General features: G+C 55.6%; 10 protein-coding genes and 1 long non-coding RNA gene across 17 annotated transcripts; 6 read left to right on the top strand and 5 right to left on the bottom strand.

Annotated features, from left to right (window-relative positions):
- Window positions 1-5,224: 5,224 nt before the first annotated feature.
- Window positions 5,225-20,823, top strand: LOC309831014 (immunoglobulin lambda-like polypeptide 5; the record flags this gene model as incomplete). The annotated part of the gene is given in 5 exon segments (XM_082667945.1): window positions 5,225-5,330; window positions 5,333-5,548; window positions 9,314-9,428; window positions 19,476-19,594; window positions 20,064-20,823. Coding segments are annotated over 5 exon segments (876 nt in total). The 3' UTR covers window positions 20,384-20,823.
- Window positions 20,824-39,391: 18,568 nt separating this feature from the next.
- Window positions 39,392-42,446, bottom strand: LOC309831036. Its single transcript, XR_014297552.1, has 3 exons — window positions 42,283-42,446; window positions 41,182-41,572; window positions 39,392-39,889 (listed from the first exon to the last, which is right to left on the bottom strand). It is a non-coding gene; the product is annotated as an uncharacterized lncRNA (long non-coding RNA).
- Window positions 42,447-46,432: 3,986 nt separating this feature from the next.
- Window positions 46,433-47,547, bottom strand: VPREB3 (V-set pre-B cell surrogate light chain 3; the record flags this gene model as incomplete). The annotated part of the gene is made up of 2 exons (XM_082667944.1): window positions 46,433-46,749; window positions 47,499-47,547. 2 exons carry the CDS (start codon window positions 47,545-47,547, stop codon window positions 46,433-46,435), a joined length of 366 nt encoding a protein of 121 aa, XP_082524070.1.
- A 3,811-nt stretch (window positions 47,548-51,358) lies between these two features.
- LOC309831012 (uncharacterized protein C22orf15) lies at window positions 51,359-52,829 on the top strand (the record flags this gene model as incomplete). The annotated part of the gene is given in 7 exon segments (XM_082667943.1): window positions 51,359-51,383; window positions 51,985-52,071; window positions 52,163-52,196; window positions 52,198-52,298; window positions 52,532-52,606; window positions 52,688-52,713; window positions 52,716-52,829. Coding segments are annotated over 7 exon segments (462 nt in total).
- Window positions 52,830-53,668: 839 nt separating this feature from the next.
- Window positions 53,669-55,569, bottom strand: CHCHD10 (coiled-coil-helix-coiled-coil-helix domain containing 10). The gene is made up of 4 exons (XM_082667653.1): window positions 55,426-55,569; window positions 54,956-55,175; window positions 53,964-54,111; window positions 53,669-53,865 (listed from the first exon to the last, which is right to left on the bottom strand). Exons 1-4 carry the CDS (start codon window positions 55,464-55,466, stop codon window positions 53,846-53,848), a joined length of 429 nt encoding a protein of 142 aa, XP_082523779.1. The 5' UTR covers window positions 55,467-55,569; the 3' UTR covers window positions 53,669-53,845.
- A 1,505-nt stretch (window positions 55,570-57,074) lies between these two features.
- On the bottom strand, window positions 57,075-58,977 carry LOC309831011 (histone H3.3A-like; the record flags this gene model as incomplete). Its single annotated transcript, XM_082667942.1, has 3 exons — window positions 57,075-57,836; window positions 58,771-58,848; window positions 58,966-58,977. The coding sequence occupies 3 exons, from the start codon at window positions 58,975-58,977 to the stop codon at window positions 57,423-57,425; spliced, it is 504 nt and encodes a 167-aa protein (XP_082524068.1). The 3' UTR covers window positions 57,075-57,422.
- A 275-nt stretch (window positions 58,978-59,252) lies between these two features.
- On the top strand, window positions 59,253-69,479 carry MMP11 (matrix metallopeptidase 11; the record flags this gene model as incomplete). The annotated part of the gene is made up of 8 exons (XM_082667214.1): window positions 59,253-59,363; window positions 64,690-64,919; window positions 65,823-65,966; window positions 66,047-66,180; window positions 66,323-66,564; window positions 66,682-66,898; window positions 67,577-67,834; window positions 68,704-69,479. 8 exons carry the CDS (start codon window positions 59,253-59,255, stop codon window positions 68,835-68,837), a joined length of 1,470 nt encoding a protein of 489 aa, XP_082523340.1. The 3' UTR covers window positions 68,838-69,479.
- A 1,081-nt stretch (window positions 69,480-70,560) lies between these two features.
- SMARCB1 (SWI/SNF related BAF chromatin remodeling complex subunit B1) lies at window positions 70,561-97,680 on the top strand. Of its 3 annotated transcripts, none has more exons than XM_082668423.1 (9): window positions 70,561-70,949; window positions 74,667-74,805; window positions 76,308-76,437; window positions 78,336-78,473; window positions 80,496-80,623; window positions 83,700-83,866; window positions 90,955-91,145; window positions 96,903-97,034; window positions 97,366-97,680. In XM_082668423.1, exons 1-9 carry the CDS (start codon window positions 70,857-70,859, stop codon window positions 97,403-97,405), a joined length of 1,158 nt encoding a protein of 385 aa, XP_082524549.1. In that variant the 5' UTR covers window positions 70,561-70,856; the 3' UTR covers window positions 97,406-97,680. The 3 variants fall into 3 exon arrangements, with proteins under 3 accessions (XP_082524549.1, XP_082524547.1, XP_082524548.1); XM_082668421.1 differs by having other exon boundaries at window positions 70,712-70,949; window positions 74,667-74,778; XM_082668422.1 differs by lacking the exon at window positions 70,561-70,949 and adding an exon at window positions 71,296-71,367.
- Window positions 97,681-99,668: 1,988 nt separating this feature from the next.
- On the bottom strand, window positions 99,669-101,742 carry DERL3 (derlin 3; the record flags this gene model as incomplete). Of its 4 annotated transcripts, none has more annotated exons than XM_082667649.1 (7): window positions 99,669-99,855; window positions 99,959-100,049; window positions 100,506-100,701; window positions 101,115-101,208; window positions 101,307-101,380; window positions 101,456-101,521; window positions 101,650-101,742. In XM_082667649.1, 7 exons carry the CDS (start codon window positions 101,740-101,742, stop codon window positions 99,774-99,776), a joined length of 696 nt encoding a protein of 231 aa, XP_082523775.1. In that variant the 3' UTR covers window positions 99,669-99,773. The 4 variants fall into 4 exon arrangements, with proteins under 4 accessions (XP_082523775.1, XP_082523778.1, XP_082523776.1 ...); XM_082667652.1 differs by having other exon boundaries at window positions 100,506-100,578; XM_082667650.1 differs by having other exon boundaries at window positions 101,456-101,518.
- A 9,525-nt stretch (window positions 101,743-111,267) lies between these two features.
- On the top strand, window positions 111,268-126,676 carry SLC2A11 (solute carrier family 2 member 11; the record flags this gene model as incomplete). 2 transcript variants are annotated; one of them, XM_082667213.1, is made up of 12 exons in its annotated part: window positions 111,268-111,309; window positions 113,927-114,019; window positions 116,278-116,438; window positions 119,514-119,638; window positions 121,290-121,419; window positions 121,937-122,085; window positions 124,938-125,125; window positions 125,223-125,333; window positions 125,602-125,703; window positions 125,835-125,910; window positions 126,130-126,257; window positions 126,476-126,676. In XM_082667213.1, the coding sequence occupies 12 exons, from the start codon at window positions 111,268-111,270 to the stop codon at window positions 126,674-126,676; spliced, it is 1,506 nt and encodes a 501-aa protein (XP_082523339.1). The 2 variants fall into 2 exon arrangements, with proteins under 2 accessions (XP_082523339.1, XP_082523338.1); XM_082667212.1 differs by having other exon boundaries at window positions 113,921-114,019.
- Window positions 126,677-136,170: 9,494 nt separating this feature from the next.
- On the top strand, window positions 136,171-136,995 carry MIF (macrophage migration inhibitory factor). The gene is made up of 3 exons (XM_082668237.1): window positions 136,171-136,385; window positions 136,559-136,731; window positions 136,814-136,995. Exons 1-3 carry the CDS (start codon window positions 136,278-136,280, stop codon window positions 136,878-136,880), a joined length of 348 nt encoding a protein of 115 aa, XP_082524363.1. The 5' UTR covers window positions 136,171-136,277; the 3' UTR covers window positions 136,881-136,995.
- The last annotated feature ends 439 nt before the right edge of the window (window positions 136,996-137,434 follow it).

Here is a 137,434-nt window from a genome sequence, read left to right as displayed (position 1 = left end):
GAGTCAGGTCAGCTCCTCCATCATCCCAGCACGCCTGCCTCACCATATTCCTGGAGGATGGGACCTTGGACCCGGGCCTCGGGCCAGGCAGAGCATGAGTCTTAGCTCTGGTCAGCCTCAGAAGGGTCATTTGGATGCTAGGCCATTTCCAGTGTTGTTTGTAAAGAGGACAATAATAGCACCAATTAATTTCTATAAAATGCTTAACCTGCACTTGACTGTAACGTGTGCTCAACAAAGTAGTGGTATCATTTCCTCATCAGTCACCAGGCCTGGCCTCCCCCTTGTCTAAACCTTTCCTTTAGTCTGAGTCATTTCTTACCCGGCCAAAATCTGACCTCCTGCCCATCATCCTGCTGCAGCCTGGATCCTCCATTCCTCATCTCCCAGATCCAGCCTTGCCTGCACTCCTCCGCTCTAGCCTCGATTGTCTCCCACCCTCAAAGGTACGGATGCAAGCCCCATCTGCCATTTCCAATTTTCCGGTGGCTACATTTTTTAAAAAAAGATAAAAAGAAACAGATGAAATGATGTTTAATAGCATATTTTATTTAAACCAATGCATTTCAAATATTATCATTTAAACATGCAATGTACAATTAGTTATGAGATGGTTAACTCTTTTTTCATACTATATCTTCAAAACCCAGTGTGTATTTTATACTCGGGGCTCATCTCAATTTGGACCAGCCACATTCCAAGTGGTCCACGGTTGCCTTGGCTGTGACAGGACAGTACAGGTTGAAGGGGTAAAATTGACTCCATGTTGTGACACAGCCTCTGGAGACTGGCCCAGATTCTGTCCCAAGTCCCATTTCTTGTGCGCTGCCCTCACCACCTGTTTCTGCTGATGCTCTCGGTTGCTTCCAAACCTCTGTCCAAGCCATCTACTTGCCAGTGGACTTCCTGTCCCTTTGCCATGACCCCCAGCTGGCTGCACTGACTCTGGGGTCCGCAGTTGTCTCCACTGTCACTCCTTGTGCAAGACTTCCTTGACCTCTTTATGCAGTTAATAACTTCCTGCGATGTGCAAACATCGTGTTTTCCTAACTATATTTAGCACCTGCTGCGCAGCTCTGAACTTAGTTTGCAAGTCTCTCTCCTCTACTAATCCGTAAATTCTCAGTGGGAAGGACCTCTTCATCTCATTTTCTGGGTCTGATATACACTGATAACAGAGTTGAGTAAATGGATGTATAGACGAATGCACGACTGAATGAATTCTTGGGTCCCAAAGACTTCATCATTCCGGGACCCCATTAGACAGCTGGGGTCATTGCGATTCCCTAAGAAGGGAAAACTTGCAAATCCAGTGATCATATCCAGTAATCAGGAGTGATGTGGAAGGAAAAGATTGAAAAACGTCAATGCAGGGAAGGGAACATTTGGGAAACTTTCTGAATTGTTAATGGAGGTGAGAGATGTTGGAAAGGGTGGGGTTCCCAGATTGTTGGGATTTGCTGCCTGGTACCCAAAGAGCTTCCCCACCCCCAAGTATCACAGCAGGGTTCCTGACTGTGATACAGAACAGGGGTGCAGGGATGCTGAGAGCTGTGGTCTGTGCACAGAAATGCTTGACGCTGCTCCCAAGTCTGACCCAGAAACACAGAACCCAGCAGGCTTGGACATGTCACCAGCGGTACTGAAGACCAGAGGCCTGAAATTCTGACCTGGGTTAGACCTCCAAATCCTCAGTGGAGAGGATCTGAGGAAGGCCCAGGGGTCTTGGGGGATGGAACGTGCCAGTCAGACAGAGTGAAAATGCAAGGGCTCTCTGTGCACACAGAGGCCGGTGTGGTTGTGATGGGATTGTCACGATGAGCTGGGGCAAGTGGCCCCACATAAAGAGGGGGGTGGGATTAACACTGAGACGCCCTTTAGGGCATGAAGGGCCCTTGCGTCTTATTCTAATTTGCATCACAAAAATTTTGTGATGCACGCCCAATGACCAAATTCATTCATTCACGACGGGATGTAAAACGAGGATATTTTCATTCTAGCAAAACTATGAAGAAAACGTCCCCTCCTCAATGATTTAGGCACCCAAGGGACTGTTCACATAGTAAAGGCAGGATAAATGTTTGATCTTTTTTCCCTTTATTTACCAGTCATAGAAATCACAAGTCAGTGTGCCAGCATCTTCCAGGCTCGTGGGCACAAGATATTTGAGGTGTTTAAATCCATTGCAATTATGGTAAGTTGTTCTGTCTTTGGGCAGCACAAGCCCATTCAAATTGGTGTCTAACCAGGAACATGACAATGTGTCAAAAACAGTCCATTTACGTTTGTCTTTAAAAAATTTGTGCCAAGGTACCTTCACTCCAGCTAATTCTCTAAAGGATGATGATTTTTTTTTTGGCGTGTGGATCTTTATTATTGTTGTTGTTGTTTTCTTTTAAAAAAATTTTCCCATTCATTTTTTATTAATTTAATTTTTATTTTATATTGGAGTATAATTGATTCACAGTGTTGTGTCAGCTTCAGGTGTACAGCCAAATGATTCAGTTATACATATACATATATCCATTCTTTTTCAGATTCTTTTCCCATTTAGGTTATTGCAGAATACTGAGTAGATTTCCCTGTGCTATACAGTAGGTCCACGTGGATCATCTATTCTACAAACAGCAGTGTGTATACGTCAATACCAAACTCTCAATTTATCACTCCCCCCAACATTTCTCCCTTGATAAATGTTAAGTCTGCTCTCGATGTTTCTGCTCCTGAGTCTGTTTCTGTTTTGTATACAAGCCCACCTGTGTTGGGTTTTTTTAGATTCCACATGTAAGTGATATCATATGATATTTATCTTTCTCTGTCTGACTTCACTTAGTATGATATTCTCTAGGTCCATCCACGTTGCTGCAAATGGAATTATTTCATTCCTTTTTATGGCTGAGTAATATTCTCTTGTGTGTATATGTATATATATACACACACACATCACATCTTCCTTAAAAGGACAATTATTATTACACCCTAAATGGAGAAAGAGCACAAGAATGTGAAAATTTTGAAATCCTCCATGTGATACTGGTAGTTACTAAGCCAGGATCCCAAATAGTTTACTCACCCAAAAGAAGAAAAATTAAGGATAAGTTCAGGATAACAGTACCCACCTTACACCACTCTCTCAAAATTAAAGAAATAAAAATAAAAAATAAATAAAGTTAAAGCTCTGTTTCATGCCCTCAAGGCATAATGGTGCTGGAGGCCGGGAGTTGGGAGCAGGGTTCTCCTCCGCAGGACTATTTGGACTGCAGCTGAAGGAGGTGGTGCTGGGAGGGTGGTCGTCCTCACAGGCCGACCACGACCGCTCCTCTCCCTCCCTCCACTTCCAGTGACTGCCGTCCACCTGGGGAGTCTGCAAAAGCCCCTCAAACCCGAACCCTTCTCTCATTTCCTGCATCTCATCGGTATGTCCTTGACCCAGAAACGCGGCTTCCCGGGGTTCTACCCTCCGACAATCCAATTCAACCTCAGCTTCAGTTCAGCGGACGTCAGAGCTGTCCCTGGGAATCGCCCCTCCGGCCGCGGTGACCACCGACGGCCTCCATCACCCACTGGACAAGTGCAGACACCGCGACCAAGGCCGCCAGGGGGCAGTGCAGAGTGCCCTTTACACCCCGTTACGCCATGTGGGTCCACAGGCTGGCAGCGGCAGCATCACCTGGGAGCTTGTAAAAAATGCCATGTCTCCCGGTCACCCCAGACCTGCTGAGTCTGAACTCGCATTTTCACAAGATCCCTGGTGGTTCCACGCACGTGAAAGTCTCAGAGCACTTCCTGCGCCCTTGTCATCTGGTTCAACCTCACTAAGGCACTCTCACCCATGTGGGCAAGCAGGTGATGCTCTGGAGATGCTTCTCAGGAGCACCTGGAAACCAGAAGCAACGTAACAGGTGTGCCTGTACGCACAGAGCACGCTCACCTCCCACGGTTGACCTCTGGCTCCTTCTGGCTCAGAAGCGCAGGCCCTTCCCTCCCACTCAGACCCGGATGTTTGGACATTTCGACCACCCTCCAGCTGTGGCTTCGCAGCCCTGACTCTCGGATTGCAGCTGCCCTCCTGGCAGCCCCGCGCCCCACACCCCGCGTCCACTTTCTCAGCCCTCTCCCGACGGAAACTGGAGGCCTCTCCCTGGAGGGGCTATTGCTGCGGCCTTGGTTTCCTCAATCCCACGGACCACCCCTCACTCTGAGCTTTGCCGCCCAGGGAAACAGGGATATGGCGCTGCCAGCAGCACCTCTCTCTCCGTCAAAACCGCCTGCCGCAAGGACTACTGGATGAGTGGGACTACTGATTTGTTTCTTGTGAATCTGTGTAGACCCAGGCCTGAGAGATGCCTGAAATGCAAACGACCCTCCATAAAAGGGATGAATGTTCCCTGGGAGGTGTGACCAGGGCCAGGCGGCAGTGCTGCAGGCATCGGAGAGCAACAGGAAGGAGGGGGCTCTGCTCCTGTTTCTGCTCTGAGCCGCCTGAAGGGGGCGCCCACGGCGGGAGGCACGTATGGGGCCAGTTCTGGGGCCCTTACCACATCTCAGACCCAAAGGCAGAGCCAGCCTTCCCTGAGGCAGGAGGGCAGAGGGAGAACCCCTGCGGGGTGTGGGGAGCCCAGCGAGATGGCCGCGCCCCTAACTGGGACCAGCGCCTCAGATGCACAGGGAGCCACAGCAAAGACAGGAGGGGTCAGGTTTGCATGAGCCACAATGAGAGGGTCTGGGAGGTCCTGCCCAGCTCCAGGTGCAGAAGACAGAGCTCGGGGCATCTCCACCATGGACTGGACCCCTCTCCTGCTCCCCTCCTCACTCTCTGCACAGGTGCTGCGCACGGCCCGCCCCCCCCCCCCCCCCCGCAGCTGCTACAGGATCAGCCTGAGGGTGGGAGCCCCTGGGAATGGGCCTTCATCTTCAAGTCCCCTCTCCCCTCCTCTCTCTCTCTCATTTTAAAAAATATTTATTTATTTAACTAAGATGCACCGGGTCTTAGTTGCAGCATGTGGGCTCCTTAGTTGTGGCGTGTGAAATCTAGTTCCCTGACCAGGGATCAAACTCTGGCCCCCTGCATGGGGAGCGCAGAGTCTTAGCCACTGGACCACCAGGGAAGTCCCCTCTCCTCCTCTCTTACAGGCTCCACGGCCTCCTATGAACTGACCCAGCCACCCTCAGTGTCAATAGCCCCCGGAACAAGGTCAGGATCACCTGCTCAGGAGGTAACGTCATGCATAAACATGCATCTTGGTACCAGCAGAAGCCGGGCCAGGCCCCTGTGTTGTTCATCTATGACAATAGCAACCGGCCCTCAGGGATCCCTGACCAATTCTCTGGCTCCATTCAGGGAACACAGCCATCCTGATCATCAGCGGGGACTGGGCCGAGGCCGAGGCTATTACAGTGCCATCTACCATGGCAGTGGGAGCCGTGACTCATGGTGACGTGACAGACGGGGACTCAAGGCACGAAACTGCCCCCCCCAGCCACCCCGGCCTGGTGCTCACAGTCCACGCCCACTCCTCCCCTGCCACCTCCACCCTGGACCAAGAAGGTTCTACTCCTTCTCCACCCAAAGTCACATCACTGCACCTAAACAAGGCCCTAACTTCCAGTGTCCTCGTCTGGGAAACAGGAATCATAATGACCAACCATGGGGTGAGCTGTGTGAGCCAGGGTTCTCTAGAGAAACGGAACCAGCAGGATGTGTGTGTCTATAAATAGAGATTTATTTTAAGGAATTGCTTACATGGTTGTGGAGATGTGAGTCCAAAATCTGCAGGATGGACCGGCAGGCTGGAGACCCAGGGAAAAGGGGCAGTGAATCCATCTGCTGCAAAATTCCTTCTAGCTCTGGGGAGGTCAGTCTTTGTTCTCCTCAGGCCTTCAGATGATTGGGTGAGGCCCACCCATATTAGGGAGGTAATCTGCTTTACTCAAAGCATCAATTTCATGTTAATCCACTGATTTCAGTGTCAATCTCATCCAAATAAACCCTCACAGAAACATCCAGAATAATGCTTGACCAAATATCTGGGCACTGTGGCCCAACCAAGTTGACACATAAAATTAACTCTCACACTGGCCTTAAATAAACAAGGGTGACTACAGTGTCACTCTCACATCGAATGAAACCTCCAGACCTCTGGGCTTTGGAGAATGTTTTCAACCTTCCACAGTAGCGGAGACCACCCCCAGAGAAGGGCTTGGGAGTCATACAGCAGATCTAGTGATCCCAAGAACCTGGAATTTTCTAGAACGTTCACACCTGGGACTTGGAGAAGATGGACCCACGTGTCTGCTCTGGAGACGACTTGGGAGAGAGGAATCCTGGTGGCCACAGGAGGAGTCTCTGGGGACTGTGGGATGGAGAATGGGCAGGGGGCTGACCAGGAGGAGGCAGGGGGTGCCCTCTGACACGGGAGCAGGGCAGAAGTGACTGGACATGACACACTCCTCTGCTCCAGGGGAGACGGGTGGGGGCGGGGCACAGAGGAGCCAGGGACCCTGAGCAGGGGGTCTGCTGAGCAGGACATCTGGACCCAGACCTCTCTGGCTCGGCCTGAATCCAGCCCTCGGCCATTCTCGGTCCAGGGACGGGGTGGGGACAGGCCCAAGAGACCAGAGCTGCAGCTGCACCAGCTGGGAAGGCCCTGCCTATCCCCCGAGGGTCTCCAGGGACCAGCCAGACCCGGATTTCCAACCATGGCCACCACAGGAGGATGTGGTTTGTAGCAACAGCAGGTGCAGGGCAGGTTATGGGGAGTAGCTGGGGTCACTGAATTCAGGGACAGCCCCTTCTTCTCCCCGAGACCTGGGGCTATCCTCGGGGGAACCGCAGCTTCTGGGCCCCGGGCAGTGGGTGAGTGTCACACCCACACAGGGGTGCGGGGAGGGAGCAGATTCAGCCTGGACCCTGGCAGGAACCCCACCCCAGGCCCCAAGGTACAAGGAACCCAGGTATGAGGCTGGAGTGGGCCAAGCACCACAATGGGGAGAAGCTGGACTGGATCAGGGCCTCCCAGGGACTCCCCTATACCCCATGTCACGTGTCAGGGCACCCGCACCCAGTTACCGTTCAGTGCTGGCCCATCTTCCCAAGGACCGTGAGGTCTTGGGATGCAGTATCTGGCCTCGGGGATGCCCGGTCAGCGTGTGTGGGACATGAGGATCTAAGCAAAGTCACATCGGTCCACGGAGTCTGACCTCATGGTGGCCTTCTTGAACTCCCTGTGATATGGGGAAATCAGTCTGTCTGCTACGCATCCCATGACCACGGTAGGACAGATGCCAACAGGATGTCTGGAATGGCCCAACTCCACTAGGGCACGTGGCATCCATGAAATTCACTCTGGGGGCCCCTGGGGAGAACCTCACAGAGATGGACAAACCATCAGGACCTGAAGCAAAGAGTGGTTTCAAACACGAACTCCATCCAGTTTGAACTTGAACTCAAGTTCAAACACAAACTTGATGTGCAAGGGCAGATTTGACAAGGAGCTCCATCTCCTACACACAACTGGACCAGGACTGCGTTTTCCAAAGGTTTTTCTATCAAAGGCCCCAGTAAGAAATGCATTTCCCATCACTATCCAGTGTGTATCTATGTTTTCGGATAACTGAGGCAGGACCCCACGAACCAGCTGCCCCCCCCTCACGTGGACGTCCTCTGTTCTCCGTCTGCTCTGGATGACCTCACTGTTGCAGGACTCTGGCTGCACCTGACTGAATTGGTTCCACAACCTCTGGGAGTTGCAACACAAAATTTGAAAAGTGGCAGTTGGATAGCATCAGGGATTCGTTTGTTTTTTGATGGCTGATGGTTTTCCCAAGCCACACCAGATGGGCCAGCTCCCCATGATGATAATAAGAAATATAATTATAGTCATCCTCCATCTGTGTTGTGCGTGGAGCACTTCCCAGTTTAAAAAGCACGTTGAAAGTACAAATCCCGTCTGATTCCACTTAGTCCCTAGAGGGGTCAAAATCATAGAGACAGAAAGCAGAATGGTGGTGGGGAATTCCCTGGTGGTCCAGTGGTTAAGAGTCTGCTTGCACTGCAGGGAGTTCAGGTTCGATCCCCAGTCGGGGAACTAAGATCTCGTAGGCTGTGCAGGATGGCAAAAAAAAAAAAGCAGAAGGGTGATTCCCAGGGGCTGGGGAGGCGGATGGGAAGATCGTGTTTAATGGGGACAGAGTGTCAGTTTGGGAAGGTGTGAAAGTTCTGGATGTGGATGGTGGTTGCACAACCATGAGAAGGGACTTAATGCCACTGAATTGTACACTTAACAGTGGCTAAAATGGTAAATTTTATGTTATGTATAATATTCCTGAGGCATCACTGCTGGCAGCACCAGCATAGAGCCAGGCCCTCGCTACCCAAGGTGGGCTCAGTGCCTCTTTTCTGCCCACCGCCCACCCCACCCCAAAGCACAGGGTCCCTGGGCGATGATGCATCCAGATGTTGGGGAGGCAGGCAGGCTCCCCTGGACGGGAGAGGGAAAGGGGAGCCTCACAGAAGTCCCCACTGTGCACCAGACACTCTGCTCGTGGCGGTGACCTCTGGATAAAATCTATGAGCGTGTGTGTGTGTGTGTGTGTGTGTGTGTGTGTGAGAGACACGACGGGGCGGGGGGAGTGAGACCATGAGGTGCTGAACACAGTTCATTAAACACACCATTTTATAATGAAATCACGATTCCCTGACTTGAAACCGGCTTCTTGCTAAACCTGCACCTGTTTCCTCCCCTCTTACCACCCCCGCCCAAGGCTGGTCGGAAGAGAAGCCCCAGCCTCACCCTGCTGAACTCAGGCCTCGGCTGCTCCTCTTCCGCTGGCACTCGGCCGCCTTCCTGGGCCTCTCCAGGCCCCAGGGAGATGCTACACAGGCGCCCTTGGGAACTAGGGCAGGAGCAGATGTGTCCCACCCAGGGTCCCAGGGGTGGGGCCGGCAGGGGCTGCAGTGTGAGGCGGTTGAGCCCTGGATTCCGACCACAGCAGAGCAGTTGGCGGGTGCCCCTCTTGGGAGAGGCCCCCAGGAGCAACGGCCATGGGCCCTGGAGGGGGCCGGGTGCTGGGGGCAGGGACAGAGAAGGCCCAAGCAGAGGCCAGGGCCATGTGGGCCAGGACGCACCGGGACGGCTACTGCCAGAGAGGGGAGCCGGGGGCACCTGCCGACACCCCTCCAGGGAGCCCACGCCAGCGGATCGGCCAGAGGTGCCTTTGACCTGAGGGCACATGAGGCCCAGGACAGGCCAGTTGGGCTGTGAGGCCCGCAGGGGTCAGAGCTGTGTCCCCAGGCACAACTGGCCTCTAATAGTGCTGGGCCTGGCCGTGGGCGCCCATGGCCTGCTGCCCCCGACGCCAGCACCGCAGAGCACGGCCCCCCGCAAGGAAACCCCGGCAGGAAGCAGCCCTTGGAGCCTGTGGCACAGGTAAGGGGCCGAGGGAATCATGGGGGGACATGAGGGTCCCTGCAGGCAGAACTGAGAGTGGGGACAGAGAGCGGGTGAGGGGAGAGGGGCGAGAAGGGAGCATCAGCTGGAGAGGAGGGGCCTGGGCAGACGGTGGCTTTATTTGAAGGGTTGACATTTTGTCCAGTGTGCATTTGTTTGCGTTAATTTTTATTTTTTTATATTGTATTAAAATATTTATCTGAATTACTGAGTTTTTTGGTGCCCCTTACATTCTGTACCCAAGATTAGTGCCTCGCCCACCTCGCTCTGGTCCTCAGGGTAGAGCAGGAACAGGGAGGCAGGGGCAGGAGGGGGCAGTGGCTGCTGTCATCCTGGGATCCCTGGGGCTCCTCTTAGCTGGTGAGCCACCTCCTCGCCCTTCCCCTGTCTGGGCAGGCTCTGGTCCCTGGAGCACCAGGGCGCAAGCTCTGGCTGAGGCTGTGTGGTGAGGGGACCTTCCCTGGTGTCCCTGGGTCCCCCAGCCAAGGACCACCTCCTGCGACTGGTCCCTGGGAGACCAAGCCCACCAGGGTGCAGGCACCTCCGTGAGAGAGGCCTGGGCGAGGGTCCGTGGGGGCCGCAGTCTGCCCCTGCTGCTGTTGTGTGACCCCAACCCCCTCCTCTCTGCTTGTGGTGGGAGGTCCCTGGACAAACTGCTGAGCATCTGGGACCATTTGTGATGATCAGTGACACAGCAGCACATTCATCGTGGGCACTGACCATTTAGGGGCAGAACCTCCCTCTCAGTGGCCCCACAAGGCAGGTCCCTCTGTCACCCCCAATTTACAGGGATAGAGGCCCAGAGAGGTGAGGCAACTGCCCAAGGTCACACAGCTGGTTCTGACTCCAACGCCCAAGCCTCCAGCTGTCCCCATCCCTATCCCCTAAACAGACCCGGCTGACAAGTCCGCCTCTCTGAGCCTCAGTTTCCCCCTCTGCAAAGTGAGGGGTCCTAGTTGGATGAGGGCCTTGCAGCCTGACGCCTGCCCCAGGGATGCTGGGGCCGCGGTGGTGAAGGTCTGGGACAGGAGGAGTGGAGTCTGCGGCACCAGCAGCACAGCCATGGAGGTGGGTGGGTGTCTGTGAGTGTCAGGTCAGGGCCGGCACCGCAGCGTCCGGTAGGGACTGCACAGCCAGGGCAGGATCCAGGAGAACACGAGGAGAGACGGACCTCCATCAGGTCAGGCCCCAGCTCAAGGTCCAGGGAAGAGGGGCCCGGCGACAAGCACCACATGCAGCGCGCTGCCTGCAGGACAGAGGGGGCCCCACTGGGGTTGGAGTTCAGGTCAAGGGGTCCACCTGGGCAAGGCAGCACAGGCACAGAACCCTCAGGAAGCGCCCGGGGGTCCACAGGGCTGTGGCACGTGGGTCTGAGAAGAGGCTAGAGGGGCGGCCAGGCCCAGATGTGGAGGACCTGTCCCTGGAGGATAGACTTCATCTGGGGGGTCCTGGGGAATGTTTGCAAGGAAATGTGACTGGAGTTGGGTGGGTGGGAGGGGGCGGGAAATCAGAACTAGAGAGGCCTCAGGGAGGTGGGTGTTGTCATGGGCAGAGTGGACAGAGAGCTGGACAGAGACAGGAGGTGAGAGGACCAGGAGAGGGAGGAGCCAGGATGCCCCCTTGGCTTTTTTGCTGCAAGTTAAGAGAATGCTGTGTCCTGTATTTAAAAAAAAATGGTCCAAGAGAAGGGATGGTCTGCAAGAAGTTGGTCTTCCCCGAGGACATCCACTCACCCGACAGACCACTCAGGGTCCTCAGGGTGGGCCCGAACCAAGGGGGTCATGTCCAGGCATAGGGCAGACCCATGGACCATTTTAGGAGAAGTAAGATGTTGGGGGGGATGCCCGAGCTGGTCTTACAGATCCAGGGCGCTGACCCATGATGCGGGGGCTCCAGGCAAAGGGAGCAAGGAGTGCTGAGGAGGAGAGTTGAGGTGCACAGACCCGCAGGGAGCATCCAGAGCCAGGGAGAGCGGGGTGCAGACCATGGGGGTCTTGTAACCAAGTCCTTTATACTGGGGTCCATGAGGAGTCATTGAGGGATTTAAGTGGGGAGCTGTCAGAATCAGGTTTGTGTTTTGGAAAAATGGCTCCAGATCAGAGACCACTGTGAGGGCAGATTAGAGGATGGAGAAGAGACGTGGAGAAGGGGCTTTGGCCAAAGCCTGTGCCTTGGGGATAGGGAGGAGGTCCACGGTAACCAGGTACCAAGATCTCCTATGAAATTCCCAAGTGAATTTAAAGTGACGTTATCAGAGTGCTGATGGGGAGGAACGGGCACAGTCATGGACTGTCAGCGGGAGGCTGAATTTCTGGAACAAACAATTTCTGGAATAACATACCAAGACTCATAAAAACATACATTCCTTTTTATTATTATTATTATTTTTGCTGTACGTGGGCCTCTCACTGCCGCGGTCTCTCCCGTCGCGGAGCACAAGCTCCAGACGCGCAGGCCCAGCGGCCACGGCCCACGGGCCCAGCCGCCCTGCGGCACGCGGGATCCTCCCGGACCGGGGCACGAACCCGCGCCCCCCGCATCAGCAGGCGGACTCCCAACCACTGCGCCACCAGGGAAGCCCCATACATTCCTTTTAATCAAGCAATTCCACCTCTAGAAATTTATCTTGATGATATAATCAGAACTTCAGCTAAATACTGTAAGTGTGTTCCTGGGGAAGAAGTGGAAACCTAAATGTCCAATGATAAGGGAAGGTAAAGTAAACTATGGTACATTCATGGTAGGGAGTATTACACAGTCATTTGATACGGTTTTTTGGACAACTGTAATGACATAATAAAGATTTTTATAAACAGGTTGCAATATGTCATACTAGCACACTGCTTTTGTTTTATTTCGATTTACAGAGTAAAATTCATCCTTTTTGGTATTAGCAGTTGTATAAATTTTAATAAAACTGTAGAGTTGTGTGACCCTCACAACAATCAAGATACAGAACACTTCCACCCCCCACCAAAATTTCCCCGCGCCCTCTGTGTAGTCAATCCCTTTCTCTGCCCCAACCATGGAAACCACTGATCTCTTTCTGATCCTATAGTTTTGCCTTTTCGAGATATAAACGGCATCATGCAGTATGTAATCTTTTTTTAAATTAAACTTTTTATTTTGGGATAATTGTAGGTTCACATGCAGCTGTAAGAAATAATACAGAGGGATCCCATCTACCCTTCACCTAGTTTCTCCCAACGGTAATGTCTTGTAAAATAAAAAATCACAACCAGGATATTGACATGGACACAGTTAAGGTACAGAACATTTCCACGGCCACAAAGATTCCTTTCTAGCCACACCCACTTCTCTCCCTCCCAAGCCCCTGCTAACTCTGGCAACTACTAATTTGGTCTTCTTTTCTAATTTTGTCCTTTCAAGATTGTTCTATAAATGGAATCATACTGCATGTACCCGTTTGGGACCGACTTTCTTTCTTTTTCTTTTTTTAAAAAATTTTTATTGGAGTATAATTGATTTACAGTGTGGTTAATTTCAGGTGGACAGCAAAGTGAATCAGTTATAGATATATATAGGTCCACCCTTTTTTAGATTCTTTTCCCTTATAGACCATTACAGAGTATTGAGTAGAGTTCCCTGTGCTATACAGTAGGTTATCATTAGTTATTTATTTTATATTTAGTAGTGTGTATATGTCAATCCCAATCTCCCAGTTTATCTCTCCCCCCATTTGCCCCTTGGTAACCATGTTTGTTCTCTACATCTGTGACTCTATTTCTGTTTTGTAAATAGGTTCATTTGTACCATTTTTTTAGATTCCACATATAAGCGATATCATATGGTATTTGTCTTTCTCTGACTTATTTCACTCAGTATGACAATCTCTAGGTCCATCCCTGTTGCTGCAAATGGCATTATTTCATTCTTTTTTATGGCTGAGTAATGTTCCATTGTATGTATGTACCACACCTTTTTTTTTTTTTTATCTTTATTGGAGTATAATTGCTTTACAATGGTATGTTAGTTTCAGCTTCACAACAAAATGAATCAGTTATATATATACACATGTTCCCATATCTCTTCCCGCTTGCGTCTCCCTCCCTCCCACCCTCCCTATCCCACTCCTCCAGGCGGTCACAAAGCACCGAGCTGATCTCCCTGTGCTATGCGGCTGCTTCCCACTAGCTATCTACCTTACGTTTGGTAGTGTATATATGTCCATGCCTCTTTATCGCTTTGTCACCGTTCTTTATGCATTCCTCTGTGTTGGACATTTAGGTTGCTTCCATGTCCTGGCTACTGTAAATAGTGCTGCAATGAACATTGGGGTGCATGTGTCTTTTCGAATTATGGTTTTCTCTGGATATATGCCCTGGAAGCGACTTTCTTTACTCAGCATAGTTTTCTGGCTGTTCATCCAGACTGTTGGTTGTACACACTTCGCTCCTTTTTATTGCTCAATATATTCCAAGTACGTAACCATATGAGTCTGGCTTCTTTAGTTCAGTATAACACCTTTGCAATTATCCAATTATCCCCTTTATCTAGAGTTTGTTCCTTTCTATTGCTAAGTAGGATTCCATCTATGAACGTATCAGAGTTTATTAACTATTCACCAATAGAGGAACATTTGGGTTGTTTCCAGTTTTGGGCAATGATAAATAAAGACAGTATGTACATTTGCACACACGTCTTTGTTTGAACATGAGTTTTCATTCCTTGGTTAAATACCTAGCAGTAGGATTTGATTGATCAGAGGGTAAGTGTATGTTTATATAAAACTACCAAACAGCTTTCCAGAGTGGCTAAAACTTTTTACATTCACACAAGCAATGTGTACGAGTTACAGTTGCTCTGTATTCTCCCCAGCACTCGGTACTGTCAGTGTTTTAAGAAATTGAGATAAAATTCTCTTAAAATAAAATTCACTTTTTTTTTTTTTGGCCGTGTAGCTTGTGGGACCTTAGTTCCCTGACCAGGGATCAAACCCGGCCCCCAGCAGTGAAAGCACCAAGTCCTAACGAGTGGACCACCAGGGAATTCCCAAAATTCACTATTTTAACTATTTTAAAATACACAATTCGGTGACATTTAGTGCGTTCACTATGTTTTGCGACCATCACCACTATCTTTTTCCCGAGTCTATTAATCACCCCAAAGGAAACCCCAAAGCAGTCCCTCTGCATTCCCCCAATTCCCCAGCCCCTGGCAACCAGTAACCTGCTTTCTGTCTCTATGAATCTGCCTATTCTGGGTATTTCATATGAATGAAATCATACAATATAAGACCCTAGTGTCTGGCTTATTTCACCTAGCATCATGTTTTCAAGGTTCATCCATGTTGTAGCAGGAGTCAGTACATCATTCTTTTTAAGGCCAAATAATATTCCTTTTTTTGTTTTTTAATTTATTTATGTATTTATTTTTGGCTGCGTTGGGTCTTTGTTGCTGTGTGCTGGCTTTCTTTAGTTGCAGCTAGTGGGGGCTACTCTTCATTGGGTTGCGCGGGCTTCTCATTGCAGCTAGTGGGGGCTACTCTTCATTGTGTTGCGCTGGCTTCTCTTGTTGCAGAGCACGGGCTCTAGCGCGCGGGCTCAGTAGTTGTGGCGCACGAGCTTAGTTGCTCCGAGGCTTGTGGGATCTTCCCGGACCAGGGCTTGAATCCGTGTCCCCTGCGTTGATAGGTGGATTCTTAACCACTGCGCCACCAGGGAAGTCCCAATATTCCATTTTATGGATATACCACATTTTGTTTATCTGTTCATTAGTTAATGTGTTATTTCCACCTTTGGGTTATTGTAAATAGTGCTGTTATGTACATTCATGTCAAGTGTTTTTCTGAGTATCTGTCTTCAATTCTTTTGGGTAAATGCCTAACAGTGGAATTGCTGGGTCACATGGTAGCTTTACGTTTAACTTTTGAGATTGGCCAAACTGTTTTCCACAGTGGCTGCACCATTTTACAATCCTACCAGCAATGCACAAGGGTTACAGTTCTCCATATCCTCACCAACACTCGTTATTTCCTTTTTTTATTATTGTTATTTTTATATCCATCCCACTGGCTGTGAAATGGTATCTCATTGTGGTTTTAATTTGCACTTCTATAATTATTAATGATGTTAAGGGTCTTTTCAAGTGCTTGTCCGTCATTTTTATATCTTCTTTAGGGAAATGTCTCAAGTCCTTTGCCCAGCTTTTAAATCAGTTGTCTTTTTGTTGCTTTGTTGAGTCATAAGATTTCTTTATATATTCTGGATACTAGACCCTTATCAGATATATGATTTTCAAATTATTTCTTCCATTCTGTGAGTTGTCTTTTCACTTTCTTGATAATGTACCTGGAGGCACAAAAGTTTTGAATTTTGATGAAGTCCAACTTATCTATTCTTTCATTTATTGCTTGTACTTTTAGTGTCATATCTAAGAATCTGCTGCCTAATCCAAGGTCATGAAGATCTACACCTATGCTTTATTCTAAGAGATAGTTTTAGCTTTTACACTTAGGTCTTCAATCAATTTTGAGTTTTTGTGTATAGTATGAGGTAGGGGTCCAACTTCATTCTTTTGCATGTGGATGTCCAGTTGTCCCAACACCATTTGCTGAGGAGATTCTTCCTTTTTTCCTTCCTTCCTTCCTTCCTTCCTCTCTCTTTCTCTCTCTCTCTCTCTCTTTCTTTCTTTCTTTCCCACACTGCAGGGCTTGCAGGATCTTAGTTCCCTGAACAGGGTATCCCCTGCAGTGGAGGCGTGGAGCCCTAACCACTGGACCGCCAGGGAATTCCCTGTTCTTTTTCAAGACTGTTTTGCCTATGGGAGTCCTTTGCAATTCCATGTGAATTTTAGGATCAGCTTTTCCATCTCTGTATGATCACCCACTGAGATTTTGATGGGGACTGCATTGGATCTGTGGATCACTTTGGTTAGTATTGTCCTCTTTCAAATATTAACTCTTCCAATCCATGAACGCAGGACATCTTTTCATTTATTTAGGTCTTCTCTAACTTCTTTGAACAACATCTTGCAGCTTTCAGTGTACAGTCTTTCACCTCATTGGTTAAATTTATTCTTAATCGATACCATTGCAAATGGAATTGTTTTCTTAATTTCGCTTTTTGAATTGTTCACTGCTAGTGTGTTGATCACGCACCTGCGGAATTTATTTGCTCTGTATATAAGATCATGTCATCTGTGAATAGAGACTTTGAGTTACTGTCTAGTATCCTTTTTTTTTAATTAATTAATTAATTTTGGCTGCACCGGGTCTTAGTTTTGGCACGTGGGATCTTCGTTGTGGCAAGCAGGATCTTTAGTAGTGGCACACAGACTTCTTAGTTGCAGCATGAGGGCTCTTAGTTGCGGCATGCATGTGGGATCTAGTTCCCTGACCAGGGAATGAACCCGGACCCCCTGCATTGGGAGTGCGGAGTCTTACCCACTGGACCACCAGGGAAGTCCCTAGTATCCTTTCATTGCACTTTTTTTTTTTTTTTTTTGTGGTACGCGGGCCTCTCACTGCTGTGGCCTCTCCCATTGCGGAGCACAGGCTCCGGATGCTCAGGCTCAGCGGCCATGGCTCACAGGCCTAGCTGCTCTGCGGCATGTGGGATCTTCCCTGACCGGGGCACGAACCCGTGTCCCCTGCATCGGCAGGCAGACTCTCAACCACTGTGCCACCAGGGAAGCCCTCATTGCACTTTTTAAATGCACTTCTAGATTGCTTACTTGTGTTATATATCTAATATTCTTATAATTTTAAAACAATTAAAAATTTAAAGCAAAAGATCTATATTTGCGTCACAAAACCAACCACAGCTAACTGGGCCAGCTTAGCAGGTGGAAAGCACACTGGTCTGATCCTCTGGCAGAGATTTTTGCATCCAACGAGCCCCAACTCAATGCTGCATCTTTGTATGAGTTGGGAATTTAAATCAGCAAAGGCAAAACCTGGAACTTCTTGTGGCTTTGGAGTCTCTGAGGGTGGTTCTGTTGTTTCTTAATTATTTTGGGCCTTGTTTTAAATTTAAGAAGAAGTATTTAGATGCAGAATCTAAGGACAAAATTTTCTGGCCTGGGAGTGAGAGCACTCATGGTCACCTGTGACAAGGTAAAGACAGAAAAATAACTGGAATAGGAGAAAAGTGGTCAGTCTCATGTGGAAGTGGTGAGTTAGAGTTTCCTGTTGGGCATCCAGCTGGAGATGATCAGTAGGCAACTTAAGTGGAGATGAGGAAAGGGTTTGGAGCTGGAATAGACTCGAGCCTCATCATGTGGGCACATTGTGGGAAGATGGCAAAGAAGGAGGACCCAGGGAGGCAGTCTGGGGATCCGTAGCCATGCATGGGTCAGGGGAAAGGGAAAACAAAGAAGGAAGAAAGTGGGGGTCACAGACATCAAGGAGAACCAAGTCACTGGAAAGAGGAGCCAACCCTATGTTACATCCTGCAGAGACATTAGGTACAACAGGAACTGGAGAGGGACCTTAGACTTGACCCAGATGAGGGCCCTGTTGTCCATCACCTGAGAGATTTCAGGGAGAGATGGGGTGAGAGCCAGAAGGGCCCTGGCATGTCCCAGAATGTAAAACACTGCTTGTCAGGCAAGTGTTCGGGAGCCATTGTTGGTTGGATGGATGGATGGATGGATGGGTGGATGAATGGATGGATGGATGGATGGATGGATGATGGATGGATGAATGATGGATGGATGTTGGATGGATGATGGATGGATGATGGATGGATGGATGGATGGATGGATGATAGATGGATGAATGGATGGATGGATGATGGATGAATGGATGGATGATGGATGGATGATAGATGGATGGATGGATGGATGATAGATGGATGAATGGATGGATGGATGATGGATGAATGGATGGATGATGGATGGATGATGGATGGATGGATGGATGGATGGATGATAGATGGATGAATGGATGGATGGATGATGGATGAATGGATGGATGATGGATGGATGATGGATGGATGGATGGATGGATGGATGGATGATGGATGGATGGATGGATGGATGACGGATAGATGATGACGGATGGATGATGGATGGATGATGGATGGATAGATGGATGATAGATGATGGATGGATGGATGGATGATGGATGGATGGATGGATGGATGATGGATGGATAATTGATGGATGGATGGATGGATGATGGATGGATGATGGATGGTTGGATGGATGGATGGATGAATGATGGATGGATGGATGGATGGATGATGGATGGATGGATGGATGATGGATGGATGAATGATGGATGGATGTTGGATGGATGGTTGATAGATAGATGGATGGATGATGGACGGATGGATGGATGATAGATGATGGATGGATGGATGGATGGATGGATGATAGATGGATGAATGGATGGATGGATGATGGATGAATGGATGGATGATGGATGGATGGATGATGGATGGATGATGGATGGATGGTTGATAGATAGATGGATGGATGATGGACGGATGGATGGATGATAGATGATGGATGGATGGATGGATGATGGATGGATGGATGGATGATGGATGGAAAAACAGATGGACAGAAAGACAATGATCTGAAAGATCCAAGAAGGCTTCATGAAAGAGGAGGAACTGAACTGCGTCTCAGTGAGTGGAGATAACAGGGCAGGGGGGCCCCACATGACCTGGTGTCCACAGGCCCAGGAAGAAAGCTGCCTGGCTGGACTGTGGGAAATTATGGGGGAAGGAACACCCAGAAGCCCTAAAATGAGGCCAGAAGAGGTCAGGCAGGTCCAAGCCAGCTCAGGACTCACTCTGCCACACCACATGGCCACCCGAGGGGACTCGGCACTCAGCAGCACCATCAGCACTGAGGATTCAGTGGTCACAGGACAGCCTCAGAGTTAGGGGGACACACTGGGTGACAAGGTGAGAGTGGCTCCTTCCTCAGACAGGGGGCTGGGCATGGGGACACCCAGGAGTGACCCAGCCTCGCGGTGGGGGCTGGCTGCCCACCCCCCCCAACCTGAGGACACAGCCCTGCCTGCTACAGCCCTGTTCCCGTCATGCCCAGCAGTTCCCTGCTCCATCCTGGCCCCCGGGGGACAGGCCCCAGGTGCTGGCCTGGCGGGTTTTGGTCCGAGTCTCAGTCACCGTGGTACGTCTTTGGCGGCGGGACCCAGCTCACCGTCCTAGGTAAGTGGCTCTCACAGCTTTCCCAGCCTGTCCCACCCTCGGCTGTCTTGGGAAAGTCAGTTTTTTCTCTCTGGGGGCTGCTTCCCCTCTGCCCTCCCAGCTTAAGGACCGACCCCCACCTTTCTCCTTGGGGCCTGGGGAGGCAGATTGGTCTTGGGGTAACCGGCAGGAAGGACCCCAACAGCAGGAGCAGCCACCTCCAAAGTCCGACAGGGATCGTAAGGAGGGAGGAGAGCTGCTTTGGTTACACACGGGGACACTGAGGCTGCACATGGGACAGCTTGGCCGGGTCACCCGGAAGAGTGATGTGGAACAGCTTCTTGGGGGCTGTCTGCTGTCCAGGGGCTGAGTGGGAGGGGGGACAGAGAAGGCAAGCAGGGCCACCATGGGGACACTCACAGAGGCCATGATGGGGGTGGGCAACCCCAGACCCGCCCCTGCATCTCACACCCCCTCCTCTGTCACACAGGTCAGCCCAAGTCTGCACCCTCGGTCACTCTGTTCGCGCCCTCCACTGAGGAGCTCAAGGCCAACAAGGCCACCCTGGTGTGTCTCATCAACGGCTTCTACCCAGGCAGCGTGACGGTGGCCTGGAAGGCAGGCAGCACCACCATCACCAGGGGCGTGGAGACCGCCCAGCCCTTGAAACAGAGCAACAACAAGTACGTGGCCAGCAGCTACCTGGCCCTGACGGCCAGCGAGTGGAGATCTTATGACAGGGTCAGCTGCCAGGTCACGCATGAGGGGAGCACCGTGGAGAAGACAGTGGCGTCCTCAGGGTGCCCTTAGGTCCCTGGACCCCCCACCCTCCGGGGCCTGGAGCCACGGGTCCCCTGGGGGGGACTCCCCTCCCATCCTGGTCCCCCCTCCCATCCTGGTCCCCCCAGCCCTTCCTCCTGCACCCAATCAACTCTCAATAGAATGTTTTCATCGTTATTCAGAAATCTCTGCTCATTTCTTTCTTTCTTTTTTTTTTTTTTTTTGGTCGTACGCGGGCCTCTCACTGTTGTGGCCTTTCCCGTTGCGGAGCACAGGCTCCAGACGCGCAGGCTCAGCGGCCATGGCTCACAGGCCCAGCTGCTCCGCAGCATGTGGGATCTTCCCGGACCGGGGCACGAACCCGTGTCCCCTGCATCGGCAGGCGGACTCTCAACCACTGCGCCACCAGGGAAGCCCTCTGCTCATTTCTTTTTTTTTTTTGTCTCTTATTTAATTTGCACTCTCCAGAATTCTGGGGGTGGGGTGGGGAATCCTAGGCGCCAGTGAGAAAGTAACTAAAGGGAGAGGCTCACAGTCTCCTGGGTGGGGGCATCTCCCAAGCAACCAGCCAGGACACATCACCCATCTGCCCTCTCCTTCTTCCCACTCCTCCTCCAGCACAAGGCCGTGCCCACCCCCTGCCACCTTCCTGGCCGGAGCTGCCCATGGCTGGTGACCTCCAGATGAGCCCTCCCTCCCTGCCCTGGTGGGGACCCTCCACACCTCCCTGCCCCCGGCTTGTCCTTTCTTTCCAGTATGGCTGTTAGCATAACTGACTCGGGAACCTTCGCCCACATTCCTCTCCCTCTGTGTCCTGCCTGGTCCCTGCGCTGGGCCACTCCTGGGGGCCTCCCAGCCCAGGCTCCGCCTCCTTCCTCCCTGGCCTCCTGCGGCCCCTTCTCCTCCTGGGCTCATGGGGAGGGGACTTTGATCTTAGCTTCTGCTCTGGGGCACTGCTTCCCTCCCGCCCCGGTTAAACGTTCTCCAGGCCTTACCAGCCAGGCATCAAACCACCTGGAGAGTTCTGAGCCCACCTGGACCCAGGTCCCTGGCCCTGGGACCCATGGCCTAAGGCGACAGAGTTGTTAGGGCCAAAGAGGGACCATGGGGGTCAGGGGTCTTGGGTTGGAGGGGCTGGCTTCCTCTTGCCCTTCCCCTCCTCTGGGTCAGAAATCTGGGTCAGGGCACTGGGGGAGGGGCCGAGAAAGGGTGTTGTCTTCTTGGAGGCCCCGCCTCGGTCCTAGTTCCTGGAGGTGAGGGCTCACTGTGCCCTGCCACTGGAAGGGTCAGTCTGGCCCAGGGCCAGACTGGCCCAGTAGCAGCATCTTGAGGGTAAAGTTCAAACACCAAGCCCCCAGTACAGGTCCCTTTGGCATCTGCTCCTCCCACACTCCCAGACTCGTTTTCTGCTGCCTCTGTGTCCCACCAACACCTACTCTAAGCCCAAGGGCTTCTGTCACCAAAGGCCACACTGCTTCACGCCTCTGCAGTTTGCTCCCACTGCTCCCTTTGCTGGCATGACAGTCCCTGTCCCCATCCACCTGACAGAGGCCTGCCACTCCCTGATAACCCGCACTCAGCTCTCCACTCGTGACCTTCACGTGGGCAATGCTTGAACCTCAGCCAGTCTGGGCTGAGCACGTGGGGGCTGAGAGGAGCTGACGCCAGGCATCTCCCACCCACTCCCGACCCCCAGGGGCAGCAGGAAGCAGCTTCTCACACCTCCCGTCAGGGTAAGGAATGAGACCTGTGCCTGGGCGCCTAGGACAGAGCTGCCAGCCACAGACCTGCTCAGCGCAGCTGGTAACAGGCTTGCTGGCAATAGGGTGTCCACGGGGACCCGGCTTCACCCTCCTCCGTACCCCACCTCTGCCCGGTCGTGGGACTGACCGTCCCCAGCTCTGCTGCAGGTGTCATCTCTTTTCCACGAGGCTGGAGCCCCAGCTGGGTGCTGCCTACCTCCTGTGACCCCCAGACCTCCCCAGGAGGTGGGTGCTAACCACCTCCTCACCTCATGGATGAGGAGACAGAGGTTCCCAGAGCTGAGGCAGCTGCCCAGGTCCCGCAGGCACTCAGGGCCACACACACGGTGGGCACCCGGGCCCCCCTCATGAGGTCACCTTCCCCCCCGAGGAGGCTGTGCTGTGCCAGCCGGGAGACGGTGCTGAGCACATGACCCCACAGCCTCTGGACGTCAGAGGCATCCTAAGGCTCTGTGGGGTGGGGGAACCCTGGCTCCTCAATCTATACTGACTCGGTGCAGGTAGGGGCAGGCAGGAGGGGGTTCATGGACCCTCTGAGTCCATACAGCAAAGCAGTTTGGGTATTGTGGGCCCAATTCACAGAGGAGAGAACTGAGGCTCTGTCAGCGGGATGGGGGTTGGGGGACCTGCCCAGGGTTACAGGGTGAGCTGCTGGCTGACCTGCCCCCACCACCCCCAGCTCTTTCCACAGCTCCTCAGCCCTGCTTGACATGTCATTCATCCATTCACTCATTCATTCAGCAAACCGTCAGTGAGCACTGCTGTGGGCTGGTGCTGGGAGCAAGGAGACAGGACCACCTGCCCTGGAACAGCTCATGCACTGGGGGGACACCCGTAGAGCCCACCGCTGACCCCACCGTGTCCTCAATCACCCAGGTCAGCTCCCCACCCGGGGAGCATCTCCCCGCACACCTGAGATAAGATTTCATCCACTGCCTGGCCCCACAAGGCGGATCCTCCAGCAGCCGGCATTGAGCACGTCTCGAGGCTCATCAGAGCCCCTCAGGGAGCCTTAAAGTCCCCATCAGGGCTGCCATTGCCCACTTCACAGAGGCAACACTGACCATGAGGGATGCACCAGGCCTGCCCTGCTCAGCTCCGAGCAGGGACAGCCCCTGTGGACTGGTGGCCCCAGGGCACTGGGTGGCAGGGGGATGGGGGCATGTTGGGCGGACTCCTGGTCTAATAGAAAAGAGTGTCAGGTCAGGGGAGGGGGCTTGTCCTGGCCCTGCCCTGCCTGCTGTGCGACCCTGGGCAGTGCTCTCTATCAGGGGCTTCCTTGTGGGAGGCCAAGGCTGGAGGAGCTGACTGATGGGGGAGGGGGGTTGTGGTTCCTTCACAGCAGAGCCAGGAATAGCCCTGGGGGAGGGGAGGGAAGGTGACTGCTGGGGCCCTGGGGGAGGGGAGAGGAGGTGACAGGCAAGAATCAGGGAGACTGTCTGGGGCAACCAGGACAGAGGCCAGGGGAGGGGCTGGGTCATCAGACACCCTCTGTCCACTCCGGGGACAGAGTAGTTAATGGTCAGCACAACTCACCAGGGCACCGCAATGCGTGTGTTTCCACACAGGTCAGGGTGACACTCTCTTCCTGTGGCCACTCAACCCCCCAGGTCCCTTCTGCTCCTCAGCACCTGGCCTGGGGACATGTCACGTCAGAGCTGGCGTCCACTGAGCATTCTCTGTGCCCGGGGCTGTGCTGGGCACCAGAGTCTGGATCCCCTTCCGGTCCTCACCAGGATGGACAATCCCTGCCCGCCCAGGGCCCGGCCTCCTGGGGACATGCTGGGGCCTCCAGATTGTGCCGGGAGGAAGGAGGAAGCCTCAGCCAGATCCCAAACAGGCTCCCTAAGGAGGACGGAAAGGCTGCAGTGGGCCGGCCGAGAGCGGCTCTCCGAGGGAAGGTGGGACCCCAGAGCAGCCTGGTGAGCCCACCTGCAGGGTCTCTGGTCACACAGGGCCTCCAGCTCAGCACTAGTGTGGACCAAGGCCCTTCGTGGATGAGGCCCGCTGTGGTCACTGCCCGGGGCAAAGCCACCACTCAGCAGCCCTTTCCTGAGCACCTACGATGTGTGGGGACCTCGGCGGTGGCAACTCAGCTCTGCTGGGCCTCCTGTGGGCACAGGGAAGCAGCCTATAGAGAGGGAGTGGTGTCGTGCAGGATGGGCTCGTGCCCTGGAAAAACCAACCAGGGTGAGGGCTGAGGGTGCCCGACTGGGCCTCACAAGGGGCCACGGCCGAGCCTGGAGGTGGCCAGGGGGCAGGACAGCCCTGACTCTGGGTTGGCGGCTTGGGGCCTGTGTCCCCGCCATGCAGCCGGGCTGGTGATAGTGGAAACTCGCTCCCTGGGGTCCAGGAGGGACGGTCACATGGAAAATGGACGTTTACTGGTCTCTGAGGGTGACTGTTGCTGCCATTAGCATCGGCCTGTTCGGGCCCAGCCGGCCTCAGGCCAGCACCCCTGGGCTCCCCATGGGCCCCACCCTCACCCCCGCGCAGCTGGCCTGGTGAAACCAAGAGGCCCTGACGCCCGAAATAGCCGGGAAACGCCGACCGGCCCAGCCTGGGGAAGCAGGTGCCTCCCTCTCCCCAGGCTGGGGGGAGGAGTGACTCCAGTTCTGGAAGCTTCCACCAACTCTCTTGGAGAAGAGACCTGAGTCACAGCACCCAGGCTGCCCAAGCCCCTGCGCCCAGGCCTGAGCCGGGCAGAGATCACGTCAATCAACCATCAGAAGGGGCATCTTCTGTTCCAGAATCTGTGTCTGTGCAGGTCGTACCCCCTCCTCAGGGTCCCCAGGGACCTCTCTAAACGCCGGGCGTGCAGCTGCGGCTGACGTAGGACACAGCCAGACACTCGGGGCTCAGAGGAGCCCGGGGGGCAGGGCTGGCCAGGGCTGGACATGGGGCACTGCAGTCACACCTTCCCTGCTGTCCCCACACCTGGGACTCTTCTGGGGGAGGGACTGGGCCAAGGACGGGGAAGGGGGGAGAAATGGGGACCCTCACAATCACTGCACTGGGAGCCCTGGGTCTGGGGTAATAATGAGGAGCCCAGAGCACAGATGTCCCCCAAGAGGCCTCCTGCAGTCCTTCCCCAATGGACAGGACCTCAGATTGGTCAGTCACTCATCCATCTGTCTGTCCATCTATCTGTCCATCTGTCTGTCCACCCATCCATCCACCCATCCATCCATCTACCCATCATCCATCAATCCATCCATCCAAAAAGCCTCCGTTGGGCCTCCTGGGGGCCTGGCCTGTGTGGGGCTCTCAGCTACTCATGTCCCAGGCAAGGCAGGCCTGGCCCAGTCAAGGCCAAAGTCAGACCTGGAACGTGCCTGCTTCACCATGGAAGGAGGGGCCTTTGGACACTGGGTGCCCTGTTCCCTGCCCAGTCTGCCCTGTGCTTGGTCGATACGCTGAGGTCAAAGAGAGGGCAAGAGGTGTGACAGATGGGCCAGCGTGGTGAGGCCAGCTGCCTCCTGCCCTGTGGGTGGCCTGACTCCCCACCTCACCCCCACCCACAGTTACAGGCCTCCCCGATCCACCCTCCAGGCTGACCCTCCCATTCTCTCCTCTCCTCCCCTGTCCTTCTCCAATCAGAGAGTTTCCCAGGACATTCCAGGGCTCCAAGGTCCTGATGGGAGTGGAGATGGGGGACAAGCACCCAGCCAGTTTCCTGAGTTCACCCTCAAAGACAGCGAATCACTTCCACAGGGTTGACTCTACCAGCTCGTTCTCAGGGGACACTGCCAGTAGGTCCCCCAGCCCAGGGACGTCGGGAGCCAGGCCACAGGCCACAGCCATAATAACATCGCATCCCCTGACACATGAGCCGTGCAGTACCCGGGGGCCGAATGCCCCCACCCGAGAGCCTGGGGGAGTATGGCCCTCACCCCAGCACTGATCAGTCAGCTCATCAGCCAGTGTTCACTCCCATCGCCCCTCACCACCCCTGTGGGCCCAGGTCGCGTCCTGGAAGTGAAGCTAAGACAGGGAAACTCGCCCCTGCCCAGCCCAGAGCCCATGGCGCCGAGAGATCCTCCCCCACCAGCACACATTAGCGGGGAGACAAGGACAGCGGATCCCGGGGTCCTGGGGGTTCAGTCGAGGGGAGCAGCAGCAGCTTCAGCCACCTCAGAACAGGGCCTGGGAGCTGGACCCCCAGCGCTGAGGGGAGGAGGGAGGAAGGGCCTCCCGGGGGGTCAGCATGAGCAAAGGCACAGAGCGGGGGGGGGCCGCAGCAGCCCGCGGCTGGCGCACACAGGTCCCCAGTGAAGCACCCTGACCCCTCCACCTCGGAGACTCCAGACTCCTGTCTCCCGCACCGCCTGGCCCACCACCCTGCTCACCGCCCAGCAAGCCCTTGCATTCGGTGTCACACGGCGGGGCCCTGCCCTGGGGTGGAAGAGGAATCAGACACAGACTGGACGCCAGGCAGAAAGGGACGAGCAGAGGGTGCGGGGAGCAGGCCCAGGGAGGGACCGGGGGTGGTGGGCCGGGAGTTCTCCAGGGGGGACGGTTCTCTGTGCCGCACACAGTGAGGCCGGCCGGAGTGTCCCGAGCCCCGGAGCCCAGCAGAGGGACAGGGACAGGGCTCAGAAGAGGTGAGGCAGGGGGCAGAGGCCCTGAAGGCCTCAGTCCTGACCAGATCTGAGATTCCAAAAGGCAGCTGCGCCCTGAGGCTACTGAGGGCCTACTGTCCCGAACCATTTACGAAACATGCAACACGAGTTACCCAGCTGAGCCACTTCCAGATTCCGTGGGGCTCACAGCCAGCATCACCGTCCCATTCACAGGTAGGAAAACCGAGGCCCAAAATGATTAACAGCCCAGAGAGCGAGACAGAGCCAGCCCCCGGTGTTCCCCCTCCCAACCTGGGGCCTCCCCTCTGAGGGACAGGAAATAGGCCACACAGGGGCACCCGGATGGAGAGCTGCCCTCTGCCGGGCCCCAGACCCCTCCCGTGGGCAACTTTCCCCCATCACCCCCCAGCCCCGACCCGAGTCAGGGGAACAGGAAGGAGGCCCGAGAGTGGACCCAGTGGCCACCCCCACCCCATGGCTGGAAGGAGGGAGGGCTGGTGGCAAAGGGCCTGGGGGAGCCCAGACCCCAGGGTGGACAAGGAGGGTCCCCCTCACCTGCAGTCCTTCTCAGCCTTTGACCTTGGGCCATTTGCTTCCTTCTGTGGGCTGTTTCCTCATCCCATCTGTACAGGAAGTGATAACAAGTCTCTCTCCCAAAGGGTGGGCCTGGGGATTAAAGGAGACGATGCCTGTGAGGTGCCTGGACCATGGTGACCCTCACCCACCCCAGCCACTGCTGTCACCTCCTGGGATCTTGCCTGGGGCCTGCCTCTGACATGCTGTGTGACCTTGGGCAAGATGATTCCCCTCTCTGGGCCCCAGCCTTTCCCTCTGCTCAGGGAGTGCTGGGTGAGGGGCCCTGCGGGCCAGAAACTATAAGAAAACTGTCGGATTCCTGGATGAAGGGGCTGAGCAGGGAGGCCCCAGGCCTGGGGGCAGTGAGGCCCGAGGTGGAAAGGGGATGGAGTGGGTCACCTCCCCAGCTCTGGTGGCCCTGTTGGTCAACCCTGGAAATCCCCAGGCAAAGCTAACCCTAACTTTGACCTAAACAGAACTCAGGGTGACAAAAGGGGAGAAGTAAGGGGAAGAGAAGCTTAGCCCATGGTCAATGGGGCGTGGGACTGGTGACAAACAGGGCCAGGTGTGGCCCAGGACGATGGAACAGGGCAGTTTCAGGGCTGTAGTCAGATGTTTGTGCAGCTCGCAGGAGCGGGTAGCAGAGGCCCCCACCCCTCCCAGCCCTCTCCCCTTCCCAGCCCCACCTGGGCTTGATGCTGCCCCATGGCTGCCTCCCCACATCCTCCCCAAGCTCCATCCGGGGTCCTGGAATCCTGGAGGGCCCGACCCCATGGGATCTCACCTCCCCCTTCCAGGACCCTCATTGACAAAGGAAAAGCTGCTGCTCCCAAGGGATGTGGCCTCTTCCTGGGTCTGCAGGCTCTGAATCTCATCCCCAGTGTAGTGCGTGGTAACTTCAAGGTTCTCAGTAAACAGTTTGAATGAAGGAAGGAAGGAAGAGATGGATGGATGGATGGATGTATAGATGGATAGTTGGGTGGGTGGGTAAATGGATGGAGAGAGGGGTGGTTGATTGATGGATGGGTATTTGAGTAGGTGGATTGGTGTGTTTGAGGGTAGGTTAGTAGTTGGATGGGTGAATGGATGGTTGAATAGTTGGCTGGGTGGGTAGATCCTAATTATAAGAAGCACAGTTCCCAATTTACCAAGAGCAACAGTAACCAAAACAGTGTGGTATTGGAATAAGGATAAACATATGGATCAATGCAACAGCACTGAGAGTGAGAAATAAAAACATACATCCATGGTCAATTGATTTTTTAAAAAACACTATTTTTTAGAGCAGTTTTAGGTTCACAGCAAAATTGAGCAGAAGACATGGAGATTTCCCACATACTGCCCCCACATGTGCCCTGCCCCCACACGTGCATAACCTCCTTTATTATCAATCTCTCCTGCATTTATTACAACTGATGGACCTACATTGACACATCATAATCATCCAGAATTCATAGTTTACATTCTATGGGTTTGGACAAATGTATAATGACATGTATTTATCCTTGAGTATCATACAGAGTATTTCCCTCCTTACCCCCAAACCCCGGCAACCAATGATCTTTTTATTGTCTCCATAATTTTGCCTTTTTCAGAATGTCATATAGTTGGAATCAGACAGTTGGTAGCATTTTCAGATTGGCTTCTTTCATTTATTAATACATATTACATGTTCCTCTATATCTTTTTATGACTTAAGCTCATTTATTTTTATTGCTGAATAATATTCCATTGACTGGATTACACAGTGTATTTACCCATACCCATACATGGGGACTGGTGTGCCCATGGGGGGGACCCCCCCCCCACCAAGGTCGCCTCTTCAGACAGAGAGGGAGAATTCTGAGTGGGCGACGCAGCGAACCAAGTCCTTCTGGCCATGACCTTGAAACTGCCCAGGTGGCCAGGACGAAGGAGAGCGCTCCTCTCTGTCAAGAGGATCTGAGCGTCTCTTAATTAGAATCGGCTCTTTGGCTTCTGCTCCCTAAAAAAGGTACAGGAATTCTGCACCTTGAACCAGTTCTGGGGGGAATTTAGCAATCAATTTGGGGGAAACTGGCATCTTTACCACATTGAACTTTCAATCCATGGATATCCTTTCTCTCTCTCCCTCCCATTAATAGGTTTTAATATTCTCAATAAAGTTGTATGTAGAGTTTTCCCCATAAACAAATGACTTGGGCATCTCTTTAGATTCATCCCTAGGAAACTGATATTTTTAATGAATTGTAAAATGTATCCTTAAATGTTATTCTCCATTTGCTGTTAACAGAGATACAGTAAGTTTTTGCATTTGAAATTTGCTACACTTTTTTATAGATTCTGTTAATTTATCTACATTCTGTGGGACTTGCTACATACTTAAACATATCATCTGTGAAGAATGACAATTTTGCTGCTATCTTCCCAATTCTTATACATTTCACTTCTTTCCTGGTCATTTCAAAAGCCAGTTTGGAGAGGGAGAGTTCCACTTCTGGAACAGCAACACAAAGAGTTCCACAGACCCGCCTCTAGCAAAAGTGGTGAAAATTATTTTTTAATTTACATATTTATAATAATATTTAAATATATGTTTATAATCATATATTTATAATATACAAATATGTTTGTGTTTATAATTATATACTTATAATAATATATTTATTTATGTTTATAATTATATATTTATGTTTGTTTTCTATTATGAATTTATAATAATATATAAATATAGTTATATATTTATAATTGTGTATTTATAATTATATATGCATATGTTTTATATATTAATTTTAAATTTATGTATAAATTTTAAGAAATAATATTATCTTTGTATATAAATATTTAAAGTCTTTAAATATCTTTAAACCTCTATATCTTTAAAGTCTCTGGAAATGGACCTAAGGGCATACAAAAAATGAAATATTTATTCAAGGAAGTCTACCAAAACTTGGCAAGAGCAGTGAGAGTCTGTAACATTTCACCCATGAAATGACCTGTTTCCTCCCTTCCCCCACCCGCCCAGCACAACTTGATGGCACCTCCACTCCAAGTAGGTGCAGCAAGAACACAGGGCACCCTCTCCACCCAGCTCCAGGTCTACGTGACATCTTCCTATTTTCCAAGGAGAAATGGATGGCTGGGGGCACGGGTGCAGGCTGATTGCTCTGGTCCCTCAGCTAACAAGCTCCAAACGTGCTTCCTCATAAAGGACGATCACATTCACCTGGTCACATCATCACAAATGCCAGCTACCCCAAAACACCAGGCTGAGACCTTTCAACGCTAGAGGACGCCAGAGACCGCCCGATCCCATCCAGGCTGCGGACTGCCCCACAAAACTTGTAAAAAAGGTAGATTAGGTTTGAATTTCAGAAAACAACAAGTAGTAGTTTAAGTACGTCCCCTGTAATATTGGGGACATACTTATACTAAAAAATTATTCACTGTGCGGGCATCCTGTATTTTATCTGGCAACCCTATTCATAAGCGATGAAAAAGGAGAACGGCGGTGACTTTGCGTCTTTTTTCTTTGCTCCTTATTGTGTATTTATCAACCACGTTCTCTTTTCTTCTCAGCGTTACTTTATGTAGGAGTTGTTGGAGGTTAGCAGAATATTCAGTGGAACTGTGACTGAATTTCAGGAGGAATTAACACAGTTGGCTGTGCATACGACTCTTGGGAGCAGGTGTCCCTCATTTTGGGGAGAGGGTGAGATCTCTGGGACAAGGATGGGGCCTCCGAGCCGGACACCGAGGTTTGGTCAGCGCGTGCAATGCCTGGCTCTGCCAGAAGAGGGTGCTGGAGGAAAGCTCAAGGCCCAGAAACCGCCTCCCTGTTTTCCCGCATTCTTTCCCTTTTATTGGGCACAGGAGCCAATGATTGGCGTGAGGATGGCCCCGGGTCTGCTCAGCAACCCTGACTGACTGTTTAGCGTAAGTATGTCCCAGATCTCAGCGTCCTATGCCCCCACCTATGGTAGGATAGGTGGGGGATGAGGGCAGCCCCTGAGATAGCGAAACTGTGGGTCATGATTAGTCAAATCCATTCCACCTGCCGTCACTAATCAAGGCCGTTTTAAGACCTGCATGTACTCCAAGCACGTAGCCCAAATGATAAAATATCTTCCGGGTTGTTTTCTAGAAACTCAGAGTCGTCAGCTGCATCTAGTTGGAGCTGAACTGGCTAAGACTGGATGGGACCCCTGACCCTCCCACTGGGCGTGCGCGAGGGTCCGCTCCGTGAAAAGTCCGCCCCCAGATCGTGCTGTGAGCGTGCAGAGGCCGGGAGTTGGTTACACCTGCGCAGAACCACAGTCCCTGCTCCTTTTTCTAATCATTTTCCCCCGCGCTCCCCACACCTCAGACCGCCCTGCTGCTTGATTCTCCATCCCGTAAACACCCAGCCCCCTTGCTTTCAGGGAGGCAGATTTGAGAGTGTTCTCTGATCTCCTCATTGGCTGCCTTGCGGATAAACCCTCTCTTTGCTGCAAACCTCTGGTTGTTTAAGCCTTTTGGCCAGCTGCGCTATGGACACAAAGAATCTGGTCCCGTAAAAATAGCTAAGCCATTACACTTAGCACTTGACCCCCCCCCCAATACCCCACAGATCGCTGACCACCAAAGGTTTTTCTTTGAATCCCTTCAATAGTGAATCTTCTAGAAAGCTTCTGTCTAGCCCAGGCCTGTTTTCCAGATCCCTGGAGGCGCAAAGGGGGGTAAGATTGTAATTCAAACATAAATACCCTGGTCCAGGTAGAAATCAACCACCATTAGCCAAAGGGAGAAATCCACTCCTCCGCAACAGATAAGGCTGATGGTTTGGGGTGGCCTTATTGACGATTTTTTGAGAAAACTGCCTTCCCTGGAGAACACAGTCCAGTATTCTGCCTCTGGTCCCTCGAAACTCCTGGGCTCACTCCTCGTCTCCACTCCCCATCCTCTGGGCTCTGATGGGTGATGCTCCAGGTCCCGGTCCTGCACATGCTAACAGCCAGCGGCCACAGGGAACAGCAGGAGGAGGTGGGGACCCAACAGGTCGGCCCCATCCACACTGGGGTGAAACCAGAGGGGTGGATCAGCAGTGAGAACACAGGTAGCTCCTTTGGGATGGCTGCTGGGGAGAGGTGACACAGAAGGATGCAGAAGTTCTCCCCTCCAACCAGCAACCTGCAGGGCAAGGTCTCCCAGGATTAGTGAGATTTGCTCCCAGGACAGTGAAGCTAGAGAAGCCTGTCCAGGGATGTATAAAAGAAATCAATTTCCGAAGGACCCAGAAGCTGTGACCGCTTAGGACTAAATACAAACACTCTTGCAAACACCGCAGGCATGTACAGGCTGTGTTACACGTCAGCAAGGAGGGAACCAGTTTTCCTTTACCCTCACCTCTCCCAGAGCCCACATCTGGTGAGAGTGAGGCTGGACACTCAACTCTCTGTCCCCCCAAACATTTCCTGCTTCCAAGTGTCAGGAGGGGACGAAATCCTGTCCTCTCCCCACCCGCCTCACGACAGCTTAAAGGGCAGAACTACTGCTTCGGGGTGGCCTCCCAAGGGTGACCCCAATGTCATGTTTTTCAAAAATGACCACCCCTCAGTCTGTTTGAGGGCTTTTCATAGGAGAAATCTCATGGGAGGTGAGGTGGCAGTGGAGGTGTGGCCTGCAGTAGTTAAAACCAACATTCCCGGACAAACTATTACCAAGGAGGTTGGATTTGGCTTTTTCGAGGTGATTTTCCACATGTAAGATAAGGAACAGGAGTCCCAGTTTAGCTAATTAAGCTCAGTGGGGCACAGGATGCAGCCCAGGAGTGTGGGTCACAGCTTCTGAGTGGCCACAGGACAATAGGCTTCTCAACCGTTGGTCACAAACTCAGGTCATTTGGCCTGACACCCAGCAAAGGGCTGGAGTGGTAGGAAACCTTCAATTAGATCAACCCCACTGGATGCCCCCCTGCTGGAAGGCAATGGTTGAAGATAACTGAATGGATAAAGAAGATGTGGTGTATATACATAATGGAATATTAGCCATAAAAAGAATGAAATAATGCCATTTGCAGCAATGTGGACAGACCTAGAGATGATCATGCTAAGTGAAGTAATTCAGAATGAGAAAGACAAATACCATATGATATCACTTATATGCGGTCAAGAAAATGATACAAATGAACTTATTTACAAAACAGAAACAGACTCACAGACATAGAAAACAAACTTATAGTTACCAAAGGGGAAAGGCGGGGAGAGATAAATTGGGAATTTGGGATTAAGAGGTACACACTATTATATATAAAATAGATAAACAACAAGGACCTACCGTAGAGCACAGGAAACTAAATTCAATATCTTGTAATAATCTATAATGGAAAAGAATCTGAATGAGAATCTATCTATACCTATCTATCTGAATCACTTTGCTGTACACCTGAAACGAACACAACATTATAAATCAACTATATGTTGATTAAAAAAAAAAAGAGGGTGACCCTCTCCTGGACCCTTTCTCTCTTCTCAGTCTCCACTAACTGAAGTGCTGGCCCTGACCCTAAACTCAGCCTCCTTCCCCAGCTCTACTGCATCTGACACCCAGGACGCAGCACAGGGCTGGGGCAGGTTGGATCAGGGGGCCTGGCCCTCTCAGAATTGCTGACCCTGGGCGAGAACCCCACCGTCTTTGGCCCAGGCTCTTTCTACAGATGGGAAAGGGTCCCCTGAGGATGAAGGCCTGCTCGGAACACAGGAGCTCCTGGTGGGGAGGAGGTGTCCGATCATCGGGAAGCATCTTGACACCGGTTTCCATGGAAACCAGGGTGGGTGTTTGTGGAAGAGGCTGACCCCATCAGGCTGCAGGGCAGAAGGATCACTCCGGCTGAGGTGGAGAGAAAGGCCGGGGGTGGGTGGCCAGGGAGGGGGCCGTGCAGTGAGATAAGAGGAGGGAGTGGCATTAGGGACATTGTGGGCAGGACTTGGGGGGATAGGTGTATGAGAAGGTAGAGAAGGAGGGGTCTCCAGACCCTGGTTGTGATCAGCGAGACCAGAGAAAACAACGGGCGACAGAAAGAGGCTGAAGAGCGCGGCTGACACTCAGGAAGAAGCTGCCAGCTCACGAGGCAGTGCTGGTGGAGCGGGGGACGCAGCTGCCCATGACACCTGCAGGCCACTCCCCTCCAGGGCACAGCGGGTAGAAGGGAGGATGGCGGGAGCGAGGCCCACATTGGGAATGCGGATGGGCCGCCGGCAGGAGGTAGAGGCTCCAGTTCATAAAACCCCATGAGGCCCCACCAGCCTCCAGGAGGGGAACTGGCCCCCTCACCACCTCCGACCACGTGCCCAGGACAGCTCTTCGCTCTGGGGGTGCCTGTGGTCCCGGGAGAAGACCAGTCCAGAGCCATGCAGTGCTGCTGCTCCCTCTTCCAGATGAGGCCACGTGAGGATTATGTAGGGAGCGCATTCGTTTGTGGCTCATGACCCCCTCTCAGTTCTGGGGTCCAGGAGCTGGAAGACCCAAGTGAGGGCTGGGGAGGACAGAGGTGCTCCTGTCATCTCTGCGAGAAGAGCTGGCCTGGCTGAGGGTGGCAGCACAGGGAGCAGGGATTGAAAGGTGTGGGGAGAGCCTTTCAAGCTGGTGCTCTGGACCCCAGAGGGCAGAGACCTCCCAGCGAGCAGGAGCCGAGGAAGGTGAGTGACAGAGAAAGATGCCCACCAGGGCAGATGGGGGCGGGGGGTGGGACATGGGAGGGTCTCCAGCACACGGCCCCACCGGCATCCTGGCCACTGGGAGAGCGTCTGGCCTGTGGTGCAGGAGGGATGGTCCATCTCAAGACACCCCACTCCACACTCCCCAGGCCACCTCCTGACTGGGTTTCCTGGTTATCAGATACTGAAGAGGGGGTTCCCCCAAAAGAAGGGGGTTGCCTTTCCCCACCCCCTGTAAGGTGGGTGTCAGTCGATGGCAAATACATCCAGACATGTGTGATGCTGGTGAGCATCCGCTTGGCCCCAAGAGCAGAACGACTCTGAGCAGAGAGGCCATTTGGTTTCCACCTTGGCCCGTGGTGACTGAACCCACTGTGGCCTCTAAGAAGTCCCGGCAGCAGCAGGCTGGGGCTCCAGCATCACATCTGAACTGTTCCTCCCCATGGCTGCCGGTAGATCTGACACTAAACCACTGCACCTGTGGTAAACCACTGGCCCCCGGTTCCCACCTGCAACAGGAGTGGCCAGAGTGACCATCTTCTGGAGCCTCTGCCTCTACCACGGGAGGAGTCAGGGGAGAAAGGGGAAAGTTGAGGGGACCATCCTGGGACAGACAGGTGATGGGGAGAGGGGCACAAGATCAGGGTCCCCACCTCTCTTCCACATGACTGTGTGGGTTCCCTCAGGGAGGGTGGGCCTGACGTCTAGCTCTTTGCTGCATCGCCTATTATTTCTAAGAAGTAAAGCACAATGTAGTGTTCTAAGTTATGTTGAACAAACTTTGGGATTAAGAAGAACAGAAAATCAAAGGAATATTTCACAATACTGAGAGTGTAATAATCACCTACACCTTCAGTTTTCCACACAGGTTTGCACTCCTCAGTCTTCCAAGCCCCACGGGGCTGTGAGGTAACATCATTCCTCCACATCACAGCCAAGGACACTGAAGCGAGAGGATGTGGCTGCAAGAGGGGCTCAGGACAGAGCCTGGCACTGATGAAGACCAGGAGGAGCAGGTGTGCCCAATGGCAGACCTCTAGTCTACCCAGAAGTGATGCTCTACACGTGGATAATAACTCACAGAGACGGCGGTGGGGGGGAGATGAGCATGACCTTTTTGGGTTATATGAGTTAATATATATTAAAATATTAAGATGAAGATAATTTATGCCTTACTCTAAACAATAATGTTAATAATAGAACTTATATGAGAATTACAGAAAGAATCAGAAAACAAAATCCAACAATTTGCTGTTTATAAGTTACAGATATATAGCAAAATATGTACACAAATTTTAAAAATAAAATGCCGAGCTAAATAAACTCTCATGCAAATGCAAATTCAAAAAAAGCAAGGGGCTTCCATTATGATATTTGGAAAAGAGAAGTTGAAGCTAGAAGCATTAAAAGAGGCAAAGAGGGCACTAAAAGGCACAGTTTTTCGATATGTCACTATTAAACATATATGCCCCAAACATGGTAATTACTTGATCATTTGTACCCTGCCTATTTCTTAAGAAGATAACTGCACGACTCACAAAGCAACAACATACATAAAAAAGAAACAGAAATTAAAGCAAAATAGAAATACGTAAAGAAAAAAACACACAAAATCAGACTGTGATTTGACTAGGTAAATGAGTGTTCTTACCTACTTTGGGGTCACAGAGCCCTTCCAAAATGTAGTGAGTGCTACAGACCCCCCTCCCAGAATAATTTATGCACGCACATATCCACACAGCTTTGTTCAATGCCCGGCATCCATGACCTCTGAAACCCCTGCATGCTCATGGACTCCCAGGCAGTCCTTGGACCCCAGGTTAAGAACTCTGAAGTAAAGTTAGAGAGAGTATGGATTTGAATAAAGTAACATAAAAACTGATTTAACAAATAGAACTGATGGAGTAAAAACACGTTTCTTGAGAGTACACAAATGTCTTATAAAAACTGATAATATATTCAGGCCCAGAGAAGTTCTATGGACACTTAGAAATGCTGACACCACTACGTACCATAAGAAGTAAAAGCCATAACCTCAGCAGTCATCACTGGGAAATATTAAATTAATAATAACAATAACAATAATAATAGTTGGGCCAAAGGGAAAGTCCTAAGGACAACAGCAAAAGACAACACATGTCAACATTACGGAGTGCAGAAAAAGCTCTAACTGTAAGAAAAAAATCATAGGCTAAAGTACCCCATTTACTAGAAATATTAAAAATGATTAACTGTATCTAAATAATCTTAAGAAATGTAAAGTATTAAGTCAAAAAAAAAAAAGAAAGAAAAGAGCAGAATACATGTACTTTGACAAACAATTCAATTAGTAAACAGAACCAAGAACTGGAGCTCAACACTCAACAACTAGAAGAAGGAAAAAATGTAAGACAGTACAACAAAAACAAACAACTAAACTCAAGGATGATTAAAATATTACCAAGATGATCTCTTATAACATCACACTGTTTGAGAACCTAAATAAATGAAAAGATTTAAAAATACAGGGCTTCCCTGGTGGCGCAGTGGTTGAGTGTCTGCCTGCCGATGCAGGGGACACGGGTTCGTGCCCTGGTCCAGGAAGATCCCACATGCCGCGGAGCGGCTGGGCCCGTGAACCATGGCCGCTGAGCCTGAGTGTCCGGAGCCTGTGTTCCGCAACGGGAGAGGCCACAACAGTGAGAGGCCCGTGTACCGCAAAAAATAAAAATAAACAAAATTAAAAAATAAAAATACATAAGAAATCAGTGAAAGAATTTGAACTGAAAGAACAAGGTTCTGCTCACACTTCCTACAAAGAAAGTACCTGCCTGGTCTGACCATGGTTTTGTGAGAGTCTGTCAACCCTTCAGAAAGGGAGTCTTAATCTCCATGTTACATAGTCAAAAGGAAGAAAGGGGAATGTGGGGGAGGAAGAGAAAAAGTGCATATTCAAAAATGTGAGAACAGCATAAATGAGCTGAGAAGCTGGGCGTGAGTGGGGTGCATCTGGGCGTGGTGGGAACACCGAGACGCTTGCTCGCGCGGGTAACCCAGGCTGGCTAAAATGGGGGTTTACGTGCAGAAGACCCCTGAAGGTTGGTTTTAAGGAGAGTGGTGACATGTGCAAAGTGATGCCTGAAAAAAAAAATTTGGCTGGTGCACAGTGTGCAGGGACAGACATCAAAGGTAGGAAGCAGACAACTGGCAAGGCTGAGGCCGAATGCGGGGACAGCAGGGGGTGAGGAGGTAGATCTTGGGGGGATAATGTCCCACCTGCACTGAGCAGGGGTGTCAGTACTCTCACTGGTGACCGAAGACCATCCGTGCAGGCTGCCTGCAGACAGTGCCTGGCACTGCCCGGTCGGGCTGGTCCACCTGCTCATGCAGAGGCTCTGCTGGGGCCTGGAGAGCTGGTTCAATGCTCCACAGACTCACACAGCAGAGAGGAGCTGGACAGAGCCGATCTTCCCAGCCCAACAGACCTGTCGTTTTACCATCTCTGGCCTACCAAGTTCCACTTAAGAAGTAACCACTATGGCTTTCCCATTTTCATTCATCTAAACTATACACAGCTGCCCAGCTGAGCTTCTCATAAGCTGAAATAACTAGTGTGACCACGATGGGTTCGTGGGATTTCAGCCAGAGACTCAGAAAGCTTCAAAATAGCTCTGACTGCGAACTCCCCACACTAGCTCTGAGGAGCCCGGGGAGCCAGAACTAAAGATCCTCGTGGACACACAAAGGCCTGGGACAAACGCTTACCAACCAGCCAGACACGGCACTGCCTGAGCCCATCCCTGGGGTGGTGGGCAGAGATCTGAGACAGGATGGCCACCTTCAAGCTCTGCTCTGGACGATGCCATCTGGGAGATGCTGGGGCTGCCTGGGAGCCAGCATGGGCTCACAGCCTGCTATGCAGGGGAAACTTCTAATCACCTGGGGAGCTTTAAAAACATGCCACTGTCGGAGCCCCACCTCTGGGGATGCCCAACTGAACTGGTCAGGGCAGGACGCAGACAATGGTCCCCATTAAACAACCCCCAGTGGGGAGGACAGAGAGAAGGACAGGACGCAGACACACTGCCGCTGCGGGGATGGCGTGCAGGAAGTGTCCTGCCCAGGGCGCCGTGCCCAGGGCGCCGCACCCAGGACACAAGCTGGAGGGAGGGAGGGAGGGAAAGCCTGGCTGAAGGGGGGGGCCCTGCCATGTCGGGAACCAGACAGGGATGCACCTCCCCTGCAGGTGGGGCAGCGGTCACTGTGGGTCTCCATCCTCAATCGCCAGCCGACAAAGCACGTTCATGCGTGGTCCCACTCTGAACAGGAGCCTTGCGCCAGCCCTTAGGGGAATGTGGCCAGTCCCAAGATGCCCACCTCACGGAAGGGGTCACCAAGGTGAGGGAGGGGCCAGAACTGGAACTTGAACCCAGACCTGACCGAATCACCTTCTATCCCCTTGCACCGGAGGGTGGAGGGGAGGCTGCAAAGCACCGACCAGAGACGGGCCCCGATGATGTCCAAGGCACACTGTGGTTGGGGCCCTAGGTCTGGTGGAGGGTTACCCCCGGGTGGGCAGTGAGCCTTTGCCCGGGCTGAGCCAGAGCCAGGCTGCACCTTCCGCCGGCCTCCAGGACCACGCCTCCACCTCCTGGAAGAGCTGCCGGACAGAACCGCCCTCAGCTAACCCACGTCAAGGGCTGAGAGAGCACAAGGGGGCCTTACCCCCACACCCAAGATGCGTCCTCCAGACCCTCCCTCTGCTCTGTCACCTGAGCTGGCCGTCCCCACCAGTGCCCGAGGTGGGCTGCTGACGCGTCTACTTTGGATCCATTTTCCTTCAGTTGATTGGACCGCGAACACGGTTACTTCTTCTAAAAGTGCCTGATGTTAGAGCTCATCTGACATTTTCATGGGTTTAACTCCACTTTCTCCCTCTGACGTTTATTCTTCTTCTGGATTCTGGAAAAAGCGAATAGAGGGCAAAACTAAACCCCATTGGGTCACAGGTGAGCACGAGACAACTGAGAGCCAGCTCTGCCCTGGTGCCCCGGCCCTTGGCCTCCCTCCCCACCCTACCCAGTCCCCCTGCTGGGCCAGGGCCGCAGACGGGGGGCCGGACCCTGCCACCAGGGTGGGCGGGCATTTCCAGGAGGCACTGGTCTGGGGAGGCGGGCAGGCCTCACAGATGAGCGGGGGGCCAGGCTCCAGCTGGCAGAGGCACGGGCCGTGGCACCAGCCCCTCCTCTAGAGCTTGTCCCCCGCATGGACCTTCTGGTGGCGGATGAGGTGCGAGCTGCCCCGGAAGGCCTTGCCGCAGCGGTTGCACTCGTAGGGCCTCTCCCGCGTGTGGGTCTTGTAGTGCTCGATGAGGGCCGAGCGGTGCCGGAAGGCCTTGCCGCACTCATTACACACGTAGGGCTTCCGGCCCGTGTGGATGCGCTGGTGCTGGATGAGGGCCGAGCTATGGCAGAAGGCCTTGCCGCACTGGCCACACTCATAGGGCTTTTCGCCGGTGTGGATGCGCTGGTGCTCGATGAGCGAGGAGCTCTGGCTGAAGGCCTTGCCGCACTTGTGGCACTTGTAAGGCTTCTCGCCCGTGTGCGTCTTGCGGTGCTCGATGAGGTTGGAGCTCTGGCTGAAGGCCTTCCCACACTCCTCGCATGCATATGGCTTCTTGCCTGTGTGGATCCTCTGGTGCCGGATGAGGTGGGACCGGTGGCAGAAGGCCTTCCCACAGAGCTCGCACTCGTGCGGTTTCTTCAGCGTGTGGATCTTCCGGTGCTGGCTCAGGCCCGAACTCTGGTTGAAGGATTTCCCGCACTCCTTACATTGATAGGGCTTCTCCCCGGTGTGGATGCGCTCGTGCTTCCGGAGGCTCGAGCTCCGACTGAAGTCCTTGCCGCACTCCCTGCACGCGTACGGCCTCTTCCCGGTGTGGGTCTTCTGGTGTTGCGCGAGTGCAGAGCTCTGGCGGAAGGCCTTGCCGCACTCCCTGCACTCGTAGGGCTTCTCCCCCGTGTGGATGGCCTGGTGCCGCAGCAGGTGCGAGCTCTGGCTGAAGGCCTTGCCGCACTCACAGCACTCGTAGGGCTTCTCCCCCGTGTGGATCACCAGGTGCCTGAGCAGGTGTGAGCTCTGGCTGAAGGCCTTGCCGCACTCGCGACACGCGTAGGGCTTGGCTGGCTGTGCAGTCCTGTGAGGCCCCTCGGGTCCCGAGTCCCCCCTGCCCGCCGTCTCCCCATCGGGCTTACCAGACGCTTCCTCGCTGTGGGTTATCTGGCACATACTCAGGTCTGATTTCTGGAGGAAGGTTGGGCTGGACGGCTCATCGTCCTGGGGTCTGTCTCCTGGGGGGATGCTCTGATGCTGGATGGGGCTTGAGCACAGACTGATATTCCCCTCATAATCGTCCTGCTCCCCCAGAGGGATCTCCTTGTAGATGACAGCCATCTGTGCTAAACCCCTTTCCTGAAGAAAAGGGTCCCCCGGGTCCTCCTCCGGGAAAAGGTTTGTCTGCATCTCCAACCCATCCTCAAACACGAAGGCCTCACCCAGCTTGGCTGCCGGGGGAATATCCATTGTGGGTCCGGGCTCACCCCTAGTGACTGTTTCTCTTTGGGACACACTTACTGCTCTCAGATTCTGAAAAGAAAACAAGAGACACTGTCAAGTCAGCAAGTCAAGCACCTAGTAGGTGCCAGAGTCTAAGGCAGATATAACCAAAGACACAATCTTGCCCTTGAGATGGTCCTTACTGAGTTAAGAGACAAGTCTGACTTACCAGAAACAACTGCAAGGAAGACAGACAGACAGACAATGACACACTGTGGTGTCCAGACTCTAAAGGCTCAGGGTGTCCAGAAAGGTGGGCAAGGACAGGAAGTGGAGACATTCTGAAAAAGGGGCAAGACTCCAGCTACCAGAGGAGGTTGGGGCTGGGGTCTTGTTGGGAAAGAGAGAGCACACTCCTACGGTCGGTCGGCTGCAGGCCTCCAGCCCAGAGCCCCAGCCAGAGCCCTGGGAGTCAGCCCTTCTCATTCCCGCCGGCACACCCCGTCCTGTCCACTTCCCGTTTTTACTGAAGGGGTCTCTCCCTCTCTCCTCGCTGCCACTGGGCAGCTCAGGCCTCCGTGTGACTCACCTCCCCGCTGGCTGCCTACCTCCAGCTTCCCCCCTCCCCCCAGCCCGTTCTCTACGTGGATGCCAAGGTCAAACGCCCAAAACACAGTCCTGATCGTGGCATCCCCCTTCTCAGGAGCTTGCAGCAGCCCAAGTCCTCCACACCCGGCCATGTGGCCCTGTCACCTGCTTCTCCTTCCACACATCCCCAAACTTCCAGCTCCACCACTCACACATGCTGCTGTTTCTTCCTCCTGACTGGTCCCCACTCTTCTCACATGGCCACTTGCTCATCCTTCCAGACTCAGTTCAAATGTCCCCTCTTCCCTGCACCCTCAGACTCTGACAATCTTGGGCACGTGGCCTTGGTGACCGTGGAGCACGGGGCATATGTCCATCACAGCACTCACCACCTGGAAGGCAAATGTCATGGCAGGACTTTCCCCACCACCGCCTGCGAGCTCCCCAAGGGCAAATCCGGGGCTCCGCCATATTGGAATCCCCAGCTCCCAGCACAGCCACTCAATCATTACACACACATTTATTGAATAAATAAATGATTGAATGGAGGAAAAGTTATTTGTGTTTGTGTTAGAACTGCTTACCACACTTTTTTTTTTAAAGGATTTTTTTTTAATTTTTATTTATGTATTTATTTATTATTTTTGGCTGTGTTGGGTCTTCATTTCTGTGTGAGGGCTTTCTCTAGTTGCGGCGAGTGGGGGCCACTCTTCATTGCGGTGCGCAGGTCTCTCACTGTCGCGGCCTCTCTTGTTGCAGAGCACAGGCTCCAGACGCGCAGGCTCAGTAGTTGTGGCTCACGGGCCTAGTTGCTCCGCGGCATGTGGGATTTTCCCAGACCAGGGCTCGAACCCGTGTCCCCTGCATCGGCAGGCAGATTCTCAACCACTGCGCCACCAGGGAAGCCCCACACTTTTATTTTATTTTGCCAAAAGTACTCTTTATTCAAATAAGTCAATTACCTGGGAGATATGAATAAATGAAACACACAAAAGCAGAGCTGCTCCGGTCGAAGGGGGTATTTTCAGAGGGACAAGGAAGGAGGCTAGAACACCCCACTCAGCCCCCCAACCCACTGTGGGGGCCCAGAGGGAGCCCCGCAGGACCCCATCCACAAACTGCTATGCAACCTCCAGGGAAACTCTTCAGGTACCATAATGATGACAACTCGAGTTTATTGAGCAACTACTGTGTGCAAGGCACAGCTAGACCTTTTACAAGCATATCTCATGTACTCCTCAGGACTCCATACAAAGGTACTATCATCCTTACACTGAAGGCAGAGAGGAACTGCCTCAAAAAGACATACTAAATTAATCAGAATAGTCATGATGGAAATCATTCCTATTTAGAATTTTTTTTTAATGAATTTTCAGCCAGTAGAAAGGCCAGGTGTGAAAAAAAGCACAGAACTGCAATATCCTCAAGAAGCCTGTGTCGGACTGCCCTGGTGGTGCAGTGGTTGAGAATCCACCTGCCAATGCAGGGGTCGTAGGTTCAAGCCCTGGTCCGGGAAGATCCCACATGCCGCGGAGCAACTAAGCCCGTGTGCCACAACTACTGAAGCCCCCACGCCACAACTACTGAAGCGCGCGTGCCTAGAGCCCGTGCTCCGCAACAAAAGAAGCCACCGCAATGAGAGGTCAGTGCACCTCAACGAAGAGTAGCCCCCACTCGCGGCAACTAGAGAAAGCCCGTGCACAGCAACAAAGACCCAATGCAGCCATAAATAAATAAATAAATAAATTTTTTTTTTTAAAAAAAAAGCCTGTGATCACTCCCACTCCTCTTCACAACCACAGTCTCCACTCCCCCCCGCCTCACCCGACCTCCTCAAACCTCACGTCCCATTTTCACCCTGGTCCACCCCTTCCCCATCTAGCTTAGACTACAGTGGGTCTAACTATGGGCATCACTTCAACCAGCTCGCTGACCAGCATCACATTCCTCACCTCCCTGCCCTGCCACTAACTACCCACCTCCTCTGCCAGCTCCTCCTAAGATGCTGAATGTTGCCAAGGAAAATCATACGACTGTGTCTGGCACGGAGACAAACTTCAAGTTTCCAGTTTCAGCTGGGACTTCAGCTCCAGCATCTAATGACCTCCTTACAGCCAAGCCCTCTCTTCTGGGTCCTCACTTCCTCTCCCCTCTGGAAGGCCTCCCCAAGACATCCCTCTCAAAACCCTTCATTTCAGAGACTGCAAATTGGCACTCTGGGGATCCTGCCACAGACACATTGTGTTTGACTCTCAAAGAGTCAGGCTTTTCCTTTTTGTTTGACTTAGCTGCCAATATTTAAAACTCAGTAGGTTTTCTCATGAAAAACTGGACGATGTGACAATACGAGCCCACCCTTCACTAACCCACGTTGCTGGCCAACCTACCCCACTCCCACGCCCCACTTCATCCCCTTGGTTTCTTTTCCCCCCCAAATTTTCATGCCCTCTGACCCCTCTTTCTCTGTATCTGGATATTGTGCCTCCACCCACCTGCTAAATCCTGGTGTTTCCGAGGTTCCCTCCTCGGGGGTTTTCCATTCCCACTATGTACCAGCTACACGCTGAAGTCTCCACTGTGTTGAAAAAGTTAGCGATACTTTATCTGTGACCAACGATGTTTTAAATATTTTGGGACCGAAAATCCAAAGGTCTGGAACCCCACACTTCCCACCTCTCTCTGGCCTTCCCCGGCTCCTCCTGCCTCCGTCACTCCATCCTCCTGAGACCCCCAGGGCCTGGGCACCCGGCCGACCCTCGGGCCAGTCAGGGCCTCCTGGCTGGAGGCCAGCGAGCGGCCGCGGACCCGCACCTGCTTCCACGGACGGGGGCCGCCCCCACCTACGCCACCGGAGGGAGAGGTGGCCACACTGGCTGCCGCGGAGCCACTCACCTAGGCCGGGGCGGGGCCGCTCACCTGAGCGGGGGCGGGGCCGCGGGCGAGCAGGGCGGGGCCGCACCTGAGCTGCTCCTGCCCGCGGCCGTGGCCTCGCTCGGCTGCGGCTGCTGACGCGGAGCCCGCGGCTGCCCGAGCGCCCGAGCCCCGCCCCCTCCCCGGCACTTCCGGGACCGCTCTAGGCCGCGCGGAGGCCAGTGTCTCGCTGGTCCCGCCGCGCAGTACGTGTCTCCGCCTGGACGCCGGGATCCGGGTCGCAGGACTGGGGTCGGGAGGGGTCGTCCAGTCGACTCAGGGCTCCGGGCCGTCCCCGAGCGCGTCCCGGCTGGGCGGGCGTTGGCGGGAGCGCAGAGGAGGAAACTGAGGCCGGGAGGGGCGGCCGGCTCCTGGGCACCTGTCCTGGGGGTGGGGCCGGCCAGAGGCCTTGAGGCGGCTGTGTCGCCGGGAGAAGGGCAGGTGCGCTCAGGGTTGCGGAGCCCGTTACCCCGCGCAGGCCCGGGGTCCTGCTGCAATTCCCCCTCCCTTCCTGGGGCGCTCTGGTCCTGCTTGCTCACCTCGTCCCCGCAGAGACAAATGAGGAGAGCCCGGAGAGGGCCCAGGAGATGGCTGGGAGCCTAGGCGGGACCCTCTGTGGACCCCACCTCTGCATCTGAGGGATGGCCTCCGTTCAGGTGGCGCCTCTTAGGGGAACCGGGAGGGAAGCGGGGTGTGTTCTTCAGCCCCCGACCCCCCTCCCAGAGCTCACTTCTGCTTCTGGTGGCAAGACTTGCCCCTCTACCCAAGGATGGCTGCTGCCCATTCTCCCCCTGCCATCTGCCCACCTGTCTTCAGCACCTTCCGTCCTGGCCCTCAGGTGCCTCCTAGCCCCATCCAGGAGTAGGCAGGGGCTCCTAGGGACCCAGTCCACTGACCCTGTGTGTGTTGGACCACAACCAGCCATGCAGAGCTGGGACCAGCAAGGGCTGGTTATTTTTTCTCTCACTCCAGCTCCTCCAGTCACAGGAAGGCAAGAGCCACCATTCTGAGCCCCCTGGGGGCTGGTAGGGAGGTGGGGCCCCACCCAAGGGTCTCAGGTGCTTCCCCTTCTGCAAAAATCCCCAGAATCCCTACCCCCACACTCCCAGACCAACCACAGTCACTTTTTCTTTTTATTTTTTTTATTGAGCTTTTTTTTTTTTTTAACATCTTTATTGGGGTATAATTGCTTTACAATGGTGTGTTAGTTTCTGCTTTATAACGAAGTGAATCAGTTATACATATACATATGTTCCCATATCTCTTCCCTCTTGCATCTCACAGTCACTTTTTCAGCCAGGATCTCATGGCCCTCAGAATAGTTACTGTTGACATGTTGATTATTAACCCATTTTACAAAGGAGGAAAATCAAGGCTCAGAGAAAGGGAGGGTCCCAAGGTCAGGAGCATAAGTGGGAGGCAGACAGAAGGCACTCATCCCACACCCCACCCCTAGAGTATGTAGCCCACGGAGCAGTAATAATCCGCAGCGTCTTCAGGCTGCACGGGGCTGATGGTCAGGATGCAGGCATTATGGGCTGCATCCGTGGCTGCCGAGAAGCGGTCAGGGATGTCAGGGGGGCGGTGGTTGTCCTCCTCTGAGCGGTAGTGGAGGAGCAAGCGGGGGGCGCTGCCTGCCCGCTGCTGATACCAAGACACGCCGTAGTCCCCGACCGTGGCATAGCGGGGGCTGAGCATGCAGGAGAGTTGGGCCACTTGGCCTGGGAAGACCAGCAGTGTGTCCGGCTGGGTGAGGGTTGGCTGGGAGGCTGAGAGAGACAGACACACTCAGGTCTTGCCTGGGCCCCTTCCTTCCTGCCCCTGCCCCACAAAGTCTTGGTCAGACTCCCAGGAGAATCCTCTCCCAAAAGCTCACAGCCCGGTGCCATGGGATCGTCACTGGGTGGGGCACAGAGCTGGCGAACCCTAAGCCCCCATTAGTGTCATGTTCCCAAGGAGCCATGTTCAGCTAAGGATCTAGAGTTCAGAGGGTGTGCTGGTGGTCTCTGGGCTGCCCACCCTCGTCCCTTGCCCTTCAGACCCCTATCACTTTGGTCACACTGGCTTGTCCAAACCCTGGCTACAGACTGATGACCCCCCAAGAAGCCTCCTGAGCTGTTACTACCCATTGGCTCAGCCTCCGGCCACTGGCTGCTGAAGAACCTTCTCAGGGTTAGCTTGTCCCTGAGGCCCTGTGGGGTAGGAACCAGCCCACACCAGCTTCCCCTCTGAAAAACTCAAAAGGTGATGAGTCTCTGAGACCCCCAAGAGTCAGAGTCCAAAGGGACCCTAGCAATCTGGTCATTCACAAATGGGGAAACTGAGGCCCACATAGAGAAGTGACTTGCCTCAAGTCTGGGGCAGGGCCACCTGTGGCCGGTTCTCCTCTCCACCTCAAGGACCCTTCCAAAACCTTCCCCACTGACCACATGGATTTGCTTCCTTACAGGGGGCTTCCGGAGCCAGTGTGCTGTTTCCCACTCCACCCCTGGGTGAGCAAGGCCCAGGGAGGGCTCACCTGCTAGGAGGACCCCAGTCAGAAGGAGAGCCAGATGCTGACAGGCCATGGCCAGAGGCAGGGAGGCAGGTGGGAGTCGCTTGTTGGGCTTGCGCTGGGCGTGCTCCAGGTGCTTCAGGGCACACTGGGGAGGCTGCTGGACCACGACAGGGCATGCAAATCAGCCCACTGACACGGTGGGAGGGTGGTGCTGGGGCCCAGCAGCCAGACCTTATCTTCCCAAACGTCAGCATCCCAGCCGCACAGGGCCTTCTTGAGAACAGAAGCCCGGAAATCCACATGTGCAGTTAGAGCAGGTGGCTGCTCTTCACTGAGGTATAACTCATACGGTCAAGTGCACAAATCTTACATGTATGGCTCAATGATTTTATATATATATATCCCTGCAGCCTCTACCCAGACCAAGATTTAGAACATTTCCATCACCCCAGAAGGCTCCCTCATTCGCCTCCCCTGCCAGTAACACCCTCTTAGCCCCCAACAGTAACCAAGTGGGACTCTGTGGTTAATCAGTTTTGCTGTAGAACGTCAGCTATAAATGGAGTGATAGTGTGTCCTCTTTTGTTTCTGCTTCTTTTGTTAAACATTATGAGTCATCCGTGTGTGCAGCAATGTTTAATTCGTTGTCACAGCTGTGTGTAAGCCACTGTGTGGATAGCCACAGTTAGTTTATCCATCTCCTGTTACTAGCCATTCGGGTGCTTTCATCTTTGGCTATTTCAAGGAGAACTGCTGCGAGCATTCCTGCCTGTGTCGTTGGTGCACCTGAGCTCTGGTTTCTGCTGGACAGACACCCAGGACAGGGAACGTTTCCGTTTAGTGTTGTGTTTTTTTTGGCCGCATCGCACCACGCAGCATGCGGGATCTTAGTTCCCCAACCAGGGATCGAACCCGTGCTCCCTGCAGTGGAAGCACAGAGTCCTAACCACTGGACCACCAGGGAAGTTCCCTTTCTGTTTAGTTTTAGTAGATACCACCAGGGTTCCCGACATGGTTGTGCCTATCTGCACTCCTGTTGTGGGCAAGAGAGTTTGCCAAACCGAGGGGAGCTGACTTTGGTTGGGATTCAACCCGCGTTGGGATTCAAACCTGAATCCCAGATCCTCCTCCTCTTGACTGCACAACTTCAGCCAAGTTCCCCTCTCTGTGCCTCAGTTTCCTCATCTGGAAACAAAAGACGAGCATTGTGCCAGTCCAAGTGTTGTGAAGATGCAAAGATAGGACTTTGTGGGAGTTCCTTGGTTGCCTAGTGGTTAGGATTCTGGGCTTTCATTGCGTGGCCTGGGTTCAACCCCTGGTAAGGGAACTGAGATCCCACAAGCTGCATGTTGCAGCCAGAAAAAAAAAAGAAAAACAAAAACAAAAACATAGATAGGACTTTGTGTGTATTAATCATGCCTTTTATATTCTCTATCCTGATGCTTTGACATCTGGGGCCTTGCTGACCTTGGAGGGACAGGCCTTCCCAGGGTCAGCCAGTTCCTAGAGACAGTAACACTTTTTAAATGCAAACCAACCATTCCTGAGTCCACACTCCCCTGACCACCTCCCCTACGGGGCTCTCTCATTGGGCCACTGCCCTCCTGCCCTGTCACCCAGGACAAGTAAGTACCAGACAACCAGGGACAGTTCCTGTGCCCCAGATCATGAAGTTATTCCAAACAGCCAACCCTGAGCCTGCTCACCCCACCTCACTGTTCCTTCCCTCAGAAACCACGATAGAGGCTCCCGCCCAGAGTTCCCCCTCTCTCTCTGCCTCCTGACCAGCCCTGGTGCTTTCCCATGTGGCCTCCCGCACCATGGGGTGTCATGCCTCCTCCACTTGGGAACTGTAACAAACCAGCTTCTCAGTGGCAATCATCTCCTGATCTGCTGGCCTTACCAAATACCTAAAAAATAATAAAACAAGTTAAAGCAGTGTGCTCTCATTACTTTGTAGCCTTGAGAGCTCGCTTGGGGAAGGTTACAAAGCTCCCACTGTGGGTCCCACTCCAGTCCTAACACCTCCTTAGAGCACCTCCATGACACTCAAGACAAAAGATCCCTCCACAGTGGCACTAAAGACAAACCCCTCGGAAAAGAGGGGTGGTCATTGGAGCTGAGAGTCCAGGCTGGGAGTTCCATTCCTTCCAGAATCTGGCTGCAGCCACTCCTGGGCTGTGTTCTGCAGGACACGGGTCCCCAGATTTTGGAAGAAAGTGCCCTGCCTGTAAGTTTGGGAAACGCTGCCCCAGGGCTTTCCCCAGTGCTGCCTCTGAGCGCCTGCTGCAGGCTGAGCACCCAGGTAGCACTCAAAAGGGTTAATTGCGTTCCGTCCTCACGCTAACTTGCCCGTGGTGCTGTGAGCGGTGCGAGTGGTGCCGTGAGCGGTGCCTCTCACTGCTTTACAGGTGTGAGCACTGAGGCAAGTCCTGTCCAGAGGCAGAGTGATGCTGATGAGCTGCGGGGAGGATCTGGGCCTCCTCCTGCCTCCTGCCTTGAGCTCTGCCTGCAGAGGGTGGATGAATAGTGTAATCACCGGGGAGCAGTGGCAGGGCAGCTAAGAAGGAGGTATCCTGACCCGCCATGAGTCCAGAGGCCCAACCACAACCAGACGGAAAGAGGGGCAATGCAAACGCTGCCCACGCTGGAAAACAATGGCAGTTTCTTACAAAGTTAAACATACTCTCCCCAGAGGACACAGCAATCCCTCTTGCTGAGGTTTACAGTAAAGAAATGGAAACGTCTCTTCACCCAGAGACCTGCTGGTGAGTGTCTGTACTGGCTTTACTCATAATCACCCAAAACGGGAAACAATCCAAACAGCAGCAGGTGAGTGGATCCACAGACCGCGGCACCTCCAGGCAGTGGGACCCTCCCGGGTGATGAAAGGAAGGACCCATTGACACCGGTTGACTACCCCGTGAATCCTGCACGCATGGAGCTAGGTGAAAGCAGCCGCACCTGAAAGGCTCCGCACTGTCTGCTGCTTCCCTCTCTGGGACGCGACAGTCTGGAAGAGGTGGGGGCAGGGAACACTGCAGCGCTTGCCAGGGGCTGGGGTGACCACAAAGGGGCATGAAGGAGTTTGGGAGAGTGATGGAAATGTTGTGTATTCAGACTGGTGGTGGTTCTGTGAGACTTGTCACAACTGGAAAACACTCAAAAGTGTTTTGTTCACTCAAAAGTGAATTTTACTGTCTGTAAACCATAACTCAATAAACTTGACTAAGAAAGGAAAGAAACAAGGACAGAAGAGAGGGAGGCTGGGAGTGAGCCCAGGGCAGGGGGCCTTGAGTTGATAGGGAGCCTGTGAGGTTGGTGAGGATCCCGCTTCTGCTACAGCCACGCCAGCACCCCACCCCTAGGAATCTCCCCTGCTTTCAGCCTGGAAGCTCTGTCTCTACTGGTGAGGGGATGTGGTCTCTGGACATCCCTGGGCGCTGAGGCTCCAGCCCCCACTAGAGCCCTGCGTCAGGGAATGTCCGGACCCTCCCCAGAGCCCGTTACCGGGATACTGGGGGGAAGGCATTTCCTGCCTAGACCTCTTGGCAGCTCCCACTCCCATGGAGACCAGCTTGGAAGCTGGGAGGACCTGAGTCTTCTCTGTACTCTGATCTAGCTAGCGGGAGGAAGAGGAGGCCAAGTCTCCTGGACTAGCTGCAAGGACCCCCTGGGCTGGTGGAGCCCAGCCCCAAGGGCAGCTGAGCGGGGAGCTGCACTTGGACCCACCCACCCACCCATCACTCCCCCATCCCCGACACACACATCTCCCGCAGGGCGCCACATGGGGTAGATCTCAGCCCCAGCTCCTTCCTTAGTCAGGAAGTTGGGGGTTGGGGGATCAAAGCCCCCACATCTGTCTCCTCCCTCCTGCAGCCATGTTTATCACGGTGATGTCTGGAGGTAAGGGGGGTCCCCTGTCCCGGAAGACTGGTGGGGGTACATTCCCTCTGCCTTGAGGGAGAGTGGGGAGGCGGCGTGGGGAAGGGGTACACATGGGAAGGGATGGGAGCGTCCGCGGAGAGTCCCTTGAGGGGAAACCCCGGCTGGGTCCTGGGAAATGCATGTGGGCTCCTCTAGGAGCGCACGGGCCACGCAGCCACCAAGCCGCTGCCGTGGAGCAAATGCTCAAACTGCTCCATCCCTTAGCTGGTCAGTGGTCCTCCAGCTTCAGGGGGCATGAGGCACCTAAAGCTCTAGCCCCAGCTGCAGATTCCTGACCTTCTGGTGGAGGCGGGGCTGGTGCGGGGTAGGGGGTGAGGGGCTGTCAGGTGCCGGAGGTGGGGCTGAAGTGGGAGGGGAGGGTCGCGTGAGAAAGACAGAAGTTGTGCACCCCGGTCACCGACATCTTGGGAGATGGAAGGGGGTACGTTCCTAATCTCATAGCCCCTAATCTCATAGCCCCATTCCCTGCTCTGTAGGGAAGAGACGGGAGGGAGGCAGAGGGTCCCAGTTTGGGGGGAGTAGAAGGTGCCATTCGTTCACCTCTGCTCTTCTCCCACAGCTGGCTGCTGGGAGCTGGTGAACCCCTGGTGCAGCCTGGTGCTCCTCATCACCCACCTGAGGCAGAGGGGGCAGGTGCCCCCAGATGGTGAGGGGGCAGGGAGGGGTGCTGGGAGAACCTCTGAGGGCCCCCAGGTAGGGATTCCAGCCCTGCCCTGCCTCCCTCTCTGCTCCCCCAGTGACCATAGCCCTCCTGGCTGAGGATGGGCACCTGGAACCTGGCTGAGGGACTGGAGGAGGGGCCTTCCCTGGCGCCCTCCATGGGCAGCCCCCTGCTGCAGGAGCGTGGGATCTATGTCCTAGTGCAGATCATCAGTAAGTGGGGCCCCAGATTCCCCCTGTGCAGCTATGCTGGAATATAAGATGGGGAAGAGCAGCCACAGACCACCCAAGCCCTGCCGAGCCCCTGCTTTGGCCAGGACCTAGCCCTGAACTTCCCATCCAATGCCCTGTCCTGACCCCATTGTGGGCCAGCAAACAGGTCCAGAGTGAGAGGTGGGGGTGTGGACCACCAGGCCAGCCAGGAATCAGCCTTCTTCCCTCCGCAGAGGGTGAGGGCGGGGCCCCCACCTGCTATGAGTCCCTCCTGGAGAACCTGGATGAGCGGTGTCCAGAGCTGGCAGGTGAGTGTCACAGGAGAGCCCCAGGGGGAGGATGTGCCTTCCCACCAGTCCCCCACAGGCAGGGCTTCTGGGGCCTTCCAGAGGAGCTGTGCTGGCTGTCGGGCCTTCCCCTCCCCCGGGCGATGGCTGGAGAAGGCGTGCCGGCACTCTGCGTGGCCACCAGGAGCAAGGCCCTCCTTCACAGCCCCGAAGGGTGGGCTTCCTGCTGCCTGGGACCCACTAGCTGGGGCCGAGAGCCAGGTAAGGAGGAGACATGGATCCCTGGGGGGATGCTCATACCCAGATATGGGACCCCTTCCCAGGGGACAGATGTGTGTGCTGAGAGGTGGACCCCAATGCCAACCCCCTCAGAGACACACATACACCCACACGATGGAAGACACTATATCCAGCGACAGGTCCCCACCATCCCGCTGGAGGCTAAATGCCTGCACAAGGGCGGGGAGATGTGGAATAGGGCCTGGCACACCGTAGGTGCTCAGTGCAGAGCTGCTGAATGAACTCAGTGAAGGCAGCAGCACAGAGTGTGTGATGGCGTCTGAAGGGCCAGCACCTCTGTTCCGGCAGGCCCCATGACCTGGCACATCACGGCCAAGAGGCCGAGCTGGACTCAGATCCAAGGGGGTTGGCCGTGACCTCTGCCTGGTGTGATCAGGTGCAAAGGCCCAGCAGTATTCCTCTTGCAGAATCTGAAATTTCTGGGAAATTGCAAGGTCACTGACAGAACATGAGGCCGCCGCGGGGCCCCTAAGGTGTGGGTGCGGAGAAAGGGATCCAGAGGCAGAGATGAGAAGGGTGGAGGGGCAGGGGTCCCTGAGAGGAGACAGCACGCTCCTCCAGGGATTCCAGCCCCAGGAGTCAGACGCCCTTGAGGCTTATGGTCACCTGCTAATGCCTCACCACCCAGTCTGGACTGCCCGAGGCTGTCAGATTACACAGGATTACAAGGTCACCCTCCCCACCCAGGACACCAGCTGAAGGTGAAGCATCCCACTCCACAGTGGGACATCCATTCATCCTCCCCCACCCGCAGAAAGTCCAATGAGAGTGGACACAGCAGGCTCGGATCTAACATAAACTATTAATTGCACATTTTCGTCTTGGATCATCTGTGGGGTGAGAAACCCTCTCCTCACTCCCAGTCTCAGCTACGTGGGTACAATCTGATGTCATGGTCTTGCTGTCGGTGAAGGTGTGAAAGTGGCTGCAGGGCTGGCCCCTGAATCTGCACCGGTCTCTTCAGGGCAGGGAGATCAGACCTGCAGAGGGAGGGCCGGCACAGGTGGAGGTCAGGCCGAAGGTACAGGAGGAGAGACCACGCTCCCGCCCCAGCAGGGGTCAGGGCCTCCCAGCTCACCGTGGTTGTACTTGCACTGCTTCAGGGCCTCGCTGAAGCCCTCACACAGGGTCAGGTCGCTCTGAGTGGTGGAGCAGTCCAGGAACTGCCTGATCTCATAGGCGCAGGGCCCCATCTGCTGGGGCTGCGGGGCAGCGCGGGCCGGGGCCTGAGGTTACAGCACAGGAAGCAGCAAGGTCAGCTTGGGGTTGGCACCCAGAAGAGGACTCCAGAGCCGGGGGTGCCAGCTGCCCCTCCTAACGCCCCCAGCCCTGCCAGGCCCAGCCTGCCCTGTGTAGCCTCAGCTGCTCCATCCCTGAAACAGGGTGAGCCCACAGCCCTCTCAAAGCCACCCAGTTGGTGCTGGTACAGACAGCATTCCCAGCTGCCTCATAACAGGTATGCTGGCAGGTGGGGGGGTGGGAGGTGAGAGAAGGTTCTAGAAAAGCCCAGTGCTCTGCTAGAGTATGAGCCCCACCCCCACAAGTTCTAGCACCTTCCTGCTCAGCAACACTGATCCTCATTACCCCCGACACCACCACTAAGCCAGAATTTGGTTCAGGACTGGTGGGGTGCCCAGTGGGGGACAGGCCAGCAGGGAACAGATCCAGAGTCACTGGCTACCCTTCACCCTTGGGTGCAGGAGCTACAGGAAGGGTCTACCTGGGAGAGAGAACAGGGACTCAGGAACTTCAACATCCCTCCCTTCTACTAGGTTTAGGTGACCTTGGGCCAGTCTCTGAGACCCTAAGGGCCTCAGTTTCCCCATCTTTAAAGGGCTGGTTGGTGTCTGTCCACGGGGTCTAGGGACCTTGGCGTCAGGGGAGGGGCAGGGAGAGCCGTCCTGTGACCAGAGACCAACAGCAGAGCGACTAATAGGACCCTTCTTGGGCACAGTCCCTGGCCGAGGCAGCTCTGGACACCCTGGACACTCCTCGCTGGACGTTCCAGCAGCTCCCCGCTCAGTGGCCTTGAGAGAAGGCGGCCTCAGTTTCCCCTGAACCCTTGCTCACCTGCTGGGCAGCAGCCTGGGCGGGCTCTGAGCTCCCCCCGCTCAAGACTCCGGTCAGGGCGCTGCCCATGACGTGTCCCACAGCCGAGCCCACGGCCACTCCGGCGGCCGTGGTCGCCATCTGCGCCATCAGGCCGGGCTGGCCCGACGGGGCGGGGGCCGGGGCCACGGCCGAGGGCGGCGGGTGCGCGGGCGGGTGGGCAGGGGGCGCGGCGCTGCGGCTGCGGGATGGGAAGAAGCTGGGTTAATCCCGGCCGGACTCCAGGCCGGCGGCCCCAGGGGCCCGCAGCTCCGGAGAGCCACCCTCTCCTCCTCCCGGAGGGTGGACGACCACCGTCTTAGACGCCTGATTGCGGTACCCCCGCCCCTCCCCCGCCAAAATGGCGCAGCAGCCGCCAAGGTCACGCTGTCACGTCCTTGGGGGCCGCGCTTCCCCAGACCCCACCCTGCGGGCCCTCGTCCCGCTCCCACCTGGCTGCCCGGGCGCCCATGCTGCGGCTCCCCCGGGGCATGGTGGCGGCGGTGGGACCTGCTGAACCGAGTCGGAGACAGCAACGGTGACTGCTGCTCCGGTTCGGGGACGAAGGCGGCGGCGCCTGTCACGGCCGGCGCTGCTGGGCGGGGCCGGGGCGGGGCCGCGGGGACACGCCCCCGGCCGGAGGCTCGGGACCCGGGGCCAGGCTGCACCCTCGCGGGTCACCCGGCCTCTCCATCAGGCAGCACCCGTTGCCGGTGACCCTGCTCCCTCCCAGCTCCTGGCCCGAGCTATGTGCGCCCTGGGGACACGGGCCGCTGTCGCAGGGCGCCGAGGGCGTACGCAGGAGCGAAGCCTGGCCCTTCAAAGACCACCGCCGAGCTCTGGGAGTGGAGCTAGGGGCTCTCCCGCGCTCGGAAAGTGGGGCACCAGGAGGCCGGTCCCTGCTCCTCCCCCTCCTATCGGACCAGGCTCGCTGGCTCCGGCGTGGCCTCAGGGTCGCGGGTGGACTGGGCAGGGGAAGAAGCACCCACCCTCCGCGAAGGTTACCAGAGCTCCCGCCAGGGGGCGTCCGGACCGCTCTCGGACTCCTTCCCGGCAAAATCACTGCGGGGCGCGGGCAGCCCCCGCTGGGGTGCGACGAGGCCCCCTGCGTGGCCCTCCACCCAACCCGACCCCCTGCCCCACGGATGCAGCGCCAGACCCCTACAGCGTTTATGCAGCGTGTCCCTCCCAAAGGCCGTAACCTAGAGGTGTTTGTGCGGGTTTGAATCCTGTGGCCTCGAATTTTACCACCTTGGTTCCAGGCCCAGGGCAGGGCAATGCCGAATTTAAGACGCTTCCCAGCCCTTCGGGAACTGGAGGTTTTCATAGTCTTTTATTGCTACCCTTAGCGGGGAGAGGTCCTGACCTCTTTACCACCCCATCATCACTGTCCCCTATGCCCGAGGGAGTCCTCCCAGCACCAGGACTGTGGGGAGGATGAAATCGCCCACAGCAAAATCGTGGGGGAGGGGTCCCAGGTGGGGAGAGGAGTCCCCTCTGTGAGGAAGGGGCAAAAGGGACGCAGGGGACATGGGCAGTGCCTGGCAGGCTCAGCATGTCTCTACTGTGTCCCAACCACACAGTCCTGTCAGCCAGCCTGGGAAGCAGGGCCCTCCCCTGACCCTCATCTGAGCCTGGGCCAAAATTTTCTCCTCTCTGCAGTAGGGGTGACCATTGGCCTCGAGGTGAGGGAAGCATGTGAAGGGTGGCTGCTCTCTCCTCATAGACATGCCAGGCCTGGTCCAGCCTCCACCGCTTTGCTCATGCAGCCACTGACCACTTGTTCCTATTGCCAAACTGGCCCTCCTAGGCTGATCAGGGTCCTCCTCCTGCAGGAAGCCCTCTGTGACCAGCCCAGCTTGCTGTAACCATGGCTCTCCACTGCGGCCTACAACGTGGGAGGTTGTTACTTGAGCTCCCATGACAGGTGGACTGTGGTTCCGCAAAGCAAGGCCATGCTCCCCTGGAGGCACTCAAGACCACTTAAGGTAGTTACACAAATATATATATATATATATTTTTTTTTACACAAATATTTTTACTGTCTATATTTTCATGTGTATCGGAAAAAAACATACAATTAGCTCATCAAATCTATGAGTTTTTTCAAGTCATAACCAGTTTTATTGCAAAAGGACCCTGTACACATTTATCAATTCTAGTACCTTAATAGCTACCCAACAAGTCATTAACATACAGAAACATGCATCATGAGAAGCAAGAAATATCACCCATCCCTTCTACATACTAGCAACTTGTCACTCCTGAGCAACAGTGCTCACATCACTGAGATCTGTGAACAGTCACTTTTTGCATTCATCCTGAGTGAAAGACGGAATGAGTTAAGTACAAATGCAACATATTATAAACAATTTTTACAAAAAAAGTCACAAATTAAACAAAGTATTTTACAGAATTTACTACAAAACACCATAAAAACTGCCTTCACTTAAGCTCTCTCTCCCCGTATCCGGCGAGCCAACTGGATGTCTTTGGGCATGATGGTGACTCTCTTAGCGTGGATGGCACACAAATTATTATCTTCAAATAAACCCACCAGGTACACTTCACTAGCCTCCTGAAGCGCACCAATGGCGACACTCAGGAACCTCAAGTTGGTTTTGAAATCCTGGGCGATCTCCCTCACCAACCTCTGGAAAGGCAGCTTCCGGATCAGAAGCTCGGTGGATTTCTGGTAACAACGGATTTCTCGAAGCGCAAGAGTCCCGGGCCTGTAGCGATGAGGTTTTTTCACCCCGCCGGTAGAGGGGGCGCTTTTCCTGGCCGCTTTAGTGGCCAGCTGTTTGCGGGGCGCTTTGCCACCCGTGGACTTACGAGCAGTCTGCTTGGTTCGGGCCAATTTCTTTCACCCAATGCCTAAGTTCGCCGCTTCTCCGACAGCCGCACCGCTCCTGCTGCCCAATGAAGAGCCGCAGTCTCCGAACTAATGGAAGAAGCTCCTCCGACTAACGACCAAACCGCTCTGCGTTAAATCTATGACTTCTTGACCAATGTGGCTAAAATGAGGCTGAAGTAGGCATTTCAATTTTTAAAAGTAGATCACTTTAAAGAAAAAGATGGCAAACAGCCCAGGTAGTAAAAATCACTGCTGTCTTTCCTCTCCTTGCCCTCTAGGGGTCTCTGTAGAGCCTCTCTGGAGAAGCTGTGAAGGCTCCCCGGACTGGAACCCGGAGGGAGGACTGAGTCAGCCAGTGTCCCTCTCCTCCCCCTCCCCACACCGCCTCCTAGGCCCAGGACGGGTGCCCACAGCCTCACACTGAGGCAGCTCAGCACCCCGCCCGCCAGGACGGGAGCCACCGCCTGTGTCCTGGCTCCCCAGCATTGCCCATGATGGAGCGGATTGCCTGGCAAGCTGGTGAGGTCCCTGGTCATCACAGAGAGTATATGAGCCTGGAGGATCCCTTCCAGAGTGTGGTCATCACCCCCTCCTCTGATTCTCACCTACTTATCCTCGGTCTCAGGAAGCTGGGCCGGAGGGGGCCAGAGGAGCCTGTTAGTCCCTGACCAAGGGGCAGCCTGGGCCCCCAGTGCCCCACTCAGACACTGCCCCCCATGGCTTTCTGACCGTACCCTCCCTCCAGCTGACCAGCTAGAGGGCCTTCTGACCCCTCTGCCTGCCTGCTGGTTTGGAAAAGCCTGATCTCGTCCCTCCCTCTTAGGGCTTCAGTTTCCCCATCTATAATTGTCTATGGTTCTGCGCCAAGCTGGGGTCCTGGCCAGCCGCCTCCATATGCCTCAGTTTCCTCTGGGGCACACTTTAATATCCCTTTCCTCACAGGGGCTATAGTGCCATCTTCCAGATGGATCAGCTGAGGCTCTGAGGAGTGGCAGAACTTGCCCGTGGGTACCGCCACCTGTCACAGGCTAACAGGAGGTCAGAGGTCAGGCCCCCAGGGAGACCAGCTAGGGATGCGCCTTCCAAAGGTGGCCTGGTCAGGAGGGGGAGGAGTGAAACGCGGCGCCTCTCAGACTCTCCACCGCATCGGGGAAACTGAGGCCCGGAGCAGCACCGGCTGGCCAGGGTCCCCCAGCACCAGGCCCCTGAGCCCGCAGGGCCGGCCCGCCCGGGAAGGACTGGGTCCGCGGGCCGGCCCCCGCCTGGCCAGCCCTCCCCGCCCACCTCCCCCACCCTGGCCGCCAGCACGGGGCGAGTGCAGAACAAAAGACGCGGGGGCGGGGCCGGGCGGGCGGGGGCGGGGCGGAGGCTATAAGGGGCGGCGGCCGGCGCGGCCCAGCAGGCCCAGCAGCCCCGGGGCGGATGGCTTGGGCCGCCCGGCTCCGCGGCGCGGCCCCGCGCGCCCTCCTGCTCCCGCTGCTGCTGCTGCTGCTCCCGCCGCCGCCGCTGCTGGCCCGGGCCCCGCGGTCGCCGGTGAGTGCCCGCCGCCGGCTGGCCACACCCCACCGAGGGGCGCCGGGCACGCGGGCTGGGCCCGGTGGCCGAGCTGGACCCACGGGGATGCCCGGGGTGGCCCGGCGCGGCCCGTTACCCGAAAAGTTGTCTGGGTCCCTGGGGGCGTGATAGATAGTGAGTTTCCCGTCCCTGGAAGTGTGCAAGTGGAGCCTGCGCCGGGATCGCTCAGGCTGGTGAGCGGGACTCCGCACCCCCCTCCCAGCTCTGGGACCTGCTCCTCGGCGGCCCGGCCGAGATACTGGGGTGTGTGTTGGGGGAGGTACAGCGGGAGTGGCTACAGGGCCCCCTATTCACTGCAGGGACAAAGCCCAGCAGGTCTCAGACTGGCGTCAGCCTCCAGATGTGTGGCCTCCGTGAGCACACCTCCAGGCTGGAGGGTTAAGGAAGCGCTGGGGAGGGCAGCCTTTGCCGGGGAAATGGGGTCTGAGCCTGGAGGAGGCGCCACCGCCTGGCACCTGAGAGTGGTGATATTGGGGAGCGTGGAGCCAGGAGGCAGCATGAGTGTGAGAGCTAGTGTGTGTTATATGAGTTGGGTGAGAAAGAAGGGGCCGAGAGCAGGGAGTCGAGACCCTCAGAGAGCAGGGCGTAGGGTCAGACAGGGAAGGGAGAGGAAGGTGTGATCTGGAGAGGAAGGAGGGCCCGGCATGTGTGACAGCCTGTGTGTGCCTGGGAAAACTGCACCCTCCCCTCCGGCTGGCGCTTGGGGGGACCAGTCCCAGGGGCGGCCAGGTGGGCCTGGTGTCACAGCCTGGGCAACTGCAGGCCCAGAGCCCGCTGGGTACCCAGCCCACTCAGATGCCCAGCTGAGCATCCAGCCAGCCCAGGCAGGGATGGGAGCATTAGGGAGGTGGCAGGTAGAGTCCAGTGAGGAGGGAGGTCTGGCCAGTCTGGGCCCCTCTGTCCAGCCACGCCAGCTCTGCCCTCCCCTGCCCTGGCTATAGGAGCAGGAGAGGACAGAAGGGGTGGTGGGCACCCCAGTCCAGGGACCCTGCCTCTTTCCCAGCCCCTCCTGGTCCCCTAGACCTTGGGGCAGAGTCAGAAATCACCCTGGGTAGCTGTTGAATCCATGGGGTTCGGGTATAGGAGAGACCTGGGTTTGAACCACGTGACCCTAGGTGAGCCCTCTGGAGCCTCAGCACCCCCGACCCCAGTCTTGTCTGGGTGGGTGGGAGGCAAGAGTGCCCGCTGCTGGGCTGAAGAGTATATGAGGTGAGGCCAGGAGAGGGCTCAGCCAGGCACACTGGAGACGTCACCTGCAGCTGCTACTTTGCCGCTCGTGTGGTGTCAGTTGGGTCTGGGTCTGAGCTGGGCCGTTGTCTGTCACGCTGCAGATATGCAGGGAGCATTTGGGGTCGCCTCCGATGTGTTTATCCCCGGACTGCTGTTGGCAGGGCCAGAAAAGCTCTGTAAATATTTATCCATCCCAGTTCACAGCCTTCAGGGTTGATGAAAGCCCTGCCGCCCAGTGGGGTGGACGCTGCCTTCCCTTCTGGAGCCAGCGGGGGAGGTGGGGGGAGATGGACCTGCCTCCCCACTAGCGGTGTGACTTGGGCAGGTTGCTTGATCTCTCTGAGCCTCAGAGGGGCGTAGAATGGCGTGGTGATGCTCCCTGCCTTCCTCACAGTCTAACCAAATGCCCTCCCCTCAGGGTCACCTCCTGCCCACAGTAGAGAGAGTAGCTATGAGTAACTGTCCCGCTGGACCAACAGCAAACAGACCCAGCACTTTCCAGTCTGGGGTCTTCCCTCACTTCCCCTCTGCTAGGTACCTCCCATTTTCCTAATTGGAGGTTGACCCAGGGGCTGACCCCAAGCCTCTAGCTCAGCCAGGAGGCTGAGTTCCCCAAGAAATTCCTCGAGTATGTTTGAGGCTGTGGTTTGGTGCCCGCCAGAGAAGGGTGGGGTGAAGGAGCTGGGCACCCTCCCCAGGGCAGGCTGAGGGAGGCAGCTGGCCGAGGAGGAGGCAGACCTTCTCCAAAGAGGCGCATTTCTCAGGAATGTGGATTTTGGAGACAGGCCAGAGCTGGGGGGATGGGGGGCTATGGGTGGGGAGGCATGAACCCCAGGTCTAGGCCCAGCTCTTGGCTGACTTGCTGTGTGACCCTGAGCCAAGACCTTGACCTCTCTGGGCTCTGTTTCTTCCCCTGGGAAATGGGGTGATACCTGCTCCCCAATCCCCCAGGGCTGTAGATGAGGCCAGGCGTGGTCTATGCCCACCCCCCCGCCTCACTGCCTCCCAGCTGCCCTGGGGGGACTGGCACACCCATCTGAGGAATCAGGTTGCTGCCTGCCAGGCCTTGCGGCTAGGGAGGGCCCCTGGCCCCAGGCCGGAAAGGACTGGGGAAGAGAGTGCGGGATGTCGGCAGGGCAGGGAGCATGTGTCCTATCCCCGCAATGGGAAACTGAGGCCAAGAGCCCTTAAATGGTGGGCTCCAAGAAAAAGACCCCACTGCCCAGGGGCCTTGATCCTAGTGCCTCCTGCTCATTCGCTCTCCAGTACCAATGAACGTGATGTGGGCGGGGAGCAAGAGGCCCCTGGCTCGTGGGTGGACCCAGCACGAGTCACTTTTCCTCTCTAGGCCTGAGAGCTCCCTTCTAGCTGCAAGTCTGGAAACTTCAGGGGAGCTGTAGGGAATTGGGTGGAGCAGATTCCCAGGTGTGGGAGGGGAGGGCCCACGGGGCAAGAAGCCAGACCAGGAAGAGGCTCTTCTCTGCGCCAGATGCTGCAGCGGGCATTGCAGATGGAGGTCATTTAGCCCTTTGCCATGGCACCATTCCCATTTGACAGATAGGAGAGTCGAGGCTAAGAGAGGACAGTGACTTGCCCAGGGTCACTCCATCCAGGGTCTCCACAGCACAGAACTGGACCTTCTGAATCTCAGCCCGTGGCTCTTTCTGCTGCACTGACAGTCCCATGATCCAGGGGTCCTCATGGGGGATCCATGAGGAGTTGGTGCCTCGTGGGAGCAGGAAAGGAAGGCACACCCACCCTCCCTCTGTGGCTGGCTGCTCAGGCCTCACTGGTGGGGCAGAGGAGAGGAGCAATTTCTGCTCGCGGGCATAAACAGAGCTTTCAGGCTGGGCTCTGGGCTGTTTGGGGCTCCCAGGAACGACGCAGCCCTGGCCTTTCTGGGGAGGGTCCTCAGATCCTGGCCAGGGTTGGGGGGAAGGAATCTATTTATCCTGGAGGTCTGTGGGCTAGACCTTCCTGGGGAGGGGAAGGTGCAGGCCGTCATGGCTCGTCACATAAGTCTGGGGTCCACATCCTTGATGTGAGACCTGGCATGCGTATCCTCCCCAACTTATGCCGGGGATGGGGGTGGGGAGGTTCAGTGAACCTGCCTCCAGAGTGCCTGGGAAGTGGCAGGTACTTAATCATTTCCCCTTCCTTCTCTTCTGTCACCAAGGTGAGGCCAGCATGTGTCCCTCCTCCAGGGGTAGGGTGACCCCAGCCTGAAGAGCAGAGCAGAGTAGCAAGTAGCGGGTGGGCTGTGAGTGCAGACAGCCCGCCACCTGCCAGCTGTGTCCCCCACAAGTTGTTTAACTTCTCTGGGCTCCGGGTCCTCACCTGAGAAATGGGGATGATGACTGCAGAGATGGTGGGAGGTCCCATCAGGGGCTGAGAGCGTGTCCGTGGAGCAGTTGGCAGCGTCCTAGCCTAGATACGGGTGAGCTGCGACAGCCATCAGTACGTAGCACTGGCACACTCGGTATGGCTGGGCTCTGTCAGGTGATCAGCCATTCAAGAAGCAACTCTGGGGCTCCCCTGGTGGCGCAGTGGTTGAGAGTCCGCCTGCAGATGCAGGGCACACGGGTTCGTGCCCCGGTCCGGGAAGATCCCACATGCCGCAGAGCGGCTGGGCCCGTGAGCCATGGCCGCTGAGCCTGCGCGTCCAGAGCACACGGAAGAGGCCACAACAGTGAGAGGCCCGCATACCACACACACAAAAAAAAAACAACAAACAACAACAACAAAAAAAGAAGCAACTCTGAAATGGGGAAAACTGGCCCAGGGCCTCACACCCCAGAAGCTTCAGGTGTCTAGAGGACCCCTACATCATGGGGAGTCCTTGGGGGTTGAGTGGCTCCAGGCTGTTGAGTTCTTGGTGGCTCTGGAATCGGGAGCTGGGGGGGTTAGGATGCTCACCAGAGCTCTGGGGCACCCAGGGCCTGGGAGAGCCGCCAGAGGCTGAGGCCGAGGGTGGGGCCTGGGTGGCCCAGCTCCCGCCCCAAATATGGCTGTGGGGAGGCCACAGCGGCCCTGACCAGACAGGCCCAGACTAGACAGGCGCTGAGTCTCTCAGCAGACGGCACTGCTCTGCCTCTCCCCCAGCTTTACTGTGTCCCAAGCCGGGCCTTTGCCCCCTGCCTGGGATGCTAGAGTCCTCACCTGGCCCGGCCATGCCCTTGCTGGGTGACCCCGCTGGGTCTCTCTACCTCTCTGAGCTTCTGTTTTTTCCATGCATGAGAACTGCGACCTCCATCCTGGGACTCTTGGAGGGTGGGAGCTCCAGGTCAGAATCACTGTTTGTGGTCCATGGGCTCTGGCACGGTGGGGCTGGGTGTCTGGTAACTGTCTGCCCCACATACCCCCGGGGAGGGGGCAAACAGAGCACATCTAGCCCCACCGTGTACCCAGCCCTGGCAGGGCGTGAGCAAGACTGCCCCCAGCAATCAGACCTCAGTTCCCGGTGCCCTTCGCACTTTGTGTGCACTGCCTGGTTCATCCTCAGATGCACGCTCTGGGGAAGTATCGTCCCCATTTGTCAGGTGAGCAGATTGAGGCAGGACTGCAGCCCCTCCACGCTGGGGAGTGGCTGCAGTGGCTGTCCTGGGCAGGAGCCAGCTCACGTAACTGGAGAGGGCAGAGTGGGGGCCGGGGGCACCCAGGAAGAAAGGTAGGTGGAAAGGTATCTGCTGGGGGGGTGGAGAGCACAAGGGCCTAGCCTTTCCTTGGAAGCTTTGTGGGGTCCCTTCCTGGGTGTGTGTGAAGAGTACAGTCAGGGCTGCACCCCGACCCAGTCCTCACCAGCCCAAATGGCGGGAGTAGGTGCCTGGCAGCCCAGGCCCTCCACAAGGGGGCAGGAGGCGGTAGGAGGCCTTGGAATCAGCATCTGGATGCCAGTCAGCCTGTGCCAAAGGGCCCTGCTGCGTGACGGCCTCAGCTTGGCCATCGACACGGCCGGCTGGGGTCAAGTGAGGGTGCGCTGACCGTCCACACCTCTGACCATAGGCCACCAGGACCCAAGGCTTGAGCAGGTCCCTGCATCCTCTCTCCTGCACAGGATGCCCACCGCCGCCACCCAGTGAGAAGGGGTCCACAGCCCTGGCGTGAAGCTCCTCCCAGCAGCCCGGCATCTGCCCCGACTGCCCAGGAGGCCCCTCAGCCTGCCGCCGGCCCCAGACCTCCCCGCTGCGGCGTGCCTGACCCGCTGGATGGGCCGAGTGCCCACAACCGACAAAAGCGGTTCGTGCTGTCGGGCGGGCGCTGGGAAAAGACGGACCTCACCTACAGGTAGGGCCAGGGGCTGCAAGCAGGCTCTCGCCCTCCACCTACCGCCCTCACCCTGCTTCTTGAGACACACTTGTGCCAGATCCCCATGGTAACAGGCTGGTGTATCCACTGGCCTCTGAGCCCCCTGGGTCAACACCCCAAACCCACACTTAGATGCCCACACAGATGGTACCCCCTGTACCCATGCCCTCCCTCAGCAGAGGAGTCTCAGCACATGCCTGGTCACACCGTAGACATGTGGGGACACAGCCTTCAGTCAGCCAGGCAGCCTCTGTGGGGATGCACTAAGGGCCAGGTCCTGGGATTCTGTGGTGAATGAGGCAGACACGGCCCCTCCTCTCAGCGAGCTAGGTGTTATCCACACCGGGTTCATATCTATCGCTGCAACTTGGGATCCGAGCAGGTAGGGAGCAGCAGTGGCAGGACAGGTAATAGCTCAGGTGACCTGAGGCCCCTCAGGGTGATGCAGCGGGGCTCATCCTGGGAGAGAAGGTGTGAATACTGGTGTGGTGCCCCGAGGCATTGGAGCCGAGACTGCTGGGGGCTCCGGAAATGTCCTGGGTGGGGAGCTGGGAACCAGGAGGGGGCAGGTTTAGGGCCCAAGGTCTCCCCACAGTGAGCGGTATAGTCAGGTCTAGAAGGTGGGCCTCGGGGCTCCTGGTCCTGTGTTCTTTCCACCCAATGCAGATACTCATGGGCACCTGAGGACACAAACCCACACAAAGATGTGCCCATGTGGCAGAGGGACTGGTGTGCCACACCTGAGGCCCAGGGCACACCTGGCCTGTGTCGTGCATGCCTGCTCCCCCACTGAGTAGCATCCAGGGGCAACTCCTGGCCCAACAGCCATCAGGGGCTGATGCTGCCCCATGAGCCAGGTCCAGGCCCCTGCTCCTCCCCCAGGATCCTCCGGTTCCCATGGCAGCTGGTGCGGGAACAGGTGCGGCAGACGGTGGCAGAGGCCCTACAGGTATGGAGTGATGTGACGCCACTCACCTTTACCGAGGTGCACGAGGGCCACGCTGACATCATGATCGACTTCACCAGGTGAGCCAGTGGCCGGGGACCCCTCTAGGAATGAGCCCCACCCATCAGCAGCCACTGACTCTGCCCCCACTCCCCTGCAGGTACTGGCATGGGGACAACCTGCCATTTGATGGACCTGGGGGCATCCTGGCCCACGCCTTCTTCCCCAAGACCCACCGAGAAGGGGATGTCCACTTCGACTATGACGAGACCTGGACAATCGGGGACAACCAGGGTATGGGCTGGGGACCCACTTTCCAGATGGGGCTACTGAACATCATAGAGAATGGGGACTTGCCGAGGTCCCTGAGCTGGGCCCGCAGCTCAGTGTCTTGCTGCAGGAGCTCGGGGATTGCTGGGCTATCTCCCTTTTCCAGGCACAGACCTCCTGCAGGTGGCAGCCCATGAATTTGGCCATGTGCTCGGGCTGCAGCACACGACAGCTGCTAAGGCCCTCATGTCCCCTTTCTACACCTTCCGATACCCGCTGAGCCTCAGCCCGGATGACCGCAGGGGCATCCAGCACCTCTACGGCCGGCCTCGACTAGCCCCCACCTCTAGGCCCCCAGACCTGGGCCCCGGGGCCGGGGTGGACACCAACGAGATTGCACCACTGGAGGTGAGGCCCAGGAGGGTGGGGAGGCAGGAGGTGAGGCCCTGCTTCCAGCCCCGACCCCCACTGCTGGCCTCTGTGGCTCCAGTGCAGGCTCTTTTTGACCCTTCTCTCCTACCCCAGCCAGATGCCCCACCAGATGCCTGCCAGGTCTCCTTTGATGCGGTCGCCACCATCCGCGGCGAACTCTTCTTCTTCAAGGCAGGCTTTGTATGGCGGCTGCGCGGGGGCCAGCTGCAGCCCGGCTACCCTGCGCTGGCCTCGCGCCACTGGCAGGGGCTGCCCACCTCCGTGGATGCAGCCTTCGAGGATGCCCAGGGCCACATCTGGTTCTTCCAAGGTGAGTGGGGGCTGGAGGTCACACTTCAGGAATATCATGGTCAAGGGTAGGGACAGACGGCAGACATGATGAACAGATGGAGTGTGCCTCGAACTCAAGGAAGAGTATGGCTCACTCCTCTGGGCACAGCTGGGAGGCTTCCTAGAGGAAGCGGCTCTCGAGGTTGGAGTAGAATTGAAGGTATCACACCCCATGGAGCATGTGTGATCATTACCCCTGGTCTAGAGATGAGGCTCCGGGGCTCAGAGGTGGTGAAGTGACCTGCATGAGGGCACAGCTTGGAAAAGGCAGAGAGGGATGTGATCTGGGTCTGGCAGAGACGAGAGCCTGGAGCATTGCGGGCAGCAGGGACTTCACAAAGGCCCAGCTAGGGCCTGCTGTGGCAGGGCTGGGCCCAGGGATGGGCAGCAGGTGCCTGTCCAGGGCAGCCAAGTGCAGGGAAGGAGCAGGAGCCCAGGCGGCCTCTAGTAAACTTCCCCACGTGTACCTCCCAGTGCCTGCATTGCCCAATGTCCTACTTGGGGGTGGGGGGTGCCAAGCAGGCATTGCTGGCCTTCATGTTTTATGGACAAGGAAACTGAGGCTGGGAAAGTCCGTGGCCATGGTGGTGGCTGGGCGGGTCCACAGTGGCTGGATGTGGCAGTTGGGCAGCTTGTTGCAGCCTCCACTCTCTAACAGGAGCTCAATACTGGGTATACGATGGTGAGAAGCCAGTCCTGGGCCCCGCGCCCCTCTCTGAGCTGGGCCTACTGGGGTCCCTGGTCCACGCCGCCCTGGTCTGGGGCCCCGAGAAGAACAAGATCTACTTCTTCCGAGGCGGAGACTACTGGCGCTTCCACCCCAGCACCCGCCGTGTGGACAGCCCTGTGCCCCGCCGGGCCACCGACTGGCGAGGGGTGCCCTCTGAGATCGACGCTGCCTTCCAGGATGCTGACGGTGCGCTGGGGGTGGGGTGGCTGGGGGAAGCGGGGTGGTGGCTGCATCTCCCACCGGTGGTGGCTGGGCATTAGCTCTCATTGCGGGTCCTCTGCCTGGCGAACTCCTTCTCCACCCCCTCCTCGTGCCAGGGCAGTGCTAGACCCCTGTGCTGCAGATGAGGAGACTGAGGGCCAGAGAGGTACAAGGACTTGCCGAGGTCCCTTGGTTGTGCCTGTTGAAGTAATAACTGCTGCTTGCTGAGGGCCAATGAGGCTCTGGGCACAGTGCTGAGCTCTGTACATGTCTCATGCGATTTCCCGATGTAGCATCTGTTATGAACCCAGTTTCCAGAAGAGCAAACAGAGATTCAGGTGGTGAGGTACCTAACCGGGTCCACCAAGGTGGACAGAACCAGGACCTCCACCCGGGCAGTCCCTGCTTCTAGCCAAGAGCCACCTGCCTCCTGTGATCTTGAAGCACTAGATCTGGGACTCACAGTCCAGCGCTCTCTCCCGTGTCCCCCCTTTGCTTCTGTGCTCCCCCACATCGGGACCTGCCGGGAGAGCTGTCCTGTAGTGGTCTCGGGCTCCTGGGCTCCAGGTCGCCAGTGTCCCCCATCTGACTCAAGGCACAGGAGAGGTGGTGAGAGGGGCGGGATTTGCTTTCCTGAGGGGCAGGAGTTGGGCCTCCGAGGCTCTGGCCTCTGTCAGTCTGGGTGGTAGCTCAGATCAGACCCTGGGGCAGGCAGAAGGGCTTGCCCAAAGGGAGGTTTTGGAAGGGACACCCTGGGGTCTACAGGTTTCAAGGAACTCAGCAGTGGCCAAGGTCTGCCCACTGGGACTTGCCCCTGTGTCCACCCGCCCCGCCTGACCCTCCTGTCTCCTCAGGCTATGCCTACTTCCTGCGCGGCCGCCTCTACTGGAAGTTTGACCCTGTGAAGGTGAAGGCCCTGGAGGGCTTCCCCCGCCTCGTGGGCCCCGACTTCTTTGGGTGTACCGAGCCTGCCAATACTTTCCGCTAACCATGGCTTGGATGTCCTCAGGGCCCCTAACCCCTGCCAGGACACTGACATCGGCTGGAGACCCTGGCCATCTTTGTGGCTGTGGGCACTGGGTGCGGCACGGAGCCGTGCCTACTCGGGGGTGGGGGGGGAGGCGGGCACTGCCATCAGGACTGCAGGAAGGGCCGCGCGGGTCGTGGCCACTGCCAGTGACTGCCTCAGACTGGGCAGGGAGGCTCCGGCATTAAGGGTGAGGGTGGCCTCAGGCCAGTTCCACCCAACCTGTGCTGGTCACAGTCAAACCCAGCTGCCTTGGGTCTCTGTCCCCATCCTTCAGAGTAGCACCTCAGCAGGGCTGGGGGAGTTGGAGCCCTCACTGTCCTGGCTGTGGGGTAACACAGGGTGCTGGCATGTGGGTCCCAGGGCACTGTGCCTTCTGTCTTTTCCTGAGAAGTCAGCTCTGGTAGGTGCTTGGAACTGGCTGCCTTCCAGTTGGTGGTTCTGGAGACCTGTTCCCCAGGATCCAGGGCACAAGGGCCAGGCAGCTGGGGAGGGGGGTGCTTCCTGCCAGAGACCCTGGGACCTGGAGGCCCCAACATACCTCAATCCTATCACGGGTCAGATCCTCTCCAGCCCTCACCCCACACCAAGCCCTCCAAAGCCATGTAAATGTGTACAGTGTGTATAAAGGCTTTTCTTTTTTTTTTTTTACTGAGGACTGTCATTAAACATGGTCATTTTCTACCTGCCTGCCTGGGGTGTCTCTGTGACTGCAAGGCCAGGATGGGGGGAGAGCTGGGCCAGGGAGGTGGGAGGACTGGCTGGGAACCTGCTCGGCCCTGGGAGCCAGGGTTGCAGCCCACCCCACCCCCAAGCCCCTGGTCCTCGGGGCCGGGTGCCCTGCTTAGGGCTCCTCCTCATCTTGCTGGATGCCTGGAGTGGCTTTATAATCTGTTCCCTGCCTCCACAATGGCCCCTCATACCCTCGTCCACCAAGTGGTGGTCACTCTTTCTGATCATGCCACGTTCCAGCCCCTATCCTGCCGCTGTCAAGACACAGAACAAAACTCATGGTTACCACCGCCAACCATTCCTAACTCTCCAGGGTCTCCTCGCCTGCCACCCAGCCCCACGCGAATGTTCTTCGGAGTGGCACCTACCACGGCTGCCATTTATCAGATGGAACCATAGGAAATTGTCAGCAGTGGGCGGTTTTTGACCTACTGCAATTGTTCAACCGGATACACGGATGCTTTGATGCTTTCCAGTGTGTCAGGCCCCGCTCCAGCTGTAAGCGCCCCAGGGCAGGGCTGTCTGGCTTCAGTGCACCCGGCTTGTGGTAAGCATAAAGCGCAGAGTTAAGGAGGGAATGGAGACGGTCCCCCCGCCCCCACCAACCCCAGCACTCAGAGGATGCACCAGCCAAACCAAACACCACCTGGGCCTTGAAATCCTGCCAACCCCATCCCCAAAGCCACAGGAACAGTGTGGGCCCGGAGCTGGGATAGCGGTCCCTGAGCCCTCCTATCCTCTCAGCTGCACTGAGTTCTTGGGCCGAGGAAACTGAGGCATATGTGCTTCTGGCCTCCTCCAGGCCTTCAGGCCTCGCCTCGTTCCTCCTCACTGGGCTGAGTTACAGTCCCAGCTGTGAGACTGGGAAGACCACCGCCTGAGTCAGGGCCGCGGTTGCTATTTCTGTCCGTGAGAAATTTTCCCTGGTACCTCCAGTTCGGAGGCGGCCTGGGAGGAAGAGAAACGTGTCGAGACTCCTTTAAGGGGCACGCGGGGGCGCGCTCGGCCTTTTGTTTGGGCGGCAGCGGCGCGCGCGTCAGCGTCAACGCCCGCGCCTGCGCACTGAGTGCGGCCTGGTCGTCGTCTGCTGCGGCGGTGGAGGAGCCCGGCGGCGGCGCAAGCACCTGGCCCGGCTCGGCCAGCCCTTCGCCTCCGGCTTCGGCTTCCCTGGGCTCGGCGCGCCCCGGCCCCGCCTCAGCCCTCCTGACCCTCGCAGCCCGATCGTGGCCGCCCGACTCTGCCGCCGCAATGATGATGATGGCGCTGAGCAAGACCTTCGGGCAGAAGCCTGTCAAGTTCCAGCTGGAAGACGACGGCGAGTTCTACATGATCGGCTCTGAGGTAGCCCGCGGCGCGTCCTCTCTCTTCGGGCCCCGGGCCGGCCTCGTCCCCGCGGGAGCCTCGGGGCGGGTCTGCGCGCCGGGAACGCGCGTCTCCATTCATCGCGGCGGACGGGCGGGCGCGCGCGTGCGCGGCCGGCCAGTGGGGCGTGGTCTGTCTGTGTCTGGGGGCGCGGTTTGACCGGGGCGTGGTTGAGCAGTCCCCAGCCCCGCGCTCGGTTCACCCACCGGTGTTGCGGAGTCGCGGACTCCCCCGGCTGCCAGGGCTGCGGCGTCCCGGGGCCACGGGGCCACGCTGAGTTTCACTGCTCCAGCCGGACACATAGAAACGGGGTGTTATCTCTTGCGACACGTGGGGGGAGATGTTGTACCCCTCACGCGCACCTGTCCCACACTGCTGGAGCTGGGATCCTGAAATCGTATGTTCGAAACACGGGGCTTAGTGAGGGCTCACTCCCTTCGTGTTCGTGAACTTTGAGGTGGGCGGGGAGTTGTTCTGACCTTTGATTACCAGTGAGGAAACAGGTTGGGAGGAGGATACTTGCTTTTGGATGGCTAAGGCCGCAGCCCCCGAGTTAGATCTATCAGCAATTCGGAAGCGCTTGACACTTCGGATATCTTGAACTAACTCTGAGTTAGTACAGGGGAAAGAGCCTTATGCTTTAATCCTTAACTAAAAGTGACTTTTCAGCACTTTGTTGAATCATGTGGTTGACTGACTTTAGGAAAACCCTACAACTGGTTCTTCACTGGTAGTTTATACCAAGTATATTAAGTTTTTCCAGATTGCCTCAAACTAGGCTTTTTGGCAGTCCCAGGTCTGTGTGTGTACATGCACATACACATATATTTTTCAATTATGGATATGCAATTTAGATGTGCAAACACCAAGCAGTAGTGTCTTCCTCATGTAATGAGCTAAGTGCAGATCTTGGAGAGTTAAAGCAGTTACAAATGCCAGCGGTTGCTTCTCCTTGTAGCAGTTTTCAGTATTAGACATTTCATTCCTTTTTTTTTTTCTTTTTTTCCCCCACAATGTTTTTTTTTTCCATCACAATTGAACATAGTGTGAATGAATTAAGCCTCATGATGGTCACACTGAGGCTTCCAGGACTCCCTGTGATTCCTGACTTGTCTGAGTTGTATTGAGTTATGAGACCAGTGTTTTCAGTAGCATCAGAACCTTAGTGTTTCCTTTTTTCACCAGTTTTTGTAAAACACAAGGGGCAGGATGCAACACATTTTTCATGTCATCACAAAAATACTCTTCAAAGCTAGCTGTGCTGAGGAGAGGAGCCAGTGCCTGCCATCTGCCATAGCTCAGAATGGTCCTCATTGGCTGGTGGGCACAAAGGCAGTGGAGGAGTTTCAGTTTGTGATGATGGACAGATTGTTTAAAGAAACCTTTACCTGGGACTTCCCTGGTGGCGCTGTGGTTAAGAATCCGCCTGCCAGTGCAGGGGACATGGGTTTGAGCCCTGGTCCAGGAATATCCCACATGCTGCGGAGCAACTAAGCCCATGAGCCACAACTACTGAGCCTGCGATCTAGAGCCTGCGAGCCACAATTACTGAGCTCGTGTGCTGCAAAATACTGAAGCCCGCGCGCCTAGAGCCTGTGCTCTGCAACAAGAGAAGCCACCGCAATGAGAAGTCCACGCACCACAACGAAGAGTAGGCCCTGCTCACTGCCACTAGAGAAAGCCTGCACGTAGCAGCGAAGACCCAGTGCAGCCAAAAATAAATTAGTAGTTAATTTAAGAAAAAAAAAGAAAGAAAGAAACCTTTACCTGATCTAACGGGCAGGAAGAGCAGTCAGTTGAGCATTGACCCTGAGTCGGTGGTACTTTTGGAAATCAAGCTTGCGTTTATTAGGTGGAGCCCACAGCCAGGTGGGCAGAACGTCAGGAGGCCTGGTTCCAGCTCTGCCTGTGTGTCACTTTTCTCATGTATGTAATGAGATGCTTAGACTAGATGGTCTCTAAGATCTTCCCCTTAGCACATTTTAGATTCTAGACAGCTAACTGCAGTCTTCTCTTTCAGCCCTGTTGAGTGAGAATGTTTGTCCTGAGATACAGTATATAGAGACCACATGGGAGAAGGGAGAGGCAGTTTGCTTTCTGGGGCCTGGCTTAACAATCATCAGGCCTTGGGAGGCCTGGGAAGGGTTCAGGGTCAGAGTGCTGTCTACTGATAAGCAGCAGCTCCTCTGACAGCATTGGGTGGATGACCCCCAGGCCCCTTGCCCTTGGCAAACAGGCACCATATTCAGAGAGGTGGGCCCGCCAGAGCAACACCCTCAGCGCCCCCACACACTTGGGTGTAGCAGCCTTGGGAGGGCATCCACAGGTGCAGTGAGCGTGTCACCCTTCTCCTGCCATCTGCAGGCAGCCGTTGTCACCATGCCAGAGTCACTGCTGAGAGGATCCTAGGAAATCCTCATAACCACAGCTTGGTTTTCCATTTGGGAAACCCGGGTCCAGAGGTGGCAAAGGCTGGTTCAGGGAAAACCCAGGAAGGCAGGCCTGGTCTCCTAAGTTCTGAAGGGACCTTGGGAAGGGCCTAGGAGTGTGGGAGGTCTGCAGGACCTGCAAAGTAGTAGTGGGGGCATTACAGTCAGTGTCTTTTCAAAAACCTAATGGAAACTATGTGTTTACCCTTGGACGGTAACCACACTCAAGCCAAATAACTCGCATGGGTCTGTGCCTGCAGTGGGGAGCACCAGTGACCCTGTGGCCACTTTCTCTTGCACTGTTCGGCAGCCCTGGTTGGGCATCATGTAAATCTTTGATTCATGGAAAATGGAGAAACTTTTTAAAAATAAATATACTATAATGGGGTAGGTAAGTGGGAAAGTAGTAGAAGTGGTCCTTCGTGGGTGAACCTCACAGCTGATGAACGTCTGACAGAGAAGCAGGGAGACCCAGAAAAGGGAAGTGATGCCTGGTCACAGGTGGAGCCAGCACCCAGTCCACCTGCTGTCCCTGGCCATGTGACTCAAGTGTTCGTTTTTGAAAAGTCAGTGAAACAATGGAGTTTCTTTATAAAGACTTTAGGACTAGATTTCTTTTCATCAAGTAAGCCGTACTTCGAGTATTTGGTACAGGCAAACTGAAGCTATTGTTTGGGGCAGTAATGATTTATATAGCAATCTAAGGACTGCTGATAAGTGCATTTTAAACTCTTTGGAAAATTCCTTTGGTATTTCTGGTTTGAGTTTTGTTACTAAACAAAGCAACAAAGGCCATGGGGGAAATTATCCTGCATCTGTCTAAAATTAAAAGACCTTTTTGGTCTTTATTACATCGTAAAAATATCAAAGTCTTAAGATAAAAGAAAGTCAGAGAGGCCTTGCATTTCTGGAAAGTGCCAGAGATCCTTAGTCCAAAATCAGAATCACATCGAGCTGCTTAGTGAGCTCGGGGGGCCTGCGTCCCCAGTGTCTGGTCAGGCCTTTCTGAATTTGGTCCTGTCGTCAGGATGCAGATGTTATTACCCCTGCCAGAGGAACAGATGTAGGCCAGATACGAACTGCTGTTGAACCCCTGATGTCAGCAGAATGTATTTTTACTGCTGCTGGAAGCCTGGCGCCTGGAGGCCTGGGGGCCAAGTCGAGGTGTGTTTGTCTGTCACTCATCCAGCAGAGCCTCTGAGCCAGGGCCCTCCCCTTCCTCGAGGAGCTGCGACCCTCATAATGAGCCTTCTCGCTTTACTCATAGGTGGGAAACTACCTCCGTATGTTCCGAGGTTCTCTGTACAAGAGATACCCCTCGCTCTGGAGGCGACTAGCCACTGTGGAAGAGAGGAAGAAAATAGTTGCATCGTCACATGGTAAAAAAACAAAACCTAACACTAAGGGTGCGTCTTCACGAGGGTTTGTAAACCTGTTTCAAAACCACTCGCTTATGTCATGAAGATAAAACGTTTTCACTCCGGAGCGTCTTCACGGCAGCCCTGACCTTAGGGTGGCGGAGTGTCCTGGGGGCCCCCTGGAGCGGGTGGTCCTCCGTCAGGGTCGGTCAGGGTCAGGTGTTGGCAGCGGGCAGTAGGTGGAGGGGGCGGGGCCAGGGCGGAGAGGGTGTTGTGAAGACCACTGGTCTGAAAACGTTTTAGGAATGCTGTGATGCTCTACCATATGCCGCGGGCGTGTTGCCATCGTCACCCTCCATGCGCCCGGGCGGCGGGGGGCCGCCCCAGCCCCCTCTCCCCTCGGGCTTTCACCGCTTCGCTTCCCAGCGCACATCCATCGTGTGGCACTTGGTTCTGGCAGTCGGTCCGCTGGTGCTCGTGTGCATGTCCCGCTTGGGGCTGTGGGGCGCTGCCACCCGACCCGGGAGGGCGGGCAGAGGGTGCTCCTCACCTCTGAGCTGGGGAGAGGCCCTGTGCCTCTGGGCTTGGTCGAAGCTGCCTTCCCTTTGGCAGGGTTGCCTGGCGGAGCTGGCCCGGGCCTCGTGTGCGTGTGCCTGCGTGCGTGCGCGTCGCCCGTTTGCGTGCGTGTGCCCGTTTGCGTGCGTGTGCCTGCGTCCCTGCGTGTGTGCATGTGCGCTTTACAGTCTGTCCCGTGCCGGTATGTCTGTAGGCCCTGCGTTGGTCTCGTCTACCGTGTTCTTTTAATGCAGGAGCCGGAGCTGCTTTTCTATGCGCTGCTGTAACTTTTCACTCCCTCCCGCGCTTTCCAAAGCCTCCCTGGTCCTCCCTCCGCCCCAGTGGAGCGCCAGTCACTAACCAGTGCGTCCCCAGCTGCGCTTGCCCCTTGGAAGCCTTGGCGACTCTTTGGCCTCGCGCTCGGGAGACTCTTTCCTGTAACCATCTGTCTCTCCACCAGGCTTCCTAGGTGAGCTGTGGTCGAACTGCCTAGAACTCCCCGCTCCCGGGCAGCTCGCATCCACTGGCGCTGGGCCAGGAATTCCTGTTTGGTGTACAGCAGCTCTTTCCAACTCTCTGGGCTCTTGTTTTAAAAGAAAAATGTTTCTCATCCCTCATTTCATCTCCACCTTGCTTCGTGTCGTGGACTGCAGCGGTGTCAGACCTCTTCCCACTGGCGGTGTCACTCTGGAGCCTTCCTTTCCCCGAGAGGCCCCGTGGGCTGAGCTGCCCATGGGCGTCCCCTGTGCCTGGAGCCAGTGCTCCTCCCGGGACACGTTAGTCCCCATCCATCCAGGGAGTGCTGACCCGGGAGGGCTTCTAGAGAAAGCCAGGGTCCAGACCGCCCCTTTGGAAGAGGCCAGCATTGGGCAGTAGTGAGGTTGACACCCGCTTTCCCACCTCCTGCATGTGAGGACCTCAGTGCGCTGCATCTCCTGGCTGCTGCTGCTCACTGCCCTCCCGCAGGGTGACCGCAGCCGCATCTCTGGTTGCAGATCATGGATACACGACCCTGGCCACCAGCGTAACTCTGTTAAAAGCCTCCGAGGTGGAAGAGATTCTGGATGGCAACGATGAGAAGTACAAGGCCGTATCCATCAGCACGGAACCCCCCACCTACCTCAGGTAATGCACCCCCGGGCTCGGCTCGCTCTCGGGACACCCACGGGTATTTTTCTCATGCCCTGGAGCCAAAATACTTTTCAGCAATTTACCCATTGTGTTTACAGATCATCTTAGCCAGGCTTCGAAGTTTTTTCTGACTTTGGAATTTCTAAGAAACATAAGTCAAGTCTTGGGTTCTGGAGAGTCATTAAGAAATGCTTTGGAAGTGGGATTCACTAATCTGTCAGAACAATTAGCGGCCCAGATCAACTCACAAAAAACACAAACAATAGATTTGAACGTATCAACGTAGATCCTTTGAAAGAGCATTTACACTAACAGTTAAACGGGAGAAATTGGGAAGTTGCTACCTTGTAGAGTTTGTTCATTTAGATTTATAAGAAAAACTTGGATACCCCAAGTATTTCTCTATTTTATGTAGACAAATAGGTAAAGTGTGATCCACACTGAAGCACAGGAGTAAACAAACACAGGGAATGATGTTTGTTCTTGGGTGTGATTTTAAAAATGCAGAATAAAAAAATAACTAGCAACATAAAGAACCGGGGAGGGCGTCATGGAGTGGGCACACTCACGCCCACCGTGGCGGCTCTGCCTCAGGCATTGCGGCCCCAAAGTTTTTTGTTGGTCTCTGATCTATTAATTCCACCCCTGGGAATTTGTCCCAGGGAAATAATTTATACCGTAAACAAAAACCATTATAAGTACAGAGATGCTATTGGTGGCATGTGAATTATAAAGGGAACTAGGGAGCCCCTTGAGCGTCCTGCCTCAGGGAAAGGCTGTGTGAGCGAAGATGCAGACACCCAAATAATCTGGGGTTACACGATGTGTTGTGGGTAAGTAGACCCTGCAGCAACCCGAAACCTGGCTCACATGAGCGAGACGTGCAGAATACCTGCGTGACGCTTTCAGCTTTCAAGAAAACATGCGTTTAGGTGCATGAGATGGTGGGAGCACTAAGGCGGGGGGCAGGCCATTGTTTCAAGCGATGCGGTTACGGAAAATCATGAAGGTGACATGGTACAGAGGTTGGGGATGGAAAGGTCAGTTACGTACAGTTGCTGCCCTCACGTTGCTCCCAGGTTACTAGGGACACGGCCCGAGGGTGATGAAGGGGCTCGCAGAGCAATGTGGGAGCCCACCCACTCCTGTCAGTCAGCTTTTGGTACTTTCCTAGTAGTAAAAGCAACTTGTAATTTGGAGAGAAGAGTGAGCTCTTTTGGGACATGGGTTCCTTGGATTACTTTGAGCATCATTTTCTAGAGAGTATGTACCAATGTGTCTTCCCACTTCTACTGGTCTGAAGGCCCAGAGGCCAGAGCCGTTGCCTAGTCTGTCTCAGCCTGGACTGCATGTCTAAAATAACAGTCTGAGTCTCTGGCTGCTTCAAACCTCCAGCGACTCACAGCCACCTGCTGAGTGCATCCGTTTCCTGCAGAGCACGCCAGCCCCTGTAATCAGGACCCTCTCTGTGTCTCCAGCCCTGCTGCCCTCTGTGTTCTTCCTGAAATGCTCTCCTCTCCTCCACCCATGAACCGTGACTCAGCATTTAAGCCTTTGCTCCAGGGCTGCTCTACTGGGCAGCCTTCTTGTACAGTCCCCTCCTGGCAGAAGGGACTTTGCTTCCGTGTGGCTGTAGCACGTTGGGTCAGCATGTAGCACGTTGGGTCATGGCTGAGGCACTGGGCTGGGGCCCTTCTGCACCTCCCCTAACCCAGGAGCAGGTGCTGGTGGGAGCCTAGGGAATAGACACCCGCGGAGTCTGGGGTGCACAGAGGTCCCCACTGGGACCTGGGGCCCAGCAGGGGCGCAGTGGGCATCCATTGACCACGACCTGATGCCTGGTGGGCAGTTTCGGCTCGTAGACTGAGCGGAGGTATTTCCATGTCTCCCAGGGAACAGAAGGCTAAGAGGAACAGCCAGTGGGTGCCCACCCTGCCCAACAGCTCCCACCACCTGGACGCCGTGCCCTGCTCCACCACCATCAACAGGAACCGCATGGGCCGGGACAAGAAGAGGACGTTCCCGCTGTGGTGAGTGGGCCTCGCTCTCTGACTCCACCGAGGTCCTCCAGCATGTTTTAGTTTCCTCCTCCCCAGAAAAACGCTCTGCTTTGACCTCCTGTCCCAGAAACTCTGCACTGCTCCTCCTTGGGGCTGGTCTCCCTCAGCGTCCAGCATGACTGGCCTCTGCATGGTCCAGCCTGGCTCTGCCTGCGCTCACCCCCGGCTCCTCAGGTAACGTTCCTGGGCGCAGTCCCTGGACCTTTTCTCTGCCATCCACATGACTCGATGCTTAGTTGCCCGTGGTGCCAGAACAGAACGCCACAAACTGGGTGGCTTGAAGCAACACAAGTTTATTCTCACACAGTTCCAGAGGCCGGGAGTTTCACTGGGCCGGAATCAAGGTGTTGCCAGGCCCTGCTCCCTCCAGGGTCCCTTCCAGCTGCTGGCAGCTGCCACGTTCCTTGGCTCGTGGCAGCATCACTCCAGTCTCTTCCTCCCTGGTCACATGGCCTCCTCTGTGTGTGTGAAATCTCCCTCTCTTTCTCTATCACTCTCTCTTTTTTTTTCTGGCCGTGCCGCGTGGTTTGCAGGATATCAGTTCCCTGACCAGGGATTGAACCTGGGCCACTGCAGTGAAAACCTGGAATCCTAACCACTAGGCCACCAGGGAACTCCCTCTCCCTCTCTTTCTTGTGAGGACACTTGTGATGTAATTTAGGGCCCACTTGGACAAGGCTCCCTCTCCTTTTTTGCTCTGTAAAGTGACAGTCACAGGTTCCAAGACTTAGGACATAGATGTCTCTGGGGGGCCATTTTTCAAGCTCCTGCCCACTAAGCTGTCCTCTGAATGCCGCCCCAGGCACCTCCAGCACAGGCTGCCTGCAGGCTTCTCTAGCCCAGGACACAGCAATCCCGTCCTTCCTGTGCCTGGGCCACAATCCTGGAACCCTTCCTCCTTCTCACAGCATAGAGCCAGTCTCCACAAATTCTACTTGCTCAGCTCTCCAAGTGTCCAGAATCCAACCACCCTTGGCCAGCTCCCCACTGGGCGTGTGCCCCTTCAACCAGGGCAGGTCCTCTAGATGCCCCGTCACACCAGCATCCACGTGACAGAGTCCTGGTGGTGCCTGCCGCTCTCTGGCCCTGGCTCCTAACGCCCTTCACCTCAGGCACAGTGGCCTCCTCAGCGCTCTTCAGCTGCCCAGGCACTCCTGCCCTCGCAATTCCCTCACTTCCTGCCAGCATCTGCAGGCTCATCCCTTTCTTCCTCCTCCTTCCCTCCTCCCCCTTCCTTTTTCTCCCTCCCCATCCCTGTTTGAATGTCACTTCTCAGAGTGGTCCTCCCCTTTTAGAATGGCCACTCTGTCCTAGAGCATTCGTGTCTGGGCGGGGAGAGGGGGGTGTTTTCCTCATTTGTTTGTTTATTTGTCATCTGTGCCCCCAGCTCTCTGAGAACAGTTCTCAACCCTCGGTCTTCCATCCTTGGGTTTCCTGCGCCCACCCTCACCCCATATCTTCCCGCTTCGTCTTCCTAAAATGCAGGTGTGAGCACAGAACTGCCTTGCTCTCAGTCTTCCTGGGGCTCCCTCGGGGTCGAGGCTGGAGATGGAGAACTGTGGGCACTTGGACCCCTGTGGCTTCCCAGCATCCTCCCACTGCTCCCCCGCCCCATCTGCACCCCTCCTTCCCTCAGCAGCTCTTGACTCTCCTGCCCCTCGGCCTTTGCTCAAGGGCTTCCACTTTTGGGAGTACCCTTCCTTTCCTACAGTTTCCTGGGAAAGTCCTACATGCTTTGGGGCTTAAATCTCCCTTACTTCGGACATCTCCATCTTGTCCTGCTGCCCAAGTCAGCATCTCCCCTCCCATCCCATGTGTCCGTGGACCCCTGCTGGCACTGTCTCTGCCGACTCAGCCCATAGTGGACAAGTCCCTGTAAGAAGCAGGGTTTCCCCTCTGGTTAGGTCACAGTGACCAGTGGTGCAGAGAGGGAGGCCCTGGGTGCAGGGACCTCAGCCCCCCTTGCTGAGCATGCTGCTGCCTCCCTTCCAGCTTTGACGACCACGACCCAGCTGTGATCCATGAGAACGCGTCCCAGCCCGAGGTGCTGGTTCCCATCCGACTGGACATGGAGATAGACGGGCAGAAGCTGCGGGACGCCTTTACCTGGAACATGAACGGTATGTGGTGGCCAACCCACCATCTTGCACACAGTCTTGTTTCCTGCCTGCTGCCCGTCAGGGGGACCCTGGACTCTGATTGTGACATTCAGAGCACTGTGGAGTAGATTTAGAGGGTGTGGGCTTTGGGTTCAAATCCTGGAATGCAAACCTGGTTCATTGTTTGAAAATCAGTCAGTGTGATCCATCATATTAACAGACTAGAAAAGATAAATAAATCCCTTGATTATATCACTTGATACAAAAAAAGCATTTAACAAAATCCAGCACTCGTTCTTGATAAAAACTCAGGAAATTGGGAATAGACAACATAGTGCTGGAAGTACTAGCCAGTGTAATAAGGCAGGAAAATGATATAAAAAACATACGCTTCAGAAAGGAAGAAATAAAACTGTCTTTATTTGTAGATGGCATGATTATCTACATAGAAAATCTCAAGAGACCTACCAAGAAAACCTGCTAGAACTAAAAACTGAGTCTTAGCAAGGTCACAAGACCCAAAATAGATATGCAAAAGTCAATTGTATTTCTATACATTATATACTGTCAGTGAACACGTGGACACTCAAATGTCCAGTATAAAAATATGTTATTATTTAGAGTTACTCAGTTAAGAAAAAAGATGTAAATCTTACAAACATATAGTTTGTTTCAGGAAACATTTTGTATGCTGAAAACTATAAAGCACTGATGGAAGTAATTAAAGGAGATCTGAATAAATGGACAGACAACTATGTTCATGGATCAGAAGATTCAAGATGTTAATTCTCCCTAAAATAATATGCAAGTTTAGTTTTTTTTCATTTTTATTGGAGTATAATTGCTTTACAATGGTGTGTTAGTTTCTGCTTCATAACAAAGTGAGTCAGTTATACATATACATATATCTCCATATCTCTTCCCTTTTAATATGCAAGTTTATAAGCAATTTCTTTGAAAATCCCAGCAAGACATTTTGTAGATTTAGACAAAATTGTTCTAAAATTTCAATGGAAAGGCAAAGGAACTAGAGTAGCTAAAGCAATTTTGGAAAAGAAGAAAGTAGGAGGAATGAGTCTTCCTAATCCCAAGACTTGGTGTGGAGCTGCAGTAATCAAGGCAGCATCTGAATCTACAACGATCATAGACTAAAAAAGTTAACTTTTAAAATCCTCTGCACAATATACTCATAGGATGCTTGGCCTGAGCACCTTAGCTTCCTGCTGCTTCTCCAAAACTGGATGTATGCGTTATCAATAGTAGGCTGGCTGAGTGTTCAGGTCTGGCACAATGGTGCTGTGAGGAGGGTTGGTCTCTAGCTCTTCTTCTGGGCTAGTGAAATAGTGGGGTCAGTTGTCTGTTAAACAGACCTCATTCTATTTATTTATTTAGTTATTTCTTTCTTTTCTTCCTCCCTCCCTCCCTCCCTTCTTTGTTGCGTGCGGGCTTTCTCTAGTTGCAGTGAGCGGGGGCTACTCTTCACTGCAGTGTGTGGGCTTCTCATTGTGGTGGCTTCTCATTGCAGAGCACGGGCTCTAGGCATGTGGGCTTCAGTAGTTGTGGCACACAGGCTCAGTAGTTTTGGCTCATGGGCTCTAGAGCTTAGGCTCAGTAGTTGTGGCGCACGGGCTTAGTTGCTCTGCCACATGTGGGATCTTCCCGGACCAGGGCTCAAACCTGTGTCCTCTGCATTGGCAGGCAGATTCTTAGCCACTGCACCATCAGGGAAGTCCCAGCAGACCCCGTTCTTGAAGATGGAATCATGCCGAGTGCTTGTGAGGGAATTCATTCCTTTTTTATATATATATAAATTTATATATTCTACTTATTTTTATTTTTGGCTGCATTGGGTCTTCATTGTTGCGTGCAGGCTTTCTCTAGTTGCAGAGAGCGGGGTCTACTCTTCGTTGCAGTGCACAGGCTTCTCATTGCAGTGGCTTATCTTGTTGCGGAGCATGGCTCTAGGCGTGTGGGCCTCAGTAGTTGTAGCATGCAGGCTCAGTAGTTGTGGCTTGCGGGCTCTAGAGCGCAGGCTCAGCAGTTGTGGCGCAAGACTTAGTTGCTCCACGGCACGTGGGATCCTCCCGGACCAGGGCTTGAACCTGTGTCCCCTGCATTGGCAGGCGGATTCTTAAACCACTGCGCCACCAGGGAAACCCGGGAATTCACTCTTTTTTTTCCCTTCTCTGTGGCTCATCCCAGTTTGGCACGTGGTCATTGAAGTTTGGGTTATGAGAAAGGGCAGGTCTGGGGAAAACAGTTGACTGCACAGGACCTTGCTGTAGTCCGGCCAGTAGTGGACAGTCCCCATGAAGCTCACCCCTGAGGCCTGGATCTCCAGGATCCAGGATCCGTACCCACCCCCACGCTGTCGCCTTGTTGAGTGTGTGTGCTGCCCACAGAGTCAGAAACTCAGTGGGGGGGTTGTAAAAAGCCACACGCAGCCCCAGGTGATCTCTGGGGGATTTCCTCTGTGGAGGAAGTGGTGGATAGACATGCACCTGCTCCGTCTTCCAGTGGATGCTGGCTTCCAAGTGGCTTGTCCAGAAGGAACCTGTGTTAGCTCAGGCCGCGGTGACAAAGTCCCACAGCCTGGGGGGCATAACAGCAGGTTTTATCTCCTCCCAGTTCTTGAGTCAGGGTGTTGGCAACGTTGGTTTCCTCTGAGGCCATCTTCGCCCTGTGTCTCCACGTGGGCTTCCCTGGTTGCCTGGGTTGGAAGAGGGGAGGAAGTGGCACGTCAGCTCTGAAGTGCCTTTGCTTCCCCCCTCCCCAGACAGCTCACTGGTTAGAACTAACAGAGCCGTGCAGTCCTAAGCCCGGGAGCGGGGAGCCTGGGGTTGGGGAGCACATAGGGTCTTGACCACCTCCCGAGGTGTAGGGGGGGTGTGTGTATGGATTGAGGGCCAGAAGCGGGGTGTTCGTCTTGTGCTTCCTCTCCTTACCGTGTCTGGGAGGATCCATCGTCCTCATCTTTATGCTCATCTTCATCCAGGTGGGTTGGCAGAGGAGGACAGGCTGGGGGAGGTCAGGGCTGAGCACGGTGACATTAGGCCCTGCAGTCCACCAGCAATCCATACCTCTCACCTCATTTCAGAGAAGCTGATGACCCCTGAGATGTTTTCAGAAATTCTCTGTGATGACCTGGATTTGAACCCACTGACGTTCGTACCAGCCATCGCCTCCGCCATCAGACAGCAGATCGAGTCCTACCCCACAGACAGCATCCTGGAGGACCAGTCAGACCAGCGTGTCATTATCAAGGTAGGCAGCTCCCTGCCCTGCACCAGGGCCTTCCTTATACTGGTGGGGGTCATGGGGTGCTGAAGCTACGTGGAGGCTTCAACAGAAGCCTGTCTGGGATTCATGCTGAGGGACAGGGCTTCTGGAAAGCTGTCCTTCAGGCAGCTTATCCCAGGAAAGGTGTGGGCTGGCTTCTGAGTAAGGTATCACATTCTGGGTGCATTTGGGGTGCTGCTGTGGCCTTGCCAGGTGTGGAGCAGAGCCTGGGTGGTACAAAGGAGGTTGTGCCAGCTGACAGGTAGAGCAGGGAAGGCTACAGTAAGATGAGCACACTGCCACACTCTTCCTGTGGGCAGGCTGCGCCAAGCACACCCCATACTGTCTCAGTAACCTCCACCATCCTGGGGGAAGATGCTGTGTTACAAGTGAAGAGGTGGGGCCACCTACCCCCAACTGCCCTGCTGAGAAGTGGTAGAGCTGGGGTTTGGGCCCAGGCCTGCCTGCTGCAGAGCCTGCTTGGTATGAAGCAATATCTCATTGTGGTTTTGATTTGCATTTCCCTGTTTGTTTGTTTTTTTACCGTACGCGGGCCTTTCACTGTTGCAGCCTCTCCCATTGCGGAGCACAGGCTCCGGACGCGCAGGCTCAGTGGCCATGGCTCACGGCCGAGCCGCTCCGCGGCATGTGGGATCTTCCCGGACCGGGGCACAAACCCCTGTTCCCTGCATCCGCAGGTGGACTCTCAACCACTGCGCCACCGGGGAAGCCCATTTCCCTGTTGATTAGTGACCTTGAATATCTTTTCATGTGTTTATTGGCCATTTGTTTATCCTCTAAGGCTGCTTAAGTCCTTTGTGTTTTTGAATCAGATTTTTGTTGTTAAGCTTTAGCGGTTCCCTGGGTCTTCTAGATAGCAATCCCTTTTCAGATAAAGTGATTTGCAAATATTTTCTTCTATTCTGTGGGTTGCCTTCTTATGTTGTTGATAGTGCCCTTTGATGCATAGAATTTTTTTATTTTGGTAAAGTCCAGTTTGTCTATTTTTTCATTTATTGTGTATGCCGTTGGTGGCATATCCGAGAAATCATTGCCAAATCCAATGTCATAAAGCTTTCACTCTGTGTTCTTCTAAGAGTTTTATAGATTTAGCTCTTACATTTATATGTTCCATCCATTTTGAGTTAATCTTTGCATATGGTGTTAGGTAAGGGTCCAGCTTCGTTTTTTTTGCATATGTATATCCTGTTTTCCCAAAACCATTTGTTGAAAAGACTATCCTTTCCTCATTGAATGGTCTTGTCAATTTTGTTGAAAATCATTTGACCACATATTTGAGGGTTTATTTATGGGCTGTCCCACTGGTCTATTGTCTGTTTTTATGTTGGTACCACACTGTTTTGATTATTGTAGCTTTGCAGTAAGTTTAGAAATTAGGAAGTGTGAGTCTTCCAGTTTTGTTCTTTTTCATCATTGTTTTGGCTGAACGTCCTTTGTTCTTAGATTCCATATGAATTTTTTTTTTCTTGGCCGAACTCTGTGCATGTGGGATCTTAGTTCCCCAGCCAGAGATCGAACCCAGGCCCCCTGCAGTGGAAGCACAGAGTGTTAACCACTGATCTGCCAGGGAAGTCCCTCCATATGAATTTTAAAATAGATTTTATTCTATTTCTGCAAAAATATTGTTGGGATTTTTTTTTTTTTTTGGCAGTTCGTGGGCCTCCCACTTTTGTGGCCTCTCCCGTTGCGGAGCACAGGCTCCAGATGCACAAGCTCAGCGGCCATGGCTCATGGTCCTAGCCACTCCATGGCACACGGGATCCTCCCGGACCAGGGCACAAACCCGTGTCCCCTGCATCGGCAGGTGGACTCTCAACCACTGCACCACCAGGGAAGCCCTCTATTGTTGGGATTTTGATAAGTATTACATTGGATTTGTAGACTGCTTTGGGCAATCTTCACATCTTTATAATATTGTCTCCCAATCCATGAACGTGGGATGTTTTTCCATTTATTTATGTGTTTAATTTACTTCAGCATGATTTTTGTGTTTTTTTTTTTTTTTTTTTTTTTTTTTTTGCGGTACGCGGGCCTCTCACCGTTGTGGCCTCTCCCGTTGCGGAGCACAGGCTCCGGACGCGCAGGCTCAGCGGCCATGGCTCACAGGCCTAGCCTCTCCGTGGCATGTGGGATCTTCCTGGACCGGGGCACGAACCCACGTCCCCTGCATCAGCAGATGGACTTTCAACCACTGGTTGCCCCAGCATGTATTTAAATTAATTAATTAATTTAAAATTTAAATTTATTTATTTATTTTTGGCTGCCTTGGGCCTTTGCTGCTGTACACAGGCTTTCTCCAGTTGTGAGAATGGGGGCTACTCTTCGTTGTGGTGCGCGGGCTTCTCATTGTGGTGGCTTCTCTTTGTTGTGGAGCACGGGCTGTAGGTGCATGGGCTTCAGTAGTTGTGTCCCACGGGCTCTAGAGTGCAGGCTCAGTAGTTGTGGCACATGGGCTTAGTTGCTCCATGGCATGTGGGATCTTCCCAGACCAGGGCTCAGAACCCGTGTCCCCTGCATTGGCAGGTGGATTCTTAACCACTACGCCACCAGGGAAGTCCCTTCAGTGTGTTTTATAGTTTTCATTGTAGAAGTCTTTCATCTCCTTAGCTAAGTTAATTTCTAAATATTTTAGTCTTTTTGATGCTATTGTAATTGGAATTTTTTTCTTAATTTCAGATTGTTCATTGTTAGTGTGTAGAAATGCAACCGATTTTTGTGTGTTGACTTTGTATCCTCCTACTTTGCTGAATTCATTTATTCTAATAGTGTTTTGGTAGAATCTTTAAGGTGTTCTACAAATAAGATCATATCACCTGGGAACAGAGATAACTTTACTTCTTCCTTTCCAAATGGATACCTTCTATTTCTTTTTTTTGCCTAATTGCTCTGGCTAGAAATTCCAATGCTATGTTGAATAAAAGTGGCAAGAGTGGGTATCCTTGGCTAGTTCCTGATCTTAGAGGAAAAGTTACCATTCTTTCACCATTGAGTGTGATATTTACATTGATTTTTTTGTGTATTAATTTTATGTTGACATAGTTTCCACTTATTCTTAGTTTATTGAGTGCTTTTACCACGAAAGCGTGTTGAATTTTGTCAAATGCTTTTTTCTGCATCTGTTGACATGATATGGGTTTTTTTGGTTTGTTTGTTTTTTGCGGTACGTGGGCCTCTCACTGTTGTGGCCTCTCCCGTTTCGGAGCACAGGTTCCGGACGCCCAAGCCCAGTGGCCATGGCTCACGGGCCCAGCTGCTCGGTGGCATGTGGGATCTTCCTGGACTGGGGCATGAACCCATGTCCCCTGCATCGGCAGGTGGACTCCCAACCACTGCGCCACCAGGGAAGCCCCGATCATATGGTTTTTGTCCTTCATTCTGTTCAAGTGGTTTATTGCATTGATCGGTTTTCTTATTGAGCCATCCCTGCATTGCCATAATAGATTCCACTTTTTATAATTGATTTATGTTGTTGTATCATTTATAATGATGTGTAATTCTTCTAATGTGCTGTTGAATTCAGTTTTGCTAGTATTTTGTTGAATTTATTTTTTTAAATTTATTTATGGCTGCATTGGGTCTTCCTTGCTGCGTGTGGGCTTTCTCTAGTAGCAGCGAGTGGGGGCTACTTTTCCTTGCGGTGTGCGGGCTTCTCATTGTGGTGGCTTCTCTTTGTTGCAGAGCATAGGCTCTGGGTTCACGGGCTTCAGTAGTGTGGCTCTTGGGCTCTAGAGCACAGGCTCAGTAGTTGTGGCGCATGGGCTTAGTTGCTCTGTGGCATGTGGGATCTTCCCGGACCTGGGCTCGAACCCATGTCTCTTGCATTGGCAGGTGGATTCTTAACCACTGTGCCACCAGGGAAGTCTGTTGAGGATTTTCATATCAATGTTCATAAGAAGTATTGGTCTATAGTTTTCCTTTCTTGTAGTATCTTTGCCTGGCTTTGGTATCAAGGCAATGAGTTATGAAGTGTTCCTTGCTCTTCAGTTTTTTGGCAGGATTTTTTTTTTTTAACATCTTTATTGGAGCATAATTGCTTTACAATGGTGTGTTAGTTTCTGCTTTATAACGAAGTGAATAAGCTATACATATACATATATCCCCATATCTCCTCCCTCTTGCATCTCCTTGCCACCCCTCTGGATGGTTACAAAGCAACGAGCTGATCTCCCTGTGCTATGCGGCTGCTTCCCACTAGCTATCTGTTTTACATGTGGTTGTATTTATAAGTCCGTGCACTCTCTCACTTCGTCCCAGCTTACCCTTCCCCCTCAAGTCCATCCTGTTTTTGGCAGGATTTGATAAGGATTGGTATTAGTTCTTCTTTAAACATTTAGTAGGATTCACCAGTAAAGCCATCCGGTCCAGGGCTTTTCTTTGTAGGGAGGTTTTTAATTACTGATTCAACCTCCTTGCTAGTTAATTTCTTTTAAAAGAAATATGAATTTATTTTTCTTAACCTGCTTCAGTTTCTCATTATGGCCAACTAGCAGAAAAAGGGCACGGGTGAGAAAGAAGGGGGATGTCCTGGGAGAGAAGCAGTGGGGATGTGTGGGGTGCAGCTGTGGGACCAACACCTGTGTTCCTGTGCGCAGCCTGTGGCCCCTGGAGGGTGGTCCCTACTCCGCTCTGTGCTGCATCTTTGTCCTGTAACCATGGTGGGGACGTGGACTTGCAGAGTTGGCTACACCCAACTGCATGGTTCCAAATAGGCGAGATCAGCCACAGGGAGGGTCCTTGTGAGTCTGACAGCTGGCTTCTCTGACATTTTCTTGTAACTGAGTGTCATCTTTTTATTTTCCTGATGGGGCTTGTGGGCAGCCATACAGAAAGTTGTCAGGCAGTTGAAAATCCACCTGGGACCGTCACCTGCTCCCTGATCAGAGGCTTTCTTGGTGACTAAACAGCTCTCAGCCGTGGGGTCCGTTCAGGTCCTCACACCCACCTATAATCCCCACCCATGGGATGGTGTCGGCTGGTAGGCTGCTGGGAGACCATCCCCAGGTCGGGGTCCTGCTTGGTTGGGGTCGTGAGGGCCTGCCAGCATTGGGGCCGGACACAGCTGGTCAGGGAAGGCCTGCTGCCGGGGAGGCAGAGCCTCGTGGGCACTGTGACCTTGGGGGAGCGTGCCACCTGGTAGGCGAGCACGCTGATGGCCACATCCAGGGTTTCCCATGTGTCACAGACTCCAGAGGAGCCGGCTGCTTCTGGGACACAGTGAAGGATGACATCTGACCAATGTCTCCTCACAGAGCAGCGCCTTAGCTCAGGGCGGCCGCTCACAGGTGCTCCCGGAGTGGTGGAACAAAAGCCTAGGCTGGCACCGCGACCAGGACACCTGGCCCTCCAGGGCCGTGGGGCTCAGTGCAGCTGAGGGTGGAGCTGTCAGACTCTGGGGGGCTGGTGGGCCCTTTCTGGGGGAGGGAATGGCATGTGGGTGATACAGGTTGAAGCTGGGGAGCCTGCTCGGGGGGCCTGGCCCCACAGTCCAGCCGCCCCTCACCACCCCCCACCCCCCTGACGGCTCCCAGTCCCCATTCTGTGAGTTTCCTGCATCCTCTGTGGAGGCCTCAGGCCCTGCTCTGCCCAGACCCTCCCCTGGGAGCCCCACCCTGCTCTCTCTCAGCTTGTCCAGTTCTTCCTAAAATGCCCCCTCCACCGGGCGGCCTTCCTGGGGCTCCTGGCTAACCGCTGACTGCACTTTCTGCCCCTCCCCCTCTTCCCCTCAGCACCTACACCTCTGATGTCCCCTCATTCACGTATTTAACCCCGCACTGGATGTCAACCCATGAAGATGACTCTGTGTCTGTTTTTCCCACTGTGCGTCCCCTGTGCGCCTCCTGGGTCGGCAGGAGTATGTATTTCTTAATAAACGATAGCGTTGATGAGCAGTCGGCGCAGTGCACACACAGGCACCGGTCTGCGTGGCACCCCTCATGGCCAGGCCGAGTGGTGCGCAGGGCGGTTTGGTCCCGTGTGATGTGTCCACGGGCTGCCTGCTGCTGCTTCGCTTTCCAGTCCTGCTGTGCCGACGTGGCTCACCAGACACGTGGTTCCTGCTGGGAAGGGCCGGCTCTTCCGATTCTCACCCGCAGACCTGGTTGGTCGCCCAGCAAGGGCGCGGCTTGGAGGTGGGAGTGGCGGGGCCTCGGCTGCAGAGTGGAGTGCCGTGCAGGGGGCCCAGACGTGCAGGACTTCATGCACAGGTCAGGTGGTAGGGCCTCACATTTCTCTGAAGGCATGGACGAGTCCCGATCCGAATCTTAAAAGCCCAGCTGAGCGCCTGGGGACAGTAGCATGAAGGGGCAGGTGCACTGTGGCCTGCTTGGCTGGTAGAGGGCTGGACAGCAGGGGCAGGGGTCTCCACACGATGCCCAGTGAATGCCGCCAGACCCCGAGTTGTCCTTCCTGTGAGTCTCTGATGCCCAGTTTCAGAGCAGGCCCAGGTCATCTGTGGGGTGAAAAGTCAGGGTGGGGAGCTCCTGGGGCACAGGCTGTGGCTGCAGGTGGCACGTCTCACAGATGCCTCTGGGGAGCGAGGCGCAGGAACCAGCATGGCCTCCGCTCCCGCCGCCCCCCACCCCCACACGCCCAGGCCCTGCCTGTGCCATGTGGGCTGTGAGTCTGTGAGCGCACATAGCAGATGATTTCAGAGCGGGGCATGTTCCGTGAAGAGACAGAGTAGGGGGGTGGGCGCTGGCTCAGGTGAGGGCTCGGGGATAGTATCTGATGAGTGACCAGTGTTTATCACGTTGTAAAGGTCCAGAGCGGTGCGGTAGAAGGGCAGAGAAGAGGGTATCGGCCAGTGCAGGGAGCGAGGGGGTGGGAACAGGGGCAAGGCGGGACTCAGGTGCCCGGGGCCCTCCCTAGAGGGTGACAGTGCCAGGCCCTGAACCACAGTCTCTCTGGCCGCCCAGGAGGTCTGTGGGGTCAGCCCCGTTTGCGGATGGGGAGTTGCAGCCAGAGGGATAAGGGCAGCCGTCCCACTTCCTTATGGGCCTGGAGGGGGGATGCAGTTCTGCCTGCTCTGACTTGTGTTCCTGGTTCTGGCCCAGCTGAACATCCACGTGGGAAACATCTCCCTGGTGGACCAGTTCGAGTGGGACATGTCAGAGAAGGAGAACTCGCCGGAGAAGTTTGCCCTGAAGCTGTGCTCCGAGCTGGGGCTGGGCGGGGAGTTCGTCACCACCATCGCGTACAGCATCCGGGGACAGCTGAGCTGGCATCAGAAGACCTACGCCTTCAGGTAGGTCTTGGACAGGTGCCTCCTCCTCCTTCTGCAGACCATTCTGGGGACAAGGCTTCCCCCTGTGTGTGGTGATGCCTTTGGGACTTTCTGGAGCCTCATGATGCCGTCTGGCCGAGAGCAGCTTTGCGGGCTCAACGGCCTCTGTTGGCTCCTCCCATCCCCCATCACAGAGGAGGATCTAAGGAGGCGGCGGGTCTGCCCCTCTGTCCTCACCCACTCTGCCGCCAACAGCCCCTGCCGCCCTCACACGCCACCTCCTCCCTGCACTCACCCAGACCCTTCCTCGGTCGGGGTCGTCTGATGGACTGGCACTGAATCTCAAACAAGGCCTACTCCATGCTGCCTTCCCTGGAGGGGAGTCAAGAGGCTGCTTGTTCAGTCAGAGAGCAGGTGGTGGGCGCCCCTGCCGGCTGGACCCGTACTGGGTGCCGCTGTGGAAGAGGGAGTAGCGTTCAGGCTGCTGGGGACGGGGCGGGGGGGGGGGGGTAGGGAGTGTAAATATAGCATTTGGTCCAGTGTCATGGGTGCTGGTGGGGGTGGACCTGGGGACAGGGCTTCTCATGACATAGATGTGGCCTTCCTGTTCCTGGTGGCCCTGCCGTGCGGGCCTGGCCGGGGCAGGAGTCGGCGAGCGTTAACCACATAGCAGAGCTCGCCCACCAGCAGGACTGTTTGTCACATCCAGCCCTGTCCCCTGAGCTCCTTTTCCTCTGCGGGATGGGGTGCCAGCGGGGGCGGCGCTGAGTATCTCTGCATCAAAATAGGATGTTAGGATTTATTCTGCTCGTCAAGCTGTCACCGTCCACATTTGGAGGCCATTACTGAGGGACCACCCCTTAAGGTGGTGCAGAGGAGCAAAGATGAAGAGCCTTGAAGAGACGAAACAGCTAAGGGAGCGCATGAGTCTGTTTGTATCAGCTGGTTCCCCCAGAAATCCCACGAGGTAGCCTTCTCAGTTTTCCTGTAGCTCTGAGCAAGAGAGAAGGAATGACCAACACCCGCAGGGCCTCAGGCCCTGGGCGTCCCGGCTGACATAACATGCGTGGCCTCCCATGACCTCCAGCAGCCCCGCTAACTGGGGATCCTGCTCCACAGATGTGGGTACAGGCCCACACTCCACATCCCATGGGAGGTCTGCTCACGGTGTCGCGGTGTGTGTCCACTGACGGCATGCAAGCTGAGGCCGACCGGACTGGGGCCAGTCTGGGGTGGCCCTGCTTCCTAGAGTCAACCCTGAGGTCCTGGGAGTCCCTCATCACCAAATGCTGAGTCAGAGCCCACATCTCACTGGTGTGCAGCAGGGGGACTTGGAGGGTGTCCACACACGAGGCCGCATCCCTCCTGCTCTGATTGCCGGGGCTCCGGGCTGTCGGCAGTGCGACCTGCAGCTCCAGAGCAGGCCCCCGGGGGCCCCGGGGGGTGCAGGTCAGGACTGGAATGGAGTGCTCCCATTTCAGCAGCTAGTTAACACGTTCCGTTGTGTGGGTGGGAATGACTCTGGTACTGAGGATGCAGCTTTCAAATCCTCAGGATCAAAGGCAGGGCCGCCCCACTGGGGACTGTGGTAAGCATGCCCCCTCCACAGCAGCCTGGCCCAGCCAGCTGGGTGGGTGCGGCCTGCCTGGTGGTCTGGAGGCGGCCACAGGCCTCCTTTGGCATCAGGAGGGCTGCTGCACTTCCCCAGCCAACCAGGCTTCGTGGGCTCGCGTGTGCTGGGTCTGGGCTGGGCAGCGGGGTGCTCGGAGAGCTGGCAGGACAGGAAGGGGAGTGCGGGGTCAGGCTTTATCATCCAGGGGCAGGACTGCGGCTAGCAGGGGGCCTGGAACTTTGTCTCCTGACCCCACCCCGCGTTCTCCCCTTGCGCTCCCCACACCTCGGGAGCTCCCCGGGAGACCAGTAGCAGCCTTTCCCTGCTGTCCAGCCTCTGCCTGGGGAAAGGAGAGGGGCTCGCCGCATCTCCGGGGCCAGGGCCTGCCTGGCCCACAGAGAGCTGGACGGGGAGCCCCAGCCTGGTTTCTGCTACGCGAAGCCTGGCAGCTGCTGAGTCGCATGACTCCTCAAGGGGACTTTAAGCTCTGCGCCCCGTCACCCCTGTTGGAAGCTCTCTGGATTCCTGTGAGCCAGTGCTGGCTGTCTCCACCAGACTGAGTCCAGCCTGGTGTCTGGCCGCGGTGCCCTCCTCTGCGACAGTGGAGCAGGCTAGTCACAGGCTAGTGAGCTGGGGCACCAGTGCGGAGAACAGGCAGCGGGCCGGGCAAGCCTGATGTGGGCAGAGGCAGGCAGTGAGCATGAGGGGGACGCGGGCGTGTGGCTGCTAGAGGATAGAGCTGAACCAGAAGGACATACAGATGTCTTGGAACCAGCGGAACGGAGACAAGAGTCAGTGACGAGGGGGCAGGGCTCCCCAGGGGAGGGCTGGGCAGAGGGTGTGAGGGTGTCAGACGGTCACCGAGACTATGAGGGGGTGGCATCCTGCAGAGTTCCTCTACCTCCTCCAGGCCAGCCCTCCGCCCTGGCTGGGGACACGGGAGAACCAGCGCGCTGTCCAGCAGAGGAGGTGCGAGTGCCTGGCCACCGAGGCCAGAGGGTGTGGGCCAGGGAGGAGGCAGCGGGTGGCCAGGGCAGGAGCGGCTGGAGGAAGCTGGGGACAGGCAAAGGGTCAGAGAGCCTGGCAGCTGTGCCCGGTGGGGGACAGAGGCATTGTCACTGGAACAGCCTCAGGGTTGGGAGGCACCAGGGTCGTTGTGGACTGGCTGACCAGAGCCGCCAGAAGAGGTTAGTCCTGGGGCTCCAGCCCCTGCGCTGGCCCCATGGCCGGGCTGGCCGGCTTGTTTTCGTTCACCACCTAGAGTGTCGACTCAGTGAGTTTTTGTGTGTTTGCACAGTTCCGCAGTCCTGGGCAACCGCTGATCTACTTCCCGTCTGTAGATATGCCTGTTCTGAATACTTAACGTAAATAGAATCATATAACATATGGTTTTTTGTGGCCAGCTTCTTAGCATAATGTTTTCAGGGTTCGTCCATGTGGAGCCTGTATCAGAACTTCATTCCTTTTTGTGGCTGAATAATATTCCATCATATAGACAGACCATACTTTATTTATCCAGTCATCAGTTGATGGTCATTTGGGTTTTGTTAACTTTTGGCTGTTAAGAGGAATGCTACCGTGAACATTTGTGCACAAGGTTTTGTTTGAACACCTATTTTCAGTTCTCTTGGGTATGTACCTAGGGGTGGAATTACTGAGTCACGTGGTAGCTCTGTTTAGCGTTTGGAGGAACCACTAGACTTGTTTTCAAAGCAGCTGCGCGGTTTTACATTCTCTCCAGCGGACCAAGGGCTCCAGTTTCTCCACATCCTCGCCAGCCTTTGTTATCTGACTTTGATCCTAGCCACCCTAGTGGCATCTCCGTGTGGTTTGATTTGCATTTCCCAATGGCTGATGGCGTTGAGCATATTTTCATGTGCTGTTGGACGTGTGTATATCTTCTTTAGACGAAAGGTCATTCAAGTCTTTTGTGTTTTAATTGGGTTATTTGGTTTTATTATTTAGTTGTAAGAGTTCATTATATATCCTAGCTACAGGTCCCTTATCACATACATGATTTGCAATATTCTCTCCCTTTTTGTGGGTTTATGTTTCACTTTCGTGACAGTGTCATTTCAGGCACAAAAGTTAAAATTCTTTTTTTTTTGATGTGGACCATTGTTTTAACGTCTTTATTGAATTCATTACAATATTGCTTCTGTTTTGTTTTGGTTTTTTGGCGAGAGGCATGTGGGATTTTAGCTCCCCGACCAGGGATTGAACCTGCACCCACTGCATTGGAAGGCGAAGTCTTAACCACTGGAAGGGTTAAGGGAAGTCCCACAAAAGTTTTAAATTTTGATGATGTCCAGTTTATCTATTTTTTCTTTTGTTGCTTGTGCTTTTGGTGTCATACCTAAGAAACAGTGGCCTGATCCAGGCTCCTGTCCCAGCACCATTTGTTGGAAAGACTGCTCTGTCCCCATTGAGTGGGTTTGGCCCCTTATCCAAAGTTAGTTGATCATAAACAGGAGGGCAACGTCGAGTTTTGCCCCCTCCTCCCAGCTGAGGAGCTGTGGGCAGGTTGCTCACCATCGCAGCCTTGTTCTCCTCTACCAAGCGGGCACAGTCATGCTTCTCAGCTGGCCTCTTGTACCTCGTGAGGTCATAAAAGTGAGGTCACATCGAAGATGAACGTCCAGGTCCTCTGCCTCCTCAGCCATGGCCTCCCTGCCTGGACACCGCAGGTCGTGGGAACATCAGGGTCCCAGGTGGCCTTGAGGCCCGGGAAGCACAGTCCCCTCAGAGGGGATTCTGAGGGCGTCAGGGCGGCTCTGCTTGCATGTCTCCTGCAACACCTATGGGGCCTGCTGGCTCCAGGCCCATCCTTCCGTGCCTGGCTCAAGCAGTTCTTATTTTAGAACAAACCCACTAGGGTGGAATCTTCCCAGAGCCACGGGGAGGTAAACACAGGGGCCTCCAGGACCCACGCTCCAGCTCTTGTTTAAGAGGAAAACATGTTTGGCTCCCCTCCGCGTGGGCTTGGCGACTTTCATGTTTCCCCTTCCTGAGGAAGGCAGCTGGGAGCCCTCGAGGTGAGGAATGATGTTTGGGTCTTTGGCCGGATGGTTTTGGGATTGCCAAACCGCCACCCGGCTGGGGAGCAGCTGTCAGGAGCAGCCGAGGAGGGGCGGCCCAGCCACAGGCCTCTGAGTCACCAGCACCAGCTCCAGCTCCGGGCCTCATGGGCATGGACCCCACGGGCCAAGCTGTGGCAGCAAGAGGCGAGCCCCACTTCTGCAGGGGAGCAGGGCAGTCCTGGGCTGTGCCCCGTGTGCCTGCGGTCCCTGAGACTCCAGGCCGAGGGGCAGCATGAGGGGGGTGGGCGGGGGCTGTGGGAGTGGCACCCGGCCCTCACATAGTGGACGTACTTTGGATGTTTAGTAATAGTGATCCTCTAAAAGCCCTCACAGCAAGGACATTGTCCCCACTTTCGAGATGAGGTGTTTAGACCAAGGCCAGGGGCCTGTTTTCTTCTGTGCCATCATCCACCGGGCACCTCCCTGGGGCCCCCCTGCTCTCCCTCCTCCAGAGCTGACTCTACAGGGCTCTGGGTAGATGGGAGCAGGGCTCGGGCTGTGCTGAGGCTCACCGGGCAGCCTGGGCTTGGCCCTCTTGGCAAAGGTGGCAGCTCGGTCAGGCACCCCCAGCCTTGGTGGCCTCGCTGAGGCTGACCCCCCAACCGCTGAGTCCACTTAGCCAGAGGGTGTGCAGATGGCCCTCACCTGGAGTCGGAGACGTTTCTGAGGGACCCCAAGGTGGAGAAGTCAGGGGTCGTGGGTTCTGGGCCCCATGACGGGCTGAGGAGCTGTGTGTGGGACCATCAGGGGCAGTGGCCTTCAGTGAGCGGCATCTGGACTCCTGGGTGGACTCCTTCGGTTTCCTTTTTCGTGGACGCTGAGCGAGGCGACGGCCCTCCCCCTCCCCACAGGTGCAGTGGGAACAGCTGGCCCTGCAACGCTGTCCTATGGACCCTTCCCCAGCATGCAGACCTGGAGTCGCTGTCGTGGTGTCCACTGGGCCGCAGCACCCCCACCGCCCTGTTGGGGGCCAGGCACAGACACCAGGCTCCAGCGTTCCAGCTGCCCGTGGGGCGTGGACAGTGCTTTCTGGAGCTTCTCCGGCTGCTGCTCTGTGAACTGTCTACTTCCTCCTGTCTTCCACAGTGAGAACCCCTTGCCCACGGTGGAGATTGCCATCCGGAACACAGGCGATGCTGATCAGTGGTGCCCGCTGCTGGAGACCCTAACAGATGCCGAGATGGAGAAGAAGATCCGCGACCAGGACAGGAACACAAGGTGCCTCCCCAGCCCCATTTTCAGGCAGGACGGGACCGTCGCCTTTCCCGAGACCCAGCAGGCCCCTGGATGATGAGTCCCAGTCTAGTCCTGCAGGGGACAAGAGTAGCCCTTGGGTCGGTCTGACCACAGCCTAGACCAGGTTTCGGGACCCCTGGAGAGGTGGGTGGGACAGAGGGCAGCTTCAGGGCCCCAAGTAGCAGGCCAAGGCTGAGGGAGGGGCTGGGGATCCCACCTACCACATCCTGTCTCTGCCCCTTCCCCTGGCTGCCCTAGAGATCCCTGGTGGAGGGGCAGCTGCCCAGGGTCACCGCCCTCTCCCCTCCTGCAGGCGGATGAGGCGTCTGGCCAACACTGCCCCGGCCTGGTAACCACCCAGTGGTGCTTGGCTCCCACGGAGCATCTGGAAGAATGGACCGTCTCCCCTCCATCTTCTGGCAAGGAGGGGGCAGCCCGGCCATCCTGAGGAGCATGGGGCAGGGGCCTCCTGGTCATCCACCCCAGGGTACACATTCCTTTTGCTGAGCTCCAGTCCCTACCGCCCGTCTCTGGTCAGGAAGAAGCCTCGTTTTGGGTTGTGTTTTGTTTTTGTATAGGAGCCCCAGGCAGGGCAAGCAACATTTTTTAAATAAAAGGCGACAGGTCCTGTTTCGTTTCTTCAAAGTGGTGGCATAAAAACAAGAATGGGGGAGAGCACATGTGGTCAGGACATGTGGTCGAGGCTGCGGGCAGGACCCTCACCCTCCTCTGCCTCATGTCCCCAGCTGAGCCTTAGCAGGACCGTGGCTCTATTCTCAGCCCTGCAAGGCCCTGACTCAGAGCAGTTTTGATTCCCCTTGGCCCCGGCATCCCACCCACCTGTGCTCGGCAAGTCCTTGCAGTCCCAGAGGGATGAGGAGGTGGTGAGGCTCAGCAGGCAGGGCTGCTTGCCCCATCAGCCACAGCCCCGGCCCCAGCCAGGCGCATGCTTCTCTGGTCCTTGGAGAGGCCCCGTCTTGTGTGGTCGTTGAGGGCGTGTTGCCAGCCCGGGTGCCTGTGCCCAGCTGTTCAGCTCCAGCAGGTGTGCACTGCTCTCGCCACACCTCCTAGCACCTCACACATAACAGGTGGACTGGGCCCCATCTCCACCCCCAGCTGATGCTGTGGCCAGGCCAGCCCCTCCCTCTGCGCAGGTTGTGAGGAGTAACAGGAGCAGTACACCCAACCTGGCACCAACTCGAAGAGTGATGCAGCTCTGCATCCTCTTCTGTAATGTGGAAGGGTCCCCACTCTGCCTGGGATGTGGGACCCAGGAGGATGGCACATGGGGGCCTCCTCACTGGGCCAGGCACCACAGGGTGACCCAGGCACAGCTACAGTCTAACTGAAGACCATGGACCCAGACCCTGCACCTTCAGTTGCTGGCAGGGCTGAGGGTCAGGACTGCTCTGCTCCCCGGAGCATGGCTGGGGCCCCATGGCACCCGGTACCCAGCCCAAGCCCCATACTGGGCAGGGGCAGAGCTCTGAAGGTTCTTGCTGTGAGATGTGGGGTGAGATGGGCCTGGTGTCTGGGCTGGGGCGGGGGTGGTGGTGGGCCTCGTGAGCACGTCCTAAGAATTTGTACTCCAGCCACTGCCCTTCATCCAGGAGTGGAACTTGCTGGACCCCAAGCAAGGAGACAGCTGGGCTTCACTGGAAGGCCCTGAACAAAGAGGAAGGCTCCAGGCCCAGCTGGCTTTGGAGACAAGTGGGCTCCACTGCTGAGGTGTGTGTTCAGGCTTGGGAGGTGGCCCAAGCCCCCAGCTGGTGGGTGGAACACACCCTGCCTGCCTCAGCCCACTGGCCAGGCTGGCCACCTGCCCACTGCTGAGCCCACTGCTGCTCCAAAGGTTTCACTACAATGTCAAGGTCCAATTCTATGGCGAATACTTCTGTCATCTGTGAACGTGACAGCTGGTGGCTGGAGGAGCCCTCGTGCTGGTGATGATCCAGGAATAAACCATGGGGACTGGTCATCTGATGCAAGTGAGCTGTGGGCCAGAGGAGGCTTCCGCGTCCTCAGTTGAAAATGGCAGGGGCAGAGCTTCCCAGAGGTCTCTGCCTCAGCCGTTGGACTCTGCTAAGGTGACACTTAAGGCTTTGGGGTCACAGAAAGGGCCTGCCCCCTTTCTGCATTTGGCCCTGTGGGTACTTAGCCAGTCCTTTAGCTGCTTAGCTGGAAAATGAGGCAAAGCTCCCCTTGTGGGTTGCTGGTGAGGGACAGGAGGGGCCTAGGGAGGCATCAGCTTGAGGGCCCCTCGGGCAGCAGCCACCACAGAATGGGCTCAGCATGGCCAGCTAGCCCAGTCCTGGCCCCGCCACCAAGATCTGACACTCCTCACTGAAGGCTGATTGAGGCACAGTCAGGGTGGGGATGAGAGCTCAAAGTTCTGCTGGGCAATTGTGGGTAGGTTCTGGACCCTCTCTGGGCCTCCCATCCTACCACCTGCTCTTGGTCTGAGAGAGCAGGTCAGGCTTGGTGGCCCTTGGTCAAGGCCAGCAGCACCTACCCTGCATGGAAAGGTGTGGCCGGCTGAGGCAGGAGGGCCAGTGCTGTGTGTGAAGAGGATGCAGGTCATTGTTTATTCGGGTGGGCCCTGGGCATGGCCCAGCCTCCAGGACAGGTAGCTGTGCTACAAGCCAGGGTTGTGGGGGGAATGCAGTCCTGCCAGAGGCCAGGAAGATGGGCCCCTGGGACTGGCCCTGGCCTTGGGTGGGGTCACTGCTGCAGGGGTCCTGGCTGCTCCTCAGGGAGGGGCAGGTAATTGGGGTCCTCCTCTGGGGCATCCAGTAACAGCTTCCTGTGGGGAGGGGCCCACGCTGAGCTTCAGCCAACAGGGGTTCCCCCATGGGGTAGGGAACCATCTGGGGGGGAGTAGGGAGGGCCGTCATCTTAGCACTCACAGGAAGCCAGGGGTCAGCAGCAGCCTCTTGCCGCCAGGCTGGTTGGGGAAGACATCCTCCAGGAAATAGTAGATGTGGCCCACAACGATCCCTGTGGGAGAGCCACCAACTGCTGAAGCCACCCTCCACAGCCCAGAGCCCACGGCCAGTGCAGCCCTGAAGGCCCCAGAGCACGGGTGACCAATGTCCTACACAGACTGCCAGCCCAGGGTGGGGCCAGGATTGGCCCAGAAGAGGGCAGGTCCTGGGAGGGGGTCAGGCCTGAGAACATGGGAGGAATGGGAGCCATGAAGCAGGAACCCTGACCCACCCATCCCCACCTGGGTCAGAACCTACACAAGCACCAGCAAGCAGGTGAGGCCTGAAGAAGTAAAACCAATAGGCTGGCTTGTTTGAGGGGCTGGAAGAACAGGGTAGCCGTGAGGGCAGGAAGAGGCAGTGGGGACAGATGAGAGGTCCAGGGCAGGTGGACGGGGGGCTCTGGCCAAGCAGACCCTCAGGTCCCTGACAGCCTGCTTGGGGAAGGCTGGATGGACAGCAGGCTCACCCAGAAGGTCCACGAGGATTGAGTTGCCCAGCAGCATTGAGAAGCCCATGAGCGCCCAGGGCAGGAATGGCGCCTGGAAGGTGAGGAGGCCGAAGAAGTTGACCCTCACCCGGGGGCTGCGGCGGCTCCATACGTATACCAGCATGGCTGTGAGGGCCTGGCCCAGGAAGAAGAGGCTGCCCAGGAGCCCCAGCAGCTGGGCCAGAGTCAAGGCCTCATGCCCTGCCCAGGGCCCCTCTGACTTCCTAAACCCCTGGAACCCTCCTGCTGGCTGGTTTCTCTTCCCAATCTAAGGCCACATTGTGGCCTCCAGGGGCCACCTGATCTGCACTGCCTCTCCACCTCACCCCAGGCTCCACTACTGGTCATTCCTGGCCCCAGTTCCTCCTGGATACTGGCATTCAGGGCTCAGAGCCCCGGGTACCCCACCGTGTGGCATTTTGGGTACAGCACTGGACCTAGCCCTGGCACCTGGAGCTGAGCACGCGATGCACGCTCAATACAGCCTGAACTGTTGGAAGCGACTCTGTCCCTCTCCAGCCGGCGCTCAAGCCGGGCCCCAGGGCCAGCACAGCCTGGGCCCAGAGGTTCCAGAGCCCGGAAGGATACGATCATAAGGACACCCCCGAAGAGAAACATGAAGACGAAGTCGGCCGTGCGGCCGCGGAAGGAACCCTCCTCCAGCAGACGGCAGTAGCGAAACCTGCGGCGTCCGTATAGGAAGTGCCTCCCAGCGGAGCTCAGTTTCCCCGCTCCCGCTGCCCCACCCCCACCCCCGCCTCCCAGGCCCGCGGAGGATACACGAAGAGCATGTTGAAGAAGAAGCTGAATCCCAGGGGCCCGAAGAAGAGGAAGTTGGTGACGAGCCTCCAGACCTGCATGGGGGCGGGCGGTCAGGCGCGGGGCGGGCGGGGCTGGGCTAGCAGGTGCAAGGGGCGGGGCGGCCTCACCTGGAACTTCCGGAACACGAGGTGCGGATTAAAGTAGAGCTGGAAAGGGCTGAGGAGTTCCAGCTGCTGCGGAACCAGGGGGCGTCAGGAACTGCCCCCCGGCGGGGGTGGGGTGGGGGTGGGGGTGGTGGTCCAACCGTAACCATGGCAACCCCAGGGCTGTAACCATGGCGATACCCGCCCGCCCGGCTCACCACGGCGGCGGTGGTGAGGACGCAGGCTGCGGTGTAGGTCCGCGTCACCGCCGGCACCTGCAGGAACTCGGTCGCCATCCCCTGCCACGCCATTGAACCTTCTCAGGAACGCGTGGCCCCACCGCCGAGCGCTCTTAACCTGCCTCCAAACCCCGCCTTCCTGTCTTCGACCAATCCTCATCTGAGGTGCAGCGCGCCCGGGCTAGAGGGAGGGGTGTTGGGACAGGTAACCAATAGGAGGAGGAAGCAGGAAGCCTGGGGCAGGATGGGGGCGTGGGCGGGTCGGGACTCGTGGCCAATGAGCAAGCCCCACGGTTGAGCACGTGGCGCTTGTTGTGGTGACTGCGGCTGCGGCGCGGGAGAATATGTGGCCAATGAGGAACAGGGCACTTCGCGGCAAACTAGGGGAGGACCAATAGCGAGGACCCACGAGCCACCCTGGGGGCGAGGCTAGGAGTGCTTGCTCGAGGAGGCCCCGGGAGACTAAAAGGGCGGGGCCACGCGGGGCGTGGGCGGGGCGGAACCCGGAGCTCGGGCGCCCTGGTATGTCGATCCACCTGGCTTGGCCGGCGACCCGGGCCGTCCTTCTTCCCTCGGGAACAAGAGCAGCGAAGGAGGCGCTCAGCCGCGAGTCCAAATCCCCCCGCACGTCCAGGCCTTGCTGAAACTGCCGGCTCCTTGGGAAGCCCCACGAAGGCCGCCGGAGGAGGGGCCAGGCTCGGGACTTGCAGCCCCGGTGACGAGGCAGGCTGGAGAGGACCTTGTTATTTTGATGGAAAAGGGAAACTCCATTTATTCATTCTAATGAACAAAGTCAATCATTTATTGAACACCGACCATGTGCCAGGCACTGTTCTGGATGCTGAAGACACAAAGGCCAACAAAAGATGCCATTCCCTCCTGCCCTCCTGGTGTAGCCAAGGAGACAGGCCGTCATGGTCTTGTGCTAAGATGAGAGATAGTGTTTGCAGGACAGCGCGCTAACGGAAATATCAGCCAAGTGGAGACTGGAGGGTTGGGTAGTGTGCCCCATGCCAGGTGGGGTGATCTGGGAATCCTCTGTGAAGAGGTGATGTTTGATTGTCACTGCTGTGAGCACGGTAGACTGCCAGAGGAATCGGTGAGCAAGGTATGATGCAAGGGACGCTGGTGGCTTGGGCAGGGTGGAGCCTGGAAGACCAGGAGGGGCGGGATGTGGTTTGCCAGCAGACTAGACAGAGCTGTGAGAGAGGAGTCAAGCGTGACTTTGAGGCCTGAGCTGCAGGGTGGATGGAAGGCGGTGGCCTTTACTGAGCTGGAGAATGCTTGGGAGAAAGGCAGGCAGATGGAGAGTCCTGTTCTGGCCTCACTGAGTTTGGGGCATCTGTATGACATCCGTGTGGAAAAACCCAAGTGTGGTGTTGGAGGAGATGTCAGGCAGGCTGTCCAAGTGTGGGTAGCAGCCTTCATTAGACCAATGACATTTGTAGCCTTGGGCCTGCGTGAGATGCCCAAGGGGCGAGGCCAGGCCTGGGCAGCTCGACCTTCATTAGTTAGAGAGAGAAGGCAGACAGCCAGGGAAGCAGGGAGACCAGGGAGGCTGCAGCAGAACCAGGAAAAGGCTGCAGGGACAAGGTAGTGAGAAGCCCTGGGAGTCGTGGCCTGGGAAGCCACGCCAAGGTCCCTGGATAATGGCGGCCATGAGGGAGAGGAAGGCGCCCGGACCTTTACCGGGAGCTCAACTTTGGACTCGAGTGTGGCAGGTGAGGGAAGCCCTGCGCTGGACCCTGAGTCCCCCAGGGAGACTGGAGTGGGGAGAACCAGCCGAGATACCTTGTTATTTTGGTGGAAAAGAGAAACTCCATTTCAGGTGGATCCGAGGAGGGCTAAGAGGGGTCCCCTGGGGAGTGGCACCTGGAGGCCCACTTGGGAGGGGCGGGGAGGGAGAGGCTGGGAGCACGAAGGAGGTGTGCATTGGGTTCAGGAGTGAGGAGAGGTCAGTCTGATACAGCAGGAGTTGGACCAAGGGCTGAGAGGCTGGTGGGAGCAAGCTGATAAGGCCCCCTCAGACAGCCTCCATTTTCCAGCAAAGCAGATCTAGGTCACGTTCGAGGTGACACCGTCGGAGCAGATCCCACCCAGGTGGGATCCCACCCAGGTGGAGGTGCGGCTGCAGGGCTGGGATCCAGGGCCTCAGACATCAGGGCGGGCGCCTGCCAGGCTTGAAGGAGCCAGCGAGGGTGTCGGGTTTCCTGTCTGCACGGGGAAGGGGAGGCATTCCTGCCTCCGGGCCCTCAGCAAGCAGGCACTGGCTGGCCCTCCGCTCAGGGTCAGGCTGGGACTAACGGAGGGGCCGTCATGTGATAGGGGTGTCTGTCTCTCCCCTTCGATGGGGCTGATAAGGCAGGAGCCGGGTTTGGGGCTGGAGAAGCACATTCCTGGGAGACAGAGCCCAGGGTGGGGGCGGGACATGCTGGGAGCAGCTGCGGGGTTCTACTGCACATCTTCCCTTCTCAGGCCCAGGGTACGCTCAGGTGGGGATTGAGGCCCCTAGGAGGCAGAGCAGGGCCTGGGGCAGACTGTCACCACCAGTCCAGGCTTTCACATCCAGTGTCAGGCGCAGGACAGGCCACTCGAGAGGCACCGGGCCCGCTGCTCCGACCCCTGGCACCTCCAGACAGTTAATTACAGAGAGAAGGCCTGGGTGAGCCAGGCAGGCGGGGTGCTGGATGCTAATGGCTGTGTAGCCATCTGTCTGTCCTGAGCAGCAGGGCAGCAGGCCTGCCCGAGGGGCCGCCTCCTCTTTCCTGGGCTGAGGACTATGGCAGGAGGCGGGCCTGTGGCGAGGTGAAGATGGGCCTGCTCTCCAAGCCACCTCGCTGGCCTCAGGACCCTGCCTGCTACCGAGCAAGGAGCCCAGGTCTGGGGACAGGTGCCCAGGTCCGGGGACACCCGAAGACCCCTGATTTCTCTGTCCAGGCTCTCCAGTGCCTACAGGCAGGACAGCACCTGCTGCGTGCCCATCAAGCTGGCCTTCTTCCTCACAGGGCTCGTACACCAGGAGAGACCCTCATGAGACCCCAATGACAACCCCAAACCCTGGAGCCAACCCTGACTCCCACTCCCCGGCCCCACAGGGAACCCTCCAGTCCTTTCCCCACCTCTTATTCAGCATCCCTCTCCTGGGACAGCCCAGATCTGACTTATTCAGTCACTCATTTCCCTCCCTACCAGCCTAGATGTTCTGTTAAAAGGAGAGGGAGAGAGGGTGATAGAAATGCCCCCTACTCCAGGAAGCCCTCCCTGAAGGGACCAGAGCTCACCTACCTTCTGTTAGGGCCCCACACACTCAAATTTTAGATGTATTTTATTCCGAAAGCAGCACGTGCCCATGGTAACAGCTGGCAAGAAGCAGAAACAAGGTGAGTGCTGGAGGCACTGTGTCTTCCTGTGGATAACATGTGGCACCCCTCGCGGGGCCTTTCCTCAGGGGCTGCGAGCTCAGTGCCCACCCCCTCCCAGCATATGGACTACGCCCCCAACTGCTGTGGGTGGGTCTCACCGCAGCTCCAGCCAGTGCCCCCAGGAGCAGCTGTGTCCCCGGTGGCCCTTCCTGTCTGGGTCATGGGATATTTTTAGCACTGAGTCCGGAACTCACTCGGCAGCAGCTGCTCGTGACCGGAGCATAAGAACAACAAACCGTCCAGGTGGGCTATGTCAGGCCTGCCCGGCAGAGGGGGCGACTTGGGCCTGGCCTTCTGAGCCTGGTAGCAGAATCGACTTTCCAGGAATTTGAGGGTCTCTGGGTGGGCTGGGGAGGGAGGAGGCAGTCAGGATAGAGGAAGAGTAAGCATTAGCCAGGCCCGACAGGAGAGCAGCTTGTGCAAATGTCTTGAGATGGCATGGAGGGACAGAGGCAGGGAAGGAGCTGCATATGATGAGAGACTGGCTGACAGGCCCTGTAGGTGATGGTCTCTGTCCCAAGGGCAGTGAAGAGCCCCAGGTGAGGTTAGGATCAGATGGCGGCTCTTTGGAGAAAGCAGGGGTCAGAGGGGAAGATGGCTGCGGCCTGCAGTGGTGGGCACGTGACAGCGAGGGTGACAGGGTCAAGGAGGCGGAAGGCATAGACCTTAGTGAGTGCTTGGCGAGGGGGCTGAGATGTAGGGGAGGGCCAGGTTTGGGAGGGAGAGCCCCTGTTGGTTTGGGACAGGCCGAGTTAGGGGTCCCGGGGGGACAGGACCGCTCAGGGAAGCCCTCCCTGGCCTCCCCAGCCCTGCCCTCCCAGCTCCTTTCCTTCACCCTTCTCCAGCTGTGGTTCAGAGACAAAAACCTCTCTGCCACCTCTGGGCTCCTGCCATGTCTCTGACAGGCGACTCTGCTCCTTGGATGCTCCCCTGCTGAGTAGCTGGGGTGTGGGACTCCCCGCCTGGACCCCGGTTTCTCTATCTCTGACCCTCAGTGGCTGGATGAGATGGTCCCTCCCCAGCCCCAGCTGCCAGACCAGCCTGACCTTCAATGCCCGGCTGTCATGACCCTCATCAGTTGCCCCTCATTCCACTCACTGCTGTGGCCACTACCTGACCATCAAAGCCGCCTCCAGCCAGAGCCCCAGAGCAGCTGGCGGTGCCCCCCCCCGCCCCCTCCACCTCAGCTATTTTCGAGCTCAGTGTGGCTGTGGGGTTGTGTTTTGGAAGAAAATTATCTGCTTGGCTGAATCAGCCAAATGGCAGGGCCGGGGATGCGAGTTCATGGAGATACAGTGAAAAGACTGTGTGGTCCCACACGGGTCTGCTGCCCACCTGCACACCCGGGGATGCACGTGGGATCCGGTCCGTGTGGAACCTGAGGCCACACTGTCCCACGGTCTTCCTACCCATAGCCTGCCTGCCAGATCATCAGGCAGTTCCCATCTGTGGTCTGGCAAGGACCTGGAAGGACAGGGGCCACCACTCTGGGAGCCCTGCCCAGAAAGTGACTGAGTGCTCAGAGCAGGTGGATGGAGAAGCTCAGAAAGGCCCTGGGCTCCCCCATCTCCCACCTGGCTTATACCCCCGACACCCCTGCCAAGCAGCCCAGGCCCTGCTCACATACCGGGGAGGTTGAGCCCCAGGCCAGGTGCTCGCTCAGACCCTGGGACAGGAACCCTGCGTCCTTGTACCCCTCCACCCCACCCCCCGCCCCAGATACCACCACAAGCCCCGCCTCCACATTTCACTCAAGATGTTCTCCCAGCCTCGCATGCCCTTCACCTGTGTGAGGTATTAGGGCCTCTTTAAGAAAACAAATGCAAAATTACAAGTCCAAGATTAGGTACAAAAGTACCTCATTTGTTTAGAATGAGGACACGAACAAAACAAGCAACAAGTTCACAAAAGGTAACAAGTAGCACTCAATATCAAACCCAGGAAAAATCCCCTCCCCGGTCAGAAGCTGTGCCTGTGTCAGGCGGGGGCTGGTGAAAGAAGCAGCGGGCGTTAACCAGGCCCCTGGGGAAACTGAGGCTGGGGTGTGGGGAGGGCATGGGGAAGGGGTGAGGGTGGGCCCAGGAAGGGGTGGGCTGCCTGTTCAGCTCCATCCCAAACCTGCACCAGGTGGCCCAGCCACAGGGGACTGGCCACCACTTTGGTGTCCTCCCCTCTTCCCCCACCATGGGCCCTGCTGGGAGGGGGCCTCCCCCACCAGGGAATGCAGGCGTCAGCACTTCAGACTCTGTCTAACCGCCATCCCCACCCCCGCCTCCCACCCTTCCCCTCCAGATGTGGGCACAGCTGTATTTTTAGAACAGCCAACCCCGAGGACATTCTTTGCTTCTAATTAAGATGGCTTTAAACCTCCTATCCGCAATCAGCTCTACTGTTCAGTCCTCAGATATCAAAGGGTGGCCAGGAGGGGCTGCTCGGCTGGTTGTTGCTTGGGGTTTCTTCTTTCTTTCTTAGTTTTGAATCGTTAAGTTGGAAATGTGACCCAGAACTGGAGTGGATGCCAGCTCTGAGGAGGAGGGAGAAGCTGGATTTGGGGTAGAGCCTGCAGGGGCTGCCCCTAGGCCTTGCCCTCCACACTCAGTCAGGCTGCAGCCCCTCATGTTCACCTACCCACAGGCAGGGTCTGTCTGGAGATCAAGAGAGGGCACAGTACCTGCCCTTAGGATGCTCAGTGCGGGCAGTCAACAGACACACCTGGGGCCTGAGGGTGCAGTGCCTGTGCAGGGGGCAGGTCAGTCGTCATGATGTCCCCATTTTACAGGTGAGCAAATGGAGCCTGGAGAGAGGAAGTACATGTTGGGACTGCAGGTACCCCATTGGTATCAGCTGCAGCCAGGCCTGTGGCCGGCCTGCTGTGCTTGGTGATGGCTCACTGCCCACCCTGACAGCCTGGTGCCCAAGGTCAGCTGGCCTCTGAACTCCAGCCAGTGCCTCCTTGGGAGGCTCCTGGTGTAGAGTAGAGTTGCCAGTCCAAGTGGGAGGAACAGGGAAGGCCTTGAACCACTCCCCAGCCCTTCCTGGAAAGCACAGCTGACAGATGAGGACGCTGAGGTCAGAGGGGAGGCAGTCGGGTCAAAGCAGGTCAGTCCACCCACCACCCACCCGGTGATGGATGCCCAGCTGATGGGCTGAAGGAGAGACCAGGGACCATCGGGGCCAGCCTGAGCCCAGGCTCCAGGGGTTAGGCCACGATCCAGACTCCTGTCCCACCCTTCATGGAGCAGAGAGGGGAGGCACACAGCGAGGCAGAGGCAGGGTGGGCTGGGTGTCAGACCGCCAAACTCCCGACCAAGGCCCTACCCCCCCCACCCGGCCCCCGGCGGGGCGCGGTCTGGGTGCGCAGGACTAAGGAAACGAAATCACCTGGGGCTCGTGGAACAGGGGACGCCCGGGATCGGCCAGGACTCGGCGCCCAGGGACCGTGGGGGCAGCTCGCCCCGGAGTTCCCCGCACCTGGCGGGGCCCTGGCTCAGGCCTCTTGGTTTCCCTGCCACCGCGGAGCCCCGAGAAGTCTGACGACCCGCCGCGCCAACTCCCGAAGCGCGGGCTTTGTCGCCCCCTCGCGGCCGGAGCCGGTCTCGGCAGCGGGGACGGATCCCGGCAACTGGCGGGGGCGGCCTGGGAGGGCTAAATGGGGTCTGGAGGCCTAATCCGGGAGGCCTAATCCGGGGGTCAGCGGAGTCCCCGGGCCCGGGTAACAGTGGAGGCACCTTCTGGAGCGGGCTCGGGTCGACGAGGCGGCCTCGCCGCTTCTGCGGGGGTAGGAGCAGCCGGGGGCTCGGTGGAGCGCAGACCCGGTGGAGCCCTCCAGCCAGCTTTGCGGTATCGATTACCTTCGGTGCGAGCCGCTGTGTTCCCTGCCTCCCGCGGAGTGCCGGGGTGGATCCCCCTACTCCCCCCTCGCCGCCAGCTCTGGGCCTCAGTTTCCCCATCTGCAGAGTGACAGGCTCCGGAGTGTAGGAGGGAGCGTGGGTCGTGGCTCCCATGGCGGGGGAGGGGCGTCACCACCCACGTTGGCCTCCCTCCCGGAGCTCCTGAGCACTGGTGACTGAAAGCAGGCCACCCCTCCTCCCTTGACCCTGTTGCAGGAAAAATAGACATGAGAATTTTCTGATAAACAAGGAAAATAAGGAAACAATGAACAGGCTGGGGAAACAATATAAACAGGCCTGAAAGAGTTAAGTAATCTTGGTTATTCTTTAGCTATTACTACTAACAAACACTTGTAACTGGACTTGTCCTTCACAAAGCTGATTACTCTCTGACTCCGTACAAATTACCCTTTGCACCTGGCCTTTCTTCTCCCCCTACACTCCCTTGTAGCACTCTTCATTTCAGAAAGAAGGTCACCAGCCGATAACTTCAGGGACGCCAGACCTGGTTGCTGAGCCACCTGATGCCAGCTTTGGCCATGAATTTGCAGAAGAAAAGAAATGCAAGACCTTCACTACTTTTGATCCTTATCATATACCCGGGACTGCGAGCCCCACATATAAAATCTTCTCCGATTCCCCGAGGAGGGGGACACAGTTCTTGAGGCACTAGCCTACTGTCTTCCCCTCTTGCCTGGCAAAAGGAATAAAGCTACTCTGTTCTATTTCCTCCAAACTCTGTCTCCTTATTTCTATTCGGCATCAGTGGACAGGGAGCCAAGATTTGGTAACACCCCCACCTCTGCCTTCTCACCGGGGAAACCAAGACTGGGTGGGAATCCGAGACTGGGTGGGAATCCACGCGGGAAGCTCCCCGGAGGAGGAGTCGGCACGCGTGGGGGTTGTCTTTCCATGCTCCCCTGACTCAGGCGTGGTTTGACAGCCCCATCCCGTAGGGTCTGCGCTGGACTTGGAGATCTGAAAGCCCAGCCCCGACTTCCAGCAGGGCTGCAGGGGTGCTGCGGACACAGACTCCACCTTGTGGAGCCTCAGGGACGTTGAGAGGATTAGCCATCAGCACTGGGCAGCCACAAACACTCACAACCTTGACTGTCACACACTCAAGGTTAAACTCCTGATTAATGTTTGCCAAAGAGAAACCTCAAGCTCCCTTGCTTAAGGATAATAATTAGTGGCTGGGGAGCCCACGCATTGGGGGGCTGACTCCAGCGAGGTGTCCATGGAGGGGGGGGCGGCGGGGAGGGAGCGAAGAGGGTATTATCACAGCAGTGGATCATCTCAATTGATGCAGAGATGCAGAAAGGCATGCACTTAGCAACTGCTAATATTTTATTTATTGTATTGATATTTTTCCTTAAAAAATGCATGATGTTTTTTAGAAACTTTTACAAGTTCAGGGCAGCAAAAATAAAACAGTATCCCTTCTGGTGTATGTCCTATCACAGTCTTTGCTCAGATGACTTCCTAGGGTCACTTTCAGGTCTATGTTTCTATGACCAAAAATAGCATCTTTGGCAACTGGTTTCGATTTGGCCTTAATCCAACTCCTGGATTCATGAAGGACCTGAGACGCCCTGAGAAATAAAAGATTAATCCTGCCCAGTGGACCCGGTGGTTCCTCATCTCACAAGGTCCACTGGGCCGGACTAATCTTGTCGCATAGGCCGGGCTGGCCTCTCACGGAATGGATCCCCGGGCTGCAACCCGAGACTGGGTCTCCCACCCGCCTTCCAAGTCACTGGCTCTGCCAGGACGGACGGATGAGAGCTCTCCAGACTTGTGGGTCTGCCTTTTGGCCCTCCTAATCCTGTCCCTCCCCTGGGGGGAAAGGGCGGGGACACCTGTACTGGAGGAGAGTGGGGATGCCTGTGCGGAATCAAGGGCTCGGCCCTTATAGTGCCTGGGGACAGGGGCCTCCCGCAGGCGGGCAGGGGCGCCTGATTGGGGTGAGAGGAGGCCGGGCAGAGGGGCCGGAAGGGACGGCGGCGGAGGTCCAAAGGGGAGCGCAGCAGTGACGGGCTGAGAGTCACTCCGGAGGCGGCAGCGGGGGAGGAGACGAGGGGACTAGGGGCCAGGGCCGGGATTTCGTGCGAGTCTGGAGCGCGCTGATCAGAGCCGCCGGCCACGACAGGCGAAGGCAGATGCAGGGGCTGGCCGTGGTGACTTCGGACCTGAGCCCCCTTCCGGTCTGCGGAGATGGGCCACAGGCTCGGCCGAGTAAGGAGTCAGTGGCTTTTCACCTTCAGAGCTGCAGAAAGGGAGGGATGGAGGATGAACACGAGCCGCCGTTACAGCCTCGGACTCAGGTGACCCGCTCGCGGGACCCCAGCCCCCCACACCCTTAACGCCCTGTGCGCCTGCGCACGTGTCTTGGCCGCGCGCTCTGGCTAAGGTAAGCTTTGAGCGAGTCTTCGCAAGTGCCCACTACGCATGCGCCTCCCTCTTCCACGCCGATCCGCTTTTCGCAAACGTCTGAATTCCGAGACCTGCCGGCCCAGGCTTATCGGATGAGGGATTGCGGACTGGCGTGCACTTGGGAAGGCTCAACGAACGCGTCCAGTGTACAGAAGTATCTGAGTGTGCACAGTGGAGCTAGGTGCTCGGCCCAGACGAACAAGAGCAGGTGTTCACGCGCAGTGTTGGGCTGGGGCGCAGTGTGCGCACTGCGCACGGGACCTGCGCACCGGCCGCGTCCCAAGCTAGCATCCCTCTGGTCCTCGTATGGGCCGGACACGCCCCCAGCAGCAGCAGCCCCTGGGCACTGCAGTCCTGGCCGCCTCATCCCGTCCTGGGCCTGTTTCCCACCTTCACTTCTCTCCCCAACCTTCATCTCCTCCACGCTGGTTCTAAACTCCGTCCTCCCGTCCTGCTGCACCGAGGGGGCGGGGCAGCGGGAAGAGCAAGCCTATAACGCTCACCACCCCGCCTCAGGGTTTACCCCGCCAACCGGCGCTGATCTGCACGGCGCTTCCCCTCACCTCCTTCAAGTCTTTGTGCGGAGGCCCCCTTCTCATGGCGTATTCCCTGACCACCTTTCCCAGACACGCCCCTCTCCCCTTCGCCTGCTTTCTGTCTACATCGCACAGCTGACTTACTATGTATTTTCCTTGTTTATTTGTTACTGCCTGTCTTCCCCCGCTGGAATAGTCACGGATTTCGTCTCTTTTGTTCGCTACTATATCCCCAGCACCTAGAACAGTAGATTTATTGCCCACAGTAGGGAGGCAAGAAATTTTTATTCACTGACTTAATAATCACCACCATAGCTAATGTCTGAATGCTTTCCATGACCAGTCAGAGGACTAGGCAATCTCCATGCACGATCTCATGGAATGAAGTCTTGGAGACCTGCCGGCACCCCTGTCACGTGGGCTCAGTTCTCATCAGGCAGTGCGTGACTTGCTGCTTCCTGCAGATCTGCTCTCTTAGTGGAACTCTCACCTCCGGGCAGCCCAGCAGGGTGCTTCCAGTGACTCCAGTGAGACTGAGACGGGACTCCTGGGTTCTCACCTGGCTTCCCCCTATGGCTTCAGGCTTGGGAGGAAGTTACTTAGACCTTGTAGGAACTTGCGGGCAGCCAGGGTGCCTGTCATAGACCTGCCTGCAGACCTGTGGCAAGATCTCTGGCAGGAACCTGCCCTCAGAGCCTCTACCTCCCCACCCCCAGGCCATGTTCTCACAAGACGGTGAAAGCAGGTCTGTCGTTCCCCACCCCACACCCCGCCGCACTGTGTGTGCCTCCCAGCTCAGTTCCTGGCTGGGACAGGCACTTGGTATTTGACGGATGAATGAGTAAGTAGTCTTCAGGTTCCGGAGATTCTTCAGGAAGCCCTTAGCCAAACATCCTTCTGACTTGAAACTTGTATTTAAGAATTAAAAAAGTAATAAATATGACACAGTGCTTTATATTTGAAGGACAATTTGCCCGAGCAAGAAAGGTAGTATAGAGTTACTAGGAAAAGATCAACAATTTGATTTTTGTATAGTTAACCACTTTGTGAATGTCTCAGAAAATATCTGAGGGAAGCAGTTCACTGCTCTTTGGGAGAGTGGAGAACTGTTAGCGTACACTGGATTTTCAAAAAATTTAACGAGCAGGTTATTTTGTAATTAAAAATTGTAAGAGAAAAATTATAAACAAGACTGAATCCCCCGAAGAAGATACCAATCTAATGATGGGGCATCAGGGCGCTGAGCTGGGTGCCTTGGGGAGTTCTCCCTCCATCTCTAAGGGTGCTGCATGAGGATGAAAAGCTGCCCTTTGTTGTACCAGGTGTGTGTAGTGCACATGCGCATTGGCTGTCCCCCAGCCTGAAGGTAGCCATTATCGTCACCAGGGCCAGCGAGGAAGCCCCTTAGGGAAGATGAGGGAGGAAGGGCAGAGCTGGCACTGCGACCCAGGCTGCTCTTTGCTGCTCCATGTGCCCCCCCCCCAGGCCCCCACACATGTAGGTCTGTGTGGCCCCTCCTCTTAGCCTCCTGGCAGAACAGGCTGGGAGGGAAGAGAGGGAGGCCCAGCCACTCTATTGAGAGAGTTTCACTGGGGCGCGTCAATGTAGCTCGGGGACTCCTGTCCTGCCAGAGGCAGAGCTTCACGCCTGTGGGGCCCCAGCTCAAGGCATTGTCCCCTGAGCCACAGCAGGCATGCCCAGGGGCAGCCCGGCAAGGAGGGCCGGGAATGGCTGTCCATCTCAGGAAAATGCTGTCAGGGGTGAAGGGGCAGTGAGATCCTGGACTCAGAGCAGAAGGCTAGGGGTGCCTCTGCTACCTGCCAGCCATATTAACTAGGCAACTCGTCTCTGCCTCAGCGTCTTCATCTGCAAAGTGGAGCCATCATTGCCTGGTTCAGATAGATTGCAGTGCTGGGATTGGTGGAGGCTGTAGTCAGGCACTCTGTGTCCTCTCCTCTCTCCTCAGTTCCAGGGCAGGGTCCTGCTGCTGACCATCTGTGTGGCTGGCATTGGTGGGACTTTTCAATTTGGCTACAACCTCTCCATCATCAATGCCCCGACTTCGGTATGTACCCTCCATGCGCACCGTCACCATCCCAGTGGGTGCTGGGCCAGGGCCAGCCGCTGCCTGCAGCGGATCTTCAGGCCAGCAGCCACTTGGTGGCGCTTTCTCCCACACGTCCACCTCCACTGCGATGCTCCACAGGCCCTGCGATTTCAAACCCAGCTCTGCATCCTCCCCTGAAACTGGCAAGTTCTCCTGAGTCCCTGATATCAGTAGATGACTCCACCATCCACCCAGTGACTGGGGTCCGCCCTGACTCTTCCCTCCCTCTTGGACACCAAGTCCTTCCTAACTGCCTCTGGCTTCCAGCCATTTCTCCTCGGGTCTCTTCCACAATCCCAGTTCAGACCCCGTCTCTCCTGCCTGTATCACTGGCCTCCCTGCCTTTGACCTCCCCCTTCTAGATCCTCGCAAATTTGATCAAACCACTCCCCTACCCAGAAACATTCTGTGGCTCCCCAGTGCCTACAGGAATAAGGACAGACTCATCCATCTGAAGTCCAAGGCCTCCTGGGATTAGAACCTGTCCACCTGTCTTCCACCTTCGTTCCCCCAACTCCGCTATCAAAGCAGGTTAAACGCAGTTCCCCAAATGCACCCAGCCCTTCCTTGAAGACTCCTTCTGATGGGAAGCCCTCTCTGCCCCACCTACAAGAAGCCCTTCAAGAGCCACCCAAATGCCATCACCTCCCTGAAGACGTCCTTTAGCAGCCCCCACAGCTGGAGTCACCCTCCCTCCCCAGCCCTTGGTCTCAGCCTCCTGCTGGTCTCCTCTCAGTGTCCAAGTCATCTTTGAGTCCCCAGCACCTGACTCTGTCCTGGTCTGTGCCGATGTTCAGTAAATGCCTGTGGAAAGGATGAATCTCTCGGCCCCATTGATAGAAGCCACCTCTATCCCACCTAAGTGAGAAGGGCAAGTGTCCTGTCACATAGCTGTGAAGGAGGTGGGGCTGCAGGAAACAGGTCCCAGGATGGAACTGGGGCTCTCCTATCCCTGCAGGGCATCATCCTCCACCCAGTGCAAGAGAGCAGCTGTCACCAGACTCACTTCCTGTCCTGGACTGGGAACCCCTAAACAGAAGTCCTCCCTGTTAGTTCCAGCAGAAAGGCTGGGGAAGAGTTTGATTGGCTGTTTTGGATCACATGCCCTCTGATTGGCTGGTTTGGATCATATGCCCACTAGACCAATCATGTGGTCAGGAGGGTGGAGCACTTTGATTGGCCAGGCCTGGGTCAGGTGACCAACTGTGTAGGGGGGTGTAATTGTCAAGGGGAAAGAATTTCCCTCAAAGCGTGTTGGTGCTTAGAAGTTGGGGACGGGAGTACATTCTGGGCAGAAACAACTATAGCTGCCCAGTCCCTTAAAAGAGGATGAAATGAAGGGTTTAGAAAGGGGGGTCTGAGCTCCATTCGCTTTTTTATTTGTTTATTCAAAAAGCATGCGAGTGTCCACTTCAGTGCAAACCTGCACGCTGGAGAGGGATCTGCCCACAGCAGGACGCTCTCAGGCCTTGCTTCCCATGGGCCTCACTGGGTCCTGCAAATGAGACTTCCTTGGCTTCTGAGGCTTCCCCTACCCCCTTGAATGGTCACCCTTGAGGATTTCAAGCCAAGGTCAGGGGAGGCTGGCCCTGGTCCCAGCTCCCCCAGACAGGTCCTTCCCCCAGAGGGACCTGGCAGGCACCAGGCTAACAGCCATTACCCTGAGCTGGCCTGCTCACCTACACCCCCTGGTCATCCTCACGTCCTCCCTCACGTCCTGTTGGGAGGACTAAGACCAGCCAGACGCTGACATTCATCTCTGACCAAGAGGAGGGTATCTGGGTCTTTTGGTCAGGCGTTGCAGCGATCCTGAGGTGCCCCCAGTGACGGAGCCCTGGGGACAAACACCCCTCCTGCCTCCTCTGTTGCTCTGCTGATGCTCACTGATGGCCAAGTCCATCAGAAAGCTGGTCATCAAGGGAGCCTGCTGATGTGGCCCATGCAGGTGGCTTCCCAGGCCAAAAGTGGGGGAGGGGTGCTGATAGTGGACTCAGAGGGGCACATAGAGACTGGCCAGCTCTGAGCTCCAGGAGACACTGTGTTTGAAAGAGACGGCACAGTGCCCTGCAGTTGGGTGAGTTCGGTCCTGCCCCGAAGGGACTAGGATTGCTGGGGAGACTTGCCTGCTCTGCAGAGGCAGGGCCTGTGGGGAGAAGGCCTGTTGTGGGGAGGGAGCCCCCGCCCCCAGGGGGGCTGAGTGGCATCTCTGTCCACAGTACATTCAAGAATTCACCAATGAGACGTGGCGGATGCGAACTGACCGGCCGCTGCCCGACCATCTGGTCCTGCTTGTGTGGTCCCTCATCGTGTCTCTGTACCCCGTGGGGGGCCTTCTGGGAGCACTGCTTGCTGGCCCCTTGGCCATCACACTGGGGAGGTAAGTGCTTCCCGTGGACCCCCAAATGCCCTTCAATGAGGGGCACCCCGGGTGTGGGCAGGATGCCCGGCAGGCCCAGGCCTGAGTCAACTCCTCACCAGCCTCCCGCTCTGCCTGCAGTTTCACCGGGTGACTCACGTTTCCCAGCAGATGTGGCAGAGGGAAGAGTCCCATGCCGGGAGGGAGGGAGGACCCATGGCTGCCAATACAACACATGTTGTCTGACTGTGAACAGGTGTTTTCTCCCCAGTGCCCCCCTTTGTATCCAACTGATGCAGATCTTGGGTCGCAAACAAGAGAGACAGACTCTGACAGACTGAATGGAAAACTGTGATAACGCAAAGGATACTGGGGCAGCTCATAGGACAAAAGGAAGTGGTCAAAAGCCAGGCCTGGGGAGGGCAGGATGCAAGACCACCCTAGCCTGGGCTTTCCTCCTGGGAGATGCCTTCAGCGCATCAGCTCCAGCCTTGTTCCACCTCCAGCATCTTCACTCACTCTCAGAATCAAGGGAGATGGGTTGTTCCTGGCCCACCTTGGGTCACACGCCTACACCCGTGAGACAGCAGGAGAGAAGCAAGGCCGGGCGGGAAAACAAGCGGCTCTCATGGTCCCCCCCTTGGCTGGCCACCCAGCACGTGTCGGCACCTTTCACCCATATATTCAGCTCCCCATGTGCCCCTCCTCACGTTAGTTGGTTCAGTCCTTCCTGAGACCACCCAGGGCACTGCCTCGTCACAGCCACCAGGGACGACACAACGGAGGTGTCCTCCCTGAGTGCAGAGTTTCCACGTGACGACCAATCTGCCAGCCCTGCCGTTAACGTGTTGATATTCTGCACACTACACACTTAATGGTAAACTTAACTGTCCTCAAGACACCTCATGGGAAGAAGAAAGAAGAAAGTGTAGGGGAAACTAGTCAAAGAAAAGGAAACTAGTGGATGAATTTAGTTTAAAGCGTATGATCCAGAACCTGGAAACATAGGTAGAGGGTCTGCTCCTGGGTTTTGGAGCTGGTCACTCCAAAACCTGCCTCGGGAACGTCCATCCTCAGGTTTTCTGCTCCTGTCTTGGGTCAGCACTTCCACCGGCCTGAGGCTGTTTGCCCATCGGCGTGACCCCAATCTTCATGCTTGAGTGAGCAGGGCAGTCCTGATGGTGTGGGTCCTTCGGCAGGCTCTTACCCTCTGAGGTCATCTACTTCTGAATGACGGGGTTCCTAACGCGATACTGAGTTCCGTGGGCACCCATCCTTCCGCTTCCACTGATGTAACCTCCTTTGTTGGAAGCAAAATTGCACAGATAACATGTTTGTGTATTTAGCAGAAGTATCAACGGCAAGTAACAGAAAACCAGGACTCAGCTGGCTAAAACAATAGCCAAACACCCCATTCTGGTGTTTATTCTCTACTAGGGCCTAGTGACCAGCCAGGAGTTATTTCTGATTAAGGGGGTAGTAATTCACTGAAGTAGTGGCTTTACTCCAGAATCCTAGGTCTTGCACTGTGATTCTCCTTGGGGGCACTTTGAGCACCACAATCTCCCAGGTCTAGAGGGTCGAGGGGCGGAGCCTCTGGCAGCTGGTTTGGACCCACTAGGGCATACTCCACTCACAGCTTCCAGGTTTGCAAATATCCAGTGTAGGTGTCAGATCACGACACTCACTGTGGGACAGGCTGCCTCCAAAGTAGAAAGAAGCCATCTGAGATTTGTCCACCCTTCTTAGAGGAAGGGCAGCAAGCCATCCCGCACTTTGGAGGAAATGTGCCCTCGGACGTCAGGAGCTCCACTGGTGTGGCGGCTCCCACTCTGTCATGCTTGTACGTTACCATGACGTCGGGTGCACTTGCCGCTTCCTCTTCCCCAGGTCCTTTCAGCATAAAGTCATCAAAGCAGCGGGCCAGCAAGATGCCTGAGGCGGGCAGCTCCACATGGAGCAGGTGTGGCCCAGAGCTGGAGAGCTGCCATGTCCCTAAGGAGGTCGGTAAAGGTGCAGTACTCTCCCTGCCGGTGGAAGTAAAGTGTTTCTGCTGTCGTCTGTGTATTGAAATGCAGCAAAATGCATTCGCCGGATGAATAGCTACAATGGATGTACTGTGTTTTTTGTTTATTTGTTTTTGGCTGCACTGCGTGGCATTGGCATGCAGAACTTCCCCAACCAGGGACTGAACCCGTGCCCCCTGCATTGGAAGCGTGGAGTCTTAACCACTGGACCACCAGGAAAGTCTTGGAAGTACTGTATTAATTTATATCAGTGAGGAAGCCGTATGTGGCTTATAAGTCACAACTGGAGTTACCACAGGATCAAGTTATAATCCACGGTCATTCTCCATTCTCTAGGCCAGGGGATCTGAGCTTTGGCCCATCTTTCACCCCTGTGCTGTTGGTTTGGAGCAGGCCAGCGGCTTCCTGTGGCTCATTTCCTTGTCAGTACATGAGCCATATGACCTCCTGTGGCCTCTCTTGGGTGACCTGCATGACGGCGCCTCTGAGCGCGGTGTCAGGAGCCCAGAGCTGACGCCTCATCGTGTGGCGCTGCTGACATGCCCAGTGCCCCTTCCTGTTTTGCCGTCTGTCCCGTTGAACCAGCCTGGCAGAGACCACCCAGCCATCCTGAAGGCTCTGAACAGTGACTCTGCAATGCACTTGGCTCCCCAGCTGTCCCCTCCCTCACTCCGGAAGCCCCTGTTCTTCCTCCCTAGGGTTTCCTTGAGTCTGAGAAATCAGATGTTAGGCCCTTCGCTTTACAGAGGAGTTTGAGGAGAGCAATGCTCAATCTGTAGGGATAAAGCCATACAAGTTCTGTCACTTCAAGCCGTGGCGGAGGCAGAAAGGAAAGTAATTTGGGGCATATTGGAGGAGGGGAGTGGGAGTAGGCCCCTGGGGGCATCCCACAAGTGACCCCAGCTACAGTGGCCAGCGTCATTTCTGTTCGTGTAGCTTACACTCCTGACTCAGTCCCCTCATGCACACACAGGTCTGATCAGGGCTGGCTGCAGCTTCAGAGAAGGGTCCCCAGGGGTGGTCCTCAGGACTGAACCCACCTCTCTCGCCTGTGTTTGGCTTCCCCAAGGAAGAAGTCCCTGCTGGTGAATAACATCTTCGTGGTGGCTGCAGCGACCCTGTTTGGCTTCAGCCGCAGAGCAGGCTCCTTTGAGATGATCATGCTGGGACGGCTGCTCGTGGGCGTCAGCGCAGGTACAGTGTGAGTGTGTGTGGATCCCCTCCTGCCTCTGTTCCTACACTTTCCTGTATCCTCTTTATTCCCTTCATTCATTGATTTGTTTTCCTTTCATGCCCACCATTATTATTTTTTTTTTTTTGCAGAATGATTAGATATGATTTATCTTAAAAGGGTCATATAACTAGGTACTTAAAGTGGATCTAGAAAAATGGAAAAGTTGTAAGGGATGGGAGGGCAAACATCCCCAAACTTAAACCAACAGAAGTCCTCTAAGCTGGGAGCTTCCTGGCAGTCAAGATGAAAAGCCATCTAGGACGGGCTCTCTGATCTTCCCTACAGAAGCAGAGTAGCCTTTTAGGAACCCCTCAGGCTCTGGGGCTTGTCACGGGAGGGAGCAGAATTTTGAGCATGTCCACCTGGGCTTTTAGGGGTGCCCATCAACAATCCCCCTTGACTCCTACTGTTTATACAGCCAGGTGCTGATGTCTTCATTAGTTAGTTATCTATTCCTGTGAAACAAAGTACTCCACAATTTAGTGGCTTAACACCAGCAACATTTATTAACTCATGGTTTCTCTGGGTTAGGAACCATCAGTGTCTTAGCTGGGTGGTCCTGGCTTGGGGCCTCTCAGGAGGCTGTGATCAAGCTGTCAGGCAGGGCTGCAGTCACCTGAGGTTTGGCTGGGGCTGGAGGACCTGCTTCTGAGATGGCGCCCTCGCGTGCTGTTTGCAGGAGGCCCGGGCTCCTCAGCTTATGGGTCTCCCTGTAGGGCTGCTTGAGTGTTCTCACAGCATGGCGGCTGGTTTCCTCCAGAGGAAGTGATGGGAGAGAGGAAGCCCACATGTGTGCGCAAGGACACAGTCCCAGTGCATTTTATGGCCTAATCTCAGAAGTCATACACCATCAGTTTTGCCACAGTCTACTTAGAAGTGAGTCACTCAGAACAGCCCGCATTTCAGGGAAGAAGGACCAGGTCAAACTTTGTGCCCTGAGTACCTGGCACAGAAGGAATCCTTCCCTAATTGTCTGTAGGAAGAGTGGGTGTACCTCCATGGGAGAACTTCTGGCAATCAGTGTACCCCCCTTCCTCCCAGCTCCCCCCACCCAGTGCTCAGAGAGGGGCAGGACCTTGTTGAGGGCTGTTTCCTGATCCCATGTCAGGGAGGGGGTGGAGCAGCATTCCCTGACGTGTTCCCAGGTGGATGGTGCCCCAGTACTGCGGCCTCCTAGCTTCTGCCGGCTGTCACCCTCTGGGGTGGGCAGTGGGGGCGCCATCCAGTTCCATTTTCCCACTGGCTGCCTGGGTGCGAGGTGCGTCCCCAGGGAAGGCAAGATGGGGGAGAACATGCGGTGGTAGTTGACGTGAGAGGTGAGAGCCAGGGCCGCTGGTGGGCATCTGCTCCCTCTGAGCCCCTCACACTCCTCCCGGTGATAGGGCTTCTCTCTCAGAAGTACTGGGAGTTGACCGGAGTCCTGCTGGCCCTATATCAGGTGGAGAGGAACCCCTCAGAGCGCTTGGGCTGAGGGAGCAGCACTCAATGCCTGTAGATGATGGGCTGGTGGTGCCAAGGCCGCGGTGGGGGCGGGCGGGGGTGGCGGGGAGAGGCGGGCCCAAGCATTGCGGAGTCCAGCCTGTGGCTGACGGCTGCTGTGCTCATGTCCAGGTGTGAGCATGAACGTCCAGCCCATGTACCTGGGGGAGAGTGCACCCAAGGAGCTCCGAGGGGCTGTGGCCATGACCTCAGCCATCTTCGCCGCCCTGGGGGTCGTGATGGGTCAGGTGGTTGGACTCAGGTAAGTGCCGCCCCCCCACCCCACGTGCACTGAGAGGTTGGAGGGATGCCAGGGAAAGCCCTTCTTCACCTAAATTTCTCCCCTACCCACCCAAGTGGATTAAGACGTTGCTTCCTTGTATGAAGTCGTTGAAACCCTGTCCACGTGCATCTGGCCAGTGTGGTGTCAGTCAGACACACTTGGTGTGAGTCACCCTCTTCTCGCCTCTCCGGATCAGGGAGCAAAGAGGAGAGGGTGCAGGTTTGGGCTTTTAAAGGGAGCGTGTCCTGTTTATCCCAGAAAAGGGAGGTGAGGGCAGAGCCCTGTGCCCTGGGAAGAGCCCTGGGGAGAGGAGTTGCCAGGGATGAGGTGGGGCTATGACCCTGTCCTATCGTGGGTCCCTACCTGGGTGTCCAGACCCAGAGCTGGTTGGGAAGAGGCACAGGGTAATGCAAACCCTCTGCCCTCAGGGGGGGCCGGTAGGGGACAGAGCTCTGACAAGGAGGCACCTGGCCCAGCCTCTCCTCTGTCTCCCCAGGGAGCTCCTGGGTGGCCCGCAGGCCTGGCCCCTGCTGCTGGCCAGCTGCCTGGTGCCTGGGGTGCTCCAGCTGGCCTCCCTGCCCCTGCTCCCCGAGAGCCCACGCTACCTCCTCATTGACTGTGGAGACTCCGAGGCCTGTCTGGCAGGTGAGTCCCTGACCTCGGGCCCCCAGACCACCCTTGACCATGGGGCACATCTGGCCAGAGCATGTGGGTCCTTATTTCCTGGGTCGCATTTATTCAGGAAAAGCTATCCCTCTCTTTGTGCCTCAATTTCATGATCCATCCATCCCTTCAGAGCTCTTTATCAAGGGGCTGTCCTAAGCGCCAAGGCAGTGGGATGGAACAGACCCAGCACCTGCCATCTGGGAACCCCCAGGGTGGTGCAGAGAAGGAGCGCCACCTGCCCCCTGCCTGACATGCAAGATGAAGAAACACTGAGTAAGACCTCAAGGGCCCAATGCCAGCTGCGCTGATGGTCTTCCCTGTTAGCTATGGCCACGATAATGATGCCAAAGGAACAATCCCCAAATCTCTGGCTTAAAGCACACAATCCTTCACGTTGGGCTGGCTCATGGTGTCGGGGTCAGCTGGGGCTGGCCAGTTGAGGCTGGTCTGAGCTGGAGCAGTTCAGCTCTGCTGCACACACTGCTCCTTGCACTCTTGGTACTGACAGACTAGCCCGGAAGGCAGATCCAACTGCACAAGCACTTTCCAAACCTTTGGTCCCTTCCTGCCCACTAACCTCCCATTAGCCAAGGAGAGTCACGTCACTGAACCCAAAGTCCAGAGATAGGAAAATCCATGGCATCTCCACTCATGTGGCAAGGGGCGAAGACCAGGGCCCACTAATGTATTCTTCCCAGCTTGCCATGGCCACAGTTATTATTCATGTCCCTGCCCTGAGCAGGAACATGCTCAGTGCTATCCGGAAACACCCCCCACCCCCACCAAGTACCCAATCATGGCATCAGGCTTGAAGTCCAGGGTCTTAAGATCATGTCAAATCTATATATGCCTTTTCTTGAGCCAAAGACCCAAGAGATAAACAGAAGTCTTCCACCTCGCGCGCACTCAGCAGACACTGGTGAAAAACTGTTTTTCAAAAAAGAGGCGGCAAGGAGGCAGAAAGCAGTTGCCGATCCACAGCAATGCTGAGTGCCCCTGGGGAAACGCTGCCAGCCTCCCCTGCCCTGGAATGGAGAGTGCTCCTGCATGAAGCCCTGGCTCTGCCCCCAGGGAGGGGCTCCCCAGGCCACTGAGAATCTGGGTGTCACGGTAGCACTTTGGAGTCATTTAACTGTAATATGACTCCACAAGACAATTCAGTGTTAAACAGCGATTATGTTATTCAGTGGAGTCCAGGCTGTGACATATAGAATCATAGACTGTCAGGACTAGAAAGGGCCTTAGGGATCATTTTCTTCAGCACCCTCGTGGTACAGATTAGAAATGCCTAAAGGAAGACAGGGACTTAGTCAAGACTCTTCAGCTGTTCGGGGTAGATTTAAGATCAGACTGTGAGCCTCCTGACATTATCGCCTTCCTTTTCTATCACCTTCCTTGACACCTGAAGAGGGCCCTGGAAAATGTACCTATAGAAAACCGGGGCACAGAAGTCTACATTTCAAACCGTCTTGGTGTCTTTTCATCCAGGCCGGCAGAGCTTCTGTCAATACAACTTTCCCCAAAAATCATGTGAACTTTCTGTGCATTTGATTTATGTGCCAGAAAGTCACACCCACAATTCTTGTCGAGACATGCTTCTCTCTTGCAACCTAATTACTAGAATCTAGGGCATGTCGAGCTGCGGAGGACCAATACCCTTAAGCCTCTGTAATGCCCGTTTTTCCAGCCCGGAGGGTCCATGAGGCACTGCAGGAAGCCATACCCTTGATTTGATCTTTACCCTCAGCCCAGGGCTCGCTGGCCTTGCTCTGGATCTAGTCTTTGCTCTCAGGCTGTGATTTAACTAAGGACTCTGCTAGATGGAGAAGCTAGAGATGAAAAACAGATTTCTTTTTCTTTTTTATTTAACTAACCTAGCAAGCTCTGAAATAAGTTAAATTGGATTAAATTGTGTTCCCTCTGAAGGTCTTTTTGAGCTCATTTTCCTTACAATCAGCTCAGAATACTCAGGTAAAGGCAGCTAGCTCATGCTTTCGACGCTTGGAGATCTCTTTGCCCAAGTCCAGAAGTTCATTAGACCTGTTTTGTTTCTTGCAACGTTACACGGGCTTTCATTCTTCCAGCCTCCTCACCGTCCTCTGCCTGGTTAGGAACCAACACTGCATGTCATAGGTCCTAGTTATGGCGTCACCTACTCCCATACCAGGGGTTTTTTTAGTCCGTTTTTTTTTCTTGCTGCCTAACAGTCGCACCTCCGCGGGAGACCAAGGAAATGATTACTTAGCCCAAGCTTCTGAGTTCTCGGGTTGGCTGATGAAGGTTAGGTCTGGCTGGAGGCTCTGTCACTGGTGTAGGTCAGCTGGGCATTGACTGATCTAGGACGGTCCCAGCTGGGCCATCTCTGCTTTTTCCTGGGACCAGTGGGCCAGCCCCACCGCAAGTTTTTATGATGATGACAGAAGACCAAATAGAAACCAGCAGGTCTCTTGAGGCTGTATTGGAACACGCGGCACGCCCTCCTACAGCCTAATTCTACGGGCCGGAGCGAGTCGCAGGGCCGAACCCAGCACCAAGGGGCGGGTGTATACATGCCTCTTTAGTGGGAGCAGCTACCAAATCCCATGGCCCAGGGAGGGATGAACTGAGACTGCAGTGGAGATCGGCCACAGTTGTGTCCTGTGTGATGCCCCCGCACAACCCCGAGTTTCTAAAGCCCTTTCTGCTCCGTGGTGCTGTGAACTGATCATCCCCATCAGACCAAGGGGACCCTGGGAAGGCGAAAGGAGGTGGGCGTGGGCAGCTCACTGTGGGGGTCACAGAGGGCCTGGGGGAGGGGAGCTCAGCGTCCTCTGCCCTGCCCCCTCCCCCAGCGCTGCAGCGGCTGCGGGGCCCCGCGGACCTGGCCGAGGAGCTGGCCGAGTTGGAGCGGGAGCGCGCCGCCTGCCAGGGCCGGCGCGCGCGGCGCCCGTGGGAGCTGTTCCGGGACCGCGCGCTGCGGAGGCAGGTGACGAGCCTGGTGGTGCTGGGCGGGGCCATGGAGCTGTGCGGGAACGACACGGTGAGCAGTCCGGGCCAGGCCGGGGTTGGGGGGAGAGGGGAGGGGGAAGGGCCGGCGCGCCTCGGCCTCTCGCCCCTCCCCCCCTCCCCCGCGGCAGGTGTACGCGTACGCGTCGGCAGTGTTCAGCCAGGCGCGGATTCCCCCGGAGAAGGTCCAGTACGCCGCCATCGGGACCGGGGGCTGCGAGCTGCTGGCGACGCTGCTCAGCGTGAGTCTGCCTCCGGGATGACACCTCATCCCCCAGCCCTGCGGCGGACCCTTGGGGGTGCTGGCCCTCCGGGGACCGCAGGCCTCAGCGCTAAGCCACTTCCACTTCAGGTCGCTATGTTAAAATACGGCGAGTTAGCAAGCACTTATCGAGCATCTAGTTTGCCGGGCTTCCTCATGAGGCCCCTCCCCACTGCTGGCCCGCAAACCGAGGGGACCGCGACCGTGGCCCACACCAGTGAATCAGTGAGGGCTCCTTTCCTTTGCAGTGTGTGGTGATCGAGAGGGTGGGCCGACGGATGCTGCTGATGGTGGGGTACGGCCTGATGACCTGCTGGGGGAGCGTCTTCACAGCGGCCCTGTGCCTGCAGGTAGCTGGGCGTAGATGAGGGCGGGGCGTCGGCCCTGTGCCTGCAGGTAGCAGGGCGTGGATGAGGGCCGGGCGGCTGGGCCCCGCCTGACCTCCCCTCACCACCACCTCACCCCCGCCCCTCTGCCGCAGAGCTCCCTCCCCTGGATGCCCTACCTGGCCATGTCCTGCGTCTTTGCCTTCATCCTCAGCTTTGGCATTGGCCCTGGTGAGTGGGAAGAGCTCCTGTCTTTGCGCCTGGCTGAAGGAGCACGGATGTCTGGGTGAAGGATGCTTGGGTGTGCCCTCCCCCCACTGTACAGGCTTCTGGGAGGGAATGGCTGGAGGAGCGCTGGAAGGGCCCCACTTTCTTGTCTGGGGCAAGGTGGGGGGAAGGCCGGCCAGGGAGCCCTGGCTGGCAGCCTCCTGTCCCCACTCCTCCTTCCAGCCGGAGTGACCGGGATCCTGGCCACAGAGCTGTTTGACCAGATGGCCCGGCCTGCTGCCTACATGGTCTGCGGGATGCTCATGTGGACCATGCTCTTCCTAGTCGGGCTAGGGTTCCCCTTCATCGTGGTAGGCCTGCCCACCCCTCCCTCCCGGGGGCCCTGCCGTAGGTTTTGTCCTTGTCAGCATGAGAACCCCAGGGGAGGCTCCATCCAGGAGGTGTGAGACTGAAGGGGATGGGGCTTATCTGAGCCAAGAGGGTCGAGTCCCTCATCAGGACCTGTGGTGGGGCCTTCCATGTGGGGGCTGAATGGGCCACACCAGAGCTTGGGTCTCTTAACCCACAGGAGGGCTTGTCCCACTTCCTCTATGTTCCTTTCCTCTGTGTCTGTGTCTGTGGGGCCGTCTACACTGGCTTCTTCCTCCCTGAGACCAGAGGGAAGAGCTTCATGGACATCTCAGAGGAATTGCACAGACTCAACTTCCCTGGGGTGGAGCCAGGGCCCCGCGTGGACAGGCCGGAGGTCATCCGGTCCACAGAACTCTAGCTCAGCAGGTTTGGCTGGGGCCCAGCCGGCTGCTGCTCTTCCCTCGGGCCCTCTCCATTCACCAGCCCTGCATCCCCTTGTTTAATGGGTGTTTGTTGAGCACCTACTGTGTGCAGGCCTGGTGTTTAGCCATCAGTGGTGAGCCGGACAGATGGGGTCTGGGACCTCTCGGTGCTCCCTGTCTGGAGGCAGTTAACAGGAAACCAATAAAAACACAATTACAAACTTGGGCGGACTTTCCTGGCAGTCCAGTGGTTAAGACTTCGCCTTCCAATTCAGGGGGTGCCTGTTTGATCCCTGCATGGGGAGCTAAGATCCCACATGCCTCGCAGCCAAAAAATCAAAACATGAAACAGAATAAATATTGTAACAAATTTTTAAATTTTTATTTATTTATTTATTTTTGGCTTTATTTATTTATTTATTTTTGGGTCTTCATTGTGGCGAGCAGGCTAGCGGTTCTAGCTGCGGTGAGCGGGGGCTACTCTTCATTGTGGTGCGTGGGCTTCTCATTGCGGTGGCTTCTCCTTGCGGAGCACAGGCTGTAGGAGCGCGGGCTTCAGTAGTTGTGGCACGTGGGCTCAGCAGTTGTGGCTCACAGGCTCTAGAGCGCAGGCTCAGTTGTGGCGCATGGGCTCAGCTGCTCCGCGGCATGTGGGATCCTCCTGGACCAGGGCTCAAACCCGTGTCCCCTGCATTGGCAGGCAGATTCTTAACCACTGCACCACCAGGAAAGCCCTATTGTAACAAATTCAATAAAGACTTTAAAAAAGGTCTACATCAAAAAAATCTTAAAACAAAACAAACTTGGGGAAATGAAGTGGAAGAAAATACAGCTTCTGAAGGGTGTGTATACCAAGGGGTGTTTGAGAGGGGAGTGGTCAGGGAAGGATTTTCTGAGGAATTGATTGCTAAAAATCAATTTTATTGAGGTATAATTTACATACAATAAAATGTATCCATATTAAGTTTACGTTTGATAAGTTTTGACAGGTGTACATATCCATGAACCACCACCACCATCAAGGTAGACCGGTCACATCAACTCCAAAGTTCCATTGTGCCCCTTTGCAATCAATACCCTGCCCGACCCCAGGCCCTAGGCAACCGCGGACCTGCCTTCTGTCACTACAGGTCAGATTTCTTTTTCAGAATTTGATATAATTTCATACCATATGTATGCATTCGTGTCTGGCTTTGCTCCAGATAAAGTTTTTGAGGTTCATGCGTGTTGTTGCATGTATTAGCATATATCCCTTTGTATGGCTGAATAGTATTCCACTGTATGGATATACCATCATCTGTTAACCCATTTCCCTGCAGGTGGACATTTGGCTGTTTCTAATTGGTTGTTGTTTTTTTAAACAATACATTTATTTATTTTATTTATTTATTTTTGGCTGCATTGGGCCTTCGTTGCTGCGCACAGGCTTTCTCTAGTTTCAGCAAGTGGGGGCTACTTTTTGCCATGGTGCGCCGACTTCTCATTGCGGCAGCTTCTCCTGTTGCGGAGCACGGGCTCTAGGCACGCGGGCTTCAGTAGTTGTGGTATGCGGGCTCTAGAGCGCAGGCTCAGTAGTTGTAGCACACGGGCTTAGCTGTTCCGCGGCATGTGGGATCTTTCCAGCCCAGGGCTCGAACCCATGTCCTCTGTATTGGCAGGCGGATTCTTAACCACTGAGCCACCAGGGAAGCCCTGTTTCTAATTGTTAGCCATGATGAATAAAACTGTTATGAACATCCCTGCACAAGTTGTGTAGATGTATGCTTTCATTTCTTTGGGGTAAATGAATTGCTGAGTTTAATAATGAATGTATCACTTTGTTATAAAGCAGAAACTAACACACCGTTGTAAAGCAATTATACTCCAATAAAGATGTTAAAAAAAAATAATGAATGTATGTTTAACCGTAGCGGAAACTGTTTTCCAAAGTGCATATACTGTTTTACATTCCTGCTAGCAATTGATGAGACTTCTGGATGTTCCAAATCCTCGTCAGCATTTGGCAATGTCACTCTTCTTAATCTAGCCATTCCACTGAGTGTGTAGTGGCGTCTTGTGGTTTTATTGAGGTATTTCCCTGATGGCTAATAATGCTGAGCATCTCTTCGTGTGCTAATATGACCATTCACGTATCTTCTTTTGTGAAGACTCTGTTCAAGTCTTTTGCCCACTATTTTTAAAAGATATTTTTTAGAGTAGTTTTAATTTCACAGCAAAATTGAGAGAAAAGTACAGAGATTTCCCATATGCCCCCTCTCCCACACTCACACAGCCTCCTATTATCAACGTCCCCCACCAGAGTGGGACGTTTGTTACAATCCACGACCCTACATTGACACGTCATTATCACACCCAAAGTCCACGGTTTACATTAGGGTGCACTCCTGTAGTTTTACATGCTATGGGTTTGGACAAATGTATGATGACATTATGCACCATGATAGTATCATGCAGAGTATTTTCCCTGCCCTAAAAATCCTCTCTGTTCTACATGGTCATCCCTTTCCTGCCCCTGCCCAGCGCCTGGTGACCACTTATCTTTCTATGGTCTCTACAATTTTGTTTTCTCCGGAATGTCATATGGTTGGAATCATAGAGTATGTAGCCTTTTCAGATTGGCTTCTTTCACTTAGTAATATGCATTTAAGTTTCTTCCATGTCTTTCCATTGCTTAATAGTTCTTTTTGCACTGAGTAAAATTCCATTGTCTGAATGTCCCAAAGTTTATTCACCTACTGAAGGACATTTTGGTTGCTTTTGCCAATTGTGAATAAAGCTGCTATATACATCCATGTGCAGGTTTTTGTGTGGACATACATTTTCACCTCCTTTGGGTAAATACAAGAAGCATGATTGCTGGATCGTAGGGTAAGAGTATGTTTAGTTTTGTAAGAACCTGCCAAACTCTCTTCCAAAGTGGCTATACCATTTTAATTCCCATCAGCACTGAATGAGAGTTCCTGTTGCTCCACATCCTCACAACATTTGGTGTTGTCAGTGATTTTGGCCATTCTAATAAGTGTGTGGTGGTATTTTGTTGTAATTTGCACTTCCCAGATGACAAACATGGAACATCTTTTTGTATGCTAATTTGCCATCTGTATATATCTTCTTTGGTGAGTGTCTGTTAAAAGTGTTTTGGGACTTCCCTGGTGGTGCAGTGGTTAAGAATCCACCTGCCAATGCAGGGGACACGGGTTCGCGCCCTGGTCCGGGAAGATCCCACATGCCGTGGAGCAACTAAGCCTGTGTGCCACAACTACTACTAGAATCTGCAAGCCACTGAGCCCGCGTGCCACAACTACTGCAGCCTGTGTGCCTAGAGCCTGTGCTCGGCAGCAAAGAGAAGCCACCTCAATGAGAAGCCCGCACACTGCAACAAAGAGTAGCCCTCCCTTGCCGCAAATAGAGAAAGCCCGTGCACAGCAACGAAGACCCAACGCAGCCAATAAATTAATTAATTAATTAAAAAAAAAACTGTTTGGCTGTTTTTAAAAATCAAGTTGTTTGTTTTCTTATTGTTGAGTTTTAAGGGTTCTTTATATATTTTGGATAACAGTCTTTGATCAGATGCATCTTTTGCAGATATTTTCTCCCAGTCTGTGGTTTGCCTTTTCATTTTCTTGACAGTGCCTTCCACAGAGCAGCCGTTTTTATTATTTATTTATAAAATGTATATATATATTTTAATAAATTTATTTATTTATTTTTGGTTGCATGGGGTGTTCATTGCTGCATGCAGGCTTCCTCTAGTTGTGGCGAGCGGGGGCTACTCTTTGTTGCGGTGCACAGGCTTCTCATTGAGATGGCTTCTTTTGTTGTGGAGCACGGGCTCTAGGCACGCGGGCTTCAGTAGTTGTGGCTCGCGGGCTGAGTTGCCCCATGGCATCTGGGATCCTCCTGGACCAGGGCTCGAACCCGTGTCCCCTGCATTGGCAGGTGGATTCTTAACCACTGCGCCACCAGGGAAGTCCCTGTATATATATTTTAAAGTCTTTCCTTTTTAAATTAATTTATTTTATTTTATTTATTTTTGGCTGCATGGGGTCTTCGTTGCTGTGTGCGGGTTTTCTCTAGTTGCTGTGAGCGGGGGCTACTCTTCGTTGCGGTGCACTGGCCTCTCATTGCCGTGGCTTCTCTTGCTGCGGAGCGCAGGCTCAGTAGTTGTGGTGCACGGACTTAGTTGCCCCGTGGCATGTGGGATCCTCCTGGACCAGGGCTCAAACCCATGTCCCCTGCATTGGCAGGCAGATTCTTAACCACTGCACCACCAGAGAAGCCCATTTTTAAAGTCTTTATTGAATTTGTTACAATATTGCTTCTGTTTTATGTTTTGGTTTCTTGGCCTGGAGGCATGTGCGATCTTAGTTCCTGGACCAGAGATGGAACCCGCACCCCCTGCATTGTAAGGCGAAGTCTCAACCACTGGACCACCAGGGAAGTCCCCAGATGTTTTTAATTTTAAAGAAGTTCAGCTTATGAATTCTTTCATGGATTGTGTTGTATCTAAAAACTGATCACCACATCCACAGTCATCTAGTGTCCACCATTTTTTTTTTAAGCTGCACTGCGTGGCTTGCAGGATCTCAGTTTCCCGACCAGGGATTGAACCCGGGCCCAGTGAAAGCGCCGAGTCCCAATCACTGGACCACCAGGGAATTCCCTTATTCATTTACTTTTAATGGATGTCCAGTGGTGCTGGCACTGTTTGTTGAAAAGACCATCTTTTCCCCATTGGACTACCTTGGCACTTAGGTCAAAAAAACAATTGATCATTGTTGTATCATAAAGAATTTGTCTGGCTTTCAGTAGGAAGCCGTAACCGCCAAATCAGCAGAAGCGGCAAGCAGTAGGTTCTCTGGGGAGCGAGAACTCTCTGAGTCGGGGTCAGGAGAGGTCTCATGGAGAAGTCACCTGGAGCTGGCTTCCTGAGGACAGGCCCAGCTGGGATTCCTTTGGAGGCAGGAGTGTTGAAGGATGGGACTGAAGGCCTGTGGGTCCGGTAAACGCGGAGCTTTCTGGAAGGCAGGTGTCAGCACTCTGGGAGCCCTCTGTGTGTTCTCCCAGCTTCTCTCTGGCAACTGCCCCATCTCCACCTCTGCTGACCTGCCTCCCCAGCTGCCCCCTCATCCTCGGCACCAGTGGCCACCCTGGCCGCTACTGGCCCCTGGTGAAGATTAGTGAGAAAGGACCATCCCTCGAAATCCCGTGGTGCACAGGCTGTGAGCAGGGCAGGTGTCAGGCTGTGTCCCAGGTCTGGGACTGCACTGGTCACACTTAGGTGCCCTGGTCCCCAGCACGGACCATAGAGATGTCCCCAGCTGGGCCTAGCCCTTGGGCCGTGTCCCACTTGCTGTCCACCCAGCCAAATTGGCTCTGAGAGTGTGGGGTGGGCGTTGGAAGTCCTTGTTGCCCAGGGAACCCCTCAGCAGGGCAAGGAAACAGGGACAGGGCCCCGCAGACAGGAGAGGCCGTGCCAGGAGAGGTGGGGGAGACGCAGCTTGGCCTCAGGTTTGATGGGATGGGGGAGGGGCGGGGGTGGGGAAGGACCTGGCCACCAGGGAGGGAAAGCACAGTCGCCCACACTGCCCAGTGCCACCATTAGGGTCAGGCCTGTTAGTCCGTTTTCTGCTCCAGGACACTTGATGACAAAGCAATAAGATCGGGTAGCTTTTACTGAGCACGTACTGAATGCAGGCACTTTGCGCTTGTCCTTAATCTCGTTAAATCTTCACACAAATCTATGGAAAAAGAATTCCCCCATTTTGAAATTTTGCAGCTGAGGCTCAGAGAGATTAAGAGGCTCAGCCCAGATCACCCTCTCTGAACCATGTCTCATCCTGTGGGGGAGAGCTGGCCATGACCGCTAGCGCCCCAACAAGCCTGGGCCTGCTTTTGCAGTGTGGTGCTCTCCTGGCAGACACCCCTCTTAAAATCCTGTACCTTCAGCTACAGCTCGGGGCGGGGGGGTCTCCAGCAGGGATGATGACCCCCCAGGTCTTCTTCCGCTGTGACTGGAGGGGGAGGGTGTTTCCTTTGCTTGTCTTTGCTGCAACTTTTACCACATTCAGCGAACAAGGGCACAGGGCCTGGTGCGTGGGGGACAGTCAGGGGCTCAAGGCTGGCTGGGTTCTTGCTGTGAGTGATGAACCGCGAGTGCCCGGGGGAGGGATGGCAAGGGGAATGAAGCTGGCGAAGGGGCTGTGGGAGCCGGTGGTCAGGTGGACGGTCCGTGCACGTGGACCGATGGCCAGGTCCGTGTCAGGGAGAGGCAGCAAGAGGACAGCAGTAGCCCTGCATCATAGAGTCAGCAGGCCCTCCCCCTCCCCATGCACCCCTTCCAGCGTGGGTGACTTGCGTCCTGCCCACAGAGATGTTCAACCGGGGTGGGGGGCACGGCTGCCAGCTTTAGGGGCCTGCCGGGTGCTCGTATGGGCCGTATTCCTCCTCATCCAGCTGGCGTTTCCCTACATCCTGAGGTTTCCTTCCCACCCCCTCTCTGCCCAGCAGCCCTCAACTGTGGGGTGTGGCCCTCAAGAAGTCCTCTGTACCAGCCAGGAGCTGCCCTGGGGCTGCAAACGTCAGAAACCCTGACCAGTGGTGCTTCAAGCAGAGAGGGGCTTACTTTTCTCCTGTAATGTAAAGGCAGCTGAAGGGGCGGGGCAGAGCCGCCAGAGCCCCAGGCTCCTCGGGGTTGCCACTCCCCCTCCTTTGCCTGTGTTTTTCCAGCTCAGGGTTGCCTGGCAGCTGCTGCACGTCTGGCAGTCCTGTTCAGGTTCCAGGCGGGAGTGCAGTCCTGTCCAGGTTCCAGGAGGGGTTAGGAGGAAGGGCGTAGGGTAGAGCCTCCATCTGCAGGCAGCTGCTTCCCTGTGGACCCTGCACATCACATGGGCCGCAGCTACCTCCAGTGGCCATGCCTGGTTGCCAGTGGCTCTGGGGCAGTGAAGGTTCTAAGGAAACAGAACGGGGATGCTGTCAGTGAGGAGGGAGGGGGAGAAGATTTTGGGGGCCAAGGGCTCCCGGTGCGTGTGCGCTGTTGTTCAGCAGGTGATTATAGAGCCCCTGGGGATGCCGGGGTGTTACTGTTCTATTGCTCCTAGAACAAATTACCACAAATCGAGCAGCTTAAAACAACACGTTTATTATCTCAGTTTCTGTGGGTCACAATCTAGTACAAAGTGACTGGTCGTCTTCTTCAGGTCTCACGGCCGAAGTCAAGGCGTCTCCAGGTCGAATAGGGAGGAACCCACTTCTGAGCTCATTCAAGCTGCTGGCAGAATTCAGTTCCTTGCAGCTGAACGACTGAGGCCCCTTCATCTTCAAAGCCAGTAACGGCACATCTGAGTCCTTCTGCTTCGAGGCTCTCTGACCGCCCCTCCTGCTGCATCTCTTACTTGAGCTGGAGAAAATTCTCTGCTTTTAAGGGCTCAAGTGATTACGTTGGCCCCACCCAGATAATCCATGACAACCTCCCTACTGTAAAGTCTGTAGCCCTAATTACATCTACAAAGTGCCTTTTGCCAAGTAAGGTAACATATTCACAGGTTCCAGGGAATCGGGTGTGGTCGTCTTTGGAGGCCCTCCGCCTGCTACCTAGTAATGGGTCAGAAGGTAGGCCACAGCAATGTCCCCCACCTCATGCAGCCCAGAAAGGAAGCAGTAACTCGCAAACAGATATGGTGACGGCCTTGAAGTAGAGGACCTGACGGAGCCAGGAGCTCTGGGGCTTTCCTGACGAACTGAGCGACAGCGTTCCAGGACCAACGCCCAAGCCAGGAGCCAGAAGCCAGGAGCACGGGCCCCGAACAGTGGCTCACCTACACGGTGTCGCAGGTTATTTGCTGGCAAGGCTTCAATGTGTCACCCACTTCCACTATCAGAGAACCGCCAACCAGGTGCTGGCTCCTGAATCTTCTGGCTGGAGTCACTTGTGTCAGTTCTGTTCACATTTCACTGGGCAAGGCAAGTCACATGGCCAGATCTGCTGCCAGTGGGTGGGGAGACAGACCCCTCCCCCAGGCAGGCCAGGCCAGGCCAAAGGTGGTGCCAGCTAACTTAGGCTAAGGCAGTGTGGGGGCCGGAGAAGTGAGGGTAAAGGGACAGTGGATGGAGGTACATTTCACTGGCAGGCGATCAGGGGTGGGAGAATAGTCATGCACCTGGATTTGGACACAGGTAGCAGGACATGCGGAGTTGGCTGCTGGGGCTCGGAGGAGCACCCCGGGCTGGAGACAATGCATGGGATGCATCAGTGGTAACAGAGCCCTGGGCACAGGAAGTCTGCTGGGGTGTGGGAGTGGGGAGGGATATGACCTGGGGCCCACCTGGAGGGATCCACATTTAACAGAGTATTTGCACAGCTGGGCCATGTGACCTCCTGCCTGAGGCCGCCTGCTCCCACAGGCATGGTGGCCTTGCTCTATCACATGCCCAGTGTCCAGGCCAGTGTGTGCTGTGCCACCTTAACCAGACCACACCTGCCAGAGACCAAGGACAGGACCTCCCTGGAGAGCTCTGAGACTTGGCCAAACCAGCATGAGCCAAACCCCCTCGAGTGCCTGCAGAGCTCTGCTCCCCAGCACAGCCCCCCCACCAGGGTCTCCTCAGAGCGGGAGTCGGGTGGCCCTCCTGCCCAGGAATGGCAGGGCCTGCAGGCCATCCCTGGCCCTGTCCTCGTCCTGCCGTGTCATGGCTAACTTCATTCATTCATTCAGCCAGTAGTTAGTCCATGTCTCTTGTATGTTTGGCACCTATTAGGTGCCCCCTGAGCTGACCAACAGTGGAAGAGAGAGACTGCACCCAGGGCTCTGTGAGAGGGCATCCGCACAGGACCTGGCTAGGGTGGGGCTTCCCTGAGGAGCTCAAGTTTCCAGACCTGCAGAGGGGTTGTCCAGGGAACCGGATGGGGCTTTGGCGTGGGCTCTGAGACGGAGTTGCTGACTGCCTTTGGAACCCCTCCTACTCCCTGCCCCTCCCCTGGGCACCTCCCAGCATCCTTACCCACCGTGAAGAGCAGGGGTGCAGGGAAGGCCTCTGGATGGTGACTCGCTTGTGGAAGCCCCCTCCCACCTGCATCAATGACCACCCCTCCCCATCACACACACACACGCGCGCGCGCGCACGCGGAGACTGCGGACACACAAGGGCTCAGTGGAATGAGCTGGGACTCCATCTTCTTGTCCGGCTGTGATCTGCTGGAGGGCCAGGGGCCATCTGTCCCGCTAAAAGCCGCATCCCCGCTGCTCCCGGCACACAGACGTCGCTGTGACTAGATGAAAGGACAAACGAGGGACAGGCAGATTTCTGGCCGCCGCGTGGAGAACTTTGAGGAGGTGCTCAGGGCCAATGGCCGACTCTGCAGTGGCTCCGAGTTCCGCCGGGCGGGCTGGGCCTCCGCAGGCGGTGACGTCACCAGGCGCGAGCGCGCCGCGGCCTCGGGGGCGGGGCCTCCGCCGGCTGGGGCGTCACGGGAGGCTGGGCCGCAGCCGCACTGGGCGGGGCGCCGGGCGGCGGTCACGTAGCTCCGAGGTTTCCCGGCGGTGTTTGCGCGCGAGTCGGTTGGTTCCTGCATCCCCGTCTTCGCCGTCCCTCGCCATCATGCCGATGTTCCTGGTGAACACCAACGTGCCCCGCGCCTCTGTGCCGGACGGGCTCCTCTCCGAGCTCACCCAGCAGCTGGCGCAGGCCACTGGCAAGCCGGCGCAGGTCTGCGGGGAGGGCCCGGCCAAGCGGTCCCGGGCTGGGGCGGGGGAGGTGGCCCCGGGATGGGGCTTGGGCGGGGAAGGCGGCTCCGGGATGGGGCTCCGGGAGGGGAAGGGATGGGGGCGTCCGGGCCGGCGAGGCCAGGAGGCCCGCTGACCGCTGCCCCTCCCCCGCAGTACATCGCGGTGCACGTGGTGCCGGACCAACTCATGGCCTTCGGGGGCTCCAGCGAGCCGTGCGCACTCTGCAGCCTGCACAGCATCGGCAAGATCGGCGGCGCGCAGAACCGCTCCTACAGCAAGCTGCTGTGCGGCCTGCTGGCCGAACGCCTGCGCATCAGCCCGGACAGGTGTGTGGGCGTCGGGGGACAGGGGGCGCGCGGCCACGGCGGCCACCTCGCAGCCGGCTTAGACCCGCTTCCTCCCCCGCAGGATCTACATCAACTACTACGACATGAACGCGGCTAACGTGGGCTGGAACGGCTCCACCTTCGCCTGAGTGTCGCGCCCCGTGCTCCCCTGCCCGCGTCCCGCAACCTGCGCGCGGTTTTCTGCCCGCCCCGCCCCAGCGACCCCACCTACCGGGACGGAGAAATAAACGGTGTGGAGACTGGGGCTGCCTCGGGCTTCCTTGCCTTGCGGAGGAATCGGTGCAGGGCTGGGTCAGTGACTGGGGAACCGAGGTCGGGAGGGGTGCCCCCAGAATCTGCAGCCTAGCCTCTCCACGCCCCCAGCCCCCAGCAGAGGGCCCAGCTGTGGTTAGCATCCTGCCCAAGGCCGCAGACCCCGGAATCCTACGGGAATTCGTCGTCGATAGTCCCCCACCCCCCACCTCCCGCAGAGGCCGGACTATCTTTTGGGCTAGGGCTGGGGGGGAAGGGGGAGGGGTCAGAATCTGAGTGGGGGCGGGGGGGGGGAAGAAGGCCTTCCCCACTCCATCCAGGGTCACTTTTCGATAGGCTGCTGCCTCAGTGTCTTGAGTTGGGAAATCCCGTTGTTCTGGAACTTTGCAACAGCTTTTGGGTCTGGTAGGAGGGAAGGTGCCCAGGAGGT

The sequence above is a fragment of the Grampus griseus genome, assembly GCF_964374135.1.
Source record: "Grampus griseus genome assembly, chromosome: 12".
NCBI lineage: Eukaryota > Metazoa > Chordata > Mammalia > Artiodactyla > Delphinidae > Grampus > Grampus griseus.
Note: the sequence above shows the minus strand (reverse complement) of the source record. Positions and strands in the feature narration are given on the sequence as shown.

Bases quoted from the DNA above. Each gene is read 5' to 3' on its own strand.
- CHCHD10 (XM_082667653.1), bottom strand. From the start codon at position 55,466: ATGCCCCGGGGGAGCCGCAGCATGGGCGCCCGGGCAGCCAG. The intron at 54,112-54,955 runs GTGAGCAAGGGT...CTGTAACCTCAG, and splicing joins CCCAGGCTGCTGCCCAGCAG to GCCCCGGCCCGCGCTGCCCC. The intron at 53,866-53,963 runs GTGAGCTGGGAG...CTCCCTCTGCAG, and splicing joins GCAGTGCAAGTACAACCACG to GTCTGATCTCCCTGCCCTGA.
- SMARCB1 (XM_082668423.1), top strand. From the start codon at position 70,857: ATGATGATGATGGCGCTGAGCAAGACCTTCGGGCAGAAGCCTGTCAAG. The intron at 70,950-74,666 runs GTAGCCCGCGGC...CTTTACTCATAG, and splicing joins TCTACATGATCGGCTCTGAG to GTGGGAAACTACCTCCGTAT. The intron at 97,035-97,365 runs GTGCCTCCCCAG...CCCCTCCTGCAG, and splicing joins GACCAGGACAGGAACACAAG to GCGGATGAGGCGTCTGGCCA.
- MIF (XM_082668237.1), top strand. From the start codon at position 136,278: ATGCCGATGTTCCTGGTGAACACCAACGTGCCCCGCGCCTCTGTGCCG. The intron at 136,386-136,558 runs GTCTGCGGGGAG...CCTCCCCCGCAG, and splicing joins CCACTGGCAAGCCGGCGCAG to TACATCGCGGTGCACGTGGT. The intron at 136,732-136,813 runs GTGTGTGGGCGT...CCTCCCCCGCAG, and splicing joins CTGCGCATCAGCCCGGACAG to GATCTACATCAACTACTACG.